The sequence below is a fragment of the Gopherus evgoodei genome, chromosome 1, assembly GCF_007399415.2.
Source record: "Gopherus evgoodei ecotype Sinaloan lineage chromosome 1, rGopEvg1_v1.p, whole genome shotgun sequence".
NCBI classification, from domain to species: domain Eukaryota; kingdom Metazoa; phylum Chordata; order Testudines; family Testudinidae; genus Gopherus; species Gopherus evgoodei.
Genome location: NC_044322.1, coordinates 245,718,255 through 245,862,433, shown reverse-complemented (window position 1 = coordinate 245,862,433; position 144,179 = coordinate 245,718,255). Strand labels below are relative to the sequence as shown.

At 41.0% G+C, this 144,179-nt stretch overlaps 2 protein-coding genes across 15 annotated transcripts in view; both read left to right on the top strand.

The window, feature by feature from the left end:
- Positions 1–15,423, top strand: part of PLEKHA5 (pleckstrin homology domain containing A5) — a 289,350-nt gene extending 273,927 nt beyond the window's left edge. For 13 of the 14 annotated variants that reach the window (XM_030541890.1, XM_030541899.1, XM_030541871.1 and 10 more), the window contains 6 exons: positions 5,154–5,363; positions 6,097–6,252; positions 7,424–7,548; positions 9,737–9,879; positions 11,161–11,265; positions 14,570–15,423. In XM_030541890.1, the coding sequence (XP_030397750.1) occupies positions 5,154–5,363; positions 6,097–6,252; positions 7,424–7,548; positions 9,737–9,879; positions 11,161–11,255 (729 nt within the window). In that variant the 3' untranslated portion in view covers positions 11,256–11,265; positions 14,570–15,423. The remainder of the gene's footprint in view (positions 1–5,153; positions 5,364–6,096; positions 6,253–7,423; positions 7,549–9,736; positions 9,880–11,160; positions 11,266–14,569) is intronic. The other variant, XM_030541793.1, reaches the window with a different exon arrangement.
- A 29,773-nt stretch (positions 15,424–45,196) lies between these two features.
- AEBP2 (AE binding protein 2) lies at positions 45,197–129,611 on the top strand. Its single transcript, XM_030541762.1, is given in 11 exon segments — positions 45,197–45,413; positions 45,415–45,573; positions 45,576–45,689; positions 45,692–45,774; positions 71,649–71,856; positions 77,239–77,346; positions 90,645–90,831; positions 104,266–104,390; positions 114,558–114,625; positions 125,351–125,464; positions 127,398–129,611. Coding segments are annotated over 11 exon segments (1,368 nt in total). The 5' UTR covers positions 45,197–45,242; the 3' UTR covers positions 127,429–129,611.
- Positions 129,612–144,179: the final 14,568 nt, after the last annotated feature.

Sequence of the window (144,179 nt, the reverse complement as noted above, 5' to 3'; positions counted from 1 at the left end):
CCTCTTCAAATGGATGCAATGTTAATGCATGCATTTCCCAATCACACACTTAACCTGGGTCATACACAAGATCAAGAGGGACAAATCCAAAGTCATCCTAATAGCACCTACATGGCCAGACAGACATGGTTCCCATACCTGCTAAAGATGGTGGTACGCTCACCTCAAAATCTTACCCAATACCTCACCTCCTTGCACAAGATGCGAGACACGTCCACTATCGCAGCCTCTCAGTACTCCGCCTGAAGGCCTGGCTACTCCATGGCTGAGAGGAATTGAAACCTCCTTTTTGGAGGAAGTAAAAAACATATTACTGAATTGCTGTAGAACAGATACAAGATAGACATGTATCCATAAGTGGAAATGGTTCAACATTTAGTGCTGAGACAAACAGAACTTACCAGCATCCTTCCCCTTAACAAGGGTACTGGATTACGTATTAGAACTAAAAACACTGGGCACTTCATAAGCTCTGTCAAGGTACACTTGGTGGCTATCACAGCTTTCCATGATAAGGTAAATGGGGTCAACATATTCGCCCACCCAACAAGTAAACGTTTCCTTGAGCACTGAGAACACCTACCTCAGAATAAGGAACCCCCTCCTATGTAAGACCTCAACCTCGTCTTACGCAGATTTATGGGAAACCCATTTGAGCTGCTTGCCACCTGCTCGCTACTCCACCTATCTATGAAGGTGGCTTTCCTTATCACCATCATGTCCGCCAGATGGGTGAGGGAACTACATGCCCTAATGGCACCCCCCATACATAATTTTCTTTAAAGACAGTGTTACCTTAAGGCCACCCCAAATTCCTACCCAAGATTGCATCCCCCTTTCATTTGTACCAACCCATTAACTTATCTATGTTTTTTTCCAAAACTACATGCAGACGAAAAAGAGGAATCACGGCACACACTGGACGTTCAAAGAGCATTAGCGTTTTACATTGAAAGAACAAAAACATTTAGAAAATCACCGAGACTATTTGTCTCTGTAACAGAATATTCAACAGGGGACACCATCTGAAAGCAGAGACTATCCAAGTGGATATCAGGATGCATCCACCTTTGTTATCAAATGCTTCATTTACAAGCCCCAATGAGAATGCACACACACTCTACCAGAGCACTTTCAGCACCCATAGCTTTTCTCAACAATGTTCCCTTTATTGACATGTGCAGAGCAGCAGCTTGGGCATCAGCCCACACATTCACAAAGCACTATACTATAGAGCAACAGTCATAATCGGATACTCAGTTTGGACTCACGGTTTTATCCACCATCAGTAACGCAAATCCGAATCCTTTCCACTGAGGTGCAGTGCTCAACAGTCACAAAACGAGCACCCACAGGGCTCTTTCTCAAAGAAGAGAGGGTTGTGCAGTAACTGAGATTCTTTGAGATGGTTGTCCGTTGTCCCTGTGGGTGCTCCACTACCCTCCCTCCTCCCCTCTACTTCAGAGTTTCATGTAGATTCTCTGCAGTAGAGAAGGAATCGAGGGATGACTGGTCACGCAGTACTACGTTAACCCCCTGGAGCGGTGCGAGACATCGACATTGCATGCACGACCCAACTAGGCACTGCTGCCACAAATCTCCAATTATAAACACAGGGCGCATAAACACCTAAAGTGGAGCACCCACAGGGACAATCATCTCAAAGTACCTGTTATTGCACAAGGTGAGTAACCCTCACTTAGACTGGACCAAAAAGAGACAGTAGTCCAGCATGAGGTCTGTGATATGTAAAAGATAATCATTCCTAATAGAAATACAATTTGGTAACAGCATATAATTTTGCAGGGATTCTCTCCCTCAAGAAACAGGATCAGTGTTTTCAGGTCTTGTAATAGACGACCTCATAATCTTGTGGATTTTCTAGCAAATTTTTCCTGGAAATTCAGTGCTCAGGAAAGTGAAAAACAGTAATAACTGGATTCACAGCTAATCCAGGGTGTGCTGTGTAAGACACTGCAGTAGAGTCTTGACTTGCTGCACCATGCATATATAAATCCTGGGCCACTCCTGCATGAAGCCTTATATTTATGCCAAGCTGTGGGGCAATATTGTGATGTGGATTTAGAACTAATAAGGATTGTAATATAGCTCTCCATAGAGAGCTAGTGGATTTAGACACAAAATAATCTAGTCTCAGGTCTTATATTGCTAGTAACTTCACTTACAACAGAACATCTTATTTTATTTGTACTGATAATCTTGCTTCTATGTGAGATGTTCTTTGAGTAATTTATATGATTACTTGCAAAGTGCTAAAGAAAATGGAGTTCAGGTAACATTTAGGCTTTCTGTATGTGATCAGCAGGATAAAACTCTTCAAGAAATTATTTGAAACCCACACAGTTATTTTCCGTTAAAGGATGACTGCAAAGCTAAGTTTTCTTTCCAATACAATAGAGTATAATTTACAAAACCATCAAAAGTAACTATAATATATGCATTTTAAGACAGCTGTCACTGTAAGAACAAGGTGCAATTTCTTGTATTCCGAAGTAAATCACAGCCCTTGATAAAGAGGAACAAGGCCCAGAAAAGGAAAACACCAATGCATTTGCTTCCCGGTACACATCTCTCTGGTCATTCTGCAATTTAGGAGGGAGTTTGCAAACAGAAAGCCAGGTAGCCATCTACCGTAGAGATGGCAGGATTTGGGATCAGCCTGGTCACGAGTGGTGGTAAACTCCATAAAGCAAGACCCTCCATTTAGATTACTCTGTGTTGTAATCTAGTAGTAGTGAGGTTTTTCTTAAATTGATTACTTTTTAAAGAATTCAAGATTTTATGGCTCCCCAAACCCACATCTGGCTTTGCATGGGCTCCTAGGTCTACCCACCTGGATCCAGATACAGGGTTGAGGACCCAAGTTACAATATTTTCATATCTGTCTCTGTATCTCCCATTATTAAAATATTGATTTGAATTCTTATGCATTTCTATTCGTTACTCTATACAGTTTGCAAAATCTCTTCAAAATTGTGCTGTCACTGACATTTTATGCTGTCCTCTTAATTCATTGTTTCAGGTAATGTTCTCATATACACCTCTACCCCAATATAACATGGGTTCTCATACAATGCGGTAAAGGTCTGACATGCTGCTCTGAGCAGCGTGTTAAAGGTGCTGGGCTGGGGGGTTGGATAAGGGGCAGAGGGTCTTGAGGGCAGTCAGGGGCTCCTCCCCAGGGTCTAGGAGGCAGGAGCTGGGGGGGCAGTACCAGAGTGGCCCGAGGGATTAGCGGGGGCCGGGAACAGCCCGCTCCGCTGCCCCAGCTGTGTCGCTGGGGGGAGGGGGTTTGGGGGAAGAGATCCTCCCCGCAAGCAGCGGCGGAAGCGGAGCAGTCCGTCCCCAGCCCACTCCACTCCACCCCACCAGTTCCCAGCCATGGCGCTCCGCTTCCCACCACAGGTGAGTGTGGGACCTTTCCCCAACCCCACGACCCTCCCCCTCGGCGACACAGCTGGGGCTGAGGCAAGAAAAGCGGAGTGGACTGGGGCCGCATTGCTCCGCTGCCAGTGTGTGCAGAGGGCATCCTTTCCCCAACCTCCCCGCGCTCACCGGCAGCGGGAAGTGGAGCAGCCCAGCCCCAGCCTGCTCTATTCAACCAGCTCCCAGCCGCAGCGCTCCGCTTCCCTTCGCAGGTGAGTATGGGTGAGTGTCCTTTCCCCAACCTCCCTGCACTCACCGGCGGCTGGAAGCGAAGCGCCACGGCTGGGAGCTGGTTGAATAGAGCAGGCTGGGGTTGCACTGCTCTGCTTCCTGCCGCAGGTGAGTGCAGGACCTTTCCCAAACACACACACACACCACCCCACCCCCAGCAACACAGCTGGGATCGGGGTAAGGAAAGTGGAGTGGGCTGGGGCTGCATGGCTCCACTTCCCGACATAGGTGAGTGGGGGAGCTTCCTTTCCCTAACCTCCCCGCACTCACTGGCTGCGGGAAGTGGAGCAGCCCGGCCCCAGCCCACCCTACTCTGCCAGCTCCCAGCTGCTGCACTCCGCTTCCCGCCGCAGGTGGGAGCGGGGGGCATCCCTTTCCCCAGCCTTCCCACACTCACCAGCGTGCCACGGCTGGGAGGTGGCAGAGTGGAGTGGGCTGGGGCCATGTTGCTCCACTTCGCGCCTATCAGGGGGCGTGGGGTATGAATAAGGGTTGGAGCAGTCAGGGGACAGGGAGCAGGGGGGTTGGGTAGGGGGTGGGGTCCTGGGGGTGATTAAGGACAGGGGTCTCTGGAGGGAGTAGTCAGGGAACAAGGAACCGGGGGCATAAGGGGGAAAGCTAGTTCTATATAAGGCGGTGAGATTTTTTTTGTCTTCAGATGACCGCCTTGTATTGGGGTAGAGGTGTAGTCACTTTTAGGTGAAACAACTTCATATAAATTTAAACAACCATTTCATTTTGATTGGAAAATAAACTACAGTGGGCACTATTGTGCAGTGCAGGCAAAGACTGTCATGGTTTTGTTCTGTGTTTGTACAGCGCCAGTTTGTACTGGTTCCTGACTGAGACTCTTAGGTGCTACAGTAATATGAATAATAATACAGTTGAACTCCATATCAGCTGGTCATGAACCACTCCTTATTAACTGACCAGCTCTTATTTACCTCAGGGCAGGTCTACAATACCACTTAAGTTGATGTAACTTCGATCTCTCAGGGGTATGTGAAAAAGCCAACTCCTGAGCAATGCAACTTACAATGACCTAAGCGCTGTCCACAGGTGGAGTAATTATGCCTTCAGCCTAGGGCGTCTTCACCAGACGTGGCGCAGCTGCATCTAGTGCTTCTGGTGTAGCCTTGCACTAAGTAAGTGCAAAAGAAGAACAAAAGCAGCTGAAATTTATTAACCCAACCAACGGTAACCACAATCAGCTGACACATTAAGCATGCTAGTTTTTATCTACACTGAGATCTCAGTCATGCTTAACATTAAAACATGTTTTACCATGACGTAATTTTCTACTGCAGATAAATCTAGTCCCTAAAACTTCCTCTGGTATTTGACTTATTGACCAGTCTTGATATAGGAGATACCAGAGTTAGGGCAAATGCAGGTGTGCAGTACAAGCTTTTTTAAGTGAACACCCACACAATATGTTCACAACATTGCTTCAAAGTATGTTCCTTTCTTTTAAGGAAAGGCCGAGAAGTGCGGTGGAACAGTTATGTCTGGCAGAAAACACTCGGCCTCGAATGACTGTGGAGGAGCAGATGGAAAGAATAAAGAGACACCAACAAGCTTGTCTGAGAGAGAAGAAAAAGGGGCTAAATATTATTGGCGTTTCAGATCTGTCTCCTTCACAGAGCTCATCCTTTGTTAGGGATAATCCATTTAAGCTGGCTCAGGTATGCCAAAACTTCCTTGGTGTACACAGTAATATGTTAGAACAAAAAAAAAAAAAATTGTGTTGCGGAGAAGGGAGGAAGTTGCAAAGTCAAATGCTGCTGCTGCTGCTTTAGTGGCTGCATGGGCCTTGCACTTCAGAATGTCCATTTATAGCAGACTGTCAAAATTGTCCTTAGGAATGCAAGCAGCAGAAAGGGAAATAGACCTTTTTAACAATTTATAACTCAGCTAAACCTAAATGGAATTTCCTGGGATAAAGAAAAGGCACTCCTCTAGCCTGAGGTTACCAAATTTCAATGGCCTGCTGCAAACAGTGGAGGTGTTAGCACTTCTCCAAAAAGGTCGCAAGCGTTTTTTTTCATAATGGAAAATGTTAGGCAGCCTAAATTTCAGAATTACTACCAGCTCCCCATACTTTATGTAGTTATAAAATTTATGGCTATCTGCTATAAGCAACAAATTGTTCCTGACTTATTACAGTTGGATGTTTTAATTACATGAAAGTCAGGATGTTCTAAGTTAAGATTTCAAAAGCAATTTTAATTCATTTATGAGGAAATGGGAGGTAAACTTTTGAATTGAGGTCAAGCAGTCTAAAGTTTTTTTTCAAAACTTTTAGCAGTGTGTTAGATGTCATAATGAAAGTCTCAGCATAACAATAGGAAAAGAGTATGCAGTAATACCACTGGATTTTTATTGCGAGTATCTCCATATATCACATTTGTTCTACAGAATCGAAGAAAGGACGATATGGTATCTAGTAACATTAAGAAATTAGAGAATGCCATAAGAGAGAATGATTTGGAGCAAAATCCTGAAACTACTGCAGAAGTAGTAACACAACTAAATGCTGGATCAGAAGAGCATAATGCAGATTTTACTAAAGAGGTAATAAGTTATATTTAGAGTGTTCAATCCTACCTCAAAAGTAACTTCTTCCACAAATACTGAGCACATCTGTAAGTAACATCACCTGCCGGTTCAGAAACTCTTCTAGATGAATTTAACTCAGGTCTTCCAGTGCATTTTGTGACTGAGGTTTCCTCCTCAGACCAGGGACCTTTTTCTTCCTTTTTTGATTTGTATAGCACCCAGCACATCAAATTGCTTAACAAATAAATAAGAGGAGAGACAACAATTTATATGGCATGGAGTTAGGCAATAATTATGACTTGTGCTGATCATCAAAATGGTACTTCTCTCAGATTTATCTTGCATCCCACCCAGTTTTACTCTGTTTTAAAATATCCTAATAGCTGTTCAAAAGCGTGATGATTTACGGGTGGAGCTAAAGGCTGTCAGAACCACTACCACTTTACCTTGACCATTTTCTTTATCAGGTTTCAGCAGAGTAACAATATAAAATCAAGTTATTAAAACTGACCATCTTTTTCTTAACACCTTTTACTTGAAGCCTTCTTGAGCCTTTTGAAAGAGTGCTACTTCACACACAGATAATGACCGTATCTAATCAGCAAAGAGTCCTGTGGCACCTTATAGACTAACAGACCTATTGGAGCATGAGCTTTTGTGTGTCATGCATCTGACGAAGTGGGTATTCACCCATAAAAGCTCATGCTCCAATACGTCTGTTAGTCTATAAGGTGCCACAGGACTCTTTGCTGCTTTTGCAGATCCAGACTAACATGGCTACCCCTCTGATAACATGTACCTAATGAGAACTTCTAAAGTATTCACACTGAGTAATGTGTCCAAGCAGTTGTGCGTTGCATTCATTTTGGATGGTGTTGGAGATATGAAAACAATAGAAAAACTGCAATCCAGATTCTAGATAGTTCCCTGATAGTTCTAGGTCACTCTCAGAATTCATTGGGCCAAATTCTGCACATTTCTTCCTGTATTGCTCTTCAGGTAATGGTATTGATATAAATTACGTAAACATAATTCTTCAGTTATACGTATATAACTGAGGCCAAAATTTGGCTGTGTTGACAAAGCTTACTTCCTGAATATCAGTTCTCTGCCCACCATTGAGTATGTGCTCACAGTGTGTACCTACAGATTTTTCTTAAAACTTCTCAACTTTTTCTTTTCAAAGTTGACAAAAAGTGATGACCCACTGTTATCAGACACGTGTGTTATAGCTGATCCAAAAGAAGGGAATGCTGAAGGAGGAGTAGAAAAGCAAAAGAAATTGGGAAAAACACATACTGTAGATACCAGGTAAAAATAAGATAATTGCATATTGAACTAGTCCAGCAGTTAATTACAGTTTAATAATGAATATTTTAGTGTTTTACCTTTTGGAAGCTTGATTCACTGTTCTTCGCAACTCCAAAGGTAAAGTGTGGGTAGTATGGGGCTGCATGTAAACAAATATGTTTATTTTCTCTCTAAAAATACAATGAATACGAATGGTTAGGTGGTATGAAAAATGGAAAAATTGTTTTAAGCATGGACAGGTTGTTCATTACAAAATGGTTTTTGTGTTAAGATTTGATTGCATAATATAATCATAGAAAGAAATAACATATTTGACCCAGTCCTGCATTCATTATTAGAGGCAGGTATAGGATATAGGTATAGGTTTAGGAGGTCAGACTAGATGATCACATTGGTCCCTTCTGACCCTAAAGTCTATGAGGATCAGGCCATGAACTGTTTACAAATGGGCTTTGAACTTTGTGATTCATGGAAATAAATTCATCAAGCCTGAACAATATTATCAATGTTATTCTGCTCATTAGTTTCACTCTTAGAGTCTCTCTATGTAGATATTGAGAGAACTAAAATACTCAAGATTTTTCTCCCTACCCTTCCTACTTCCAGGCAAATTCAGAGTCCATTCTACTTAGGGGCTCCAACACAGACTTCACTCTTCTGAGAAGTAGAACACAGCACAGCTATGGAACAAAATATAAAAATATAACATATTCTGAATGCAACTTAGTTGTTCTTCCTATTCATAGCAAACTCGTTATACTTATAGTCATGATTCATTTCCAGCCACCTATTGAAATCAGAAGTTCCCTGAGTTCACCCACTATGGATTGGTAACAAGGAGGGAACCTGGTCAACACTGGTTCTTAGATCAAACTTGGGGCAAAAGAAATAACTAGTAATTGTGAAATATCCTGGAGTCAGGTATCCTCCCAAGACTAATTTCTGGGTTAGGTTTTGTTTTTGTTTTTTCCTTTTTCTTTGTTGCTATTTTTGCTCAGAACTAATATGTGGGAAGTTTCAAATACATTTATGAGCGTATGTTCATCATGGACAAACAGAGTTTGTGGTTTGCTTTGGGATGCAAGATCTAGTCAATAATCTTATCTCAGGATGAGGGCTCAGTAGTTTTTCTTGCCTCATCAAAGCTTTCCATAAGATTCCTGTTAAAAGCCTCACCTGAAGGCTCCAATGGCAAGTTTTTTTTATTGGAGTCCATTGTACTGTGCATGGAAACGATCAACTCAGGAGCAGTCTGGACTTTTGACCCCTTAGGGCAGTTGTTCTCAACCTTTCCAGACTACCTTACCCTTTTTTGGAGTCCGATTTGTCTTCTGTATCCCAAGTTTCACCTCACTTAAAAACTACTTGCTTACAAAATCAGACGCAAATACAAAAGTGTCACAGCACACTATTACTGAAAAATTGCTTCCTTTCTCATTTTTACCTTATAACATAAAATTATTGGAATATAAATATTGTGCTTACATTTCAGTGTATAGTATATAGAGCTGTATAAAAAAAGTCATTGTATGAAATTTTAGTTTGCACTGACTTGGTGAGTGCTTTTTATGTAGCCTGTTGTAAAACTAGGCAAGTATCTAGATAAGCTGATGTACCTTCAAGGTACACATACCTGTGGTTGAGAATCACTGCCTTAGGGTACTTCATCCCCTTGGAGGGCTTCCATTAACTCCGTGATTTCAGAGTTAGAGTAGTACTGAAGCTTTGGTGCATCACATAAGTAGTTCTTTCCTGACTGGAAGCTAGACACTCGTCTTACTATCAGTGTAGAGTGAAGCCCTCTCGCATGGTCATAACATTCTCATGACACACTGTATCTTCCCTACAGCCTTGAATTTGGTATCTATTTCAATGTATAAGTATGAAAAGTAAAAAAAAAAATAAAAAAAAATTGTCAAGTTCCCAGTTTAAAGTTCTTTTTTCACACACTCTAGAATGAATTTTATAAGATTGAAACAAAACTAACTTTTTCTTTGATTGAGGGTTTCAACACTCTACTATAGGTTCCAGAAATATGTATTTGATTTAAACAACACAATCTTGTAAATTGGAGGGGTTTGTGTTAAGAGAAGAAAATTAAATGCTGGAACTCCAATTGCACGTAAATATTGGTTAACACCTGAAATTAAATTAAACGAATTCTAAAAATAGCAATTTTTTTAACTAGTCTGCAGAACATGGCCCCTATTGCAAACCACAAACATGAAACCAGTCCAAAAGAGAGTGAAGCAGCCAGTGTTCAAGCACAAGAAGGGAATATTTCTTCTTTTGAGTTAGCAGTACAATCTTCAAGAGAAAATCAAACAGCAGGTATGGAAAAGAGACTGTCAGTTACACAGAAGTGTATATTGGGAATTAAATGTTACAGATGTAATATACATTCTGATTGTTTTCTGATGCTCTGAAATTCTTGTATAGTGAAAAGAAATCTAAACTAATCTGGGTCCTGCATGCATATTTTTTCACCTGATGGAGAGGGATAGACAGAGCCCCGGCCAATTTCCCAATGGACTAATCTCAGAAACACACTGTTTTCAGAGATTTAAATGCAGATCTTTTGGAGGCAACTAGTTTGAGGATGAGAGGGTGTTCCCAGAAGTTTCTCTTGGCTGGAGCAAATAGTTCTGTCTCCCTCCAGAACACCCCTCCTCCCCAATCCTCTGCACATGTTCAGTGTTGTCTTCCTTCTTGCTACTGGTTCCAGTCAGCTCCAGGACTTTTTCCTGTAGGTCATTTCACCAAAGGCATCTATTCTAAACACACACTTTCCTGCTGTTGATCCCCTTTCCTGGTCCTTGCAGGTCTGAGCTCCTTGACTGGAGCATAGATACTACAGTGATGAAGGCCATATTAACACTAGATAGTTCCCAATTTAGGCATTAGATTATGAACCAGAAAAATGAGAGAGGTTGGTGTGTGTGTTTCCAGAGGTCAGGAGGGATGCCAGAAGTGAAAAAGACAGGGTGGTTGCAAGTACCTTAATGGCACACTTTGCAAGAAAATCAGAGTGCTGGGGGACGGCCAAGTTGCTTATGAAATGGGCAGATGGAATGATCAGTACTTGAGGTGATCAGGAGTTGTTTGGTGCCAGGGAGGAATAAGGAAGTGCAGATGTGATGTAAGGATAAATAAACAAAGCAAATGGCACAGTCATTCCCATGACTGTTTAGTTCAGGCCAGGACTAGGAAAGATCCTTTGTGGTGACATCATAGGGAAGGTTTAGTTACTCTTAGATAGCAGGGTTATGGCTGTGTCTAGTAAACTCAATAAAGAATTCTCTTCATATTCATTAACCATCAGTACTGTATCCGCTGTACTGTGCGACACTACAACTTTCTTGTGTACCATGTCTGTTCTGCAGAGGTACAATTACTTATGTGTGGGCAAATATCTTCCTTAAGAACAATGTAAATTCTTCTCTTTAAATAGCATTATTTTCACTATATAATGTTGATTTTAAAAGTTTCTTCTGATTATTTTAACCTTTACTTGCATAACACCTTGTTCACAAATTTCATGCTGCTTGAAATATTTTCAATTTGTCTAACTTTTGCCTTCTGTGATATTTATTTTTTAATTTCTCTTTTCAGGAAAAAATCTGCCCTCTTCACCAGAGTCCCCACCATCACCAGCTCTATCAACGCAACCACAGCTCACAGAAGGATCACATTTCATGTGTGTATAGTCTCAGACAAGTACGTCTGCTTTTCAGTCATGCTATTTTTCTGGGTATACCGTAGTTTTCTTTGAGAAGCACATACAGAAAATTTTATTAAGTAGGGTGAAGGTAGCTGAGATATATAATATATATATATATATAGCAATCAAACAAGCAAACAAAACAGGAATGTATTGATTTTTTTAGTATGCAGGTGCAGCTGAGGTGCAGCTGCATATTCAACTGAGGTGCATTCACACCTAGCACGCTAGAGCTGGAGAATTTTGCTGAGCAGTGCCATTAGAAGGTCACCACTCGCAGCTTGTGGCCATAGCCCCTCCTCTGGCTATATGAGATAGCATTCCCCTAACCCCTGTCTGTTTCCTTCTTACCACCTGTGGCTGGAGTCAAAGCTCTGTGTGGTTCCTAACCTAACAACCTCTCTCTTTCTTAGATGCCCCTGGCATCTTGTCCCTTTCCACTTTTGTCTCAGAAGACTATATTGCTGATAGCAATAGCATCCACAAGGAGAGCCTGTTGCAGTCTCTGATGGCAGAGCCTCCTTACATACAATTCTCTAAAGACAAACTGACTTTATGACCACATCCAAAATTTTTATCTGAAGTGGTTTTTCAGCTTCATTTGAACCAGGTGGTATATTTACCTGTGTTTTTTCCTAAGTTGCATTCATCTCTGGAAGAGCAGCATTTCCACACATCAGATGTCAAGCGATGTCTGGCTTTCTATTTGGACCAGACTAAACTGTTTTGTGCTTCACCATGCCTGTTCATGTCACATACAGCTCATATGAAGGGTCCGGTGGTCTCTTCATAGTCTCTAAATGAATAACCTCTTTTATCGGGACTTCATATGAAATAGCTTTAACTGCGCCTCCTTCAGCGGATGCGAGCTAGTTCTATGAGAGTGCAAGCAACATCAGTAGCATTCTTCAGTGCATTTAAGTATCGGACATTTTCAGGGCTGCTACATGCAAACCATCCAATCATTACTGCATCTTCCAGGGTGGATGCTTTCTTCAATGGGTGGTTCTGCAGTCATTGTTTATGCAGACTGTCTGAGCCCCACTTCCTGGGGGAACTGCTTGTGAGCCACTGAAGTGGAATACATGGCTGCATCTACTTGAAGAAACCTTTTCTTACTGTAACTCTGGTTCTTTGAGATGTGTATTCCACAACCTACCTCTGTCCCCTCTGCGTCACAGTTTCTCTGGGCACTTGGTGTGAAGGAACTGAGGGGGTTCAGAACTGCACTACGTTATATAGCCGGGGAGGGGCTGCGGCCACGAGGCACAAGTATTCTCTCTCTACAAGTAAAATTCCCTGGTTCCTGTGCACTGGGCACGCGGACACACCTAAGTGGAATACACATCTGCATCACATTTCAAAGAACCACAGTTAAAGTAAGTAACCATTCCTTCCAGTATTCGGATAAGATAGTAGTAGTTAGAAATGAAAAGGACCAGTTAGCATATTCTTCTGTAATGGTAGAATAACAGTCCCTTGATAGGAGATATTAAATTGTAATGAAACACGTGCTTATCCAGTCAAGGTAAAAATGTATCAGTATTTGGGTGTTACCACACCCAAAGTCTCCAGTCAGGATCATAGCCCAGTTGAACTATGAATTGTACATACCATATGTTCCTAAGAGTTTTTATAATCTAATTTAAGACAAATAAGTGTGACTTGATAAGTAGTAAAAGGGAAAAGGATGGGAGGAAGAGGATAGCAAGAATAAAAACACAGAGTTAGACTCACTGTGTCTGTAGACTAGTTCCATAGTTTTAGTAAAGCCAGGGATATTAGAGCCTAAAAAATAGTTGCCCTCTGTTCAGTATCTGAATGTAGTTGGAGGCATTAGTCCATTTCCTAGTGTATACCTCATATCTGCACTTGACACACTGGTTAGCAGTCTCATCAGAGCCCCGATATTGAATGGTCATTGTATAGCTGGTTTCATATCAGGGTTAATACTAGGCCTGGAAAACAAGAATTCCATGTCACAAAAAATATTTTGACATTTGGTTTTGTTCTCCGTTGCAATGAAACCTAGACTGTCCAAAAGGTTTTTGCAAAAAATTAGAGGGAGACTCTCATGAAGGCTCAAGTCCCTTCATGCATGATTTGGAGCAGGGATTTGTTCATCCCAGAAGAGTGCACTAGCCACTCTGCTATTTGACTGTTCTGGGGTGGGCCTTTTCTTCCCCCACCCCCACTGAAAACAAGACATTTCCACAAAAAGTTTCATTTTCAGTAAATCAGCATTTTCCAACTAAAAAGTTTCTTGTCAAAAAATTCCTGACCCGTTTTAGTTGAAATACAATGAAGCACAGCGTGTGGGAGCCCGCACTGCTGCTGCCCACAATGTACTTCTCTGACTAAAGGTCTTTCACCAGGGCTGTCAGTCAAACACTTTTCTTAAGCACTACCCAAGGCATGTAAAATGTTTGTTGAATGTGTGGAGCATGGCTGTAACCCATGACTAATGTAAGAGCTGTAATTTCCCAAATGAAACAGCAAACGTACCAGGCTGTGAACAAGTTTCCTGTCCTGTAGGAGGAGTTTAATTTTTTAAAGCAGGAACTTATTTACTCAATGGGATGCAAACTGTAAGGCAAGAAATCCTCTGCAATAGAGAGAATGTATAAGTTGGGAGGTGCGTTTCAATTCATAGAAAGGCCAGTTTTTAAGACAAGGTCTGGGAAACGCATGATGGGTGTCAGTGAGGCAGTGGAATTTGGAAAAGGAAAATGGTGCTATGGTGGTATCATAGGACTAAGGAGAGAGCTTATTCTATATCATGTCTTCTGGCAACGCTAAGACAAAGTTTGTATCTATCACAAGTATATTTTTACATTTTAAGCATGCTGATATATGCTTAAATACAATTTAATAGAGTGATAATGACATTTATTTAGAATCTTTCATCCCAAACACTGCATTACATCATAGCAAGTGAAGAGTACTGTGTCCAGTTTCTAATCTTGCCATTCCTTTGGTACAGCATTTAGGGGCTTCGCTGCTAATTTTACATGGAAAGCACTTAGTTACTGTATTGATGGTGGCAGTATAAAACCCTAAAATGGTTCTTTGTGCAAAAAAAACCCTGTTTGTTTGTTTATTTGTGAATTGCTGTCAGTAGCTTTAATGCCTAAAAAAATAGGTTGTGGAAACTAATTTTTTCTTAGATTCTTTTTAATATAATTTTCTTTGTGAATAGCCACAGTGAGGTCAGAATCTCCCCACCATGCCTAATCCTAAAAGCTATTTTATACAGTGTTTTGGTAAAATACAGTAACTTGATCCATGTCTGTCTTTCAGCTCTTAACAGGTTCTGTTGAAACTATTCATGGCCGAGGAGTGTCGACCTATGGGAATATAAGAAGATATTGTAGAGTATATTTTAAATCTATGAAATTCATAGTTCTGATGCTTTTGGCCACAAAGCATCATTTTATAACTTCCTGGAAAATGTTTATTCCAAGACAGCTTTAAATGGCCCATATGTACACTCAACAGTCTGAAGATTGTTCTTCTGATACCAGCTTGCTGCTATGATTTCCATGCATATAAAGATTCTTTTGAATATGCAGCCTAAAGTCAGACTTAGTTGATGTTTTACAGAATTTAATATTTTTAATTATGAAATCATTTAAGTTTGCATTTTTGCTTCTTTTAGGTACATAACAGATCAGTTTCTTTTACATATCACCACTAAACCTTGTTTTACACTTTTTAAATACTAGTGTATTTTGACATTTGATTTGTAAAATTTTTATATCTATTTAAAATGTGCCATTTTTATTATTGCTGAGTAAAGTATGTCCTGTTTCTGCTGTAATTATTTCTTGGTCAGGTTGCAGCATCAGCAGTTACTGCCACACTGTTATCACATATACATGAATGTTTGTGCTTACTTTTTCTTAAACGAAATGAAGTGTAGGTATTTTGAGGTACTGGGCTCTTACTTTGTTGGAATAGGGTGTGTATAGCAATAAGCAGGTTTTCAATTCCAGTACTTAGTTTGTGTACAAATGTAATTATGTTCATTGTGTATATATTATACAATGAGCACATCCAATGTAAGTATAAGAAGCCACTTAACTATTGTTCAAATGCAAATGTTCATATCTCATTTCTTTTTTATCATGTTAAATAAATGTTAATGTTCTTAAGCTGTGTGGGTAGTATTTATTTCGGCAAGCAGATGACGGACAGTGTACTCATCATGACTCTTTGTGTGGGAAGCACATCTTAATAAGGGTTATCGGCCTATTACAGCAGTGGTTCTCAATCAGCGGTCCGAGGCCCCCTGGGGGGCTGCAAGCAGGTTTCAGGGGGGCCACCAATACGGAGCCAGCATTAGATTGACTGGGGCCCAGGGGAGAAAGCTAAAGCCATGCCATGTGGAGCTGAAGCCTGGGTTCTGAGCACCACCTGAGGCAATCTGAAGCTTGAGGAATGTAGCTTTGTAGGGGCTTCTGTGGCATGAGGCCTAAGGCAATTGCCCTGTTCCACCCCCTAACGCTGGCCCTTGCTTTTATATGCAGAAAACCTGTTGTTGTGACACAGGTGGGTCATGGAGTTTTTATAGCATGTTGGAGGAGTGGGGTGGAAAGCAAAAGGTTGAGAACCCCTGTATTACAGGATTGGTTGGAGGATGGTCTGTGATGTGCAGGAGATCAAACTGTATGAATATGATGGTCTCTTCTGGTCTTAAAAACTGAAGCTATGTCTACACTAGAGAGCTTACAGCGACACAACCATACCAATGCAGTTGCACTACTGTACGATCTCTCGTGGAGCTGCTGTGAGGCCGATGGGAGAGAACTGTCGACATAATTAATCCACTCCCACAGTGGGAGACGCTCTCATGCCAACATAGTGCTGTGCACACTACCACTTATGCTGGTGAAACTTATGTTGCTCAAGGTAGTGGAATATTCACACCCCTGAGCAACAAGTTTTACCGACATAATACGTGATAGTGTAGATATAGCCTGAGTGACATCACCTACAAACAAGAGCAGCACTGGTAGACTCTCTTAAGGGATTCCACCTTGCCCAGCTGGAAGTAGTGCCCACAGCACAGAGCAAAAAGTTGGTAGTCAGGAAGAAATTTGGGTTCAGTTCCTGGCTCTGCCACGCTTTCCCCTGTGACCTTGGGCACATTACTTAGTTGCTTTTTGCTTCAGTTCCAAATCTGTTTATGTAAAATTGCTTATCTCATAAGGATGCTGAGAGGATTAAATTATAATTTTTAAAAGGCATTAACACATTAGAGTGAACACCATATATGGTAGGGGTGAGGAGAGGAATGAGATGATTCCTCGGGGCTCTGATGTTTGCATATCATCTTCCAGGAACGAAAAAAAAAACTTAAAATCATTTGTCATGCATGTCATCTTATTACACACACTACTGGTTTCACTTCTCCATCCCCCACTGCTGTCTGAACTAGTGTAAGTAGAGACTGTGCAATTTTTTAGAAAAGGATAATGAAAAGTAGATTTGAAAGAAAATCGTTTGGATCTCAAATGCAAAGATCTGAAACTTTTTGTTTGTTTTAAACTTCAATACATTTTCACTTCTGGGAGAAGTCAGTCAGACTGTCAGAGCTGTTTTTAAACCAGAAAAGCAATGTTTGCTGAAGACATGGTTCAGCTTCTGACTGACTTACCTACTTGTTCAGTATCTTGGCCAAACCCACATAAAAGTTGTTGAATCCCCAGTGGTGCAGCACATATTTAAGGGCCTAAAATAAGGATTTCACTTCATTGTGTGGTGTGTTTTAAATGGTGCACCAAGTTCTTTGGCTGTTTAAATGCAGAGAAGTGAGGAAAGGGAAAGGCACCATGGGGCTGTTGTCTTGGCACTAGCCAGAGAGAGAATATAATTAGTGATTTGGAACCTTCTTGGGCCTTGTCTTCACTTAAAAGGTTTGCTGGTATAGCTATACCAGGAGACCCTCATAGTGTAGATGCAGTTTATACCCGGAAAAAAGTCCTTTTGCCAGTAAAGCTTATATCCATTCCCTGAACAAAATAAATACCAGCAAAAGAGAGTTTTTGCCAGTATAACAGTCTACACTAGCTTTTGCTGACACAACTATGTTAGCAAATAATCACATCCTTCTAACCAACAAAGGTATGTCAGTGTGTCAGGCCTCAGAATTTCCTCTGCATTTGCGCTGAAGATTTTGAAGTACAATTGGGTGCTTGAAACTATTTTCAACTGTGTTTGGAAAAATAAATGGATTAAAAAAAGCAGCTACTTCCCTTTCTCCTGCCTCATCAAAATTTCGCTGTTGCACTTACCTTTTAACTCTCTGCCCACGGGTCATGCTTTTGAAATGTTCACCATTAAACAAGTGGATCCCTAGATTGTCAGCCTGGAAATAGCTATATTTTAAGTCTGTGTCTAGGTTATTTTTTAAATTTCTGATTGATTGCTTCATTGGCTACTGTGCTGACATTTGTAGATAGTTTGCTTTTTTACCTCAAAAGCAGAGTCTCTTAGGGATATACAACAAACACATGCTCTACAGATGTTCATGCTCTTCAAAACCAATTACATCTCCTTCCGTCTGGAGCTTTTGTTCACCACTTGCATTGTTCCAAGAAGACTAAGGAATGTGGTCCTTTCAAATTCCTGAATAAAGTAACATCACTAGAAAAGCTGTACTTTATGTCCTGGGAATTTCGTGTGTAAACTGGTCTGGATCAGTTCAGGGAGTAGCTAGATCACCCAGCAGTTAAAACCTGACTCTGATTCAGTGTCATGATGGGGACAAGAGGGGACTTTCTATTCAAATTCAGAGTTTAAAAAAAAAATCATAAATGGACTTGACAAAAACAGATTATTATTTCAAACAAAACTACTTTTTTCTTACCTAAATTAATGTGCATTAATCAAGTTGAAAGTAAACTGTTACAGTTCTACTAGACATAACTAAGGTTACATATAAGAAATTTTTATAATAGCTGCTATTCCACTGCCCAGTGAAGTAATTTTGAGTCACTTTTGGCACTGGTGTTAAGCAAGAGATTAGATGAAATCCTGAAGTGAGGTGTAACAAAAGATCCTGATTAATTCAGAAGGCTGGACTGGATGGTCCAAGAAGTTCTTTCCGTTCCCTCCTAGCTTTTGTTGCTCGGTAACCAACAGAGGTATAATTTTTGTTTGATACAATGAATTGCGAAGCATCAAGCGAATGGCATGGAATCATGGGACTCAACATGAAGAACCAGATCACTGTGGTTTTTCCTCACCGGTGTCTCATATTTTGGATTCTGTGCACACTTACTCCAGAGCTGGATTCTGCTACCCTTACTTATATTTTGTAATGTTCCAGAGGTAGTCCAGCTGATTTCAATAAGAATATTCAAAGTAAAAACAATTCAACATGTGGAATCTGGCCCATCATTTGGAAAGATGACACTTTACATTGACTTGACTATAAAAAAAAAATAATAATAATGCATAGCTGATGGTAAATCTGAGGAATAAACTATTGAACTAATTTTCCCAAGCATGTGCATGCAGGGTATACCATAGCAAATCTGGCCTTCATCAAACTGAATTACATTAAGGTGTTAAACCACAAAGCTAGTCTTCACCACAATCACACACAGCTAGCATCAGTAGGATTGCATGGTTAGTTTGCCAACCCTAGTACAGATAAAGTTTGAGAGTGGTACTTAGACCGGATTGATTTGTGCTTGGGGTAAACAAAACTCTGAAAACACAAAACTATTCAGAAGGGACTACTATGGACTTGGACTTCGAGCAATGCTCTTACTAACCTCTTTGCTGTTCTTCTTGTCCCTAATATACAAAATTAACTGCTCCACCAGCACTGTCCAGGGGTGTGTGCGACAGAATGGTAACACTTCAAAGAATGATAGTATTTTTTGTCTCAATATTTTTTTATTGAATTCAGTGTGGGTGAAAGTTGCTGCCCCTGGCGACTGAAGTTTCTCTTTAGCCACAGAACAACCACAACCCTTCAGGCTTGCCACACATTGCTCATCAATGGGAGTTTGAAAACAAACAGTACCTTGATCCTTAAATTTGCAAACATTTAAAAAAAATCTCAAACTTGGAAGAGTCTTTTACATCACAATTATGTAATAACTCCTGGCATTGTGTACTTGAAGTGATGTTCATGTGCTCCAGAATGGAGAGTCACTATGCATGTCACCATTGATTGAAATGATGGTCTGACAAGGCCCCGTAGTACTAGATTAAGGTTCCATGCTTGTAGGGGTTCGTATTTTGGGGTAGATGTTACGAAGGCCCTTAAGAAAACATTTAGTGGTTGGGTGAGCAAAAATGGATAACTCACCCACTTTATGATGGAATGCTGTAATAGCTGCAAGGTGTGCTCTAATGAAACTCATTATATTAGAAACCATTTCCTTGAGTTCTAATATATAGTCCAGTACACAAGGTTGACGGCTGCGATTTGTCTATTTTGGCCCCATATAGTGAATCATCTCCATTCGTGCTGGTATGTTTGGGTAGCTGGTCTATTACTACTTAACAGAATGTCCTGTACTTCCTCTGAGCAGGTCATTTCAGCTTCCTGGAGCCATGGAGTAGCCACACTTTGAGATGGAGTCTTGTGAGGTCGGGATGGTGAAGCTGGCCCACATCTTGTGAGAGGAGATGAGGCAGAAGAGGGAGAGAGCGGGTGGACACACAGACATCTTTAGGAGGTAAGGAAACCAGGCTTGCCAGGGCTTTAGGATAACTTTGCAGTTCTCTGTTCTGATTTTGTGTATCACCCGTGATAGAAGAGGGGTCGGGGGAAGGTATAGAGCAAAGGTGTGTCCCATTTGATGAGAGAGGCATCACCCAGGGATCATGGACCCAATCCTGCTCTAGTGCAGAACTGAGGACATTTTGCATTTTGTGTCGTCACGAAGAGGTCTATGGTTGGAAACCCCAACTGTATGAATATATTCCTTAGTACTCGAGGGTCCATTTCCCACTCATGGTTCTGGGATAATTTTCTGCTTAATGCATCTGCGGTGGTGTGTTCTGATATCCCGGTAGATATGAGGCTGAGATGTGGATGTTGTGACTGATGCACCAGGTCCAAAGTAGCATGGCCCCCATGCATAGGGAGTGTGAGTCTGCCCACCCATTGTCCGTTTCTGTAGAATATGCAGGCGACATTGTGGGTCTCTGTCTTTGTGGTTCGTATTACCTTTATGGTTATGGGTAAGGCGCTGATCGAGTTCTATGTGCTGCGTAGTATTTGCCCTGTTTTTTCTTGTTCATAGGCATATAGATGCCCAAGGACTTCAGTGTTGCTCTGGGTCTGAAATCCTTCAGCATATGAAGAGATTTGTCCATTTTGCCAATGAATAATTTTGGATCCTCAAACAGGAGGTGGTTTATGGTCATTTGTACTTGTCTGGGAAAACCAGATAGGTGCAGCCAGAGTATTCATCACATGACTGCGGCTGTGGCTAATGATCAGGCCAGAGTCTCTGCAGAATCCAATGCTGCTTGCAATGCTGTTCTGGCAATAAGATGCCCTTCTGAAATCACGGCTCTAAATTATTCTTTCTTTTCATCTGGGAGTAATTTAATAAATTCTGAGTGTTTTTTGAATAATTTGTGAAGTCATACTTAGCTAGTAGTGACTGATAGGAATCTCTTCCAGTCCCTGTCATACAGGGTATCTCTGGAGTAGTGCCAGGGTGGATAAAAATCAATGATTTAAAAAAAAAATCAAATCTGATTTTTTTTATTAAAATGCTTTTTGGGGAAAAAACCTACCTAAAGATCGTTTTAATTAACATACAGTATAAGTCATAGATATCTCATCATGGAATAGGGATTATAAATTCTAATTCTATAGTATGAGACAATACTATGAATGTTTAAGAAAAGTTTTGTAAATGAGTTCCAATAGTTCATGGATTAGGAACCCAATCTTACAGGGTTCCACAGGCTCCTGTATAGATTATTTAGGTTAATCTTTCTATCTACCCAATGGGATTCAGTGCTCAGTCTAGAAGATACCATTAGAGATGCTTAGTTTTGCAGTTCTCAAACTGTGGATTTGTGTCTCCAGAGGTAACATGCTTGTTAACAGCAAAAATGTTTCAAAATAAATAAAATAATATAGAGAGGTGAGAAATAACAGACCTCAACTCTGTTGTCCTTCTGCAAATTTGTATGCACTGAGTCAATCCCTAATCCCTCTCCAAAGTGCAAAGTTTCAAAAAGTTCAATGAATAGAAGATTGTTGGGGGCGGAATAGATCTGGACAAGGAGAAGATATCTGGAGATAAATGTGAGATGCGAGGGACATATGCTTGTTTTGTTAAAGTATTATAAGTTTGTTGAAGAAAAAATACAGAATACTTAACATTGTTTTAGTTAAATAAAACAATTTAAATGTCTGTCCAGTGATGTTCTCCTAATACAGCATGGCAAGAAAATCCTCCAAATATTAATGATTAACCTGTTGAACTGGAGATAGTTCACATCCCAATGACTTCATAAATAGCTGCTTCAATTACCTTTGGTAAATGAAATAACCAGACAATCATTCATTTTCTGATATAGCTGTAAAACTAATCTGAAAAGTTTTCAAAATAATTCACTGTTTAAAAATGTATAGTGTGTACCTTCTAAAAATGAAACCTACATCTGTCTCTGAGTTGTGAAGAATATGTATTTAGGTTATAACAACCAACAAGAATGCACTTTGGAGACCAGCAAATCTTTATGCCATAGGAATTGTTGTGGTACTGGGAGTCTGTGTTGCTGAAGATATTGTCAGTATCAATAGCTGTTGCACAGTTGTTGGTGCTGTGGATTGTATTGTATGGGTTTTGCAGACAGTGGGCAGCACCATGGTGTTACTGGTTTGGTCACAGGGATCCCTTTGGGACTGTCACCTGATATGCTGAAATTACCTCTGAGCCCATTTTCCCTGCCAACTTGGGATTTCAGAACTCTGCCTTGTTGAGCCAGACATGCTAGCCTGCTGCAACACAGACTCAGGGTATGGGCCACGCCCCCAGAGCTGCAGACTTTAACTAAAAATAGCTCAGCATATTACCTGTCTCCAGCACCCAGACACTCAGCTCTTAGTGGGATTCAAACCCCAAATAAATCCATTTTACTCTGTATAAAGCTTATACAGGGTAAATTCATAAATTGTTCACTCTCTCTATCACAGATAGAGATGCACAACTGTTTGCTCCCCCATGTATTAATCACTTACTCTGGGTTTATTAATAAACAAAAGTGATTTTATTAAGTATAAAAAGTAGGATTTAAATGGTTTCAAGTAATAGCCAGAACAAAGTAAGTCACAAAGCAAAATAAAACAAAACATGCAAGTCTAAGCCTAATACTTTAAGAAACTGATTACACGTAATATCTCACCCTCAAAGATGCTCCAATAAGCTTCTTTCACAGATTAGACTCCTTCCTAGTCTGGGCCCAATCTTTTATCCAGTACGGTTTTTGTTAGATCTAGCAGACATCTCAGGTGGTAAGTAGGGGGTTTCTCATGACTGGCCACTCCTTTTGTCCTGCTCTCCCCCGTCCCCTGCACACCCTTATAGCTTTGGCACAAGGCAGGAATCTTTTGTCTGTGTTTGTCCCCACCCCTGCCTCATCAATGGAAAAGTACAAGGATTAAGATAGATTCCAGTGTCATGTGACTTGGTCACATGTCACTGTAAAACCCCTAGTCTCCATTCTTCCTGGGCTGGCCCACATGTACACAGGAAGGCATGCAGGTAAATAAACCACTTACAGCCAATTGTCCTAGTCAATGGGAGCCATCAAGATTCTAAACCACCATTAATGGCCTACACTTTGCATAATTACAGTAGGACCTCAGAGTTTTATACTTCATATTTCTAGCTTCAGATACAAGAATGATACATGTATACAAATAGGAGGAATATATTCAGTAGGTTATAACCTTTGTTATGATACCTAACGAGACCTTTTGCATAAAGCATATCCTGGTTACATTATATTCACACTCAGAGCATATTTCCATAAAACATGGAGTGCAACATCACACAGTCTGTGATGATGATGAGCTGCTCCATGCCAAGAATCTTGTCAACTCCAATGGTGCCGAGGCAGAGGGTTTCAATATCCCTTTGCTGCCCTTATCTGAGCTAACCTGCTTAGGTTATTTTGCTTTTGTGGTACCGGATGGTCCCACTATCTTGACGGTGGTAGGCCCTGGTGCAGTCAGTACCAACAGAGTATGTTGAGTTGGGGAATGCCTTTCCTTGGCATATTCCCAAGAAGAAGAAGACGAAGCCTGTTTTTTAGTCACCTTCTTGACACTGTGTTCTTTTGCTTGAGACATCCTGGGAGAGCCTCTGTCAGAGGCTATCATGGGAGACAGTTGTCCAGGAGAAGTCCGTGATTTGGGCTCAGACATCAGGTGCGGAGACTTTTCCATCATACGAAGTTTCAACTACAAATCTCTTGCCATCCTGGTGCAGGCTTTAAGTTTATGGCAGTGTGAGCTTTTCTGCAGTATGTGCATTTCGCCCAGGCAGAGAACAAACTGCGAATGCCCGTCCAAGCGGGAATAGATATTCTGCACGTCGGGCAGTGTTTGAAACTTGGGGAGCTGGGCATGCTCCTCAGAGAGGGGTTTTCTCCCTCGAGGTAGAAGAACTCTATTCTAAGGAGTCCCTAACAACTGACGCTTAATCTAAATAAAATAAACCGAGAAGAGAGGCTATAGTCTAAATTAACACTATTAACAGCAAAAACTATACTAAGTAGGTTAGATACAGAGGCACTGCTAAGTGGTCCGATTCAAGCCAAAAGTGGAAGAGAAGGAACTGACGGGTGGTTGGCCTCCCAGTGCAATATAACCTCCTTGGGCAGTTTGAGGCGGGGGCAGCGCCTGCTCGGCCCAGCCGGGTACTGCTACTGCAAATCTCCGATTTACAAGCGCAGAGGTGCCTGAACACCTAAAGTGGAGCGCCCACAAGGACACTTCTCAAAGAAGAACGGTTGTTGCCCACAGGTGGTTGTAGGGATCAGCCTCTGAGCGCCATTTAGCAAAGTGTGTCAGTGAAGGAGAATCTGTGGAGACAACTTAGAGCACTGAGGAAAAACATAGCTGCTTACATAATCTAAAGCCTTGGGGGCTTCTTTGAGGGAGAAAATTACTCTGATCTCATTGAATTCACTGACAACTGCTCTACCTGAGTCATTCAAGAAGAATATGAAAGTGAGGCCCTCTTCACATGTCACATTGTCGTGATCTACTAAACATGTCCTAGCAGAGCTGCTCATTAAGCTTAACCAGGCTTAAGGATAGAAGCCATCTAGTAGCTGGATCAATATTCAATCAGTAAATCCAGGTAATCTAAAAATCTGATATAGCTATGATCTCTTGACAAAACAAAATCCTTCACAAAAGGAGGATGACTATATGAAAGAACAGACTCAGCATTACGGATAAATTCCTTAATTAACACGAAGGTGCTGTCTCTGCTGCATTCAAACAGATACACAAACTCTGGACTTTTGCTCTGGTATACAAAGGGTCCCTTCTAAAACCACTAGGAGAATCTGCTGTTCATTTACATCCATTGAAAGGGGCCCCAAAGAGCTGGATCTGTGCTGGAAACTCCTGATGGCAATCAAAATTGCTGCTCCAGGAAGTTTTCTCTCACATCCTCCCTTCTCCTGCCACTTGCTTCTTTCAACAGGCACAGAATCACTGGGTTGTGTCATAAAAGCAAAGTTATTACCTCTTGGCTCTGCTGATGCACAAGCAATTAATCCAAACTAATTTCCAGTTTCTGCACTGGGGAGACTAGTTGTGTTACAAGTCGAAGCAGAAGATGAAGGACACGCACATTCTCAGTTCAAGTTCAAGTATTCTACCGGAAGGTCCCCTAAAGAACTAAGCTCAGCAGCTGCTGCTGCTGCTTTCCCACTGCAGTTTTCCTCCTTTTGCCTCTCTCCCTGTGCTTTTGTCCTCCTGGCAGGGCTACTATTGTATAGCGGTTTTAAGGAATGAAAGCAAATAATTGCTGATGGGTGACATGATAGTACCTTTCATGGGAATGTAGATTGATTCCAGTGGTGAGCAATATAGTAAGCCAGAAAAAACAAGTGGCGATAACACAACAGGGTTAAAATGATTGTCAGGCATGAGTATAAGTGACAGACGAAAGAAACTGTTGTTATACAATCTCAACATGCATAAAAAGGTTTAATATTGACTCAAAGCTCAATTTAAAAAATACATAAGGGGCTGTCAAAATCTTGAGGCCTGGGATAATTGTCTAGGATTTAATCCATCCAAAGGCACAATGAGCCATAACAGACATGTCATTTTAAAGGTTCTTCACAAAATATCCAGCTGTTCTGGTTTTCCTTGTATCTGGGTGCTGAGCACATGCAAGAAATCTGCAAACTTACAAACTTGTCTGAACTTTTCATTGGAAGACATTAGAGTGCATGTGCAGCAGCCTGTATGTAAATGATGCTATCTGAGCTGTTTTACATATGAGGTTTCAGGATAAGAAAGATTATTCAATTGTGTAAACTAATTACCTGTAAGGAAAAAATAGCTCTGTTTTAGTTAGTGTCAGATTCTATTTTATTAATCTCTTTACCAAGATGGTCCAATGTTTTACTTTTATTATGTATTTTCAAATATTAAGGGCTCAATCCTGCAACCTTACTGGCAAGAGAAATCCCAGACTGAAATAAGCTTCCACATAGAATTGTAGCCAAAACTATAATAAATTTCACAGGCCTCATATGATATAAATACAAGGATTACTAGACCCAACACTAAAATAGCTTTTGAAATGAAATGCTGTAGCTATTTTTATAGTACACAGCAGTTTAGGACAGGAAGTGAAGAATTATTATATCAAACTGGAATTATAGGGTGAATTGAAGTAGGAGTTAATGCATTTATCAGAAGTCAAATTTGACCAAGACAACAAGGTTAACGTTCCTATAATGCGCACCCCAGTTCTGCGAGGGACTTCAGCACACTGACTTCAACGGGGCAACTCGCATGATTAAAAGCTAGCCACGTGCTGAAGTCTTTGCCCATTTCATCTGAAATACAGCACAGTGCTGTACTTAGCTAAATAATGAGGGAACAGATTTTCAAATGTTTTGTTTTAATGGATATCGATTTAAAATTATACGTGTTCCGTTAATATTGATTTGGGATGACAACTGTGACAGATGTGGGGCCAGTCTGTATTAATTTATGAATATTGTATGTGACTGTGTTATCAGAATGTTTACTGCATGGCAATATTGGGTTAATTTACTGTATGTATATGTAGGTTAAGTTTAATAGCAGACTGTTGAAAACAGCCAGGAAGGCCAGACAATGGTTTTGGATAAAACAATGCCTCGTAAACTAGTCAGAAGGTTGAGACAATATCTGACCTACTACCTGTGATGATGTTACTTCTAGGCTTCAGCCAAAGTTAGACAGCTCTTTTGTCAACTCTTGGGGCGATCAAAAGGACTATAAACATTTGAAAACTTGCTGTGTCCAGAGGTGGAGGGCAGTTATCAGTGAGTGGTTTGCAGGGAGCAGACTGACATACACCTACTTAGGCCTATGAAAATGTTAGGAATTCGTAAGCTTTAAGGGGGTAAGCTTCAGGTAAGAGACATATGCATATAAACTGTTTCATGTTTTAAAATCCTTTTCTCTTATGCTTTTCAGGGTTCCTATTGTTAAGATTAAACAATACTTTAGTAGTGCATTTGGCACTGTATTCGCTTCTGGTCACAGACTCCTTAAGGGAAGAACTGCAGGTGTCAAACTCAGTCAGATCTGTTGGGTAAGCACAGCAGATACAGAGTACTATAGCCCATGCCCTGGTCTAAGGATCGTGGGATTTCACCCTGAGAGAGGTGAAGGCAGAAGGGCTCAAACCTGAAAGGGTGCACTCAGAGAGACCATCAAGGAGTCAGAAATACAGCTAGCCATATAAAGAGACAGTGACCATTCCATTTTAAACTCATGTTGTTTGTTTTTGTTGTTCGTTTTTAATATAAAGGATAAGATGCTACTAAAGTCATACTTGGAGTGGTAAGTATAGTTTGCATGTAACAAGCAAATTAGTATAACACAGTGCAAAGGGGAAAATTAAGAAGGGGTTTGGATCACATGATACAAAAGGATGAGGCCTGCAGATCTGAATAGCCTCCATTCAAAAGCTAGACCCTTTATACATTCGTAATCAAATAATAATAAATGGTTAACTCCACAGCTTCTGCTTTAGCACCTTCCAACAGCACTAAATTAACTTGAAAGTAAAACAGGAGAACCATGGAATTCCCATACTTAGCTCCACGTTACTCTGGCCATTTATCAGCCCCTTGGTCAGCAGAAGATGATGAAAGAAAGACGGGGAATGACAAAGTTGAGGAAAGTTTGCATGGGTATTTCTACACTACAAGGTAAACCCAGGCTCAGACTCAAGCCCAAACCCCCCTTCTGTTTATACACAAATCTCCGAAACTCAGGATCAGACCCAGGATCCTAGGTCCCTGCAAGGGTGGAGGGTCTGAGTCCAAGTCAAATCAGGATCCAGTGTTTGAGCCCTATCATTTTGATATGTAGACAAAGCGCGCGCACACCTCACCCCCCATCCCAGACAGAGGTCCTTATAATGTACCAATAGGATCCCACAATGCTATGGGCTGACTTCCAAAGAATTGCCTATTGACTCCAAGGAAACCGAAGCACTCCACCTTGTTCCAGTGAAGCAGCTTGGTGTTTCTCTTCCATTTTATTTTGACTGCTGAGCTGAACATATCTTAGGAGAGCCACTGGCGTTCGCAATGGATACTGACCAGAAGAAGTCCTTTACAGAGCTTAATGCATCGTGGGAGCACAGCCAAATTTTGTTCAATTTCTGGCGCAAGGTCAGCAAAACAAGAGATTTTTAGTGAGCTAACCAGGAAAAACCGCACAAACAGATGAAATTGATGGCTTTGGAAATTTACTGGACGGGTGACCAGGCCAGAGAATGGAATAAATGACTCAAGACTGAGTATCAGAAAAACGGACCACAACTCCACCTCTGGCAACTCGCCGACGTTGTGACCCTTTTATGATGAATTTGACCCGATGCTGGGGACTGTGCCAAGCACTGAGTGACCAGCTGTGCACAATGACCTGGTAAGCTGGAATCACACCCTGCTGGCCCCAGAAACCAGCATGGGAATTGATGGGAGCCAGAAGCAGGCACCGAATAAGGCAAATCATAGAATATTAGGGTTGGAAGGGACCTCAGGAGGTCATTTAGTCCAACCCCCTGCTCAAAGCAGGACCAATCCCCAGGCAGATTTTTACCCCCATTTCCTAAATGGCCCCCTCAAGGATTGAACTCTCAACCCTGGGTTTAGCAGGCCAATGCTCAAACCACTGAGCTATCCCCCAGGCTAAAATGAAGTGACTCTGCTAATGAAACTGGTTCTAGAGGAAGCTTTGCCTCCAAAGCAGTTGCAGCACATCCTAAGGCCATACTTGGAGCTTTTTGATGTCTCCTCCCACCACAGAACCAATAGCAGGGATGGAAGATCGAGAAGCTGCCTCGGCACCTGGTAAGTTTCTAGCTCCATTTTTGTGTTTATTAATATAGGCAGAGATGACTCATACCTGCTGATACTGAGGAGGGAGGCACAATGTAAATGGGGGGATGGGGATGGGACTGTCCCATGTGTTGCCTCTGGGAGGAACTTTCCAGCCCCACCTCCCTGGGCCAGGGCTGCCAATCCTGCCTGCTCCTGGGGGGCTGAGGCCACAGGAGTGAGGGGGAGCATATGCCTATGGGCACAGGGAGACTTTCAGCACCACAGCCAGCCACCATGCTGCACAGAGGCAGCGACCCTGAATGGCCTCCAGCACCTGGTGTGAGAAGCAGCTCCATCCTGCCCCTTCCATGCCCTGCCTGGATCTGGCTGCCAGGAAGAAGGGCCAAGCGAGCCAGAAACGTGCCAGGAGGAGGAGCAGCAAGAGAAGTATAGAGCCCTCCTCCCTCACTGAGAATCTGAGCAGAACAAGCCCTCCAAGGGCATCTTAGCACCTGCAGAAATTGGAGGGGGCTCATAACCCACCATTGCTTCTGAATATAGGAATGGGAGGGATTTCCACTCTATGAACCAATGCAAAACATGCCCCAGATAGCAGCATGTAAAATGGCAATTGCATGCCAGTGCTTTGGTGTCCCTGCTCCCCACCATGTGGAATTCAAAATGGAGACCAGGAAACACAAAAGGTAAAACCAGCACACACAAGAGAATTTTTACTGGGAAGGCACAAATTGTGTACTTCATTCTAGTTTGTTAAAATAAGAACCTTATATTTCCTTCCCTGTGCATATGCTGCTCGGCACCAATCTGTAAGGAGTTGCCTGAACAGACGTCATCCAAGCGTGTTAAATGTAGTTCATGCATTCCATGGGTGATGAAATATTAGTCCCAAATACAAATGGGGGCTTGAATTCAGTCCAGAAATTTGCTGTGAGGAGAGGGGGGATGGCAATGGAGTTTTGTTTGTTTGCATGAAGTCCTAACAGACTGTATTGGAAGACATGGGGTGTTATTAGGCCATGTGGAGGCTAAAACAGCATCATGTGGATTCACTCATTAATTCTGACTCAATCATCAGCTCTGATAGCTGCAAACTTTTCCTTCAGTAGGAACTCCAGATAGTCACATTTCAGAAGGGCATCTTTTCATGGCCACCTGGGTAGTTCCGTTCCACTCAGAGATGTGCTGTTCAGTTACCAAACATTTGAATACTTCAGTGGTATGCACACACACATGGTTTCCCATTGGCAAAGTGAGATTCTTCCAAGCTGCCAATCAGGCACCTCAAAAACTTCATGTCCCCAAAAATGTGCAATGCCTGAAATGATAGATAAGGTTTATATAGGATGGCACAGCCACCAACCTCTGCCCAAACTCCATTTTATTATTTTTAATTGTGATTTTTAACTTACCATTTTCTCAGCACTTTTCACTGTGATTAACCTACCTGTACCCAGGGAGTTTCTGTGGTCTGAAGGAGCTGTCTGTTAGCATATTATTGAAGTTCAGTGTCAAAAAGTAACATTTCTGTCTTTGACATTCCAAAATGATTTTTCTGTTCTCCTGCACTCAGCAATTTGACACAATAACCCTCTGTGTCTTGTCCCATTGCAGGTTCCTCAGTCTCTACAGGCTGCAATACCTCCACAGCTCACACGCACTACAGAAGCCTGTCTCACTTACCTTCATGGACTGTTCCGCAAGGAAGTGTTTCCATGATGAACTTATGTTTGAAGTTTTGAACAGGGCCAACAAGTATATCAAGTAACAAAGGAATGTGCAGCTACAGGAAAAACATTCTGAGAGGCAAGCGGAAAGGCTCAAGCTGGTTTCAAGATTTGAGGACAAGGTAGCGACATGAAAGTAGCATTCACTTTGCAATTCCTGGAATAGGAGTGGCGGTTAAGGGAGGAAGATGGTGTGCCACAGACAGAACTGTTTGAGCAGCTGTTGTCTGTAATGGCTGCAAGAGTGCAAGGTTCTGCTGCACCCGCACCAGACGCTGTGTCCTCTCTGCCTTATCCTGGCCTGCATTCCAAGAGCTACGACAACTCTATGGCTGGGTGGCCCATTCAGTCTGGTCCTATTGAACATCTGGACTGGGCAAATGTGCCTCATGCAGTCCTCAGTGCTGAACCCATTCCCCTGTGGATGCCTCCACCCCCCTGCCCAGTCACCAAGTGTGCAGCAAACATGAAAAGCAGGGGAAAGAATATGGGGGACAGGAAACACACTGTGTGTATGTGTGGGGGGGGTTCCTTGTACGTAGCTTAACTGTTTGTATTTGTTTATACACTTTGTTCTTGGTTACTTCTAAAGCTTTTGGTATTGCTGGTAGTTTGGTGTGCTAATGGCAGCTGGCCAGATGGGCAATGATGTAATATTATACTTCTCCAATAAAGGTTTTTATTTTATAACTAACTTTTACTGCCATCACTGCAATACATCATGAAATGTGTTTTTCAAATAATAAAGATCAACTCATGATCAGGGACAACTGGCAGATTGTATACAAAACCCATGTCTCACTACAGCTACATACTTCAATCCATACATCGATTATTTACATCAATTGTAACCTTTTTGTAATCTTCATGTTGAAATGTTCCCAATTAATATTAAGTTGTTAAAGATAAGGGTGCAATAAAACACAAGTTAGTTTTCAGGTTTGAGCCTCTAGATCAGTTACAGAAAATGTATTTAGTAGAAGACCTCTAGGCGACACTTTGAATGATACCAAGAAAAGAAAATGATTAGTTAAGCAAACAGGCATGTAATTACTACTTATACAAATGGTACTATTACATTCATACTCAAAAGTGAAATGGTGTATCAATAGGTGATAAGTTCACTGACAACAGAGTGAAGTACAGTCTTATAATCCTGGAACCTAATGTTACTCTTTTGATGTTAATTGGCGCTTCCCCACAATTTAGCAACATTACTCCTTTTATATGCCATTATAATACTAATTGACATTAAACTACTCTTTACTAAATTATTTCTGCCACCTTCTCATTGGCACTTTACATATTATTTAAACTAACATCTGCACTAATGTCTTTCCCATACTATTGGTATAGATAGCATTTTAATAAAACATTCACAATCCTTAAAAACCTTGCTCAAACCAGTTGTAATCAAAACATAATGGTAACATAACCCATAGTTTCCCACCCCATTTCATAATCAGTCATGTCATTCAAAAGCATAATGCATAACAATCAGCCCCATCTCCAAAAAGCACATTCAGAAAGGTACTATTCTCCCACTTCCATTAGCCCATGCAAATCCATGTTGTGGGAGCTCAAAGCATCCCTGATTTTTGTTGCCTGGGTGCATGCAGCTCCCACTGTGGTAGGTGCACTTTCTGGCTGAGTGTACCAGTTCACCAGCTCCTCGCTGTTATAGGTCCATTCAGGGGGAAATAGCTCCTCTTTGCAGGGCCGGTGCAAGGATGTTTCATGCCCTAGGCGAAACTTCCACCTTGCGCCATCCCCGAGCCCTGCAGCGGCTCCCTGCTCCCCCTCCCCGCCCTGAGGCACCCACCTCCGCAGCAGCTCCCCCACCCCTCCTCCACCCTGAGGCACACCCCAGCCCGGGGAGCTGTGAGGCAGCTGCCCGCCCCAGCTCACCCCTGCTCCGCCTCCTCCCCGAGCACGCCGTGGCTGCTTCATTTCTCCCACCTCCCAGGCTTGTGGCGCCAGTCAGCTTAGAGGCAACAAGCCTGGGAGGTAGGAGAAGTGAAGCAGCCATGGCGTGCTCGGGGAGAAGGTGGAGCAGGAGTGAGCTGGTGCAGAGAGTTCCCCTGTGTGCTGCCCGCCCCCCTTTACTTGCTGCAGGCGGCCCTCCCTATGCTCCCCTGCCCCAGCTCCCTCCTAAAAGCCTAAAGATCTGGCCGCCCCCAAATCCTTGTGCCCTAGGTCACCTAATAGGTTGCACTGGCCCTGCCTCTTTGTCTTCATGAAGTTTGGGATGAGCACAGCAAGCCACAGTAATGCGGACATCATTGATGATGCTGGAATCCAAATGGGTCTGTAAACATTGCCAGCAGGATTTCAACTGGTCAACTGCACATTCAACTACCATTTTACACCTGCTGAGAGTGTAATTACACCACCTTTTTCCAGGACCTATGACATCAGGGTCTGGTTTCATAAGTCAAGACAAAAGGAGGTTTGTTGGGCTCCAGAGAATAACAGCAGGGACATTAACTCAATTTATGACAATATCATATTGTGGGAATAATGTCCCAACCTGTCCAGGAATGCAGACCCATGATTGTCAGAAAACCCTGGCATCATGAACTTTTCCAGTGTAGCCAACACTGATGTTCACAACTGGCCTCTGTGGTCCACAAGTGACTGCATAACGGAGTTAATACCCTTATGTACATTTTACCCACAGTTAACTTTCCAACACCAAATTGGCTTCGGACCTCCCACAGGCACGGCTGTGGGAGGTCCACCGAAGCCCAGCACCAGCAGACCCCTCCGCAGGCAAGCCACCAAAGGCAGCCTGCCTGTCGTGTTTGGGGCGGCAAAATCCCTAGAGCCGCCCCTGGATTGGGAACAGACCTGTAACCGTCTGGGATAGCCAGCTTACACACAGTTACAACAACTCGCTTTCCTCATGCTGGTGTCTTCATACTGGACAGTCGGGGCAAACTGCACACACAGCTCCAGACATGTAGCTTTCTTCATATGAAAGTTCTGGACCCACTACTGGTCACCCTACATCTGCATGATATCCCACCACTCTGTGCTTGTGGCCCTGCTCCAGAAACACTGGCCTCAGTAGTAATACCAAGTGTCATGAGCAACATCAGCCAGTTTCAAGTCTGCCACGTCCAGGTCCTCCTGCTCCATCACTAGCTCTGTCAGGTGTCTTCAGTTGGTCAGAAAATGCAGGTGAAACATCCACCAGCATCTCCACTCATTCCTGAAACAGGAATGAAAGTGCAAAAAAGAGAAGTTCTATCTTGCTGGCTCCAATTGCTGGGAGCCCACGGACCAAAAAGACAGCTCAGCAGGACGTGTTGGCAACCCATTTGAACTTCCTATAACGCAGGGGTAGGCAGCCTGTGGCACACGTGCCAAAGGCGTGTGGAAGTAGGGAAAGAATTGACAAGGATTTGTAGGGGATCTTAACGCATGTCAGTCAGTTAGCAAGAGTCAGGCTAGCAGTTAACAAGAGTTAGGCCAGCTGTAACCCTAATGACACGAGACGTGTAGAAGCGAGGATGGCGTGAGGCGAGTGGGAAAAAACTGTGTGAGAAGTTGTCACGACCTTGCACTGATAACCAAATATGTAGACTGGCGTCTTCTAGAAATGAGAAAAATAAGACAGCAGGATGGCCTATGTATAAACAAAATTCAGCTGTTGCTTATTATCTGTATTATTGCTTGTTATTGTCTGTAACAAAGGTATAAATGCTTGCCGTAATTGTTTACCTTTGAAGAGACCTGTCCGGGACTGGGGCGACCCTGTGTCCTAGGGCACTCCCTCCCTCTATTGCAATTGCTGGAGAAATAATAAAGTATTTGATTTTGCTGCACTCAAACAAAAAGCGAGAACTGAGTTTTTCTCCGACAGGCGGCACACGAGCTGATTTTCAGTGGCACTCATGCCGCCCGGGTCCTGGCAACCGGTCTGGGGGGCTCTGCATTTTAATTTAATTTTAAATGAAGCTTCTTAAACATTTTTACAACCTTATTTACTTTACATACAACAATAGTTTAGTTATATATTATGACATAGAAAAAGACCTTCTAAAAACCTTAAAAACGTATTATTGGCATGTGAAACCTTAAATAGAGTGAATAAATGAAGACTCTGAACAACACTTCTTAAAGGTTGCTGACCCCTGCTATAACATGGGGGTGGACAGATGAGTTTTCCCACACGGTACCATGAACAAAAGGCTAGAGCAGCACTATGGGAGGCACTATGAAGGACACAGATGGTTTGACTCGGGTCTGTGTACTGCAGTGTGGATGACAGAGCCCGGGTTTGGGCCAGGTTTAAAAATTCTTAACCTATTTTTGGAAATCGCTATAGATGCTCAAGCCCTGGGTTCTCAACCTGAGGATCTGCTGACTTGAATCTGACTAACCTTGGGCTTACATTGCAGTGTAGACATACTCTGGGAAGTCAGAAAAGCCACTGAAGTTGTGAAGGGCTCAAGGTAGCAGTGAGGACCAAAGAAGCCATGGTCAATAACCTAGTTGAGGCACGAAGAGTCTACCTATGAAAGAACAGTATAGACGTAGGTTAGAGCTCCTTAGGCAAATCTTACTGACTTAAAATGATGAATTTTCAATGAATGATCTAGTCTTACTGTACAGTACCTGTTTTTTGTGTTTCCTCACAGACCAGCACAGTGTAGATCAAAATGTTCTTTTTCTGCAAACTAGACTAGTTTGGTAGCATGAAGTGGGTTACAATATGATACAGTGTATCTAAAAATAGACCTTTTGCACCTAACTCTAGAGCACATTACAGTAAAATGCCCCTTATTATCTAGACTGAAATTGAAATGATTGAATTAACATTATATGAATAGTTTGACTAGAAATCCAGACATGAAGATCATCGCCATAACAAATGACTAGCTCAAGCCATTTCAGGATTAACACACACAATGTTCCAACCTCAGAAACAATGTAATAGCTACCTAGTAATAATTTATCACACCAGATTTTCATTCTGTATTTAAACATGCACTGAAAGCTATTTTTAGGCACTGAACTGTTTAGGAAAGAAGTGTTGGAGGGAAATAGGATACATATTTAAATATTTCAATAGGTGAAAATTATTGAAGTTTCTCATCTGCTAATTTTCTTTTCTTTTTTTGCTGAAACAAGCAATTAGAAAAGGAATGAACAGTACAAATGTGTTTGTAAATAAAAGTATGCCCAGCCTTAGTGAGAATACTTTGTGTTGTGTATATATGGTAATAACTTTCACTGAAAGGTTTGAAAGCACCAGACCAAAACTCAATTTGTTAAACTTTTGAATACCTTCTTTTTTATTGCATTTTAGCCTATTTCACAACTTCAAGTCTTAAAACACAAGTACATTTCACAATTAAAACAAGGTTCACAATATTGTAGCTGGGCTCTCACTTCATTTTGTTTTTATATCTCACTGACTGACTGGTGATACGCCGCCCCTTATATACCCACAAGGTATATAGCTAGAAGGTTCAAGGAAAACTTAGTTCTCAAAAGGTCTGGGAGGTTCTATGAAGGTTAGTGGAAAAAATGAACCCACCTGAAACATTTTACGTCAAACATTCTATTTCCCTTTTGTCGCTGACAACAAAAACAGCACCCCCAAGTCCAGCACTCCAGGCAGTTGCCTGCCCCTAAATCCGACCCTGGAGCTGATAATAGATTTCAGGGGTGAGATTCCATGTTGTGCCTCTTAGAGGCACAGCACAGCATTTAGTGGTGTGGTGTGAGGGGCATCATGGTAGCTTTAAGCCACTTCTGGGAAGCTCTGCAGTCGCCAGTATAATGGCGGGGGGGCTGTTTAACTTATGCCGGCCGCTATAGCCCAGATTCTTCACAGTGCTACCTGCTGTGGTCTCCCCTCTGATTTGACCCCTTAGCCATCCCCAGCACAGGCACCTCCTACACCAAGGCTTGCTAGGAGTCCTCTGAGGGAAAACCTGCGGTTGTCTTCCTCAATTCCTGCTCTAGGGAAATCTTCTGAGAACCCAATCTGGGTGAGAAACCCTAGCCCCACTGAAGTCAATGGGAGCTTCACCCCTTTGCATTATTCCTGCTCTTCCATCGGACACAAAGATGCCAGAGTGCAGGTGAGACTCTCATCCCAGGACCCTTTATTACCAATCTGTTGCTCTGGTAGATTGAAAATTTGTATAGTCACAACAATTGCACTAATATGGATTAAAAGTTTCAAGTTTATATTTCTCACCATATTAAATAAACAAGTATTGAAATTCAGCCAATCTGCATATAGCAAAACCTTTTTTTCTACAATACAAAATTCCCAGCCATGCACCATATCATTCTGTCACTTCTGTAAAACAAAAGCTTCATTGAAACAGTAACAATCTCACATGTCCCCAGAAGTGATGTGACTTGCAGTGATCACGCCATGCCAGTTGACATGGGAGCAGGAATGCCCAACTGCAGGATAAAAGAAATAATTGTATCTACCCAAGGAATGGCCAGAATTAGCCAGATAGGCTCTAAAGCTTGTCAGAACATCATCCCAAGAAAGTGATGCTCCCACAAGAGTCTCATTTTTACTTCCCATTGCAATACTACAGTAATCACCAATAACAGGAAAAAAATTGTTGTCAAGATTGTAAAATGTGCAAATGTGACTCAGATTGCAGACCATTGTAGTATTTTTAATAAGGTTTTCAATAGTCTGAGCTGCTTTTTGGTATAATGCAGTTTTGCCAGAAAAGGAAGGTATCAAGCAGTGAAGAAGCAGAATAAGGCATTTTTTCCTTGTTAAAAAGCAAAAAAATAGATGCATGAAAAAGGCAGCATTTTTGCAAAATTACCAAATCCCAGGTTTGGGCTACAGGAAAGTTGAAGAATGAAATTGGAGAGGTTTGAGGAGCTGGCGTTTCCCTGCAGTTTTCAGAATGCAGATTGGTGGTGTGATTCCATTGGCATAGAATTGCCTGCAGTGAGCTGATGAAGAGCTTTTCAATCCCCTGGCTTCCCAGTGCTGTCATGACAACAGTCACTTTCTCAATCCTATTGAAGCCCTTTTCACATTCAGTGAATGCCATGCACAGAAAAGTAGGTTGTTCTCATCAATCTCTCTCTTCTCTGAGATTTGATTGAATGAAATAGTGAGCAGTACTGTATATGTCTGAAGCTAAGCAGAATCTATCAGGTTCATTTAGTTTCAATATACGTGATAGGTCCTTGAGCAGAGGAAAGGTGATAAGAGTTACAAACTGGAAACAACATGGTCTATAGAAGTGGTTCCCAAACTTTAACAACCCATGAATCCCTTTCATTAAAATGTCGAGTCTTGTGAACCCCTTCCTAAAAATGAGTATTTCCAGGGATTTTCTCCCTTACCTCAGCATAAATTATAAAGCAGCGATCTTCAAAATATAAATTTTATTTTTATGCCATGCTTATTATACACTATTTATTAATTATTATCATTACAGTATTTTTATTACATTATGAAACAGCAACATTATTCCAAGATCTCACTTTTGTAACATGTATCACTTTTGATTAAGCCTGCTATAAGACACGGCTCCTATCAGAGGTGTCAGCAGAAAGAAGTGGTGCGAGGGCAAAGCCCCTGTGTACCCCAGGTCCAGAGGGCACACCAGAAAAGGGGAGGAGGCTGTGGGGGCTGCCAGAAAAAAAGGGGAGGAACTCATCGCTCCTTCCTCCCCCTATCCCACTGCTGCCACTGGCTCCTATGTTCATCAAGGAGTATCAGATGTGAAACAGCATGAAGGTATTTAAGAAGCCAACTCAAAGAGTTCCTCTACACAAGCATTCAGGTCTTGAGCAGTCCAGGCAAACAATGCACATTACACAAAGCTTAAAGTTGTTCTTATAATAATTTAAAAACAATACTAGCAGCCTATTTAATTTTAAAAACAGTAAAAAATATCCACCTCCCTTTCTATTTCATATAAAGAGTCTTGAAGTTTAAATCTCCTCAGTGTGATAGATATGCTTGCTTTGAGCTGCTTAGGTCTTGGAAGGCCCCAAGGCTCCAGGCTGCTGTCCCTGTGCTCCTGATGAACGGCTCTCTCTGCCATTGGGGAATTTTTTCCCAAGAATCCCCTGTAACATTTTGTGAACCCCCAGGGGTTTACGAACTCCAATTTGGGAACCACTGGTCCATAGGCTAAGATAAATGTATGATCCATATCTCCTGTATTGTGTTTTAATGGCACATGAGCGTGAAATTGTCCTGCTGTTTGTATTCTTACTAGGAAACTCATTTGACTTACTTGAAATATGACCTATTTATACAAGTAGATAAAGACAGTAATTGTATAGAGAGCAGATATCATAATAAAGAGAGGCTTCAATGAAGATCTGAACTTCTTTGAAGTTCAAGAGTGTTGGCTCTCACATTCTGCACCATGAAATTCAGGTCTTAGGCATGAAGGTGTTTGGCCTACCTAACCTACCGACCGCTATGCCTACCTTCATGCCTCCAGCTTCCATCCCGGGCACATCACACGATCCATTGTCTACAGCCAAGCACTGAGGTACAACCGACAGAGACCAACACCTACAAAATCTCCACCAAGCATTCTCAAAACTACAATACCCGCACAAGGAAATAAGGAAACAGATCAACAGAGCCAGACGTGTACCCAGAAGCCTCCTACTTCAAGACAACCCAAGAAAGAAACCAACAGGACTCCACTGGCCATCACATACAGCCCCCAGCTAAAACCCCTCCAACGCATCATCAAGGATCTACAACCCATCCTGGACAATGATCCCACACTTTCACAGGCCTTGGGTGGCAGGCCAGTCCTTGCCCACAGAAACCTGCCAACCTGAAACATATTCTCACCAGTAACTGCACACCGCACCATAATAACTCTAGCTCAGGAACCAATCCATGCAACAAACCTCGATGCCAACTCTGCCCACATATCTACACCAGTGACACCATCACAGGACCTAACCAGATCAGCCACACTATCACTGGTTCATTCACCTGCACATCCATCAATGTAATATACGCCATCATATGCCAGCAATGCCCCTCTGCTATGTACATCGGCCAAACTGGACAGTCTCTACGGAAAAGGATAAATGGACACAAATCAGACATTAGGAATGGCAATATACAAAAACCTGAAGGAGAGCACTTCAACCTCCCTGGCCACACTATAGCAGACCTTAAGGTGGCCATCCTGCAGCAAAAAAAACTTCAGGACCAGACTTCAAAGAGAAACTGCTGAGCTTCAGTTCATCTGCAAATTTGACACCATCAGCTCAGGATTGAACAAAGACTGTGAATGGCTTGCCAACTACAGAACCAGTTTCTCCTCTCTTGGTTTTCACACCTCAACTGCTAGAACAGGGCCTCATCCTCCCTGATTGAACTGACCTCGTTATCTCTAGCTTGCTTGCTAGCATATATATACCTGCCCCTGGAAATTTCCACCACATGCATCTGAAGAAGTGGGTATTCACCCACGAAAGCTCATGCTCCAAAACGTCTGTTAGTCTATAAAGTGCCACAGGATTCTTTGCTGCTTTTACAGATCCAGACTAACACGGCTACCCCTCTGATACTTGGTCTATTGACTTAGTCTAGACACTTACTTAGTATATTGATATTATGTTTCTGTACCCACAATTATTATTGAGAGATTATAGAACATAAACTTTCTATGGTTTCTCTCAGACATTAGATCAGAAAATGCTATATAGATTTAAGTTACAAAATTGGTTGTTACAAATAATCACAGAATGAAACATTGCAATCACAAAATAGTGGACAGAAAAGAAGAAAGGAAAAATTGTCCCGGAGTTAGGGCTCTAGCTGAAGACTTGGGAGACTTTGATTCAAGTTCCTCTTCTGCCACAGACCTTTCTGTGTGACCCTGGGCATGTATCTTAGTGACTCTCTGCCTCAGTTCCTCATCTGTACAATGGGGATAATAGCACCTCCCTACATCACAGGTGGGTTCTGAGAATGAATACATAAATAAATAAATAAATAAATAAAATACTGTGCGGTGCTCAGACACTACAAAATGGAGGCCACATATGTACCTTACATAGAAAGTGTGTCAAAGGAAAGGGAAATTTTCAAATGAGAATTTAGAAGCGGGAGAGAGACAAGAAGCCTATCCTAAATTACTTGGGCAATAGAGGAAAAGGATCTTGCACCAGAATGGCCATAGTGTGGAGAGAGAGAAAGAAGTAATTAAAAAAAATTAAAAATACACACACTTGAACAGAGTTTTGTACTGTCATTAGCATTTTGATTTTACAAAATGTACACAGTTTTGAAAAAAAATAGTAGGTCTTTTCAAACAAAAACTTCACAATCTGGACTACCATGAAGTACACAGTAAGTTCTCTGAAGGGTGTTTTAAAGTGATTCTACAACTGTACACAATATCTATAGTACAGCTGTGCTCTTCCAGAGCTGTGTATCATTTCATAGTATCATTGTTTATTTCAGATGAACTTTAATGTTTTCATGCTGGTTTTGCAGCATGCAACGTCTTGATTAGTTTTCTCTTTGTCTTTGAAAAGGTAATCCTTTAAATCTAGTAAAAGCAGAGAAACTCCCTCATAGGCAGTTAAATTTGAAGTATATTTTCTTAAACTATGGAGATTTACTGGCTAGTTTGCATGTGCAAAATTGCCCCATCTGCTGATGGTCTACTTTTTTTTTATAACTCTGCTGACAGGCCTGCAGGAGAACTAATGGAGGTGTCAGTAGCAGCTCCATAATTAAGAACAGATTCAGTTTCTCACTTACAGCAGGAATCTATGTCTCTGTTTGGTATAAAGAATACATTGTATATTCCACAAACATATAACATGCATAGTTTCAATTTTCCATTAGCAGGCCATACCTCTTAGATGGAGAGTGCTCTCTTTCTTCATCAGATGCCCAACAAAGCAGGGAAGGATCCCCTGTTTATTAACTAATGGTCCCCTCATTTCATCCTTATGTGTCTCAAACAGTCAAGAGTCATACATGCTAGATTGTACAGGGATATAAAAGTAGACATGTGTCCTGCTCCTGGTACTCTTCTCCCTGAGCTTCAGGCACTGTTCTATATAACATTTCATCATGGCCTTACTCTAGGTCTTCACAAACAAGGTACTATGTTTCTGCACCATCTTCCAGGGTAAGAACCTCTTCTCCTTCTCCTTCCCAGGGAGCTAGGATGTCTCAGCTTGCAGTACATGAATCTGAGCCCCCTGAGGAATGATCTGCAAAGGAACACCCCCAGACAGAAAATGAGTCAAAGCCAGCTGCTGTATTAACTTCATCCTTTGATAAGGCAGTGGTCCCATCTGTATTTGTCACACCCAGACAACTACAAGAACTTTCAGGATCTGCTCAGACATATCACTGATTCTTTTGCGATACGGGTGGAGACAGCAAAAGAAGCTCACACAAGTTCTTGGATATTCTTTGTGCTTCCATACTCGGTTGCTCATCAACAAAGCCCAGCAAAGCATATCTGGCAAACAACTGCTTCAGAACCTCTAACCTTTAAAAAGGCAGGTAAGTGGTACAGGTACATCCACCAGGTCTGAGTATCTATACTCACCTATACCTTACTCACTAGTGGTTATGGCAGCTAATGAAAAAAGCACACAGCACCAGACAAAGATAACCTCCAGAGATTTATTCAGATGTAAGAGTTATTCCTCTGCCCGCCAGCAATTCTGGATTGCTAATTATCAGATTTTACTGGTGATGACTTTTTAAATTACATTACTTTTTCAGATTTTACAAACAATGTCCCCCCTGGAGAACAGAGTTTCAATCTTTGACTGCTGATCATAGAATCATAGAAGATTAGGGTTGGAAGGGACCTCAGAAGGTCAGCTAGTCCAACCTGCTGCTCAAAACAGGACCAATCCTGAACAGCTAATAGCCAGGATGTTCCTCCAAGCAGCAATGGGTCTCTGAATACAGCCTCTCATTCAATGACACTATCATTAAGAGGAGGACACCCTGGTTCTGGCATCCAATGAGAGGTGCAGTTGACGATGAAAGATTTCCCTCCACACCCCTTTTTATCCACTTCTCCCACCCAAGACCTTAGTGATAGACATATAATCATAATCCAGTCCCCAAGACCTTAGTGATACATATATCATAATCCAGTCCCCGGCACTCATGGCAGGACATGTCCCTTCTGAAATGGGGAGCGTATCTGGACCATCATCAGGCTTCAGGCCTATAGACCCATGAGGATACTTGACTACACATAAATGTATTAGGGCCTAAAGTGGTTCATAGAACTTGTGTTGCATTCCTACCAATATCCATGGACTGACAGTTCAAGTTATGACTGACAACATGACAACCACGTTTTACATGAACAGGCAGGGAGGAACCCTTTCATGTCTGGAAGGAGGTTAACTATGGAACTGACGTTTCAGCACTAAGTAATCTCTCATAACAATACATATCCTAGATCTGCAGAATGCTCTAGAAGATATTTATGTCAAGCCATGGTGGATGATCAAGGATTTTGTTATCCATCACATTTTCCACGTGTGGGGTCATCCTTCTGTAGACCTATTTGCAACTGTCCAAGAACATTAAATGTATCAATTTCTGCTCCAAAGGTGGTATAAGCCTAGAATTCCTGTCTGATACATTCCTCACTCAGTGGTTGCCAGGGATGATGTATGCTTACTCTCACATCCCTCTGATTCCCAGGATGCTCAAAAAGATCAGACAAGATGCTGCCACAGTCATTACGATAGCAGCTATCTGACTGAGGATAGTTTTAGTAGTATGGATGATGCTGTTATCATTTTGTCCACTGAAAACCTTTTTAATTTTACCAGATGTAATATTTCAAAACAATGGAACATCTTACTTCTAAATCCAGTCTCCCTCCATCTCACAGCTTGGCTACTTACTGAATGTCTGGAACACTTTGATCCAGATTCCAAAGTAGAAAAGATTCCTGACTAATATTGGCTTTTAAGTGGAAAATATTCAGGATTTAATGTGAACAATGTCAATAAGAACTTGTTGATTCCCAGATCCCTAATTCTTGGACTGCTTGCACTCTCTGGACTTGTCTACACTACCTGCCGGATCAGTGGCAGCGATCGATCCAGCTGGGGTCAATTTATTGTGTCTCGTATAGATGTGATAAATCGACCACTGAGTGCTCTCCCATCTACTCCGGTACTCCAACAGAACGAGGAGCCCAAGAGTCGACAGGAGCGTCAGCTATTGACTTACTGCATTGAAGACACCATGGTAAGTAGATAGAAGTACATTGACTTTAGCTATGCTATTCACGTAGCTGAAGTTGCATATCTTAGATCGAACCCATGCGGTAGCGGAGACAAGCCCTTAGAGTGTTCCTGGCAGCCATATTGCCACATCCCTGCTATTTCTCCCCCCTTTCAACGCTATAGTGTTTTTTCCACCTTCTATGATTAAATTTCTTAAGGGCCTTACATATTTTTTTTTCCACTAGTAAGGGAACCTCCTTCTCCATTGGACTTTAATGTTGTGCTGGCAGGTAAGCCACATCCACTCCATCCATTTAAGCACCTAGCAAACTGCTCCCTGTTGCATTTATCTACAAAAAACATCCTTAGTAGTGGCAATTATACAGCCAGAAGATTTGGGGAAATGCAAGTTCTCTTGGCTGGCCCTTCCTGTACAATATTTCATATGGGTGAGGCATCACTCAGATCCAGCTCTGAGTTTCTATGGGTTTCCATTTGAACCCAATGACTCTTTTATTGGTGTTTTCCCCAAAACACTAATCAAGGGAGCCAGGGTGTACATTTCAAGTTCACAGGGCCTCATTCTTTTATACACTAAGATGTATATATCTGCAAGATGATTTGTACCATTTGATGACAGAGAGGAAGGTCAAGCAGTATGTTCTCCCAAGTGGGTGTTGTGATGCATTCGGGTCTGTTATGCGTTAGCTAGTTTAAACCCCTCTGGCTCAGATTAGGGCTCACACCCACTTGGGGTTCTTCAGCCCATATGTCTTTTGGTGGAGCTGTGTTGCCATCTTTCCGACACCGTGGGGCACTCCCCATGCACACGGTAGGGCACAGTGAGTGCAGTGCTAAGAGTGGGATGGATTTGCACAAGCACTCAAAGAAGTAAGAAAAGTTACTTCTCTGGGCCGGAGTTTGGGGCGCTTCATTACCCCCTCCGTGGCACAACCCACCCCCCAGTGCCAGCTCCCTGCCAGTGCCTGGAGGGGGGCAGGGGCAAAGGCAGTGAGGGTCCCCCTTTTCTCTGGAGGGGCCTGACTGGGGGACTCAACAGTGCGAAGCCTGGAGCCCTGACTCCTGCCCCAACCACTCAGGGCCGCCCAACCACGCGTCCCCGTCACAGCTGGCAGCTTCCCTCTGCCTTCCCTCCCCGCCTCAGAGCCGCCCCGCCCGCACTTGGTTCTGCCCATTCTCCCCCCGCCCCGCCCGCACTTGGTTCTGCCCGCTCCTAAGCCGCCTCGTGTCCTCGATTCCTTTCCCCTCCCGGCGCCGCGGGCGCTACTCTCCCAGCTCGGTGTTTTGTCCCCGGGCGCGTTCCGTAGCGCGTGCAGCGGCCCCTCCCCTCTGCGGCGCGATTGTGCGGGCGAGAGCGGCGGCGGAGGCGGGACGCAGAGCGCAGCAGCTCGGCGGCGCGGCGGCGTCTCAGCGACATGGCGGAGCCGGAGGGGCTGTTTCCCGGCGAGGCGGCGGCGGTAGCGGCCGAGGAGGAGGAAGAGGCCGGGGCGGCGGCGGCGGCGGAGTCCGAGGCGCTGCTGCTGCTGAGCGGCGAGGCCGAGAGCATGTCGGAGCCGAGCCCGGAGAGCGCCAGCCAGGCCGGGGACGGGGGACGAGGAGGAGGAAGAGGAGGGCGGCGAGGAGAGCAGCCTGGTGGGGAGCAGCAGCACCAGCAGCGGCTGCTGCAGCGACGAGACCCGCTCGCTCAGCCCCGGCGGCAGCAGCGAGGCCGACGCTAAGGAGGAGCCCAAGGGCCCCGGGGCAGCCAGGAGGACGGGCTGGGCCGCGGCGGCGGCGGCAGCAGCAGCAGCAGCGTGTCCAGCGGCGGAGACGAAGGCTACGGCACCGGCGGAGGGGGCGGCAGCAGCGCAGCAGCAGCTGCTGTAGCGCCACGTCGGGGGGCCGGCGGGGCAGCCTGGAAATGTCCTCGGACGGGGAGCCCCTGAGCCGGATGGACTCGGAGGACAGGTCAGTGTAGCCCCCGCGCCTCGGCAGGCTGGAGCCGGCCGCAGCTCTGCGGTCACACGCCCGGTCGGGGATGGGATGGGATCGGGACGGGACGGGACGGGACGTCGGCCCTGCAGCTCTTCCCTCAGCCGGGGGAGGCCGCCAGGGAGGCGGGGCAGGTTTAGCCTGAAATCTCTCACGAGATGGGGGCCTGGGACGCCATCTCCTGGGCCTCCTGCGCACAGCGGCCCTGGGAATCACCTCTCCCCAGAACAGAGGCGCCCCAGCCCGCACACGGAGCAGCCCCAACCCCAAACCACCGCCACCAATTCTCCTCCTGCCCCCGGCCATCTCCCAGCCAGGGGCAGAGGGCAGCTAGTGCAGGAAGAAGGGATGGGTGGGGATTGTCATTCCTAGAACCGAGAACGAGGGCTAGGGGCCACCAGGTGGGTTGTGTTTTCCTCTTGTACTTACCCAGCAGAAGGAAGAGAGACCTCGATATTTTTATTTGCATATTGAGCTTTTGCATGGGTTAGTGCTCTCTCCTAGAATGATTCTGCTCTTACTAGGTTTAATGATGAAAGAAAAATCGCTGACTTCTGTACTTTCAGAAATGTACTTTGTCCTTAGGTCTTCATTTTCTTCCTGACCGTTTTTTTCCCTAAAAAAATCTCTCCAGGTGAGAGTGGAGTTCTTGAAGTATAGAAATCATTAACTGGCTGTTTTGATAGCCACTCGATTTGGTTCCTTCTTGTTTGATGTGCAGATGGTCCGTATTTAAATAGTAAAGTTTAACGACTGTTTTCCTGGGATGCCAATGCCTCTTTTATAAAACAGTGTCAAGTGCCTTTGTAGTTGTATATTGTGTTAAAATGCAGTCGCATGATCTAAAGTTCAAAGATGAAGTGTTAAAGGTGTTGGTTGGTGTATTCTACCTATACCAGTGCAGGTGTTTGTGTATTACAGAGAGAAACAACCTGTCTGTAACTTTAGGGGGGGAATTTAAGTTTACTTGATTAGCGTAGGTTACTGTCTGGTATGTGGAAAGGCCTGGTCATGTATCAACCTTTTCCCTGACCATAAAACAGTTTTCTTTGTTTAAAACAAACACAGATTAATAACCTGGGGGGGGGGAGGGATAGCTCAGTGGTTTGAGCATTGGTGTGCTAAACCCAGGGGTTATGAGTTCAGTCCTTGAAGGGGGTCATGCGGGATCTGGGGCAAAAATCTCTCTGGGGTATTGGTCTTGCTTTGAGCAGGGGGTTGGACTATATGACCTTATGAGGTCCCTTCCATCCTGATATTCTATGATTCTATGAATCAGTAGATTGACAGACAAGGTAGATGAGGTAATATTGTTTATTGGGCCACTTCTGTGGGTATTTGTCATCTTTAGGATTTTTTTTAAGGATTAAAACTGAATAGAATATTTGTAATTGAATCCAGTAAAAGATAACATATGATTTCTATATATAATATATTTAACTTTTACACTAGGTTGTTAGTTATTCCTTCGTGCAAATGAGCAGTGAACTTCATGTGAATATACTTATAAAGTATTGTTTTTTGCTGTGATTTAAGCTGTTCAAAACATGTGATGTACTGAGTGACTCGTGTTTTTGTGTGCTAGCATTTAATTACAAATCAACTAAAATGATAGGACAAATAAATAAATAAGAAATTGTTAAATTATTTATTTGTCACTTTACTGGTTCAACTCTATTCTAGATCTAGTTAATATTGAGTTTTAAAATGACTTAAGAAATTCTGTAACTTGATCATAAATGGTGCTTTGTGTCCTTGACAAATCTAATAGATCATGGCCCATTATGATTTTTACATAAATAGTGTTTCATAGTTTTACTTCCATTAAAGTAGAAGTCTAGTTAAGGTATTTGTTCATGTAGAGGAACAAATGCCAAAACAGCCAGGTTCTTAGTAAGCTTTTGAAAAATTACTTATTTACATTTCCAAATGGTATTTTTCAAATACAGTGGAGGGTGTTTTTATCACTCCTAACAGTACATGGTAGTGTGGGAAGAAATTTTTTTTGTTTAAGTCTAGTTGGACAAAAAGTTTAAAATAGTCTATTCAAATATTGCAGAAATGTAGCAGATGAGATTGATGTCCATATATTTGACATATATTTGGCACCCCAAGTGTTCAAAAACTCTGAATCTGTCAGTCACACCCTTCCCCCTTACTTCAAATCATAGAGTTGACCTTGAAAATCATGATGATTTAAAAAACTATACATGTTGGGTGCTTTGTATTTGCCATCTGTGTCATATGCCTTTAGCGTGCACTGGGATCATGTTTTCATACCTTTCTCCACTGTTGAGTGCTAGAAATTTCTTTGAAATGAAAGTTGGAATTTTCATGAAATGACATGAAATCTGGGAGCTGGAGCTTTAAAAAGAACACCAAATATTGCTAGATATTGCAATAAAATTGAGAGGCTTGGCAATACTGATATTTTTTTCATATTTTAATCTAATGTAAACCACTTCATGTGTTTGAGTGACTATCTCAGGGCCTTATAGATACTGGAACACATATGAGAGCTAGCTAGCACATTGAGAGTGAGACTCAACCCAGATAGGTAGCTGAGTTAGGGGAGCAGTGGAAAGAAGTGGTGGAGTTTCTCTTTTGTGATTTATTTACTGTATAATAAATTCATCATTTTTCTCTACCCTTCCTTTAGGTATGTTCATGCTTGGCAAGCAAGATTGACAACTTTTTTTTCTTTTTTTTTTTGATCTATGCCTTGTTACAAGTGTTTGCCTCTAGATTGTAGTTTTATGTCTACATGGGGATACACCTTAAAATCATTTGGAAAGTGCAACGATAGCATCCTGCTTATTGACTGATGTATCACGTAGAGAAAGTTACCCCCATGCTCTGTGATCTGACTATCTGTTGATTTCTGAGTGAAAGCTAAGCTTCTGGTTTTCACCTATGATGCTCTGAAGAGGCTTGAATTAATAGCTCCATTATTTAAAGGAGGAAGGGTTTAGTGGAAGGGCATTGTTGGTGAGGGATCCTTTGCTAAAATCTGCCACAGCCTTGGTCTGGTAACATTAAGATTACCATTCAAGGCTTGTTTTCCCAAACTTTTTCCTCTGAAGGTTTGAATGGGTGGGAGGGAGTTGTGAGAGGGTCAGAATTTCAGGTGAGTGTTCACATTCTGATTAGTTCAGTGTGTTTGGATTTTATTGCTGTTGTCTGCAATAATAGAAAAATGCCAAAATAGTTAATTTACATACCTTTTGACAGAGAATAATTGTATGTGCTAGTATGAAAGTATTCTAAAATAATCTCTAATATATGAATGGTCTTCTGTAAGATTTTCATATTTGATTGAAATCTTTCTCCTTCTAAGCAGCAGTAGGTACATAGTTTATTTATAGGATATGATTCCAGGATTGTCACCTGTCTGTATATCATTCTGAAGCCTGGAATATCTGAGGCAGTGTGAAGCAATGGAAATACCTACATGCATGGTTTGGGACCCTTTTTTTTCAGAATATCACCACATTCAGTTACCACTGGATTACTGTATGTAATCATCCAGTTTCTAAGTTTTCAGCTATTTTGACTTTATGAATTACACCTGTGCTACAGCAAAGCATGCATCTCTTGAGCCCAAAACTGTTGTGATAGCTTGTGATAACTCAGCCAATCACCACCCTCATTCTAGAAGCTAATTTGCATGCAGCAGTTTCATTGGCTGTATGAGGGCTATTGCATGATGGATTATTTGGTCCAACTGCCCCATCCATGTAACACAAAATACTCCAAACACACACAGTTCCTCACCTGCACAACTCTCCTGGGTACAGAAACTCACAGTAAGCCCAAATGCAGACCCTTACCACAACAAGCATCCCTCATTTGCCACCTGCACAAATCAACACAAAATCTCCCAGCACAAAACACACATTGTAGCCTGCCCTGACTCATGCTTACCATAAACTAGAGCAGCAAAGCTGTAGGTCATCACAAATAAAGATTATTAATCTATTGTTACCGATTTTGAGTGGATCTTGATAAAACCCTGAGGGTCAAACAAATTTGTTTCCTACAGCAGAAGCCAGGAAATTTTAAACGTTAGAAGTACTGTGTAGAAAATATACACGTGACATTGAGGCTGAATTGGGCTCAGAGGATTTTACCCATTTACTCCCAAGTTTGAAATAACATCCTGAAAGTAACTCATATGCACCACTTTGTTTCTTAGGCTTGTTTATCTAGTTAATAAATAGCCATGTATGAGAACTTTTTTCAGCTTTAAAGTATTTCTAGTGGTTGACTTTCAGTGCCACTAACGTTTGAGAAGTTGTACAGCACTAACTTGGTGACATCAGTCTTGAAAAAAGCATCTTAAGCTGATTCTCCTCAAAGGATGAATAGATACAGACAGCTAGTAAATGAGTCCACCCTGGATATGTCTTCACTGCAGAGTTAAGTTTGGGCTTTTACTCAGGTGTTGTCCCTAACCTTCCTCCCATCCCCACACACAAACTTCTGACCTTTAGTTTGGTTCTGTCAGCTTGGGCTAGTTGGCTTGTCTGGGGGCCATAGGCTAAAGCCTGGATGCTGCTTTCAGTTGGACTGATATCTCATTTCAGTGAAGATACAGGACAAACCATTCAGGAGCTGATTGTCCTCCAATGCCTCCCACAATTTCCCTATGTACGCAGGAGGACAGACAAGTTCTCCCACAATTCACTTCAAAAGATTCAGAGGGCTCACCTTACTGCAGTACAAAGAACCATGGATGTGCCTGCAGAAGTACAAGAGACACTCATGGGTGAGGACAGCACCAGTGTGTTCCCAGTAACTTGGATATGATTGTGGAGTGTGGCTACTCATACCCAGGTGCTTACACTGGAGTGCTGATTACCCAGGTTAACTCTGGGGCAAAGACATACCCTCAGAATATTGTGAAGTATTAGTGAAGGACATTTTTAGGTGAATTCATTTCAGAAATTATTTTTGAGGATTTACTTTTAAACCTTCGATTAAATTGTTCCTTCCTAAATTTTTACTCTCAAATGAGACTCTGGCAGCACTGGGGAATGAAATTCTGATTTCCTTTTTTTGTGTGATTTGAAATGGGGGTTTCCTAATTGTTAGTGTGTGTGCTGCTTTTTTTGGTTAGCTTATTAGACCTCCTAAAGGCTTAGTGTCAAGGTTGCCCATATTTGACTACTTTTTTTAAACTGAGAATTATAAAACTTAGTTGTCTTCTAAAATGACCACTTTGGAGTGACATTTGTGACCATATTATGAATGATAAGAGTGACATTTATGAAAGCAGCACAGCAATCTAAAAGACAATAAAAGGCAAGAGGTACTAGTGCAGATGCTTCATTTCTGTGATGTGTTCATGTGACCAAATTGCAAAATGCTTCAGGCCTCTTTTAGGTATGCATTCTCATTTGTGAAGGCTGCACATCCTAGCCAGGAAGTGAAGATCATCCATTTTGTACCTACAACAGGGTGCTTAGGCAGATGGAATTTAATATAATTTGTTCCAGTTCTTATATAATACTGACAAACCTTGGTTGACAAATGGCTATACAGGCAGTTATTTATAGTTCAGGGATTCTGCTGAAAATATCTTTACCATTGGTTCTTTAAAAGGTGTTCCTGACACCTGTTTGCAATTGCTTTCAGATTCAGAAGTAATACACGGAACGGGAAAAATAATTCTTGTTCCCGTAACTTTATGTTCCAGTCTTTATGGCACTGGAAAAATACTTATTGGAAGACCAAACTGCCCAGTTGTTTTATAGGAAGGGTAGTAACATCTCTTGCTATAAAATCTGCTGCTAGTTTGAATTAAGCATGGGTAACATAAAGGCTTTTTGTGAACTAGTTGAAAGAACTTGATCACCTGTACTGAACTTTAATATGGGATTATTGCCTTGATGTCTAAAAATTATCTAGAATCCAAGCTTAGTACTCTTCCCACCCAATGAAGCAAATGAGTGATATCATTAATTTTATATAAGTTCTATAATTCACACAAATATAGTTGGGATTCATGATACAAATACTGGCCTTCATTTCCAGATTTTAATCACACACCTACAAACTACAGACACTCTCTGACTTGCATAAGTCGAATTTTGCGTAAATCAGGAACATATACCCAACAATTATGCGCGTGTCAAAAAACCCCCAAACTTATGGAACTCTTTCCATAATTGCGGATTTGCATAAATTGAGTTTGCGTAACCGGGGAGCATATGTAAATTTGTTAGCTGCTCTAGGGGGTTGAGGATTTTTAAATACCTCAGACTGCTTCCTTTTGAACTTTCAGTGGGCTTAGTTGTTGTCAAGTGTTTTGTCGTGTATACCTAGAGTGTAAGCAGCATGTTCAAAGAAATTGTTTTGAAAGAATATTATAAAAACATTCTGTATTTCACATATTAGTTTACAGTGCACAGAGATGTAGTATTCTGAAGTCTCAGCAGCAAGGTATGATTTTACAAAACTGGAAAATACATCCTATTTCATGACATTGGTATAAGGCATCTTGCCACTTCCTATTCAAGACTTCGACCAGTTCTTGCTTAGCTTTTCTTTCATGCCAATAGGATGCAAAAAGATGTGTCCTGAGACTTGTGATTTCAAATTTTAATTTTTTATGTAGGACTCTCTTTATGCTAGCATTTAAGATCCTATGGGTATGTTTACACAGAGATAAAACACCTGTGACTGACTGGGTGTGTGGGCTTGCGGGGCTCAGGCTCCAGGTCTAAAAAGTCAACGTGTAGGCCTTTGGGCTTGGGCTGGAGCCTAAACGCTGGGACCCTGGGAGGGTGGAAGGTCCCAAAGCATGCGGTCCAATCCGAGCCTGAACGTCTACACAGTGATTTTTAGCCCCATCAGCCTGAGCCCTGCGAGCCAAATTCAGCTGACATAGGCTATCTTGCAGCTGTGCCATGGGTCGTTTATCCCATGGCACATGTAGCTGTACCCTAAATCTTTTTCTAAATGTTATCATTTGCTTAGTTTCACTGGGCAACTTCTCCAGCTGTAAGTTCTGAAAGGCATATGTAAAAATACCCTGTGTATTGGTAATGAAATGGAATCCACGCTGACAGAGTTTGGCTGCCAGACGTGTTGTTAACCTATTAAATGTTGTCCAACACTTGGCTGTCTAAATACTGTGGTTGTTATAAAGGAGACCAAGACAATTTAGGAAGTTTGGTTATTAGCCATTTTAAAAATCTGAATTATGGGCAGTTACCATGAATTTCCTTTATAATGTGGATATATTTAGCCAAATAAGGATACGAGGTAATGGATCTGTGATTAATGTTACAGTCCCAACACTGCTCAGTATTTTACAGGATGCAAAAGACAGAGAGCTTGGTTATCTGTTGCTCTTTCAAGTCTGCTCCTGTGGTGTAAAGGGGGCTTAAACACAGTGGGGAGATCCTTAGCTGGTGTACATTGTCATAGGGACCATTGAAGTGGATTTTCTCTCCATTGTGGAGTTGCTAGACTGTATCTGCACTGGCCACCTGACACAGAGGCCAGGGCCCTGTGTGTGTTGAAAGAAGGGAGCATTCCAAGAGAAAAGAAGAGATGGGATCAAAGTGCACTAGACACTGGTTATTCTATGCTTCACACAGCCTACAGAATGTATTTAATTAATGAATTAATTTTCTTGGTTTTCTTTAAGATGTACCTATTGTTTTATACAATTTTTGGCTCTTTTAAAAGGGAACAAAGAAAGAAAGTATCAAAATCCATGAGCAGTTGTACACAAAAAAGTGTGATATGGTAATTGGGCTGCAGTGGACACTTGTAATAAACATTTGAAGATTTTCTAACTTTCAGATTAATTTAGATATAGTGATCTAGTCAGTCTCTCAGTTCTAGAAATTGATCAGATAATTAATTACTTGTCAGAAATGCAGAGTAAGAAATTTTCAGAAATTAAAATTGAAATCTAGATACACTCTCATGTATAAAAATAGGTGCTGAGCAATAATTATTCTTTAACTATTAGTGATTGGTATTCAAGAACTGTAAATTCAAAAAAATCTAGTAGCTTAAGGCCTGAAAAACTTAAAATTTTGCTTAACTTTTCTGCTCTCATAGTGTACAAAGATAAGCATTTTTCTGTTGAATTTACTTACTTCTGTAAAGTATTAGCAGATTTCTTTGTTACTTTGTATGTCAAGTTATGGCCTGAAAGATTTGTGTCGAGTTGCAGGGTGGATTTGATTTAATGACTTCAATCACTAGTCAGGAAGACTCAATTTAATCATGGATTTCTACATAAAAGTGCATTCTTGTTGGTTATAACCTTAATACATATTCTTCGCAACTCAGAGATAGATATAGGTTTCATTTTTAGAAGGTACACACTATACATTTTTAAGTGATTAATTTTGAAAACTTTTCAGATTAGTTTTACAGCTATATCAGAAAATGTATGATTGTTTATTTCATTTACTAAAGGTAATTGAAGCAGCTATTTATGAAGTCATTGGGAGGTGAACTATCTCTAATTCAACGTGTTAATCATTAATATTTGAAGGATTTTCTTGCCATGCTGTATTAGGAGGAGAACATCACCAGACAGACATTTAAATTGTTTCATTTAACTAAAATGACGATGTCATGTATTCTGGATTTTTTTCTTCAACAGCAAACATAGAATATTTTAACAAAACAAGCATATGAATTTTTGAATTTAGTTAAACATTCAAGTGTGTTAAAATCAGGTTTGTTTTTGTTTGTTTTTAACTAAATTAGTTAAATGAAATATTAAAAAAAATTGAATCGACTGTGTCAGCCAGGTTAACCTGAGAAACTTAAAATACTGGCTTCTGCAGGTAACTCAGTTGTCTTCACCTTCATTTTCCTGTTTGTTCATAATCTGGAAAAGAAAACCAAGCTTTCCTGCTTTTTAAGGTCCCAAACAATTTCTTAATTGGAATGGATTAGTCCAAAGGAAGAAAATATTCTTTCTATGCTGGCAGAAGACGCTACTGCTGTTAAAAGTGAAATTATCACTTCAACCATCTCTGAATCCAAGTGCTTAAGTGACTACCACTGGTTCACTGGTGTGACTTTCTTTAAAACATCATCAGCAAACATATATTCCTTGAATGGTTCTTACTCCCAAACTGGGTCTCTCTTACGATGTGCTGCCATTATAGGTTTTCCCTTCTAGTGAGAGAATGATATGGTACATCTCAAATCAATGAAGGCTACACTCAGAAAGACCTCAAGACTACTGGAATGTGCTGCTCAAACAGTTTCCCTTCTGTTTCTACTGCCTGTCCTTCCTGTCTCACATTTATCACTAGACTTCTCCTTGTCCAGATCTGTTCCTCCTCAACAATAATCTGTTCACTGAAACTTTTCACTTTTAGAGAGAGGTAAGGGATTGACCCTGTGTACAAAAATTTGCGGAGGGACAATAAGGTTGAGATCTGTTATTTCTCTCTTCTATATATTATTTATTTATTTAAAAATATTTTTGCTGTTAACAAGGATGTTATCCCTGGAGACACAAATCCACAGTTGAGAACTGCAAAACTAAGCCTGTCTGATGGTATCTTCTAGACCAGGGATCGGCAACCTTTGGCCCGTGGCTCGTCAGGGAAATCTGCTGGTGGGCTGGGACAGTTTATTTACCTGCAGCATCTGCAGGTTTGCCCAATCGGAGCTCCCACTGGCCAATGGGGGTTGCGGCAAGCGGTGGCCAGCACATCCCTCGGCCCACGCCGCTTCCTGCAGCCCCCATTGGCCTGGAACGGCGAACCGCAGCCAGTGGGAGCTGCAATCAGCCGAACCTGCGGACGCTGCAGGTAAATAAATCGTCCCGGCCCGCCAGCGGATTTCCCTGACTGGCTGCATGCCAAAGGTTGCCAATCCCTAGTCTAGACTAAGCACTATTGGGTAAATAGAAAGATTAGCTTAAATCTATACAGAAGCCCCTGGAACCTGATAAGATTGGGTCCTGAATCCATGAACGTTTGGAGCTCATTTACAAAACTTTTCTTAAACAGTACATGAATATATTGTCTCATAGTGTAAAAGTAGAATTTATAATCCCTGTTCCATGATGAGATATCTTTGACCTATACTGTGTCTCAATTAAAACTATCTTTAGATAGGTTTTTCCCTCAAAAAGCATTTTATCAAAAAAATCCAATTTAAATCAACATTTAATAAAAAAAATTGCCTTGTATCCACCCCGAAGAATTATACTTACTGTGTGCAGTGCTAGTGCAATGGGGATCTGACTTCAATTGTGGCCCCTTGATGCCACTGTAGTACAAATAATTAATAATCCACACAGTGCAGTAGTTTGAAGTTTATCAGTAATTTCCTTTTTTAAAATCAGATTGGTACTTTAGGAATAGCAATTACATACCTTCCATTGGAATAGGCACATACAGTAGTTACCTATTAAAAGGATACAGTAGAACCTCAGAGCTACAAACACCTCAGGAATGGACGTTGTTCATAACCCTGATATGTTCGTACTTCTGAACAAAACATGGTCGTTTTTTCAAACATTTATAACTGAACATTGAGTTAGTACAGCTTTATTTTTTTAGTAGTTTACGTTTAACACAGTATGGTACTGTATTTGCTTCCTCCCTCCCCAGTTCACTCTCTCGCTGCCTGATTGTGTACTTCTGTTTCCACTGAAGGTGTATATTAAACTGGTCAGTTCGTAAACTCTGGTGTTCATAAGTTTCTGCTGTACCATTAACTCCTGTCCTTGTTTTTTTTTTAACCTACTTTTAAATGACACTTAACATGACTGTAGCTGAAAGATTAGAGAGAATATGGTTTTTCTCTCTGCATTTGGCAGTACTTTGTGTATAGTCAGTTTAATGGCTTTTCCTGTTTAGTTTGTTTCCTCAGTTTTGTGGGTCTTACATACAGCAACAGGGGAAAATATTTTCGAAGAATACAAAAAATGGGATTGTGAAACCACAGAAATTGGCAGGAATACTTAAGTAGGTGTAGTACCTGAAACTATTTTAAATTTTTCTTATATTGACTGTTCTTCATGTTGATGGTATCCCTTTAAATACAAATAATGGTTTCTTAAGTATTTGATTGGTGTTCTAGAAATACTGTTCAAATTTAGAATAATTTGTTTTTTCCACAACATGTTAATTGTCTTAATAAAGCTATGCACATTTAGCTCTTTAATCTTTCCTCATAAATTCAGTCTCCTCCAACCCCCACAACCATTTGTTTCTGTTTCCTGAACTCTCAGGAAAATAGACAAGTTGAAGGTAATGTGGTCCCTGGAAGTAAACCTCAAATTCATGGTGCTTTGCTCCAGAGCCATCTACAGACGCTTTTCGTGCTCCATGTGACAATTTTGCATATGTTGGCCAAAACCGTGGTCAGAATGGTACAAACTGATTATTTGAACAAATATATAAAGGATTTTTTTATTTAAATTGGGTGTTTTATTTAAAGTGAATACAGGTTTATTTAGGAAAGAAAACTATTTAAAATTAAATTGAAACCCACAGTCATTGTTAAGGCCTAAACTTATTATAATATACTGAAATCATTTAAACCAATTACAAAAAATATTAAGTAGTGCATATTTTCTGCTAAGTTTAAAGAATATCCTCCCACTTAACTGGTAAAAGTTACTGGCTTGAACACCTGGAACCTGAGTCTGCTGAGGTACTAAATCAGTTTTGACAGCAGTAATTTCTTCTACAGGTGCAGGGAGAATGTTTTCTCCGTATTAGTATTCAAGTAGTTAAGTTCAGTGACTAGTGCATAAGAAACAAGTCTGAGGTTGAGAAAGCAGAAAGCTTGTTTTCCTCTTCCAATTTATGAATAAAATCTACATATGAGAGAATTAGATCTACTGGTTCTAAAATCTTGTAGGACATTGTGTCCAGAAAAAATTAGTTCTCTTCATAACTACAGATAATAGAATATCAGGGTTGGAAGGGACCTCAGGAGGTCATCTAGTCCAACCCCCTGCTTAAAGCAGAACCAATCCCCAGATTTTTATCCCAGTTTCCTAAATGGCTCCCTTAAGGATTGAACTCACAACCCTGGGTTTAGCAGGCCAATGCTCAAACCGCTGAGCTATGCCTTTCCCTCTACTTCTTTTGTTTAATATATCAGTAAGTTTTAACTGCAAAACATTCTTTGATAAACTTTTTTCTTTTGCATCTAACACATTTAAGTAGTTTTATTCAATAAAAATATTAAAATGCTTTGTCTTTTTTAATTGAATTTCCATGCAAATGAGCTTGACTTACTTAAATTTTTACTTGTGATTTATCATCTAGTAAATAAGAAATACATCATTCACCATTTTCTAACATAAAATAAGTAAGAATCTGAATAAATGTAAGTTAAGCTGTATAACTGGTTAAATGTGTTTGAAGCATAGTCTAATTAAGAAAAAGAATCACAAAATTTAGTGTGAAGGCTGTTTTTAGTTTTCAGTGTGTTTTAATAATAAAAGAGGATCAACCTTTTAAACTTTTTTTTAAAGGGAAGTAACTAAAAAGTTTAATGCAAAACACGATAAAAATAGATGATCTAAGTCAAGGTTTCCTACTTGCTAATTTAAATCATGATTAAAATTGGTGATTTAAATCCAGCCACTCTGACTCCATTATCTCTCTCCCCCCCCTTTGGGGGTCGTGTCACATTGCATGCTTGTCTAACTTGCTCTGCATTCTTGCTGCTGTATCTGTTTCACTATAACTGCTTTCCTGGTTTCTCTTTCCTGTTAATTTATTATTTGCATTACAGTAACATCTAGGGACCTCAACCAAGATCAGGGTCCCATTGTGTTATCTGCGCTACAAACTCATAATAAGAGTTCTTGCATTGAAGATCTTACTATGTACACAGTCAGGGTAGACAAAGCATAAGGGCACAGAGACATGGTGATTCAGAATATCTTATTTTGTTTTCTGTCCATGTTTCTGATTTCTCTAGGTCCCTTTGTATTATTTCTCTTGTCCTCACTGTTTTTTGTAAATCCTTCCAATGTAATGTCGTCAAACTTTAGTAATATGTTTCCTTCCATTTCTAGGGATTAAAAAATGTGTGGCATACCCCATCTAGATACAGCTTCACAATTATCTACTTCTAAAAAGTATTTTTTAAAGCTAGATTAAGTGCTGGCATGGCAACTCACTTTTAAAATTATCTCTCATTGATTTGTCTGTTCATTTTCCACTGTTGATTTCTCAGCATTCAAATTACATTATAAAAATAGTTGGTTCTTGTGTTTATTTTTGATAGGCTTTACAATTACAAACTTTCTTGTTTATTTCACATGGTTTTAGTTATCATGGCTTAATCTGGGTATGGTTTAGCTGTGATTTTTCAAAAATGCCATGTGATCTAGGACCACAAACACTTTCGATTAGACTTGTGCACGTAAGTCATTTAGATGATTTGAAAGTCACACCCTGTATTGTTTATGATAAAGTTTTGTTGTCATTTAGGACTTTATACCTAAATGGCAATACTTAGTAGGGTGGTGGTTGTTGAGCACCTAAAAGTGTCCTGGGCTCTTTAGACGCGTAAGAGTTCTGTCGTCTAAAGAACTTTAAATGTAAGTAGGCAACGCACACAAGAGTGGGAAAAGGTTGTAGTGAAAGTCAGTTTGTATTGATTCTTAATTTAATCATTTACCTATTTTTAACTCCTATAACCTAAATATAAGATATTTACTCACTCTTTTATCCTTTCCATCACTTTCACATACTGATTTATCATCCCAGGTTTCTTTCTGTACCTCCCTTTCCATTTTTGTAATTTTTCTTTCCTTTTTGGAAGACCCTTCTTCTGTTTAAGTCAGCAGTTGCGTTTTTTGGATGTTTCTGCTCTTGCTGCTGCTAGATAGGAGTTTCTGCCTCTGCTCCCCATGATTTCTGTGTTACTGCTTGAATCCTGACATTCTGGCCTATTCCCTTTTCTCCCTGATGGGCATTGGGTGTTGTATGATCCATTATTCTATGGTAGTGAAGCTCCCTACTATATACATTTTCCTGATTATCAGTGGAATTTCCTCATTCAGGTACCAGATTATTTTCTGCACTACTGAAGGAACTCAGATAGGTCCCATGTAATTCAGGGCAAACGGCTGTCCCAGAAAGCTCATTAGAACAACTTCCTAGAGTAGAAAGAAGTTTTTCTCTCTACTCTTAAGCTTTCCTTTGGGTTAGTTGCTATTCACATGACAAGTAGGACTTCTGTAGCATATTGGCACTTGCAGGTTGGAACAAGAAAGAACAAGTTAAAAATCCAAAATTAAGCAAGGGAAATTCTTTTGTTCCTGGAACAGGAATATTTTTGATATTGCACTGATAATTGGGAAAACTTGTAGAGTAGAGATGCATCACCAGTATGGAGTTAAAGGATCACAGAGCACCAGTTGACCACTTCAGAGAAGAAAAAATGTGTAGGTAAGTAAATTTTATCTTCTCAGCTTCTGTTGCTGGCCATATGTCTGTCTCCTGGGGAATCTTATTTAATGTCTCATATTTTTCAGAATGTGTACTTAATCTTTCCACAGATCTACATTACCCTGTCTTTACATTGATATAGCTAGTACTTGAAGAGCATTGGTTTAGATTCCATTAAATCTGTACTTGGGCAAGTGGTAATTGCTGCCATTAACTGGGCATTTTATCCTACTTCAGTACCCAGAATGTTGGTCTTAAAACTACCAAATACTAACATAGTAGTATTAAAACCAGCTTCATATTCACAGATGATCAAGATAACCATGCAATATTTTTATAGTAAAATATTTAACTATATACTTAAATTCTGTCTTTGTCTGTTACAAGTATTTAACTGAGCAGCAATCCTGTGGTCTAATTCCTCTGTCTTTGAAACTTGTAAGAGCCAGGCAATGGAAGGAACAGTGTGTCACTCCTAGGAGCATGACTGTATGTTTCAGTTCAGAACAAGTTTGGTTTGCAATTTCTGTTCCTAAGTGAGAGAGCAAGCAATGAGTCAGATTCTCATTATTACTACATAGCAACTAGACACCCACAGCTGACCTGTGCCAACCAACTGGGGCTCGGTTTGTGGGGCTGTTTCATTGCTGTGTAGACATCTGGGCTCAGGCTGGAGTCCGGGTTCTGGCATAGGCCAGCTCTGGGTTTTCTTTTCTGTATAGCCATACCCTTAGAGTGTTTTCTGGTATCTGAGCCCTAGTTTACAACCGATGAATGCTGCATCAAAGCAGAAAGGATCATAACCTTACGTGCTACTCAGAACACATCCTTCAGATGGAAAAAGCTTACTGCAAAAGCAAGTGCTCACAGAGTTCATCTGATTGTGTCATTTTCAGACTTTGTAAGTATCTAGCCTGACAAACTGTTATATTTGTGTGGAGTCCCAGATAGAGGTGGTCAGGAATTTTTCAGCGGTGTTTTTGATGGAAAATGCTGATGTCAAACAAAAACTTCTTGCAGGTACGGATTAGTTTTGGCAGGTTTTTTTACTTGACATTGTTTTGGTTCATTTTGACGTTTTTATAATGGAAAAACTTTTTTTCTGGTTCAGAACAACTTTGTTTCAAAATTTCATTTAATTAATTTGTAGTAAAAAAAAATCTAAATAAAACAGAAAACTTAGACTCAAATTGAATCTAGCATTCTAGCCAAACTGGACAGTCTCTACGCAAAAGAATAAATGGACACAAATCTGACATGAAGAATCATAACATTCAAAAACCAGTGGGAGAATACTTCAGCCTCTCTAACCACTCAGTGACAGACTTGAAGGTGGCAGTTTTGCAACAAAAAAAACTTCAAAAACAGACTCCAAAGAGAGACTGCTGAACTTGAATTAATATGCAAATTAGATTCAATTAACTTAGGTTTAAACAGAGACCGGGTATGGTTGGGTCATTACACTAATTGAATCTATTTCCCCATGTTAAGTTCTCCTCACACTTTCTATGGGTCATCTCGATTATCACTTCAAAGATTTTTTTTTCTCCTGCTGATAATAGCTCATCGCAATTGATTGGACTCTTACAGTTGGTGTGGGTACTTCCACCTTTTCATATTCTCTGTATGTATAAATATCTTCTGTCTGTGTGTTCCACCCTATGCATCCGAAGAAGTGAGCTGTAGCCCACGAAAACCTATGCTGAAATAAATTTGTTAGTCTCTAAGGTGCCACAAGTACTCCTGTTCTTCTAGCATTCTATCTGTTTTTTCCTCTTGAAAAGGAGTGTAATGCATAGGAAAACCTTAAATTAACCTTTCAAGTGCTTTACTTTTCACTTTGATGTAAATTAGTGAAGTGGCCAGATAATTACCTTCTCACAGAATTCACTGGGTTATGTTTGTTTAACTCCCAACCTGAGCTGAGTGGTTGGAATTTCTCTTCAGTTCCTTCCTTCCTTTCTCTTTTTTTTTTGGGGGGGGGGGAAAGGTGGGGGGAGAATAAGAACATCAGAACGACCATACTGGGTTAGACCAAAGGTCCATCTAGCCCAGTATCCTGTCTTCTGACAGTGGCCAATGCCAGGTGCTTCATAGGGAATAAACAGAACAGGTAATCATCAAGTGATCCATCCCGTGTCGCCCATTCCCAGGTCTTGCAAACAGAGGCTAGGGATGCTTCAGAGTATGTTTTGCATCCCTGCCCATCCTGGCTAATAGCCATTGAGGGACCTATCTTCCATGAATGTATCCAGTTCTTTTTTGAACCCTGTTATAGTCTTAGCCTTCACAGCATCCTCTGGCAGAGTTCCCCAGGTTGACGGTGTATTATGTGAAGAAATATTTCCTTTTGTTTGTTTTAAACCTGCTGCCTATTAATTTCATGTGTTGACCTCTAGCCCTTGTGTTATGGGAAGGAGTAAATAACAGTTCCTTATTTACTTTCTCCACACCAGTCATGATTTTATAGACCTCTATCATATCCCACCTTATTCGTGTCTTTTCCAAGCTGAAAAGTCCCAGTCTTACTAATCTCTCCTCCTGTGGAAGCTGTTCCATACTCCTTATTAATTTTCTTGCCCTTTTCTGTATTTTTTCCAATTCCAATATATCTTTTTTTGAGATGGGGTGACCACATCTGCATGCAGTATTCAAGATGTGGGCGTACCATAGATTTACATAGAGGGATATGATATTTTCTGTCTTTTTATCTGTGCCTTTCCTGATGATTCCCAACATTCTCTTAGATTCCCCCACTAGTGGTTTTGGACAATTGCTCATCTGCCTTGATGGATATGTGGGGCCATTGGGGGAGGTAGTGAAAGAAATGTGGATGACATGCAGTTCTAAGTCTCCCTTATGTCTGATGTTGATGATAGTCTCTTTTTTCTGTTGTCTGGCAGAGAGAGATTAGATAGGAGGAATGTGGTTAAAGCTCAGACCAGATAAACAAGATTTGTAAGCCTTTGGAAGTCTCTAGAGAGGATGGAAGGGGTATTTTTCCCCTCTGTTCACAGGCTTTTGGTCTCTAGACCAGTGGTTCTCAAACTTTTGTACTTGTGACCCCTTTCACATAGCAAACCTCTGAGTGTGACCCCCCCCTTATAAATTAAAAACACTTTTTATATATTTAAAACCATTATAAATGCTAGAGGCAAAGCAGGGCTTGGGATAGAGGCTGACAGCTTGCAAACCCCTGACCCCCAGGTTGAGAACCCCTGCTCTAGACAGTGATCAGCAGTAGTGCTGCCTTCCTATTCTCTGGTTAGATACTCGCTTTCATCAGTTATCCATATATTTGTCACCTTCAGAAGCTATTCTTAAGGATCTCTCAGAAGTTATATCTAGTATAGAATGAGGCTTCCTGCTTATTTAGCAGTGTTGACTGCAGCAATCATGTTTCCCGAAATCTGTACTGGCATCAAGTTGTGGACAAACCAGTGGAGGTGTACACACTACAAAGTTACTTCCGGCAGCAAAACAAAACCACATTCATGAGAGGCAAAGCTTTTTGCTGTAAAATTAGAGTGACAGAGCATTGGTGTAGACGCTGCTATTTGTTATTTTGATATAACTGGCCTCCCCCGGCGACCCACAGAGCCGGCTGTGACCACCCTGCTCACTGTTTTGAACTTGGCTGCCCTGCAGGCAATCACCCCTCCCCTTTCAAAGCTCCCAGAAGCTTTCATTATTCCTCATCATGGAGAGTGCACAGAGCTGCTGAGAATGATTCTCCCAGTATGGGAGAACTCAGAGAATTACAGAATCCTTATAGAATTACAGAAATTGGCAGGCAGGCAGAGCAGGCTGCTGCTGTGGGCGGGAGAGGTGGGGGGTAGGTGGGGAGGGGGAACTGCTGTGCTCTGCAGAGTTGGGGGCTGATGTGGGGGGGTGTTCCCCTTCCCCCAAGATTGGTTGCTTAGGCTGCTGTCTGAACTTAGAGACAGCATGCCGACACATTCCCCCAACACACACATACACACACTCACTCTTCCCTCTCCCTCCATTCCCTGTTAAACAATCTCCCTTTCCTCCCCCTACACTTCATTTAAAAAGCAGCTGGCAATCTAGTAGGATGCCCCTGGAATGGTGGGATTGAGAAACTTGCATCATGTGACTCATGTGAGGCGTTGCAAACCCTTCCCAAAGCACCCTGCAGCCAGTTGCACAGTGGGATAGCTACCTGCAGTGCACTGCTCTCTGTGTCAGTGCAAGAGCTGCTAGTGTGGATGTGCTCCGCCAACACAAGGAGCATAGTGTGGACATGCAAGAGTGGTTTAATTAAAGCGGCATAATTTTTGTCAACAAAACTCTATAGTGTAGACAAGGCCCCAGATTTGAGCATCTGAAGGCTGGTGTTCTTAGTGGAGGCACAGTAACTCTGAAATGTTCTCCTTTTGATCAAGCTGAACTAAAGTTTGTTCATCTTCAAGAGCTCTCATAAGGCCCATCTGTTAGGTTTGAATTTTGCCTGCTGGGAGATTGCACCAGTTAAGCTCCTGAGGGGAGAACAGTTAGATCTAGAAAACACGATTGTAAATTTTACAGGGTTTGGTATGTACGTTTTTATTCAGTGACTGGCTCTTAAGTAGCCTTTATGTAAGTTGACTGTGGCAAGTAATGATGTGTTTATAGAAAGATAGAACAGAATTATGCTGTTCTTGTTTGTTTTTTTAATATTCATTCTAAGCCCTTATGCTGTCTTCAGTTATGAAAGACTGACAAAGATGAATTTTGAGATAACAGTGCCTTCATTAAATTGACCAGAAGGGATTACTTGCAATAGTGATGAAATCAGCCTCCTTGGAGAACTGAACTGTGTGTCAAGAGTGGTGTGTGCTTACATCATTTTCTTTAATGAAATAAAATATATGTTCACTATTTTTTCATTCATATTTATCTTTATTTTATAATGCATTTTTCAAACTTGCACAGCCATTAGGTCTTAAGAATGTATGTAATCAGTTTAAAATGTCAAAAAAAAAGCATTTTACAGTTTTTCTGTAATTGTCCAATTACAAGTAAAAGTATAACCTGTAGATCAGATGGTACTTGAACTTCAGTCCAGAAGAAAAATGTTTGCATTTTAAAATTGAAATTAATTGTTTAAAACTGAATGATCTTTTCAACCTTTTATATTATGAATTTTTTTTCACTTTTTCTTTGACCGATATTAAATTCAGCCCCATAGGCCAGATCCAACTTTCTTGATGGATTTATATGACTCATATGTACATTCAGAGTCTACAGAGGGTAAGCTGTAATTTTAAAAAATAACTTCCTTGCCCTCATAAAGATTGTGAAGATAACTTTCCAACTCTGAATCAAATATAGACCAATTGAGCATTGTCATCCTGAAACAATGGCTCTGAAGTGTGAATTCCCCTGTCTAGGCCTATGTTCATTTTTTGCCTCATTAAGTCTCTCCAAATGTCAGCGTTAACTATTTAATTGGTGATCATTTTAGTGAATGAAATGGGTGGGAATAAAGTCTGTGAGGTTTGAATTTGGGAGATAGTGCCGAGAAGGAAATGGAGTGGGGTGAAAGGAGATGTCCCAAAACAAAGATAGGCAAATGCAAGAGGATAAGGAAGGAAGGAAGAGAAACAAATGGCAAAGATGGCAGTGGTTTTAAAAGTGATAACTTTTTCCCACTGTTGAGTGTGAGTGTAATAGTAAGGTATTTAGGTTTGGAAAGATTAGATTTTTATTGGTAACTATTGGAAAACTTTGTGCTGTACATGCAAACTGATGAGAAAATGTTTCTATTGATGGTGACTGAAATTTACAGCTAGAGAAAGTAAGTTCTCAAACAGCATTTTTCTTACTAGAGTTTGATTTAAGGGTATTTACTTTGTATTTTGACATGTGGAGTTGACCATTTGTGTTTTAACTGTTACAGACTTTTAGAATCTCAGCATCTACTGTCATAAATAATTATCTAAGGCTCCTCTAATTTCCTGCAACATTGAAAATTTAAATAGATACATATTGAAAAAATGCTTAAACCCCATAATTCTGCGTAAGTGTGAATTCAGTAATTAAAAATGCTTAAAAATAACCAATATTATCTGTCAGTTATAAAAGTTAAAATTGATTTTTTGCTAAGCATAAAGATATTGAACAAATAATTACCAGTAAGTTTATTTACTATATAGAAGCTATTGTCTACCTTCAATCTTTCATTAAGTCTACTGTTGATATCAGTGGGAGATAATACGGGGAACAGAGATAATTTGAACATCGGATTGCTGTACTTGATTGCACCAGAAATTACCAATGCATGGATGCTTCAGAGGTATGTTTGGAAATCCCACCATGCAGTGTGCAAGACTGCAAGGAAAAAATCTCCCTCCTGACCTTAATATGGTTAGCCCGAATCATGAATTGGTTAGCAAGTGCATCTACAAGCATTTTTTGATTAAAAATATCACGGTGCAATGTACTATAGACTCAGAATAATTTAGCCAGACTGATGTGCTTTACTCTGTTGTCTATATATTTGGACCTACTTAAGCATACAAAGCCCTCGAGAGACAGGAAAATTTACTTAGCAAATAGTTGCATGTGATGGAGTTTCTGTCAAGTGAACAGGCAGGGAACTACAGGAAGAGAGAGAATGTCCATGTGCTTAATATAATGGAATTTTCTGAAAGCAATCCAGTGTCTACAGAAAGTTCAAGCTATTTGCAGAGTCCCAAGGCTTCAAAAAGTTGCTGAGATTTGTGGCTTTGTATCAAAAAGAAGTAAGCTGGTGCACACTCCAGGGGTTAAATATAGATATCCATTCTATTCCCCATTGTCTAGAGAGATTTTTCAACTTCTGTAGACTTGAAGATTGCATACGTATAAATCCCAGTAACCTTAAATCAGCAGTAATTCCTAAATTACATACTTTATTCATCATGTCCAATACTGCTCTCCTACTATTTTGGTCTGGCAGTAGGGTTGCCTTTTAACACCATCTTTTTGTACAGTGCCTAGCACAGTAAGGTCCTGATCCATAACCAGGGTTCCTAGATGCTATGGTAATACAAATAATAATATGTATGGAACCTGGGTGAAGTAACCATTCCTGCTCCCACCTTCTCTACCTATTCTACTTGTGATAGTTTTTTGACGCCCCCATGCCTGCCGGTAATCCACTGTGGTCTGGCTATAGCAACATGGTTGTTTGGCTTATGGGGTACATTCTATGTGGACTTCAAAGCAAGGAAATAAGGCCTTAATTTGCATAGGCCTAAACCTACCACTTTTTTTGTAACAACCTTCCCATCGCACTTTCACAAAGTCATGGTAGTGGTGGCAGTTGCTGACCATAAGAATTATTTATGTGATGTCTGGCTCACATAAATAACTTGAGAGCTATATCTTTTCAGAAAACATACAGTGTAATCTACAGGGAAAGACCAGCATTCCATTCTTTGTGTGTTAGTATCCAAGGAAAAAACTCTTTGGGATGGAGCAAAGACCCCCACCCCCTTCACCTGGGTGCCTTGATTAGATTATCTGATGTGATGGCTATAAGGAATGTCTGCTGTAGGAAAAACAACCAATGCTTTATCAGTGGCGAAGGATATAGTCAGTGCTAGAAATATTAAGATAAAATTCCTTTAATCCTCTGGATGTAATCTACAAGGTCTCTGGACAACGTATCTGATCAATCTTGTGCTATATGGATGGGAGAGGATACTTGAAATAAACTTAAGTTAATACTTCCCAAACGAAAACATTTAGTTTGAGATAGGGAACTTGAGCTCTTGGTGAATCTTGGTAATGAATCTTGATTTTTTCTCACAAGCCAAACCATATCATCCAGGTCCAGTGATGTTTTTTCACAGTAGAGGCATCTTTGGAATTCATCAAGAATTCTGCTAAATACTGCCAGTAATGGTATGGCAGTAAGCTTAGAGTTTCAGGTTCTAAGCTGTCATGTAGCTCAAGAGAGTCTGGTGCAGTAGTGCTTTGAACGGGCCTGTCCATAGTTAGAGTAGTCCAAGATTCTGAGACAGATTCTTTCCTGGTGAGGGAAATATAGCTCCTGAGCCACGCTGGTGTCATTAAAAGTCATTGATGCATTGTCTTATTTTTGTGGGCTACTTTTACTACTAGTGGAAAAGGATGTATTTTGTACCTCTGCTCCTGAATGAAACACACAATTTTTTCATGCTTGCAGGTGCCTGTGCCAGATTTAAAAAAATCCAGAAACCCCCTGGTAAAACAGCCAATTGTAAGTGTCCTAGGGAAAATTCTTTGTAATCAGCTTAGCCAATCCACATGTTTGTTCCACCCCAGATGAGTGAGTGCAAACAAAGACTTCCAATTTGACTTTTTGCTCTCGGCTGACACCCTGCCTGGTTGCCCTGTACAATCAGTGTAGTTGTAGTGGTTGTCATCTTTGTACAGGTTGGAGAGCTCTAGAATTGTAGGAAGAAGGGATCTGATGATAGTCTCAACCACCTGCAACTTCAAAAAGCCTATGTTCTGAGTTTGTCTCCAAACACACACAGTCCAAAGTCATTTGAGCTTTCCAGACAGAGAGGCGGGCATTCTTGGTGATTTTTTTTTTTTTTTTAAGTGCTGAACCTGTAGCAATTTCCCTGATTTCTGTAAGAGATTCACCATTGCAGAGTTTTTTGTACTGTGCATGGAATGATTTGTTGCCTGTCAGAGTTCTTACATAGCAACCAAAAAAAGGGCCTGAGATATATTTGGAAATGGTAAAGTTTGCTTAATATAACCTTCTTCTGTGAAGGTCTCTGCATTTCCATGTGTGGATTTATCCTTGAAAAGCCATGACCATTTGGAAGTGCATGAGAATTCTCGTTTGAGGGTGGTATCATTGTCCTACTAAGGCAGTGCACTCTCCCAAGTGCCTGCGTTCCTTTGCTGGCATCACAGAGAGGAAATGGAACTTACTTTTGGTCTTCAGGACTAGACTTGCTTTTTGCCTAACTTGAGACCTTATTGTAAATAGTTCAGAGTATTTTATAGTAATATTCTGGGAGCCTTTGGCTTCTAATAACTTAAAGCCTGTGCTGTTGCACAGGTGTAATTCATAGTCATGTACAATATGTAAAAAAAATCCAATAATAGGGGCTCTTGTTTCCATGCACTGTGTTGTAGTAAACAGTGTTGCTGTTTATACATGTTCCTCAAAGTTTGTGTGCAGGGTGATATTCTAATCAAAGCGCTCACTCAGCCATGCTTGTAGTTGTTTCCATTGCTTCACACTGAATCAACAGTCATTCTAGGCATCAGAGTGAGACACAGATAGTGATAATCCTGGAATCTTGTTATATAGTTGTCTGGCCCTGAGTCTGTAAGGGCTTCAAAGAAGTGTGTGCCTCTTGTTTGCTGATCAGACCAGAGACAGACGCCCACATTCAGTGCCTTCTGTCTGCAGAAAGGAGAGTTATCAACAAAAATCTCATTCTATCCTTTCCTTTCTGGCACAGAGGGCTGAAAGTTGGTTTACTAGACCTCCAGACAGCCAGTTATCAGGCTGCTGTGTCTCCCTGCAGTTAAGGTCTGTGGGATGCCATGAGTCCTATCTTGGACTCCTTGCAAGAGAAACAGAAGAAAGTGGCCAAGATGCAGGTCATTATGTGTCATATGCTCATTAGGCACTTTGAGGACAGAACATGACTCATAGGACATGAGTGTTGACTACTGGACTTGCACTGATCTTTTCTTACCCTACAGTCTCTGGGTTTTTAAGGGCATAATAAATGGCCCACCCATTAGGAAGCCCGGCCTTTGAGATCTAAACCTTGTCCTGATTAAGCCGGTGGGTTCTCCTTATAAGCCTCTTACTTCCTCTGTCGTTTATCAATGAAAACAGCTTTCCTGATTGATAGCTATCACATCTGCTGAAAGGGTGAGGGAGCTCAGTGTAATGTGGAATGGTCATCTAAGCACTGTGGTCTACAATGAGAGAATCACCATGAGGGTGCATTCTACCTTTGTGCCCAAGATGGTGTCATATTTCCATCTACTTCAGTACATTTCACCACTCTGTGTCTTTTCCAGATCTGCACTCCCATCCAAGGGAACCTCCTCTCCATGCCCTAGGTGTAAAAAGGTCACTGCTTGCAAAAGACCAAGTCATTTAGACAGTCTAATAGGTTATTTATAGCCTGTTGAGAGAGTGGCAGGAAAACCTGTTGCCAAACAGACTTTCGCTCTGGATTGATAGATGTATAGAATATTGTCACATTTTAGCCAGGAAGCCAGTATCCCCTGGCTTAAAGACCCAGTCCGTGAGAATTACCACAGCTTCAGTGACGTGTCTTAGACAAGTTCCTGTGGTGGTGATGTGCAAATCAACAACTTGCAGTTCAGTACAGACATTCACTAAGAGTGCTACTTTTGGACTTGGCTTTGTGCTTCAGTGCCCAGTTTGGCAGAACAGTGCTGCCATCCAGGTTTAGCTAAGAACCTGTCCATCATCATCTTGGTGGAATGTTGTTTGCTAATCTCCCACAGGTAGCAAATGTACAAAGGCCTTTGAAGAAGCAAGGTTACTTTCTAGTGTCTGTTGTCCATGCTACCCACCCACCTTCCCGTCTACCTCAGTTCTGTATAATATCAAACCTGCAGTTTCAGAAAAGGAGCTGAGGATAATGGTGGGGGTTTGTGTGCGCACTTCTAATGTAGAGCAGGGTGTGACATCACTCTTCTGACCTGAGGATATGGCATTTTCAAGGCATTTCTGCAGCTGAGCATCAGGGGAACCTTATTCCTCAAGCATTAATATATGAGTGGCATTCTTGAAGAGTATATCACTAACCTCTCTTTTTAAAAAAAAAAAAAAAGGGTGGGGGTGTTATTGGTTGTATTGGGGACTGGATTTTATGAGTTGACTGTTAAAGAGATAATATGAGAGCACTTCAGCTTGTTAGGGTTCAGTTTTGATTATAGATTAACAAGATGAAAGAGAACTCAGCTCAATCAGTTTGTTAAACATAGACAGATCAACACAGATAGAGAAGTTCATACTTTATCAACTCTGGGGAGCAGGCTTGCTGCAGTCACAGCTTACATCTTTCATCTGTGTCTGTTCCAAAATTAGCCCAGATTGACTTATATTTATATTGTACTGGTTTACAAAACATAGAAAATTAATACACCTTGCTCCCTCTTTCTTACCTAGTTTCATACAGTACCATTCTGGATGCTTGTAGACCGTAGAGGACAGATAATATTAGGAATGAGAGAGCTACGCTAATAGTATCTGGCGCACAGTTCATATTTGGCAAGCTTCAGTAGAACATGCATCGTCTTTTTGACAACTAAATAGAACATACATTTTATTTCTAATAAAGTCAACACATACAAGAAGTCAAACTAAAAGTCAGATGTTCATTATCAAGTGTTTGCCATGTTAGCATGCACCCAGGAATAACATTCTCTTTTTTTTTTTCTTTATAGCATAAGCAGCACTATAATGGACGTAGACAGCACAATTTCCAGTGGGCGTTCGACTCCAGTTATGATGAATGGCCAAGGAGTTACAGCTTCATCAACAAAAAGTATTGCTTATAACTGTTGTTGGGACCAGTGTCATGCTTGCTTCAACTCCAGTCCGGATCTGGCAGATCACATTCGCTCCATACATGTAGATGGTCAGCGAGGAGGGGTTGGTTTTATTTCTTCTTTGCTGTCCTATCTCCATGCGTTAATATTTTGCAGCACTTTCATGAAGTTATATCAGCAGTTCTGCATTTTTAGATAACTATCTTTACCTGTGTATGTTTGTTAAATGATAGACGTAGATGCCAGCTATTGCAGCTTTATTTGGAACTGTTGCAGGTTGGCACATGTCATCGCAAATGTCTTTGAGTAGATAAAATAGCTCATGTTAGGAAATGCAGTTGTCTGAAGGAAATGGGGGCTGGATGATTTATACTAGTCATTCTGCTTAAGACTTTTTTAAAAAAATGGATTCCTAAAATTAGACTCCTTTGTAAATCTGACCTGATATTCAGAAGTTCTAAGCTGCAAATTTTAAATCAAATTCAGGAAAACCAATATTTTAAGTTGATTTGTATATGTAATGGGGGTTTTTCCCACAGCAGTTTGGCCATAATGGCAGTTGTCACAGGTACAATGGAAGATAAAGTATGTGTGTTGTGTTTTGATTTTAGATTATTGTGGGTACCTTAACATTCAACCCTTTCTTGCCACTAATTTAAAAAAAAATCCTTTAAAAGCTTTTGTATAAGGTTTTTTTCCTGTGCCCTGTTTCTGGTTCCAAGTGTTATCATTTGAGTTGCAATTACATGGTTTTAAATAGTCAAGTTTTGGAACCCTGTGCTTCCTCATAAGCTCTTGATTGTTGTTATGCTTCCTTTGATACATTTTTTTTTTGCAAGTGAGGAAAGGATTTGTCATTTGCAGTGTTGGTCCTAGGATATCGGAGACCAGGTGGGTGCAGTAGTAGTATCTTCTATTGGACCAACTTCTGTTGGTGAAAGAGACAAGCTTACATAGTGCTCTTCAAGAAAAGACCTGCAAGAATTTGTCCATAGCGATGCTGGTTATTTGGGTGCTGAAGCTGTTAGTATCTCTTTTAATTACCCGTAGTTGGAGCTTGTTTTGTAATGGTTTCCAGAGTACATATTACTGCATACAGCTCAGATAAAAGCTACATTTGACCATTTTAAGAGTGAGTGTAAAATGTCTTTGGCTTGGCATTGAATATGTAATAGTGTTGGCTGGCATTGGTCCAGTTCATCCTGAGAATGCAGGATCTCATAGTTACAGCAGTATTTGTAGTTTGACAGTTGTCTACAAGATGCACCCTCAAAAGATGTGCTTTTGTATTTTCAGGCTCTGCGTAGTCTTAGGCCTTGTTAATGCGTGGGGAAATGCTCTGAAAGCTTCAAGCTTCTTTATGTCAGTGTTAATTTGAAGCTACATCCTGAGCTAAGTATTAAGAAGCCCACTATATTATAGAGCATTAATCTGGTCTCTTATCAACACATGAAGCCTTCATTGTTCTCATAGAAATCTGTCTGAGTTTCTTACGATGTAGTTTAAAAAAATAAATTGAAAGCCATAGAATTAACTTGGTGTCAGTGATGTCATTTCAGAGTAAACTGGCTTTGGATTAGGTATAAATACTAAAAACCCATCCAATTTCTATATGATGTAAAATGCATCAGATTGAGTGGTGTCAGTCACTCATCCTAAATTCATTGGACAGGTATATATCATTACTTAAACTAGTCTGTGATCAGTATTTTTCAGTTTCTTCATGCCTGTATTGACAAGGATCTTCCCTACAAATAGAAGTTAATGATTTCTAATGCCCTATCTGGAGTAGAATTTAGAATGATCAGGTTTTGGATTTATTAACTCAGCCTGTTATTAAGGGAGACTTGATGGTATGACTATATCTTGTTAATGTTATTCCTTAGTAGGACTTAATCTTCCTGTTAGATGTTAAGTAATATTCAGTTGCAGACATTGCAGTGCAGTTAGCCAGTCTCAGACATTTTACCATATGCAAAATACGCAGAGTTGCCATGTGAAGATCTCTGCATATGTTCACCAACCGTTAAGCATGGAATGTGGATTGCAACAATAAAACTGCTAGTCCACATGAGTATTCTGCCAGCTTTCTCACACTCCACTGTTCCAGGGTTTTTTAGAGTTGGATTTTTTTTTTGAAGCTTTCATGTTTCTTTAATGTTTGCATATTTCTCTATATTTTGATATTCTTGGAGTTTTTAGTTTACAAAATGTGCTCTGTGATAGACTATACTTTGTGTTCAGAAAAGAGAAGTTTACCTGAAGCTCTGAGTGTCTGAATTGCAATCTGACTACACTTGTCCATTTGTGTGCCCTGCTGTAGTCTGGAAATTTTTGTTAAAAATTAAATTATTTGATTTCGCAAGAAAGAGACTGACAGTTACTGTCAGGTTTGTTTTACAAGAGTAGATGTATGTGCACCACCTGCAGGTAAGGTGGTTGAATAGCTCATGGCTTTATTGTGGAGTTTTCAAGCCTATTTATGCACAATTACTGTAGCTGGTAAAGAACAAGAATTATAGCAAGGGAACAATGAGAGATATTCAACATAGTATGATTAAATGTATAGGATGTGTGTGTGTGTGTATATATATATATGTATGTATATATATGTATATAAAAAATATGCAGCCTGTACATTATATATATGTGCAGCCTGTACATTTAATCACACTATATTGAATGTCTCTCATTGTTCCCTTGCCTATAATGCTTGTTTTTTACAAGCTACAGTCATTGTGCATAAATAGGCTTGACAACTCCACAATAAAGCCATGAGCTGTTCAACCACCTCACCTGCAGGTGGTGAACATACACCTACTCTTGTAAAATATAAATAAATTAAATTAAATAAAGAACTAATACCCAAATTGCCTGTAGGACTTTTCCAATGTGAGCGCCAAATGGCACATGTGGCTGGGGGTAATATAAACCTGAGGGTGAGTGTAAAGGCCATCCTACTGCTATACCTCAAGCCTGTTAAAGGACCCTGATGGAAGCCAGAATCCCATCCCACTCCCTTTCCCGAGGTAGGAGAGAGTAATGGTCTCAAGTTGCAGTGGGAGAGGTTTAGGTTGCATATTGGGAAAAACTTTTTCACTAGGAGGGTGGTGAAGCACTGGAATGGGTTACCTAGGGAGGTGATGGAATCTCCTTCCTTAGAGGTTTTTAAGGTCAGACTTGACAAAGCCCTGGCTGAGATGATTTAGTTGGGAATTGGTCATGCTTTGAGCAGTAGGTTGGACTAGATGACCTCCTGAGGCCCCTTCCAACCCTGATATTCTATGATTCTATGACGGAAGCTACAAGGTACATGGGACAGAGGCATATCCCCCCCATCATGAGCTGCTGTGTCCAGGACCAGACCCCATGCAGCCCATTGAGTTATATGGACCTCAGTCAAACACTTCTAACCCACCAGCCACACTGGAACCTTTCAAAGTAATTGAAACACCCAAAATCAGATGTCCAGCGTGCCAGATGAAAAGTGAAAACTCATATGGCAGTTTGACAGTTTTGCCACTGGGTAAAAATCCCTTCCAGATCCCCAAATGATGATCAGTCTAGCCCCTGCTGTCAAAGGAGATCCAACATACTTGTTTAACGGTAGGGATGAAACAGGGAGCTCAAAATGGCTGTTTACCTATACAGCAAACCATTGCAGCCGCCTTCCTCCTCCAGGCAGGAGCCAATCACCCTGTCCCATTGCCACCCTCACCAGCCAGTGGTAGCAGTGGTGAGTGGGACAGGCTCTGGAGCTAGAATGCAGCATGCAATACCCTTTTTCCTCTTCCCCCTGCCCCAGCACAAGGTGAGGGTGAAGGGGAAAAGGAAGCAGCCAGCCTTCCCCCAGTTATAAAGGAAAAGGAGAGAAGAAAGTAGCAGCACATGGAATACAGCCCTAGTTGCTCCCGGTTGAGATCTCTCTCTCCTTCTCCCCCGACCCCCTATGTCAGTGCTCCCTGCCCCATCAAAGCTGCCAACAAAGTGATCATTTTCTTTTTACCCACAGACATGAAATTAGTAAGTACCTTGGAAAATTAGTTAAAAGAGATGCTATCAATTTAAAGACACTTCTGTATGATAATTTTTTACTTCATCTTTTTGCAGTTAATATGTTTGGATAGAATAGGATAGCACAAAACATGTAAAATCACAAAAATTGACCTGGGAGATTGAGGGTGGATGTATATATAAAATGACCTTTAAATCTTTTTAAATTGCCAAAATATGAAGGTGTCCCTTTAATACACCACTTTTACTTTTTCATCTGCTTAGGTTTTTGCTCCAAAGTCCAGAGAACTTGGATCATTTTTATTTTTTTAAGCAAAATAGAACTGTGTGCAGAGGGAAGTGGTCGAAAAATTACAGAAATAATTATTTCAAGTTGATGGTGTATACATGATGTTTGAAAGCCATACTTAAGGTTTCTGGTACATAATGATTAAAGACAATAACCTCAAATTCAGCAGCTCTGTCTTTTGAAAGTGAAAGTGTATTTAAAACATGCTTTTTAAAATTACTTGAATGTAGCTGCTTATGGTATCAGTTAATCTTTGGAATATGATGAATAACAAAAGCCTAGTTAAAGCTTATGTTGGAGGGTATTTTTTTGCTGCTGTTGTTTTTGTCATCAGCATTTTGAAACCATGGGAGAATGTGGAGAGAGAACTCAGGAAAGTAGAAGTTTGAGTTTTATGGAAGGAAAGGAATGGACACAGAAATAATTGGCACCTTAGAAGGAGTGTTAATCCATATGTGTATCTAAAATTAAATTCCTTTTCCTCCATCATCCAGAAGCAGTTAGATTCCATGGTGTTAAATGCCTTAGAAAAACCCAGTTACCTAAGGTGGGGATTAAAAATCATACTAGGCCAGGATATCTTTTCCATCCTACAGTAAATATGTCTGCATGTATGCTGTGATGGGAATAATGTGAATATGTGGTTTAGTTTGGAGCATCTAGAAATTCACTAATGTTGAACAGTTTTATTTAAATACTTTTTAGTACCTTGAAACAAAGTTTTAACTTGATTCCCTCATACAGAAGAAATGGACTGTTGCTTTTATATGAGAACAAACCATTTTGTCCTTTTCTCCTATGAGAAGACTGTAAAGGTAATTAGTCAGTTTGGATCTTGCTTTTCCTTTCTTTGTATAGATATTAATCATTAGAGGATTTCAAGATTTGGAAGCTATCTCTAGGGTTTGTGGTGTAGCTCCTGAACTTATTTATAGGGGGTAAGCACTTGAGCACCAAAATTTTGTTCCCAAGAACTGTGATTATGAATGCCTGTGGGCCTTATTTCTTTCCCAAAATTCTGGGCAAGCTGGTATGAGAGAGCAAATAATTCTTATTTATTTATTCAGGGTCTAAACACTTTTTGTGTATCCTTTGAACCAACATGTTTTGTATTCATAACATAATCATATAATATGTTTTTAGACTTCTATAAGAAATAATGACATATTTTTCCTTTATTAGGTATTTGTTTGCTTGTGGAAAGGTTGCAAAGTATATAATACACCTTCAACAAGTCAAAGTTGGTTACAGAGGCATATGCTGACGCACAGTGGGGACAAACCTTTCAAGGTAAGCTGTTTTTATAAGAAATCATGTTTTGTATGTTGAAAATGATAATTTTACTTTTTATGTTTGAGCTACATTTTTAACACAGGAGGATTTTCTGAAAGTATCGAGAGAGACAAACGTTGGCCAATTGCACTTCATTAATCATTTATATTATTATAGCACATGAAGGCTCCATCACTGTACGAACACAGATGAAGACACAGTCCCTGTCCCACACAGATTGTACATTTATACCCAATGCATTTATCTGAAGTGGTATGGGAGTCTTAAATGTAACTGTCTTTCCTGAAGCTCAGCTTCCAGTATAACCTATCTGTTTAAGCTGAAAACAGATGGAAGCATGGCTCTTTTATGTTTTAAACTTCCACTCTTGGTGAATAAAAAAGCATGTGAATCCTGCATCTAAATGACAGCCATTTTTGCAAACAGAATTTAGTTGAAACCCAGTGAGCGATATTTATGATCAACATATTTCTTCTTAATGTAGTAAGGAAATGTGAGTCAGGAATAGAGGTCCATATAGTTGACTATATTTCTTGCATAGCATTTTCTAACTTTCTCTCTCTCTTTCTCCCCTCCCCCCCCAATCTGTACCTGTGATTCTAGGTATAGTAGTGTTTATCATTCCCATATCCACCTATCCGTTATTAATGGGTTGCTTCATCCTCTTATGGATACAGTGGGGCAGTTCATAGCTGTCAATCCTGGATCACTTGATGGTAAGTCCCACCCACACTATTTCCCATCTGAAGTTCTCCCTCCATGCAGGGTTCATCATTTTGATGAAACATCAATTTGGGCTTTTCTTCCTCTTTGATAACTTACCTAGGTAGTATTTTTTTCCCCTCTAAAAAGTAGTACTATTTTTTTTCCTTGCTACTCTATTCCATTTTCTTTTTTTAAGACATTTATATTTCTCAGATAGAATTTTTTTATTATAATGACCTCTGCCAGATGTTATTTCTGTGCAGAGATCATATTTGCATCATGGCAGAAAAAGAGAAGCTACGGTCAAAGCCTGAGATGAAAAAGTGCAATCAATCTCTCCAACCTTGTATGCAAACTAAAATGTCATTTTTCATCGCAAACTGCGTAACATAATCTGAGGATTTCTGACTGAGAGGATGAATGACAAACGGGAATTCAGTACCAGCCCTTAAGCTTGTTCAGGGGAATTAAATTGGCATGGAGGTGATGGCTCTTGTTTTTAGAAGCTCAACAGATGGGTCAGAGATCCTTAATACCTCCAGGTAGGATTATTCCAGTAACTGATCCAGCGCTAACGGCTAGTCCCGGAAACAATTTTGAACGTTATTGATCAGATGAAACTTCTCCTTTAATTCCTTGCACTTCGAGATTTAAAATGGGTATTTTCGGCTTTATAAGTTGAGGCAAGTGGTGGTGATTGTTCTGAAAGATCATCTCTTCCTGTAGCTTTCTGGTAGCATGCCAACTTTTATTTGGCCTAAACCTGACTAGATAGGCCTGTCCTAATTGTCCTTGTGCACCAGTTAGAGATGTCAGATGTATTTCTTATCATCAGTCCGCCTAGACCAGTAAGATTATTCCTGTCAAAGTTTTAGTATGGTATAAACAAGCAATCGAAAGCCATAGGCATTCAACCAAGGCATCACTATAAATCAGGGAAGCTTAATCCATGAAAGATTAGGTAAAAGAGAATCCAATTTTAGAGACATTTGCCTTTGAAAATTTAGACTTTTTAGGGGGTACACCCAACAATGGATGATGAATTACTTCATCTTCAGTTACAGTTGCCATAGTTAGTTATCTAGCAAAAGACAGAAGCTTCTGTAAAGATCCCAGTCCCAATGGACTCCAACTTTTAGGTTAATGCATTTGCATATAGGCCTGGTGAGAACTCGTACATCTAAACTTCCAAGCAGTTTGTCCTAGATGAAGGCATCTTATGTTACATGTGCTGATATTGCTAATCTGTTCTCAGTACTTTCTGGCTAAGGTTGATGAAAAAACTCTAAACATTACAATATTGGTCAATAGTGCTGCTCGTGGCTCTGAGTAACTTCAGCATTTCATCATATTATCCTCTAATTCTTTGTGTGACTGGTGTATTTTCCTTGAACTCTACTGATTTTTTTTTTTTTGAACACCTCCTGTGGTAGCTTTGACTCTGGGGGAAGTTTGCATCTCCAGCAGAGCTTACTACCATCTTTTTTTTTTGTTCCTGTCAGAGAATCTAGCACCAGAAATCAGACTGCACGCATGTGCCATTATTTCCAGATATTGGGGAGTAGACTGTTCCCACATGTATGTGGGGGCAGAGTCTTTACTGTCTGTACTTGAATGGATGGAGAATATGCTATGGCCAGTGCCAAGACTGGTTGAACTAACAGTATGGGTGCCAGCTTCTAACCTAATGCACTGGATGCTCTTTGTTAAGGTTTTCTGGATCGCAGTGCTAATGGCTTACATTGGTAACCACTTGTCTTTCATTTGGATTATCTGGCCTTCATATAGTATTCATTAAAGGCGCAAAGATCTACCATATCACAAGAAAATTTCTTTGATAAAAGGTAGTGTCTAGTCTTATTAAAGCCAAAGAGAATGTGCACCCCCCAGGTTTCAAGTATATTATCCATTCATCATCCTTCATCTACAGCGGGAAAAAGTGTTTTCAAGAGGCCGACTTCTGGGTCTGAATTCAGGAGTTCCCAAAGTCAAATTGCTCAGTGTCATAGCAGAAGCCAAAGTATTCTGAGTCCCATTTACACACTCAGCAGCAACTCCTACTTTCAGTGAAGCCCAGTGTTTGCTACAAGTTAGCACATAGCTAATGCTGGTCATTATCTGCTTCTCAGAAACTTCTTGTCAGTTTGACTGGGACTTTTTGTTCCTGATGACCCCAGTCAACTCAAACACAGGGTCCTCAGCAATATCCAACTACAAAATCTACTTCAGAGAAATCCCTCCAAATGATCCCCTTTGAGAACACCTTTGAGTTCAGTCATACCAGCAAGAGACATTGTAGGAAATCTGATCCCATCAAACCTGAGATATCTGGCAAAAGTTGGGAAGGGTTGTAATTTCAAGGAGGGCTTCCTGATACCCAGAAAGCCAGAAGAACTCAATCCTAACATGAATTCCTGAGAAGCCAAACTTCACCCGGTTAAGGAAAATTTCATATCATCTCTGGGTGCTAGTCACTAGTGTTCATCATTGATTACCCAACATTCTGTCCTGTCCCCACAAAGATCACTGAAGTACATAGAAGTCCTATGTGATTCAGACATGAATGATCTCAAAGCCTTCCTTCCCCATGATGGGATCCAGAACATTGTGGATTTGGCAGGCAGGATTTGCCAGAGTAAACATCAACAAGAGCTGTGCTGCTAATGTCGCTGCTGGAGGCCATAACAATGTATGGATTAGTCACGACACAAATGTGTATACTGCAGGACTATTCATGTGGCCACAAAGCCTTGTATGACACTGAGGTAATGGACAACTTCCTAGTCTTGGTGGCAGATTAAGGGTCAGACTGCAATTAGGCATGGACTTCCCCTAATCTCCAGTACTCCAGTGGGATTGTGAACCCATGTGAGACTGCACAATTCAAGTACTTGGTCTCTTCAGGTATTGCAGCAGCTTCATATTAATGTTATGGAGATGAGGGCTGCTTGAAAGCACAATGGATTTTGAGAGAACTGACATTTGAGCCGCTCTGTCTTGTATAAATGCTAAAACAGAAAAAAAGAATCTCACTTCCTTTATTAGGAAGCCTTTCACGTGTGAAATTGGGCTGTCCCCCACAGGACATTGCTAATTGCCATTTACCTCGCACAAAAGGAAAACAGGATTGCAGACATGCTTAGTAAATGGGTAATGGACCTACCAAAATGAAGGGATAAGGATACTAAGGGCTTGTCTACATCAGAAAGTTGCAGCGCTGGTGAGGGAGTTACAGCGCTGCAACTTAGGAGGTGGACACATCTGCAGGGCACCACCAGCGCTGCAACTCCCTGTTTGCAGCGCTGGCCGTACTCCCGTTTTGTCTCGGGTGTAGAGGATCCAGCGCTGGTGATCCAGCGCTGGTAATCAAGTATAGACACTTACCAGCGCTTTTCTTGACCTCCGTGGAATAAGCAGGTATCCCAGCATACCTGAGGAAGCCTCTGGTAATCAAGCTGGTCTCCTTCCCCGGCTTGCTCTCGCGTTCCCCGAACCCCGAGCAAGCAGGTCTCCTTCCCTGAGGTTTGCTGGGTGGTTCCGGGAACGCGAGAGCAAACCGCGGCGAAGCTGGTCTCCTTTCCCGGTTTGCTCTCTCGTTCCCCGAACCTCCGAGCAAGCAGGTCTCCTTCCCTGCGGTTTGCAGGGTGGTTCGGGGAACGCGAGAGCAAACCGCGGCGAAGCTGGTCTCCTTCCCCAGTTTGCTCTCGCGTTCCCCGAACAAGCAGGTCTCCTTCCCTGAGGTTTGCAGGGTGGTTCGGGGAACGCGAGAGCAAACCGCAGCGAAGCTGGTCTCCTTTCCCGGTTTGCTCTCTCGTTCCCCGAACCCTGAGCAAGCAGGTCTCCTTCCCTGAGGTTTGCAGGGTGGTTCGGTGAACGCAAGAGCAAACCGCAGCGAAGCTGGTCTCCTTTCCCGGTTTGCTCTCTCGTTCCCCGAACCCCGAGCAAGCAGGTCTCCTTCCCTGAGGTTTGCAGGGTGGTTCGGGGAACGCGAGAGCAAACCGCGGCGAAGCTGGCCTCCTTCCCCGGTTTGCTCTCGCGTTCCCCGAACAAGCAGGTCTCCTTCCCTGCGGTTTGCAGGGTGGTTCGGGGAACGCGAGAGCAAACCGCGGCGAAGCTGGTCTCCTTTCCCGGTTTGCTCTCGCGTTCCCCGAACCCCCCTTGAAGCCGCCCAACAGCGCTGCAGTGTGGCCACATCTAACACCACTTGCAGCGCTGGTTGCTGTAAGTGTGGCCACTCTGCAGCGCTGGCCCTATACAGCTGTACTAATACAGCTGTAACAACCAGCGCTGCAAAATTTTAGATGTAGACATGGCCTTAGTGGATGAGAGCTTTTTTGGTTGGGGAACACCAGAGAGCTCTATTAGGAACCCTCCAGAAGAATGAGCTACCAATATTCTGTAGAAGGCACTGAGAAGAAATGCATTTCCACAGATTTTTGTCATAGCAAAGGTTCTGATCAAACTCAAGAGATTGAGAAATTCCACGAACCCCCACCCCCCCAATGGTTTGGTTTCACGTGGGTCTCAATCCCGTTAATGATAGTAGTGGCTAATCCCATCAGCATAAGAATTTGGCCATATTTTATCACATAGAACTTGGAGACCTCTGTAGATCCCAGTTTAAAGTCTCTTACTTGTTAGCATGGGTCTTACAGTTCAAGAGCTAAGTACTATTATGGTGGAAAGTAAGATGATGTCTCTCTGAGAGTCCTGCTTCAAATCCTTTTAGCTTTCTGAAGGCATCTCTCATAAGGATGAAGGATAAGGGCATTGTGGAGATGCTAACTAATTTTTGTATCAGTCTTCACTACAGAAGATACTGTATGGGGTGGAAGGAGTCTTACTCTGGACCTTCACATTTTTAGCTAATAAAGATGAGGCACTATCAGACTGAGATAGCAAGAAGACTTGCTGGAATAAATAAAATACTGCATTTTAAAAAGACCTATTGGTACACATCCAAGAATGTAATGGCTGAGTTGCAAACAAAAATGTAGTCTAATTAAGATCGCATGGGCTCCTATAGCAGGACTGGAAGGATAGTCAGAGTTGTGCCTATCTTTATAAAAGGCAATAGGATTGATCCTGGGAGTTAGACCTTGGAGCTTTTCTTCAGTCCAGGAGAACTGGTTGAAAAGAATCAGAGAATTATAAAACATATATCTGAATGTGTGATAGGAACCAACTACCAGGGCTTTTATAAAAGAAAAGTGTGCCTGTAGTCTACTAAAAGTAATTGAATGTGTCTATTAAACAGTGCTTAAAAAAGAACTGGTAGATATCAATTGTTTGGATTTTCAAAAATCCTTAAACTTAGTTGCTTTGTAAACTAATATGGAGTAAGAGGCAAAATTTTATCTTGGATTAGAAACTGGCTAGGAGAAAACAAGGAACTGAAAAAATGGGCACATCTCAAATTGGCAAAAGATTAAATGGAAGATTGAGGAACTTCAGAGGAGCAGATCAGAGTTAAGCCATATGTCTTGTTGACAAATGTAAGATGATGCATACTGGAAGGAATAGTTTGAACTGATCATACATATTATTGGGTTCTAAATTAGCTATAGACTTGTCAGGAAAAAGAAATGGATGTATTGGGTATGTGTACACTGCATGCCAAGACAAGGCTCTGACTCAGGTTTGAGCCCACCCCCACCCTCATCTGTCCACACACATGGGTATGACTCAGGGGAGGCAAGCACTCAGGATCCTTCTAGTGCTTCTGATAGGTCAGAGCCAAGTCCCAGTGTGTCTTGGGTTCATGTCCCATGTCACTGTGCCGTGTAGACTCAGGTCCAGCTGCAGATTCAAGTCAGAAGCTCTGTGTAGTGCAGTATGGATGCATTTGCACTACAATGTAGTATAGACATTCATTGTGGACAGCTTAATGAAAATCTCTGTTTCTTGTGAAGCAGTGCTCAAAAAAAAAAAAGGAGGGGGGTTGGAGGTGGGGGACATGTGTTAGGATTTTAAAGCATGGGAAAGAAAATAATGAAATTATAACAGTATATATATATCAATGGTACAGATTTACCTGGAGAACTCTTCAATTCTGGTCGGTCAGTTTCCAACAGAGTAAGGTAAAAAAGAGGGGAGAAGAGGTACTGTTGATTAGAAAGATTTCTTATGTGGAGGATGAAATGACTGACCGTTTAGAGAGGCGACTGTTCAGGTGTAAAGAAGGTAAAGTGGGTACTCTTGTGCACCTTTTTCTTCTAGTACAAGAGAAAGATGTGTTCATTAAATTGAAAGATAAGCTTAAAAGTGTGTGTGTGTATGAATGAATCAAACTCTTAAAAAACTAGTCTGGAATTTATTGCAATAGATATCACTGAGGCATTCAGATGTGTTGGATTAGAAAAGGCTTCAGCATTTATGTGGTTAATGAGAACATGCACCATTACATTAAATAGGATTAAAATACATATTTTAAAGAAACATGTAAACCCTCATGCCAACCCCTGAAGGTTTATCTGCACTGCAATAGGGTGACATGACTGTAGTGCCAATAGGCATACTCAAGCCAGCTTTGATGGAGCTAGTTATTAACAATAGCAATGTAGCCACGATAGCATGGGCTAGTCACCTAGATACAGTCCTGCTCAGCACTGTGGGTATGTCATTGGGTGTCTAGCTTACTTGTTGTTGTTCCCCAAAAATACACTGTATGTTTGAATGAATTCTTATTAGTACACCACTTTTCCCACAGAGTTGAGGGTTATGTAAATTATGGGTATTTCTCTTTTAATTGATGATGGTTATGGAAGTGTTTTTGCACCTCTTACGAAGGAACTGAAGGAAGACTATGGCCAGCCTAGCTACATCATGAGTAGCATGAGATGCTTCCTTAGGTCAAGTGACTTGGATCTTTTGAGCTGTGGTAGTCCACACGCTCACGGAGCCAAGGGTGGTAATTTGTTGCAGTACTTCTCTTCAGAGGACTATAATTGCATATAACTGATTATCTCTTCCAGAAGAGAGAGTGTCTTCCTTATACTTCCTTGGACTGGCCTGTTAATTGCTTATCATAGACACGATTAATATTGAACTTTTAATAATTTCAGCCGGCCTGGTTGTTCCCCAAAGTGGACTGTAGTGCTTATGAGACTGACTTGCAGTATCCCTTATTATGCCATATCCTGATAAAGCAAACGGAGAAAGGAAGTTGACCTGATTAAGCTGTTAGATGTACTAAACACACTCTTCAAAAAACAGTTTCCTCAACAAAGTCAACAGGAATTTGACACTTGCTGAAAGGATTCATATGCTCGGGAGAAGTGATAGGTTCAAGGCAAGGTGCAACAATTAATTATTGTCCTAGAAAGAATTCAGTGAGACTTAATCTGGGCAATTATAACCCTGAATAGAAATATCCCTGCATGCAAAACTCCATATTGAGGACATTGTAGCTGTTTCTTCCAGATAAAATTATTCCAGTGGGTGTATTCTGTGTTTCTTACATCTCTCTTGTAGGCTTTTCTTCTATAGTGATTAGTATTTAAAGTAGTAACTGATGTCAACATGGACACTTGTCAGAGGCTCTGGTATGGGAACTCTGGTCAGCAGTAAAAGAGAGAGCATTAAATAACTGAGTGGTCCTGCTAGCACCAGTCACTTCCAGAACTCATTAAAGGATAAGCAAATTTGATATGCTTGATAATGGAATGACAGTTGCATAGCCCAGCAAACAGGATCAAGGCACTCCAGTCTTTACTTTGAATTCTGCCAGTTATTCTTCTGGCAAAGTATCCTCTTCATCAGAGCACTGCACATGAAGGATGTATAAAAAGGCAGATTGCCTAAGCAGACTGATAATTGAACAATAATAGTGTTCAAATCTGTAGGATTTATGCAGATGACAGCTGTTTGAAACATCAAGATTGGATTTATTTGCAAAATTTCACATTTGTTATTGTCAAAAAGAGACATAATTTCTTTGAATCCAGTAGAAATACAAAGGCAACATAACTTCTTTTCAGACCATGATTAGGAGTCTCTTCTTTATTTGTTAGAGTCCCATCAAATTTAAATGTTGAACCAATATGTCAGCTTTTTACTTGCTAAAACCTGTAGATGTAGTGTTCCATGTTTTCATCTTCCAGAATTGAGTGTTAGTACCCAAGGGTTGGATTTTCAGAAGTGCTTAGCTTTCGACTAACTGCACCCTTGGAGTCAGAATTTAGGCCATGCTTCTAAAAACCCTACCCAAAGCAGCATAGGCATTGTGGCACTTAGAATTGTTTTAGGATTTAACAGTGTCCTCTCAAAATAAATACCATGACTGAATTAAGTTTGGATTTTTAAATTTGAAGAAAAAAAAGTTTTGTCTTTAAAACCTGACCATACAAAGTAATGTCTGGCTACAATAAAAGCTCTAGTGTGCAAAGAGAGAACTTTTTATTCTTGACATAGGCTATTCTGTGAATCTGTAGGGGAATATTTAAATAGTTTATTTTACTGATTTCAGTATAATTAGAATGGTTAACTGCTAAATGTTATAATCTCATCCACGTGCAGCTAGATATTAGAGGGGATCACATTTCATTAGTCCACAGTAAGTTCAGAAGTTCTGAAAGAAGGAACCGAAACTGAATGTTTGAGATAAGATCAAACTTGTGAAGTTATTTTTATCTGTTAAGTTGGCATTATTATAAAGGATAAAAAATTCATATTTTAACCAGAAACAAATAGCATAATGAAAGCTTTTAAAGCTGCTATTTTAGTGGATCAGGTGCTGGAATATTTACAGGTGTCACCTATGGTTAGAATCTTTATTTAAAACATCAATGAGAACAGCTGTATGGTCAGAAAGAGTGCAGATTTCTTAAGAGAAATCTATGGTAATATGTCTAGTTAAAGCTTTTCAAAATGTAAGTTGGCACTGAGAGTTTCTTATATAGCACAAGCTATAATTCCAAAATAGCATTTATATTTAAAAGGGGATTATAGCAGATCTTTTGTTTTACTTCTTTACTGCCTATTTCTTGCTTTTCCCTACCTATTCTGTAAATTAAATTCAATGTTCATTACAGCCCATTAGTAATGGTGGGTATGGGTACACTGGAGAAATTAAACTTCTTACATGTTAACTTATTTTCTCTTGAAGTAACATATCCACCAATCCGGACCCACCCTATGGTATTAACAAACAAAACCGAAAAAACCTTTAGATCTGAGTTTCTGAAAGAGAGAGGTTTAAAGTGATGCATAATAGTTGAGTTTGATTTATCAGAGGTCTTTTAAACCTGTATAAGTATTTGGTGGGAAGCTGATTAGATGGGATTTAAAGTCCAGAGATCCTGAAATGACAGCCTGAACTGCTCCTATATCTTTGGAGAGGAAGAGACATAACCCATTAGTAACGGATTGCTGGATATATTATTTTAGAGAAAAAAAGAAAAGAACAGGTAAGACATTTTTCTCTTCTATTTCCTCTTGACTGCAAAGTATTCTGTAGCATCTGTGATATACTACACTTGTTTTAACTAGCTCTAATAATATAACCAACTATTGTCAAAATATGTTGCACATGAAGACACAGTAAAAGAAATGGTCCTTATAAATAAATACTTTTGTATCTTGTTTGCAGGCTCAATTGCTTAACTTTATAACTAACCATTTTTGGGTGCTTTTTAGATGTAAACTGCACCTACTTGAGTATGTAAGTACGCTGTGTCAGTAATGACCTGGAATAAAGCTCAGTTTTGGATAGAGCAAGTACTGATTTTTGTGGTGAATCTCTTGAATATCTTGTGTGTGGTTGGAGAACAATGAAGTTTTGACCAGCTGTGTAATACACCCAAACAGACTAGAAACACCACTGTGTCTTATGAACCTGGCTTCCAGAAACATGTCTGGTACACATTTACCTGGTATATTTTTAGAATATATTACTGTTCCAGTTTCATTTACTAGTCCTTTTTTTTTTTCTGGGACTATTTTCTGAGCTCTAGCACACATTGCTAAGAGTGTGGCTTTAAATTTTGCAAGGAGTGTGGTTCTGCTTAAGGTCAGGTTTTCTGCTTTGTTCCAATATTGTCAGAGCTAATGGAGCTAGGAAGATTTCTCAGTGAAAGTTAAGAAGGCTGGTCACACAGCTTCAGTAGGGAGCCCTATTTTTTTTATAAGGGCTAAATAGTATAGAACCTCAAGTTTTATTTTAGTGACATTCCATTTCCTTTCATGAAACCATCTTGTGTTCATGTAGAAATCACCAGCTTTTAATGATTTCAGAACTACAGAAGAAACATTTTTTGCTAGAAATTACGCTTTCAGATATTTGTTTTCATCCTTACTTCTGCTGGCACAAGTTTGATTTTTTTATTTATTTTTCTTTAACATGACTATGCTCAGATTCTTATTTCACATGACTATGAATTCAGGGTGGTTGAAGTCACATTGGTGTTACTCCAGCTATACAGTTGTGTAAATAATGCTAGGATCCTGGACCACTGTGTTTAATTTGTTCACAGATGCACTTATTAGTTGCTAATATGTGATTCACAGGTTCCAAAGCCAAAGGGATGATTGTGCTCATCTAGTCTGACCTCCTGTATATAACAAGTGTCTATAGAACTGTCACTAAATAATTCCTAAAACATATTTTATAGAAAAATATCCAATCTTGATTTAAAAATTGTTAGTGATGAGTAATCCACCATGACCCTTAGTAAATTGTTCCAGTGTCTGATTGCTCACTGTTAAAAATTTATGCCTGATTTATGCCAGTCTGAATTTGTCTACCTTCAACTTGTAGCCATTGGGTCATGTTATACCTCTGCTAGCTTGAAGAGCCCAGTATTTGTTCCTGATGTAAATACTTACAGATTGTAATCAAGTCATCTCTCTATCTTCTCTTCGTTAAAATAGATAGATTGAGCTCGTTGAGTCTGTCACTGGGAGGCATGTTTTTAAATCCTCTAATCATTGTTGTGGCTCTTCTGAGAGCCCTCTCCAAATTATCAACATCCTTCTTGATTTGTGAGCACCAGAAGTGGACACAGTATTCCAATAACAGTCATAGCAATACCAAATAGAGAAATAAAATGTCCTTTCCTATTCGAAATTCCCTTGTTTATCCATCCCCGGTTCATTTTAGCTCTTTTGGCCATAGCATAACATTGGGAGCTCATGTTCAGCTGATTACCCAAATCTTTTTCAGAGTCACTGCTTCCCAGGATAGAGTTGCCCATTGTGTAATCATGGCCTACATTCTCTATTATGCAGCTCAGAATGGCTCAGTTGGGAATGAGCCTAATTTGCAAGCTCAGGATATGTGAGGAAGAGGTTTGTGGTTTTATTTCTTGGACTGCTCATGGATGTCATTACCTGCAGAGTTACAGCCTCCTGCACTCCTCCAGCCGCTGCAGTGCCTGACTATCAAGGGAGTTTTCATAAGTGAGAAGGGAAATAAGAGGATGCAGGCCAAACTCAAACAACAAAGTGTGATAGTAGGGAGGGAGAGAGAAATAAGAGCACATTGTTGGGCAGTGATGATTTAGTTCCTGTCAGCTACTAGTACAGTGAACTATCACTGTTACTTGGAAAGGGAGCTGAAAAAATTATTACATTCACACACATCCATTCTTATCCCAAAATGAACGTCAGAATCTTTTCCCTCCTACTTCCATTTTCAAGTGTGAGACCCTGGAGGGAAGATTTCCCTCCCCAGCTCCTAATCAAAGTGAAATTAAAACATTTTGTCTATGAACTAAAACTAAGACAAATACTGAATTTTGTGCGTTGTTGAACCATTGTTTTATGATTTACCTTTTGTCTAATTGTTTCATATAACCACAGATATAAGAACACTGACTATATCTGTAATTCTTATGTTTGACCAGGAGATTTCTTGGTCTCATCTTGTTTTTCTGTTTTGTTTTCTGTCATTAGCTTTTGATTACGCATTTTCTCAAAAAATTTGCTAAGGTTACCGTACTAATCCAAAATAACTGAAGTACTTAAAATTTGTAAAAAATGAATTACAGTATCTTTTAAAAATAAGGATCCTTTATTAATAGTATAGTACTTCATGTAAGCGTTAAGCTCAAAAAGTACTTTTTATAAAACAATCTCAAACTGTGAATTGTCACAAGGAAGACCAGAAGAGGTAGATGTAAGAGAACATTATATTTAATAAGTAAATAAGGTTGTAAAGTAACTGCAGAGTAGAGCTAGTTCATGAATGGAGGGTTTTGAAATAGGGGTAAGTTTGAATTGAAAGGGGAAATGTCATTGAGGATGAGAGTGAATGGATATGCTTCTTTTAGCAAGAGCTGTAGGTACAGTGTCTAAGGTTTTTCTCTGAGCGTTGAGAACTTTTTTTTTGTGCTGTACAGCAATCTGTTTCACTGGAAAAATACGTGACAGGAGTTAGGATGGGCATTTGTATCAGTTTTTCTGTTCTTGCATAGAATTTCATGCGCTTTTGAGAACTTGAATTGATTCTTCTAATTTGCTGGAATTCAAGTAAGAAAAGGTAAACTGAAAAAACCTAAAATATAACAAATCAATTCTCTGCAGACTATCTGCCACTTGAATGAATGCCACAGATTGCCCCAATATTCTCTTGTCAATTTGTTTCCCTTTAGTGTGTGGTTGGTGGGTGCAATGCCAGTTTTGCATCTCAGGGAGGGCTGGCTCGTCATGTGCCCACGCACTTCAGCCAACAGAACTCTTCAAAAGTTGCCAGCCAGCCAAAGGCCAAAGAGGAATCTCCTTCTAAAGCTGGAATGAACAAAAGAAGGAAGTTAAAGAACAAGAGACGACGCTCATTACGTAAGTGTATGGGTTGTACTGATTTTTTTACCTCCATTGACAGTATTATCTTATTTTCCTCTTTTCCTTCCACCATGCCATCTCTCTATGCCCCCAGCTGCATATTTGAGATCCCTTTCCAATTAAATTCAGAGAAGTCTAGGATATATTTGCCAGGCAGTGAGGCAGCAATAAGTATCTTTGTGCAGAGGGGCTGTTGGGAAAGGTTTTTCTGATACAAAAATTAAAGTGTTATATGTAAATATTGAGTGGGGGGAAAAACAGTTTTATGAAGTGATCTAGAAAACCTTACTAAGTTTAAGTTCACTTATTGAAATGACAACTGATCGCTTTTTACACACAAAAATAAAGGCTGAAAAATCAAAGGAAATCACTTTGAGTAACAGAATCTTCATTATTCCTGGTTTGAAGAATGAGTTCAGCGTAAAACTGAAACGAATAATAATGTTTTCAGCATTTGGTCTGAAAATACTGATGGCTCCGAGATCCAGTATGAAAATGTGGTGTAAAAAACTTGATCAGCTGCAAATCAAAACAGATCTTTTCTTTCTGCTAGTTAGTGTGTCTGATTTGCATTTGAAGCACTTCCGTCCAGTGAAGACTTAACAGGAGCTTCTGGAGCTTGCCAAAACTTGCATGACTAAAGCTAGGCATCTCAAAATAAATGACTGCACTTTCAGAGATGCTGAGCCCTACAGCTCATTTGAAGTCAAAATATGATTTAGGTGGCTGACTTTAAGTATCCAAATTGGAAAGTATTGAGTCTTATGTCCAAAAAAAACTTTTAAATTGGCAGTATGCACGTCTTATTTATATTTGATTGAACGTGATTGAGTCATAAGAGTCAAGTCAGAGCTTCCTCAGTTAAAGCTGTGACACAGCTCTTTGCCAGCATCAAGTTATCTACATCCTTTGAGATTTACATAGCTATAATATAAATATATTGAAATTTTCTACAGATCTTGTGTAAAGAATATATACTCTGTATGTAATGGGGAAGTAAATGGAAAAATCTGTAAAAAGTTGTAGGTGGTGATAAGAGTTACAAACACATCATGTAAAGTGACCTGGAGAGATTAATGTGAGTGGAAGATGATAAAATGAGATTATCTTGGACAAATGCAAGATAAATCTGAAGTAAAAGAATCTGATGCAAGTTAATCAGGAAGGAGAAACCAGGAATGGGCAGTAAGGAACAGTACTCGCTGGGAGAGGGACTAGATGACCCAATAGGTCTTCTAATTTTTCTAGATTCTGTGATTCGAAATCTGTTTCTCTTCCTTCTTTTATCTTGTGTACATGTGTTGCTTGGATAATTTAAGTTACTATGCCATTTTGTCTAATGTTTCATAAACAATGTGTAGAACTACTAATTTTTTCCCCTTTTGACATTGCTTGAGAAATTCTTCCTTACAGGACTTCATGCAAGGTATTTTTCTGTTGGAGTTCTCTTCAGCATGCTGACATCCTGTAGCTCTTTAATCTTTATATATGTGGCTTCATGAGTAATTTTTTCTTTTAAAGCAAGTAATATTCACAGCTCCTACTCTTTGGTTACATGCCTGTCTCTCTTATTATGTTGTAATTTGCTTCACTTGACTTCCAAAATTAAGTTCTATATAGAAAGAGAACTGACAGTTGCCATTAACACTGGCAGTTTTCTTGCCCCATTCAACAAAGCTCTTTGAATGATTTTACCTTAAGGCAAAATTCCCATCTAACTGAGTTGAGGATAGCTCCTGTAATGTACTTCTCCAAAGGCCATATGACCAGAACATTTATCCAAAGCTGATAACACTTTCCTAAAATGCTACGTATAGGTAGCTTGTTTTAAAACTTTCTCCATGGGTTACAAATCTTGTTAGGCTCTGAAATCAGACTCCTTAATGGTCTCATAATTCTGTTTGTCTTTATTTCTTTAAAAGTAGTGGGCCTAAAGTTAGGCATCTAAGGCAGTGATACTCAGACCTCAGTGGTTTAGGAGTCAAATTAGTAACCAGCATTACCCAAAAGAGCCACAGTAGTGTGAATTCATTGTTCCATTTACTATTTTTATATGTAGTAAAATTTAGCTCCTGAACCACTGAGGTCTGAGTTGATACATAACTTTAGGTACACTACATTTGAAGAAACAGAGAGGCAAGTGGATTATATAATTATTGTCACAGCAAAATGACTGACCAGGTATTCTGCAGTTGGTTAATAACATAGTAAAAGAATCCTGATTGGTTAATAATTAAATCAGTGTTTTAATCTGTGCTGCAAAGAGCCATAGCAGACACATTAAAGAGCTACGTGCGGATCCCAAGCCTCAGTCTGAGTATTGCTGATCTAAGGTCTGGTCCCACTTAAAAGTTAGGTTGACATAGCTACCGCACTCGAGGTTTGGATTTTTCACACCTCTGAGTTCCGTCGTTAAGCTGATCTAACCGCCAGTGTAGATGCGGTAGGTGGATGGAAGAATTCTTTCATCGAACTAGCTATGGCTGCTTCCTTTCCTACATCAAAGGAAAAACCCCTTTCATCACTGGAGAAAGTGTCTACACTATGGTGCTACTGTGGCACAGTTGCAGGAGTGTCATCATACTGCTGTAGTGCCCATAATGTAGACATAGCCCAGATCTGTATTTAAGTACTTGAACGAGTGGCCTGACTTTCAGAGGTACTGAGCAGCTCAGGTTAGAATAAGTTATTGATCAAACAAATTCTGAAATACGATAACATACAGTTTGCTAAAATAATTCAGAAAAAATAAATTCCTAAAGTTCGTCACCTCTCCACCAACCTTCCAAATTCCTTTTTCATTACTGAAGAAAGTACTTATTTCCCTCCTCCTTTGAGGAGGAAATTCTGTGCACCTGGTTACAGTTTATAACTCAGGCAATTATTTTTTGTTATTTAGAATTAAGTGTGTAATGAAAATACTAGCTATTGATTGTTTATACATTATTACACTGAAAATAGCCTTGTGTTTACATCTGTAGAAGTCAAAGTAAAGAGATCAGATTCTCTGCTCAAACCCGAGGTTCTCAGTGGAGCGTATTAACACAAAATAGGTTACCATGAATGTTTAGGTGACAAAAGCAAGATCTTACTTAATTTACTAGAATATGAACAGTTTATTCTACATGTTGATATTTTACTGGTCTTAAACTAGTTTATATTTTGTCTTCCTGTTCATAAACACTGTGTATATTTTTTTCAGTTGCTTGTTATAGGCATATATGGGTTTAAAAACAATTGGTATTGAAAGATTAGATATTGTGTGAAGTTGAATCTAGTATTTTTTGACAATGTGATTTTTTTTTTTCTTTCTCTTGCTGTAGACACCTTCCTAGCTGATTACATAAGCAGTCAGATGGCGACTTACTGACCTTGTTACTATAAGTGCTATCAAAATTGACACTCATGCTCACAGTCATAATATCTCTGCTACTGAATTCTGTTCTGTGTAGCCTCAGATTCTCTGTTCCTAATACATTTGGAGGCATCCATCCAAACTTATTGAAAGTGATTCTCAACTTTGTACCGTGACCCTAAAGTGTGTCTTCATATTTGCTACAGAATCTAAGCTTCTTCAGTTGCTTGTCTGTGTGTATTCTGCTCGTGGTGTGCCTACATTCCATGCACTCAATTGGAATATTTGGGCAGGCTGTGCCTGTTGGGACCATGCCTATACCAGGGAGAGCCCCCACCCCTTCCAAAGGCATAAAGGGGGGAGTAGGGCCAGCCATCCCTCAGTTCCTTCTTATCACCTGTAATAGAGAGCAGTTTCCCTGTCTCATGCACTTGTGGTCTTTAAAACAGAATTTTTATATATAGTTCCTTCTTAGGTCTTGTCTACACAGTGGTGTAATGAATTCTACAAGGGTGTGATTTCTAAAGCACACTAACATGTTGTGCATTAATAATTCCGTGTGGTCCCTGTTGGCATGCCTTAATATAGTGCTGTTTGAAACAGTAATTTGTAAAGGCCAGCTCTACATTAAAAAGTTAGTTTTCATCCAGTCCCATGGCTCAGGGAAATGAAAAATCCATACCTCTGGGTGGCATAAGTAAGATGACCTAACCTTTGGTGTAGACAGCACTATATTGACAGAAGAATTATTCAATCAATCTAGCTACCATCTCTTGGGGAGCTGAATTATCTGTGCTGATGAGAGAACCCTTCCCACTAGCATAGGTAGTGTCTACACTGTAGTGTTTCAAGTGGAGACAAGGCCTAAGGCACACAAATAAATCTTTAATGCTCATCAGCAGGGACTACATGGACCAACTAATGTGCCACACATTAATGCACTTTAGAAATCACACTTCTACAGTGCGTGTTATCCCACTAATATTAGACAATCCCTTAATAATACATTAGTAGTTAGGATAGTATTTTTATTAGGTTTTAGTTTGGTTTAACTATTTCTAGCTATATGTTTACCAGTACCAGATGGTCAACTTCATAGCTGACCAAAAATATCCTGGTTTTTAAATATTGCTGTTTGTGTGGCACAGCTATACTACTCAGTAATTGGCATTATTATTTTTTCTTCGTGAGGGACATACCTCTGAGAAATGTTGTTTTTCATTTATTCTCCAGAGGAACCCTAATAGCCTGGGGTGCATGTGTGACATACCCCAGGTACAGTCTGTGCTGATGAACAGCTGTGTCACCTCAGCCTTCTTACCTGGGGTGCTCTTTACAGTGCTTTGTGCTGTAGCCACCACTCCTGATCTGCTGTCACACAGCCTCCAGCATGTAGTCACTCCCAGTCACATTGTATGAGTTCTGCAGCCAGCCACTCTTGAACCACACTGCAGGGTGACAACAGCATGCTTCCAATCCCAGACTTTCTCCTGAACAATACAGGCTCATGTGAAGTCCATCATTTTATTAATAGAAAATGATATATACAAATCCTGTTATCCCAAATGGAGTTTCCCAAACACTTCATTTCAAACACACTGATAAAGATAAAACAAGTTTATTAACTACAGAGAGAGATTTTAAATGAATACAGGAAGTGAGGCATGAAAGTCAGAATTGTTTACAAAAAAAAAAGTGACTAACTAGAGTAAATTCAAAGCAAAGTATCTCACCACCTGTTTCAACAGTCCTACTGGCTGAACTTCTTTTAGTCAAGATACCTCCCGTAGTCCAGTGTTGTTTTCTTTGTTCTTCAAGTGTCGTGAATGCTGTGGGCAGAGAAAAAGGGAGGAAACCTTTCCTTTTATGGTCCTCTCCCGCCTTTGAGAGGCTTCTCCATCAGGCAGCAGGGTGCCCAGGCTGTCCCCATTGTCGGGAACGCTATGCTGTTTCTTTGCTAAGATGTAGACTTTCATCCATGTCCCTTTGCCTGCTAATGAATGGCCATGCAAGCAGGTGATGGATGGCCTGTTTGACCTTGTTTATACCTGACTGAGGTGTCAGTTTGCCCATTGTCTCTGACAAAGTAGTTTGGCCACTCCCAGAATTTGAATGTTTCAGTAACATCATACAGTGGAATCTCATAACTTAATTCAATGGAGCAACACATATTTTGCCAGGACAGCATTGACCAGTGAGTTACGGGTTTTCAGATAAGAACTCCCAAAGCGTACTTTGTACCAAGATTATTATAATAGTGTGGGAGGGGTGAATACAGGGGTACAGACCATCACAGAGTGCTTGAACATGATTCTTTTAGATAAATAAATGAGACTTTCCTTGGATAAGGGCAGACGAGAATCTTCTGGCTCAGAGCAGTCCTCTTCTGAAAGTGCCTTGGTAGGCACTGGCTCTTGAAGTTTCGAGGCTCCTGCTTCTTCACTGAAGCATTCCTAGGCTGTTCCAGATGCCATGTCTTCCTCAGGAGTTGAAAATGGTAGGACACAGCACCACTCCCGTAAGAAACACAGATGTGGTCCCAGGGACCTAGCAAAAGAGAGGGGAAAATCTCCTTGTCTTTCCTTTCAGATGAGTGTTGCTTGAGGCCTGACCAAGGTCTCTTGGATACGCATAGAAATCTCACTATCTGTGCTCTAGTACTATTTAAGAGTTCATCTCTAGCTGCCTTCAGTATGGATCTGTAGTACCACCATCTACTGTAGTGCTGACAACTTCTAATTTGTTGTTGTCAGTACCAGCAGCTTATGTAATGGAGGATTTAATTGTATCAGCACTGCCAGAGTCACCTTTATTGTCTTTCATAGTGAAAATACCTGCCACAGTACCAACTGCTATGGTACCAGGGCCGTCGTTGGCGCTAGTAAAGAATCTCCTTTCCTTAGACCCACAGGCATCTACTAGCTCTGCTCCTCCGCTACATGTGGAGGACTTGTACTGCTTCTCTCTCAGAAGATCATAGTGGGGAGTCACCACATACTCACCTAGGCAACAGTCTTATGGCTCCTACTTTTCAGATGGGGATTCCAGAGCTAGGAGTCCTAGTAGGCAAATGGAATGTAGGGAGAGACCAACTTCTTGGTATCCCTCACTCTGGCTACCCACTTACTGCATATGGTTCTCATTCCTGGCCATACTGGGCAGCTTGAGCATGTGTCATATTAGGAAGCCCTGCTCCTCTTTTCGATCCAAATCCAGATCCTTCTTGACAGAAATCCAGGTACAACAGCAACTACGTCCTAGCTCTTCTGTATAGAACTTGAGAATTTACATGTTTATGAAGAAAAGCAACATTATTCTATTAAAGTTGCTCCTGCAGGCATATCTTCATCACCAAGTGAAGCTGACATATCTTATACTTTCTGCCCCGTTGTATATAAGTTTTTTTCTAAATCTTCTTTGTAGAGTGGCAGAGGTGCTGGAAATACCAACAGAGGTTGTGCAAGAAAAGGCACACAACATTTCAGGAAATATTGCACTCCTCTTTGCCTGAAGCTTGGCTGTGAATGAAGGTCATCATACATCGACCTCTATTCCACCATCTTCTAAAAAAGCCGATGCAATATACAGAGTCCGTTTTTCAGACTTTTAATATTTCTACATGCACCCAACACCTGGGTCACAGATGGTTGCTGCAGCTCAGGAAAAGATATGGCAGCAGCATTCAAAATCTACACTGAAAGAGAGAGAGCTGAAACACACAGCTCTCTTTGGCAGAAAAAGTTATTAATGTGCTAGTCTTAGAAAAGAGAGTCTGATAATTAGTATGAAAGTGGGCAGAAAGTGTCTAACTTCCTTGATAAGGTATCACCACAAGACTCCAAAAAAAGGATGAAAATATCTAACTTCAGAAGGAGAGCTCATTGTGGATACCTCTTTATAAGCAGCAATCAATGCTTCAGATACTGCAGCTAAGTCAGTGGCAATAGCTATTCCTATGAGGCATGCCGTGGCGCTAATCTTCTGGGATTCCCAGAGAAGTTCAGAATGTAATAGAAGATTTTGTTTTTGATGGAAATTAAATTGCAGCACCCAAACTGATAATGGTCTACTTTCACTAAATGATTTTGGGGCTGTGCGCTCAGATCCTGGGCATTTACAGCTTTCTGCCCAGGAGGAAGCATTTTAGGTACAAACCTTATTCAAGACAAGCTCCTGCTTCCTCCTGTCAGTCATACCACTGAACTTCCCAGAAGGAAATAAAAGTTTGATAGAAGACCCTCCTCTGCTGCTACTGTGGCTTCACTGAGTTACATGCCAGCTTAAAAACAGTTTTCCATCCAGAGCTGTTGGGAACCTCATCTGAAGTTTCTTTTACACTGTGCGTCACTTGTGGTGGCGTGTGGTATATGTGTAGTTTGCAGAAAAGCAGGTTGCATCCACACTGCAGTATGCAGCTACACATGTCAATGAAAGGTGGTGACTGAGTGGATGCAGCTGGGAAAGGTTCAGCAGTGAGTATGTGCCAGAACCTTTCTCTGCTGCTTTCCCCTGTGCCAGAGCCTTTCCCTGCTGCTGAAGTCTTTCACTGTGGTGGGGAAAGGCTCTGGCAGTTCCCTCCAATGGGAAAGGGCTCTGACAGCAGTTACATTACACTGTTGAAAACAGCAACGTAGATGGAGGCCAGGTGAGGTACTTTTTGGGTGAGTAAAGAGTAGAGGTTTCAGGCATATCTGTACTCCACTCTGCTAAGCAGCGCTTTACTGTCCATACTGCTATTTATATCCTTGTTAAGGAAGCATGTGGTGTATGTATTGTACATGTCACCAAAAGAGGTGTGGAATGTAGATATACCTTAAAACATCCCTATTTCCAGTTCAAAAACAGTTGTTGATTTTATTTTCGAGAAGCTTGGAACAATGTTCCACAATCCAGTGAGTCCTAGAAATTGTAATTGAAAAAGGTTACTCAACTCAGTTTCAGTCAGTTCTAAAACCTACCAATCTTCCCTCTCCCTTTTCAGGGACCCTTCTCACCAGAGATTGTTGAATCAGAAGGTGAAATCCTTTCTTATACTGGGAACAATAGAAGGAGTTCATCTTCTGTTTAGAGGGAAGGGTTTTTATTCCCATTTATTTAGTCCCTAAGAAGAGAGTAGAGTGGTGGTGGTATATATGCATTTGAGAGAACTCAATATCTTCATTTGTTGGTTCAGCTTCAGTGTGGCCAGTCTGGCTTCCGTTATCCCTATGTTAGATTCTCAGGATTGTACTGCAGCTCTTGATTTCCAGGCAGTGTTTTCATATATTGATCTATCCAGCTCACAAGAAATACTTAAGATTTGTAGTTGCAACATCACACTACTACTAGAAAACTACCTTTGTCTATCATTAGCCTCAAAAGTCTTCATATGTCACAGGAACAGCACATTTAAAGAGTCAGGGTATTATAGCTTTATTCACGATTATTATCTGGTTCAGGAAAACTCCTCAGCAAGTCACAGACACCATACATCACATTCTTAAGCTTTTCACTGCTCTGGGCTCAAATCAACCAAGATAAATTCTTGTTAGTGCCAACTCAAAAAACAGAATTTGTAGGAGCATTTCTAGACCCAACAGCAGAGCATACTTAACTCAAAGCAGGTTTGATGTTTGTCAGACTTCATAAATCAGTTACAGACAAATGAACAGATGACTATAAGGGCTGGTCTAAGAATGTTAGGCCACATGGCATTGTGTTCATTTGTGACTCAGTATCCAACACATCACCTTTGTTGTTTGCAAGTCTAGTTCAAGTCCACTTATCACCCAAGCAGACATCTCAGAGATGTGGCAGTTGAGATTCCACAAGAAATGCTATTATATTTAAATTGGTGGAAGAACCTAGATCAAGTTTGCAAGGGCATTCCATTTTCTCCATTTCTTCCCCCAAAGATGATGATGATAGGTGCTTCAAGTTTGTGATGGGGAGCTCATCTTTTCCATCACAGGATCTGTGGTCATGTACACAGATTCATTTGTACATCCACGTATTAGAACTCAGAGTGATCTGCTTGGCGCACATGATACTTATCCCTTTCTTTCAAGGCAAGACAGTTCATGATACTCAGTACCGTGACACTGGTTTATGTCAACAAACAATGAGGAGCTGCTTGGCTGTTGAACTGGTACCCTGAACACCAAGTTATAATCATTGCTCTCTGCTTGGATTACAGAATAAGTTGGCAGATGGCCTGAGCAGGTATTTTTCTTACAAACACTCATGATCAGTAATGGATTCCCTCATTCAAAGAGTATTCCAGTGCTGGGATAAGCCGTACATAGAAAATAACACATCGTCAAACCTACTGTTGGAGTGGATCAGAACTTAAGATTCAAAGCAGAAATATTTTTCATATTGTGGACTGGGGTGTGATACATGCACACTCTTTTTTTTTTTTTTTTTTTTTTTTTTTTTTAAACAAGGCTTTTGAGGAAAAATCAAACAAGAGTCTTGGTAATAGAGCTGGACAGGAAACAGTTTTCCCCTCCCATGATGATTGAGATTTAAAAAAAATTAATTCGCATCCTGAAACAGGACAAAAAGTCAATGTCCGAAGTTTTCGTGAACCAAAAATAAATAAAATAGAAAAATGCTTTGGGTTAATCAAATGTTTTTTTGATTTTTCACCATTTTTTGTTTGTAATTAGCTTACATTTTGAACTTACTTAAAATGACTTCTTTGAATTTTTTGTTTAGAAAATGATTTAAAAATGTCGCAACAAAACATTTTGGCAGCTTCAGATTGGAAAAAAAAAAAGTAGAAAAAATAGTTGAAATCAACCTTTTCCTGCAAATAATTTGTTTTGACAAATCCACATTTTCCAGTGGAAAAAAGCTTTGTCAAAATATTCCCCACCAGCTCTGTGCTGTACTGTTTTTATTAGCACCAGCGAGGCCCAGACAATACTGATACAGACTGGTTAAAACTTTCCAGACATCCTCCAGAAACATTGCCAATGTCTATGAACATGATTTCTCAGGACAGCTGGAAGAGTCTTCTTTCAGACCTGGCATCTCTGCATTTTGTGGCCTGGATGCTGAGTGGCTAACTGATTCTGAGAAACTTAGCCTCAGAGATGTACAAAACATTTTGATATGAAGTAGAAAAGATTCAGAAACATTAGATAAACCATTAGAATTTCTTTTTCCCTGGATCCAAGTGGTATTATCCTGTAGCTGCTATGGACTGGTCCCATTGGTATAGAGATACGTTATGGGACCAGAGGGTCCTGCACAGGCCTTGGAGGAAATTCCTAAAACAGAACGTGGTTGCTCAGGCTATACTCTGGGACCAGGATTTAGGCTTCAATTGTAGCTTACAAACCTTGTTTCATGCTACTTCCAGATTCAGGAAGGGGAATGCATTGGTTTATGTTTGTATCACGGTTGGAAAAGGTGTCTTTGTAACTCAAAAGCTCAAAATTTAAAATTTAAAGAATGAAAGCTTAGATTCTGTAGACTGTTAAACCACGCCATTCACCAGAGAAAGTCTTACTCACCACTGGTGAGTGGATTTGTCAAGTACTGAAGTATAACTTTTTCAATGTGATGGAATTATTGCTTATATCTATTTGGATAGTAGTGTCATATGGCACAATGAACTTTAAACAACTATATATGACTGCATTTGGATCATTTGAGTAATGGATCCAAGATATTGGATCAGAGAAGAAAGAAGCTGGTGGTTTGAGATTATGGGTGGAAAAAGGTTGAGAATCCCTGCAGTTGTGGAAGCTTCAAGTATTATGCCAAATCAGGCCTTCATGGTGCTAATACAAATACCACACTTGTCTTAGAGTGTAATTGTACATGTTTTATTTGTACAGAAATGTCTTTATGGTTGTATTATGAACAAGGAAAATTAGTATTAAGGCTATTTGGGGTACAAGGCTATGGCTCTGTGTTAAAACAGAGGTAAATTTTGCAGCCATTACAACTTTGATAGAATAAAGTCTCAGTATAAAAAACTGTAGCTTCAGTAGCCTCTTGTGACCTGGCCTACAATTTTAGGTTATCTGATTTCAGCAGGAGAGCACTTACAACTGAGCTGATTGCCTAATTTTCAGTATTGATTTCTGAGAGAATAAGGCACATTATGTGAAAACCAACATCTAAGCAGTAATTGGTCTTAAGAGTGTAGAAAATAGTTTTTTCCAGTAGAATTTTGAGAATTATTCTTAAATATTTAATAACTAATCTTTTTTTTTTTGAGGGGGGGAAGAGTAAAAGTTGTTTAAAAGCTTAAATAATTTTCAGTTTATACGGTGATATAGCCCATGATATAATATTTGCTTCTCTTATGAGCTAACCTTTACTTTATCTTTCAGTAGAGATTATTTAAATGCAGGGTTAAACTGTTAAATTTTGTCACATAAAATTAAAGGATTATTTTAAATTGTCACTAGTACAGTAAAACTTAACATTATGTACTTTAATATGATATTCATGTATGCTAGATAAAGCCTAAAGTATTTTTAACAGAATAAGATGAGAATATGTATATTTTAATTGGATTTACCTTGTAACTAGATGCAATTTTCTGCTTTTCTTAAAAATAGCTTAGATCTGACAAATGTCCTTTAACCACCCCACCTCTCCGAAATCATATACTGCAGCAGCCTTTTACTCACAGTTCTTGAAGTGTTTGCAAGTAAGGTCCACCTTTAGCCAAAAAACAAACAAATGTCTTTAACACGTGAAACAAATCAGTTCTGTTGGTTCACCAACCTTCAGCTCACCCAACCAATGACTGTACAGTACCAGAAGGATGTTAATACCACTTCACCTAAAACTGTAAGTTAAAACTTAAGGTCTGATGGAATGGTTGGAGCACAATTGGCAAGTGTTCATTTTTGTTTTAATATCAACAATTTGTTTAGTATCAAACAATAGAAAATGAAGTATTGCACAATGTATTCATAGAAAATAGGATAGTACTAGAGTTTAAAACTGGCTTTAAAAAAACCCAGAAACTTAGTTGATAGCCAGTACACCAATATTAATTTTGCCTTAGTCCTTTGTGCTTTGATTTAAAAGCATGTGATAAATACGTGGATTTTTAAAAAATATATACCCTCAGTCAACTTTTAGATACAATGATCCACAAATAAACCCTCTGCTTTGGGGGTCAGAATTTCTTATCATTTACTGATTTTCTTACCTGTCAGTATAGTTGAAGTGCTGTTTAAACTTGATGTATGTTCCTCTGCAGCCCTAAAAAAGATTGACTGAAACAACACTCCATATAGAATAGGTAGTCAGTCTGTCTTTGAAAATTGGAGTAACAGTGGATAAACTTTAGTTGTGATTTAGTTAGGCCTCTAATGAGATTCTGCTTCCTGAATTTCCCTGGGTCTGCTGGAGTATCATGCAGTTTGTCTGCCATTGCTATTTTAGTATGTTATAAGTATCAGGAGTTCCCTTTTTAAATACTACTTTGAATTAAGTCATAGCAGCAGTAGTGAAACTAGTTGGACAGCACTTCAGGGTGGTTTGGAGAATTAGGTTTGCAAATATATTCATTGTAGTGCTGGGGAGCATTCCAATATTTCTTTTTCCATACATTTGGGTTCCCAGTTGTTAAAAAGGAGTTGATCTGTTTTGAGTTTGAGTAGTAGAACTACGTTTTTTTAAGAAAAGTGCAGTACTTCTGGGGAAGCTGCGTTCTTCAGTAAATCCATTATGAAATCCTTACTCTTAATACTGAAGGTTAAAAAAGAATAGTATGTACTCCAACAGTGTAAAAGCAAAAGGATTTACAGTGTGGTTTAGTGCACATATTGGTGCTGTGCTGAGACTTTAAAGTGAAAGTTTTAAAAGTAAATGTTTCTGAGCAAACTTGAAAGACAGGCAGGTGGTAGCCAATTTTATGAGTTGGTCTCTTCCCCTCCCCCTCTCTTTTTAGGCAAATTAATTTTTAGATTATATTGACAAGATACAGTGCTAACTACCAGTATAAATAACTGACGGGTTAATTACACTTCACAGCCTTTTGGTGTAAATATAAAGTACACGCAGGTATTTGAATGCTTGCGATGTCCTGGAGTTTAACAGTCAGGATTTTTTTTTTCCAGCAAGACCACATGACTTCTTTGATGCACAAACACTGGATGCCATACGACATCGAGCCATCTGCTTCAACCTCTCAGCTCATATAGAAAGTTTAGGAAAAGGCCATAGTGTTGTATTTCATAGTACTGTAAGTATTATGTTGTTTCCTCCTTCGTATTTGCATTTGTATATCTGAAAGTGTAATGGCTACAGTGATATTCTAATTCTCACCTGAGTGAAGATCTTGTTAATGATATTCCATGTGCAAAAATATTAATAGGGAATTTTCACTTAATATTAAAAACAAGGAAATCGAGGAACTTAATTTTTAAGGTATGTTGGCAGTTATTTCCAGTAATGCGAGTTTTGTGCCCTAGGTTTGGGCAGTATCTTAACAGTAGATACGTAGTGATGAACAATTTAATTTCAAGGTATCTTCTCAATTAAAACTCATTTCATTGGCTTTGTAGTATGAGTTTCTTAGTATCATAATGTGGAATTTTTAGGGCTTACTATTAAAAAAAAAAATTCAAAAAAGGATACAAGAATGAGAATAGTTGAAAATATACTTATCAAGAGAAATTAACGAAGTCCTATAAAGTACGTATGCTTGTTTTTGTATGGTCCTATTGGTGGACTGATGGGGACGTCCAACCATGATCTACATCAAGGTCTTTTTTTCATTATAAAAGTTATGACCAAGATAAGTATCTTAATAAAAATTCACTGTTGTCCAGTTCCCATAAGCATACCACCAGAATACTAGGCAAGTAGCAGCTGATAAACTCAATTTCAGTCCCTTTTACGTGTAATATTTTTAGTATTGTATTGTATTTTTCATACTAAGAATATGTAGATGGATAGGACGGATATTAATATACACTGATGCAGAGATCAGCATGGTTCATTTAAAAAAATTGTGTGATTGTGTTCCATCAGTGATGAAATATAGAAATCGGAATTTCAAAAAATGTCGCATCCCAATTTACCTTCCTAGGTCAGGTGATGTGGATATGCAAGAGAATGAAGACATAACCATAGTGATGAATTTTAAGCAGCAGGCCACTAATTGATTAACTTTAACAAAACTATTGGGAGGGAAGGGAATTGTAGTCCGCTGAACTACCAGCATTTAATTGGGTTCAGTGCACGGTTAACTGATTTTAAGGCATACAACTGCTAGAAAGGAAGGAGGGCTATTCTTGGCCTAACCCTCCATATCTAAGAACAGGACTCAGCCCAGCTGTTGAATCCAACCCATGGGAAGGATGCATTAAGCTTAAGACTTCAATCACATTTCTGTAAGGGTAAGAGAAGCTAATGATACAAGTTACAAGAAAAAAAAATTAGAGTGAATTGGATTTAGAATTTCTGTCTAGGAAACCCCATAAAATATACCTTTCGTAACATATATATCTAATTGCATGCTATAACTATGTACTAACCTATAATGGTTAGTCATTATTAACTTCTCCGTTATAAAATAATCAGCAACTTGACCTTGAGCCTATTCAGTTGAATTTACTGTTAATTCTAGAGGGTTACTTCTTTCCTCTGTTGAGGTCCTGGTTTCTTGCGTTTATCACCTCTGTTCACATGCAGTTCTGACTAGAGTTGTTCTTAAAGCCTTCCACTTTAAAAATAAAAAAAAAGTTAGGCTCTTTGTCATGACTTGCCCTTTCATCGGTGCACACTTTATTAAGCACCTGTGCAACATCATTGCATCCTTTTTGCCCCTCTGATCTTGGGGACGATTTAGAGAGAAGAGCAGTTGACAGGAAAGGATGGCAAATGTGGGTAGACCAGTGTGCAGCAAAGCATGGGATGGACTAAGGTCTAAGGTAATCTTAGGAACTTGCTTGTAAATATCGAGCCTTGATGGCTGCTTTTCTTAATTCTTTTGAGGAGCCTGCAGGTCTCTTCAAAGCTCAGTGTTAGACTACACCTACAATCCCTGGGTTTGACAAAACACAAAACTTGTTTAACAAGAGTGAACATAATACTAACAAAATAACAACATTCAATAACCTTTCTACTTCATACGCCACTGAGGACAGCCCAAGCTTATAAAAGCCCATCAGTACTGCTTCTCCTCACAGGAGCTAACTGACTAACCTTCTTCCTTTTCCCAGGAGCTAGCTGCTGATCCTTCAAATTCAACCTCTGTAGTTCTGAATGAGTTGTCCGTGTGGAGCTTCTATCCAGAAGTCAAAGCCTCTGTTTCTGTGCATCCAGTGGCATGTGTACTTTTTGCTTTGTTCCCTAACATACCTCGTGTAAGCCTGCGTGGCTGTCCCTCCTGGTCTTTCTCTGAAGCTGTTGAGCCCTTAGCACTGCAATCAATTAGTGGGTATTAGCAGTCTGCTTGATCTGGGCAGGGCAATGGCGAGTCTGTGAACCCTGGCCCTCGGGCAGGGCATGGCACCAACAATTAGGGGCTCTAATCTGCAATCAGGACGCAGTAACACAGTCTATAAGCCCAGACCCTGGGGCAGGGGAGCAAGCAGTTAGGGGCTCTGGCCTGCAACCATGACAGAGTGGTAAGGCAGTTTCGGGGCTCAGGCAAGAGTGAGTGCCAAACATAGGCCATCTGGCCTAATGCGGGGAGGCTGCCACCCCAGGAGTGGGGTTGCAGGGGGACACCCCCTCACATCCTACTCTACCAGTCCCAACCCAGGGCCCTAATGGTTGCTGAGTGGTCCGCCCTTGGGTCAGTGGAGATCCACCCGCAACATGCCCACCTAGTATTAGGCCAGGGTCCAACCAGACTGTTGTCTAGTTTCCCAGGCTACTTCCAAGTGTTGGGGAGATAGGTACCTCTGTGCTGTGGGTGTCCTCCATCTCCTTGGGATTGGTCATCAGCAGTAGCCCGAGCCACTCATCGATGCCTCGATCAGCCAGCAGCCCTGGGAGCTCTGGCCAGTCATCGGGGTAGCCCCAGCAGCTCCTTGTTGTCTATCAGGTGCCAGCCTTGGGAACTCTGGCCAGTCCTCAGGCGGCAGCCCTGGGAGCTCCTCCTCAACGTCCCACTCCAGAGGCAGGGGAGAAGCCTCTGTCTCTCTTGGCAGCTCCAGCTAAACTGAGCTACAGGGCCTGCCTTTTGTACTTTCTCTTCCTGTCCTGCCCCTCAGCTTCTGGCAGGGTAGGCATGGCTTTCCTGGCTCTGCAGCCCAAGGGTGGGTTGTGGTCCTTCTTGGTCCCTCTCTGAGGGAGACCACACCTCCTCGCTACATACCACCATATGGTTTTGCTAAACTTTTATCTTTTGACAGCATTTACTGTCAAACAATTTTTAAATCTACGTAGTTTCTTCTCAGACAAGGTAGATGAGGTAATATCTTTTATTGGACCAACTTCCTCCTGCCGTGGGCAGGAAGCCTGACGTATGTGTTCCCTCCAATTCCACTCATCGGCAAGGTCCTAGCGAAAATCAAAAAGAGACAAAGCTCAGGTAATCCTATCACCCCGGTGTGGCCTCACCAGCACTGGTTTGAGACGCTGTCGAGCCTGGCAGCGATCCCTCGGTGATCCCTGATGAATTGACTGGACCTACTGTCACAGGATCACGGCCACCTCTTGCACCCCAACCTCACGTCCCTCCTCCTCATGGCTTGGATGTTGCGTGGCTGAACCCTGAGGAACGGGCCTGTTCGGAAGTGGTCCAGAAGGTCCTCCTTGAGAGTAGAAAGCCGTCGACTAGACAGATTTACCTGGCAAAGTGGATGAGGTTCTCCTGCTGGGCGGCCAAATGGGGCATCTCCCTTTCGTGTTCTTCGGTGCAGTCTATCTTAGACTCCCTGCTTCGTTTGAGGAACCAGGGCCTGGCGCACTCCTCTATCAGGATGCATCTGCTGATCATTTTAGCCTTTCATCCGCCAATCCAGGGGCAGACGGTGTTCTCGCATGACGTGTTGATCAGGTTCCTCAGAGGTCTTGAGAGACTTTTTCCACAAGTTCGATCCCCAGTCCCTCATTGGGATCTGTTTGGTTCTGTCAAGGCTCACGGGTCTGCCCTTTGAGCCTTTGGCCTAGTGCTCCCTGTCTCACCTATCGTGGAAGGTAGCTTTCCTGGTGGCAATGACGTTGGTGAGGCGAGTCTCTGAGCTGCGAGCCCTGACTTCAGAACTGCTGTACACGGTCTTGTATAAGGACAAGGTTCAGCTCCGACCCCACCTGTCTTCCTTCCAAGGTGGTGTCTATTTTCCACATAATCCAGGACATCTTTTTTCCAGTCTTCTGTCTCAAACCCCATGAGACTGGTGAAGAGAGGCACCTTCATGCTTTGGACTTAAGAAGGGCCCTGGTTTTCTACCTAGATGGGACAAATCCTTTGCATAAGTTGACTCAGCTTTTCATCTCTATAGCTGATAGAATGAAGGGCTGAGGATTTCTAAATGGATCACCTCTTGCATTCATACTTGCTATGAGTTGGCGGGAGTCCCTACATCACTGATTGTCAGACTCACTCGATCAGACCACGGGCATCTTCGGCGGCCTTCCTGGCACACTTCCTGATCCAGGACATCTGTGAGCCGCAATGTGGTCCTTGGTGCACATGTTCATGCCCCCTCCTGAGCCATCACTCAGCAGGTCTGGGATGATGCTAGGTTCAGCAGAGCTGTTTTGCAATCTACACATCTGTGAACTCCTACCCACCTCCAAGGGATACTGCTTGGGAATCACTTAAGTTGAATGGACATGAGCAAGCATTCGAAGAAGAAAAGACAGTTACCTTTTTCCGCAACTAGTGTTCTTCAAGATGTGTTGCTCATGTCCATTCCACAACCCACCCTCCTTCCCCACTGTTGGAGTTTCCGGCGAGAAGGAACTGAGGGTGGTGGGAGCTGGCGGTGCCCTACATATTGCGGCATGTGTGCACCATTCTAAGGGGTGAGCCGGTCCCCTACAGATACTGCTGAGGAAAAAACTTGCGGCACCAGTGCATGTGGCGTGCACACGCATCTAAGTTGAATGAACATGAACAACATGTCTCGAAGAACACCAGTTACGGAAAAAGGTAACTGTCTCTTCTTTGTTGCTTGGGTGGCACAAAGTGGTATACAGATTCTGGAAGTAAATGCCAAGTGAAGAATTCATTTGAAAAAAAGGAAACTCTTCATTGGCATAAACCCAGTAGAGGTGGTATCTGTTCCAACAGGAGGTGTGCCAGGGAAGAAAGCAAGGGCAGAGCTCCGCTATGCTAATCTCCCACTGGTATAATTTAGAATAGCCTCCAAACTGCTCTGACACCAAGTGTATGGTGTAATTAATTAATTTTATTTCTATAGAAATAAAAACTGCATTTAAAATGTCCTCAGAGGCCAATAATTTTCTGTATCCTTGACTTTATATCACGTGTGTCTAACGCACAGGTTCATTATTGTGGATTTCTAGCCAACAGCAGTGTTTTTCTGTCTTTAAGTAAATTGATTGACTAATAAGCCCATGGTTTTTTTAAAATCCTCATATCTCTCTTTAATTAAAAAACTAGTGAAGCAGATGCCAGCGCTGGAATCTCAGGTGAGGAAAGACTACTTCAGAGGCAGAATGCTTGGAAAGCTTAACAGTGTTAGGGAATTATACATATTTGAAAATTTGTAAGTTAGTGTGATACGAAAAGCAGCCTTAGATGAGTTTTTGAAGGTACAAATAAGGAGAGAAAAATGCACAAACATTCTAGTAGACCTCAATTCTGTATTTTGTTTGATACCTTGGGGCATGTCTAGACTACAAAATTAACTTAACCTAACTTACGTTGGCATACAGCTGCCACACTAATTACATCGCTAGTGCATGTCTACACTTTGCTCCTTGTGTAAGTAGTGCATGTTCTGACCAGGAGTGCTTGTACCTATTGTACTGTCAGTGTGGGGCATTGTGGGATGGCTTGTTAAAGCCTGTAACAGTCAACATAAGCAACAGTATTAAGTCAGCACAGCAGGGCAATTAGGTCAGCGGAGCAAAACTTTAGTGTAGACCAGTGGTTCTCAATCTATTTACCATTGTGGACTGCATATACAGCTCTGTTTGTGTAACATGGACCACATCCACACAATATGTATCCTACCTTTATGGCACTGAGGATGTCACATGGACTGCCATTGTTGCTGATTTGGGCCACAAATGGGCTGTGGGTTGAGAACCATTGGTGTAGATACCTTACATAGGTTGATATAAGCTGCCTTGCATCGACCTTGTTCTGTAATGTAGATCAGGCCTCGGTATAGTTAAATTTAGTTTTATCTATGATTTGTATGATGGGCTTTTCTTTTGGAAAATTAAATCGCCTCATTTGTCTTCTGTCTTTAAATGTCCATTGTTAACTTAAAAGCAAGCATAATTAAAGAATAGACATTCTTTATATAACAAAATTATATGAAAATCTTTGCCTGGCAAGAAGTCTAATTCCTGTTTTGTGGTGAAGGTGAAATCTAATTAAATCAATTAAAGTGACAGGTAACTGTCAGTGTTCTTATCCACAGATAAGCACCATGTCATCAGCCTAAGTGTGCTAGAAGAAAACAGTTCAAGCTTATTCTGAAAGCGTGCATGCTTTCTGTCAAATCAGCTTAAAGGAAAGGGTATATGAAACTGAATCAAGTCAGCCTTTTGTTATGAACCTGACTTTACGTGCCTGGGAGTATAGGCATATCTGGAGACTTGATTACTCTGTAATTTTTTTTTCCTCTTCTGTTGCTGGCATGATATTGATGAATGAGTCAATCCTATTACTTTCTAGAATGGCTGCATATAGATCACTGAAAAGGTAGGTCAGTTCTCTGAATTCATAGTGTCAGCAGGATTGTAACAGAATCCTAGTGCCAAGGTCTCCACTTCCAAATGTATTGCCGGTGATTTGCATGAAGTGAAAAATAGTTGTCATTTGAAAGGTTCAGTATCAAAGAAAGTGGAATTTTTCAAGTAGCAAATTAACCTTTCTTGTGCCTGCTCCTTCCTTAGTGTCTGAACACATGCAAAATTGTTACATAACAGTATCAATTAAGTAAACAAATTTCTATCAATAGTTTGATTTCAACAAGCAGAGCTTATTTGGGACAGCAGGATCACGTCAATGGAATTTAATGGCCTGTGCTGGATGGTTGTCCCTTCGCAATTTTGTAGCTGCAGAATTCTGACATGTATGCTTGCATCTGCAACCAGCCATTTCTATGTACTGCTGCTGTCTGCCACGATGAAAACAATCTTTTCTTTGATCTGCTTCATTTTGTTACTCTGTGTGACTCTTCCTGTCTTGCAAAGTGATTAAAAGAAGTTTAGCATCAGTGTCTGCGTGATTAATAACATCTTCCACTGTGGTAAATACTGGCTTAATTGCACAATTTTTGTATCCAAGAATACAAAGGATTTAGTCTCTCATTAAGCGAAGATGCCATTCTCTCTGTAGTTGTCACAATCAACTCTCAGTTCCGAAACTGATTTTTCTCCCGATTTCCTCACTTCTGTATTATTTTTTAAGAAATTCTTTTGTCCTTCAGATTATTTATGAGGTCTTTTAGCAAAGGTAGATTTTTTTTATTAGATTCAAGGGGCATTTGACGAGTCATGTGAAGTATGACACTTCCAAAATAGTGTTTCCATTTTTTAAAAAAAATGTTTTGGTCAGGTCATATTTTTTCAGATATCTTGGCCTACAGGCATCAAACTTCTTTTATTATTGAGTCCTGGAAAATATGTCATGGATAGGGCTAGTCTGGAGAGTATAGTTTGGGTATGGTAACATGGGAATGGCTTCAGTTCCCGCACAGTTTATGAACATCATCCTCAAACATCTACATAACTTCTTGACGTTAGAGTTTAGTCCTGCACATTTTGCAAAGATTGTTTGCAGAACAAGTGCACTTACCTTTAAAAGCTCAGCAATAATCTGTGGCTCTGACGTACTCTGAATTGGCAGTGTTACAGGCTTTATAGTCTCTATCACAAATTTGATGGACTGCCATGCATTCATAGATGTTCAGGAGTAGTTAGGATTAATGTTTGTACAGCTCTTTGGCAGTGTGTGCGTGCTCAATATATAAGTGTTAGGTCCAGCATTGGAGAGCCAAAGAATAGTCCAGTACATGGGAAAGCAAGCAGCCCACCCTGGATTGTAGGTTATTGGAAAGTTTAATGTGGATATTAACACATAGATGTTAAGGAAAATACACTACATGTGTAAGCGAACTGTATTAACTTGTATTTTACGTAGCTTTTTTTAATGCTTAGATTTCATTATGTTTTATTTAAATCTTGGCCAAGACTTTGAAGCCTAAGTATAGGATCCCATATTTAAAAATCTGGCCCTTGACTGTAAGGATTTATTTTGTGAGAATAGATTGGCAAGTGTTCTCCAGTACCAGCAGAATAGAGAACAGTTTGTTTGCAAATAATTAATTTTTATGATCCTCTGTAGAACAGTGAGTCAGCTGAATTTCTTCCAAGAATTTGTGATATGCTGTCATACTGTAAGTTAGTCTGAATTGTAAAAACGCAGTTTCATTTTCTCCTAAAAACCCATTGTGGGGAGCAACGTTTTCTGTTTTAATATTACCACCTGTGTCCATGTCTTCCACATTTGAAATGTCTTGGGTGTTAACTACTGGGGGAGCTGGCACCTCGTGCAAACTTAATTTGTGTATATACACACACAGACACACACACACGTGCATATACACAAAATATATATAATCCTTTAATCACATGAATCATATACTGTTTTTTTCCTATAGGGCCCCTTCCTCATTCAGAGAACACTTTTACTCCTGGGGGCATTTTGTGCCCCAAAATTTAAAAATTCTGCAAATTTTATTTGTCAAATACTACATAATCACACTCGTTTCAATATTTTGGTAATTTATTTCAAAATAGCTGTCAGTAAGTATGTCTGTAACAAAACAGACAGACACAAATTCCCCCAAGAGTAGAGATTGAAAGAAACTCCTGTGACAACCCGGTTCCTATTTCTCTGGCCCCTCACCCCGCACCCCAGAGTCCAGCCGGGAGGGGTCAGATACCCACAATCCCTCCACCTCCCAAGCTCACTTGGCTGAACCCCCCTCCAACTAATACACCCAAACCCCCTACTCCTCACCCCCAACCATGGCTCCCCCACAGCCCAGATACCCACACCTCCTCACCCTCTGCAGAGCCTAGCTGTGGGGTCTGCCCTTGCCCAGACATCTGTTCCCCAGAGCCCAGGGATCCAGAGGGACAACAGCCTGATGTTCTGTCCCAGGCTTGCACAGAGTTTCCTGTGTGTTGCCCTCTCCTTCCCTCAGGGCATGCTGGGAACTGCAGTTGCCAGGAACCCTCTAGCTCAGGGGTTCTCAAACAAGTGATTGGGACCCTCAGGGGATCGCGGAGTTATTACATGGGGGGTCACGAGCTGTCAGCCTCCACCCCAAACCCTCCTTTGCCTCCAGCATTTATAATGGTGTTAAATATATAAAAAAGTGTTTTTAATTTGCCGGGGGGGTCTCAGAGGCTTGCTATGAGGAGGGGTCACCAGTGCAGAAGCTGGAGAACCACTGCTCTAGGTTCCTCTTCCCCCAGCATTGTCTTCCATGTGGAAGCTGGGTTCTGCAGAGTCCAGTGGCCTCTAGTGGCGGCTAGCAGCACTGCAGCCCATTTCTGTGGGGGGAAGGAAATTGTGCACTCACAGCATTTTCTGCAAAATTCTGAATTACACAATGGTTCAGAATTCCCCCAGGAGTAGCAGTTTGTATGTACAAGGGGGAAGAATTAAGATTGCACAGGCATCCATAAATGTAACATTTCTTAACTTTTTGAGTGATTTATACTGCAATCTAAATACATTAAAGGAACATTAGGTTTTGAATGTAATGTTAGAATGAGATTGTAAGCTCCATCAGGCAGAAATTTTGTCTCCTTAGGTATTTCATAAAGCATCACATGCATATTTGTAACTGTGCGTAAAAGTTGTGGATCTTATTCAGTAATTTCAGTTTTGAAGTAACTTTGCAAAATCTTGACTGATTTTTTTTTTAAAGCTTTAATTTAAAAAAAAAAGTAAATTTCAAGATACATCTGAATTTTCATTCAGTGATTGTTGGATATGTCAAGTATGAAATATTACGGGAAATTTAAATGAAGGTTTACAACCTTAATAAGAACTATTCGAGCAGTTCTATACATAGATTTCTTATGCATATAATTATCACTCTTTGATTAAACAATTTTTATTTCTTAAGTAGTTGTTTCAATTGGGATAAAACCTAGCAAGGGAATGTAAATGTGAGCAAATATTCTGCAAATGTGATTTTTAAATAATGTTTATTTTAACTGTTAATGTCAGGTAATAGCTAAAAGAAAAGAGGAGTCTGGAAAAATAAAACTCTTGCTTCACTGGACACCAGAAGACATGTGAGTACATACATTGTCAATTATACCATTTGCATGTGGAGGTGTTTACAATTCAGTTAATGTGCTCTCCTTTATTATTATTTGAATTTTTAACAGTACATTTTCTGTGTAAAATACTGGGTTTTTTAAAGTAACCTGGGTGTTTGGAACAAAACTGTCATTAACTTTCTCTTTTGTCTAGTTGATTTTCTTCAGTTGCCAAGTCATTGAGATGATCCATTATTACCGTCTCTATGTAAATGCCTTTTAAAAAATACTTTGTTTTTTCATAAGTAGGTGTACGTGCTGTATTAGGCCAGAGTAAATGTTAATAGCCAGTGCTGTTAATCGTTGAAATGTAGAATTACTAGGGCTATCAAGCAATTAAACAAGAATAGAATACTATTTATTTAAATATTTTCAGATGTTTTCTACATTTTCAAATATATTGATTTAAATTACAGGACAAAATACAAAGTGTACAGTGCTCACTTTATATTTATTTTTATTGCAAATATTTTCACAATAAAAAACAAAAGAAATAGTATTTTTCATTTCATCTAATAAGTACTGTAATGCAATCTCTTTATCATGAAAGTTGAACTTACAAATGTAGAATTGTATACCAAAAAAAAAACTGTATTAAAAAATAAAAGAATGTAAAACTTTAGACTTCAGTCAGTCGCTCAGACAAACAAGTTTGGTTACAATTTGCAGGAGATAATGCTGCCCGCTTCTTGTTTAAAGTGAGAAGAGGTGTTCACATGGCACTGTTGTAACCAGCGTCACAAGATAATTATGTGCCAGATGCGCTAAAGAATCATATATCCCTTTGTGCTTCAACCACCATTCCAGAGGGGGGACATACATGCTGATGGGTTTTGCGCAATAACAATCCAAAGCAGAGCCGACCAATGTATGTTTATTTTCATCATCTGAGTCAGATGCCACCAGCAGAAGATTGATTTTCTTTTTTTTTTTTGGTGGTTCGGGTTCTGTAGTTTCCTCATCGGAGTGTTGCTCTTTTGAGACTTCAGAAAGCATTCTCCATACCCCATCCTGCTCAGATTTTGGAAGGCACTTCAGATTCTTAAACCTTGTGTTGAGTCCTTTAGCTATTTTTAGAAATCTCACATTTGTACCTTCTTTGTGTTTTGTCAAATCTGCTATGAAAGTGTTCTTAAAATGAATGTGCTGAGTCATCAGAGACTGCTATAACATGAAATATATGGTAAAATCCAGGTAGAACAGAGCAGGAGACATACAGTTCTTCTCCAGGGAGTTCAGTCACAGATTTAGTTGATGCGCTATTTTTTTTAATGAGCATCGTCAGCATGAAAGCATGTCCTCTGGAATGGTGGCTGAAGCATGAAGAGGCATACAAATGTTAGTATATCTGGCACATAAATATCTTTCAATGCCAGCTACAAAAGTGCCATGCGAACTCCTGTTCTCACTTTGAGGTGACATTGTAAATACGAAACAGGCAGCAGTATCTCCTGTAAATGTAAACAAACTTGTTTGTCTTAGAGATTGGCTGAATGAGAAGTAGGACTGAGTGGACTTGTATGCTCTAAAGTTTTATGTTTTGTTTTTTAAGTGCAGTTATGTAACAAAAAAAATCTACATTTGTATGTTACACTTTCACAGTAAAGAGATTGCACTATAGTACTTGTATGAGGTGAATTGAAAAATACTTTTTTTATTTTTACACTGCAAATATTTGTAATTAAAATATAAAGTGAGCACTATACACTTTGTAGTGTGTTGTAATATAAATCTATATATTTGAAAATATAGAAAAACATCCAACATTATATAATAAATTTCAATTGGTATTCTATTGTTTAACAGTGCGATTCATTGCGATTCATTGCGATTAATTTTTTTGAGTTAATCGTGTGAGTTAACTGACTAATCGACAGCCTTAAGAATTACAGATGGTTTTGCAGTATAGGAATATATAATAAAATGGCGATTGTTCTCTAACTATGGTTTATCTGATTCTCAGTATGTCAGGTGTTGGGAAAGTGAAATAGCAACAAACTTCATAAAGTGGACTCATAATAGTGTTGTAATTGGTAATACACAGCAGGACTACAAGATACATAAAGCAAATGCTGCAATCTCGCAGTAAATTTACCATGGGAACATTACATTTTGTTGCTTCAATTGTAAATTGTGTAATGCTGCCATTTTGGATTCTTCTGTTTAACTAAGACACACTGAGAAAAACCTGCGACTGGCCTGTGTGAGCTGATGTGGGCTGCAGGGCTGTTTCATTGCTGTTTAGACTTCCGGGCTTGGGCTGGAGTCTGAGCTCTGGGACCCTCCGACCCTGCAAGGTCATGGAGCTCGGGCTCCAGCTGAGCCCAGAAGTCTACACAGCAGTGAAACATCCCCACAGCCTGAACCTTGCGAGCCTGAGTTGGTTGGCATGGATCAGCTGCAGGTTTTTCTTTTGTGTAGACCTACACTAAGAACAAACTGCTACACTGCACTTGAAGCTTTCTCAATGTGTTTGGTTGCTTTTTCTTTTGATTCTGAATGTTCTTTGAGTAATGTTTTTGTGCGTACTCCACGTCAGGATACGTGATGAAATTTTTCATCAGTGTCTTTGGATCCGCAACTGTGCCCTAGATACCCTCATGCTCTTTTATGAGGTCATATCAGGAGGGATGGACCCGCTGCTACTCCAATTCCTTCTCATTTGCCTGCGGCTGTGTCGCAGCATCTTCTAGCTAGCCTTTTGGTTTGCTATCCTGTTGCTAAAAATTTTTTTATTTTTCTCATTTTTGTTTAGCACAGTTTGTGCTTTTATAAAGGGGAGGGGGTTTCCCTTCCCTTATTTTGCTTGATTCAGGCCTTTGCTTTTTCTCAGGTCTTTGGGTCATGGCCTCAAGTTTACGTTAGGCCCAAGACCCTGGGCTTTAAATCCTGCCATGGGTCTGACCTGCCATGGGTCTTTCCCCCACAGAGACAGTTCAACCTGCTCCATTGCCTCAGGAAATCTCACATCCCCTCCCAATCTAAGATCTGCTCAGGATTTAAAAGCAGATCTAATAAATTGAGGAAGGACAGGCTCAAATACCTGTCAGTGGAGTGCTGCCTGAGACCTGTGGGATTTGAGTCATCCCCTTTGTACATCAGATCCTCAGAGAGCTCTGGTGATCGTCTGTACTGGCAGTAAGCAAAGACCCCGCAGGCCCTTCGAAACCATCTAAACTGGGGATTCTCAAACTTCATTGCACTGTGACCTCTTCTGACAGCAAAAATTACTACACGACCATAGGAGTGGGGACCAAAGCCTGAGCTTGCTCGAGCCCTCAGGCTTCAGCTTCGGCCCTGGGTGGTGTGGCTCAGACTTTGGCCCCAGGCCTCAGCAAAGTCTAAGCCAACCCTGGTAACCCCATTAAAACAGGGTATTGACCCACTTTGGGGTCATGACCCAAGGTTTGACAACCGCTGACCTAAACCATTGAAGAAGAGCAGCTTTCCTTCCCCCGAATGGGAGAAAAGAGAGAGAAAAGTTACCCTCAGTCTGGGTCGCAGGGGACCTTGTGACTAGTTATGGGAACCATTGAGGCTCCCACCAAGACCACAGCACAGGCTAAAAAAAAACATGCCATGTACTGAGAAACCATCAGGTAAACTATCTAAATTGGCACCAACGTTGGCACTGGACTCTGTGACTCTGACATAAGGACTCCCAAGTCAAGTCGAAATCACTGTCAGTACTACCTCCAGCAGCAAGACATGAAGGAGGCACTAGTTGTACTTCAGTGACGTCTCTGGTACTCTTGATGTTTCCTATCCAGAGGCACTGGTACTGTCTAGTCTTTTGACCCTTGAGGACCTTCAGATTCTGGAGGAGTCATTGTTACTGAGGGGTACTGTGAGATGCTCCCCACTGATACCATCTCGCTTGCTGGAGCCTACTTCACCTCCACTACCGTGTTCAGTGTTGTCTTGCCCCCTGGTACCATCACTGTCTTCAATCTTTCACAAACTCGTTGTGGATACACAGATGCATTTCCAGTTCTATCAACTGGACACTATCTGATATCTTAATAGTAACAGGATCTGGTACTGATGCAATTAAAGAACCCATTTCAGGCACTCAAACACTGGTAACTGGCACTATTTGCCCTTCCAGTTGACCCAGGAGACAACTCCTTATTAGATTCAGAAGTGTCTATTCAGGGTTCCCAGTTGAGCCTCCTTCATTCGGAGTTTACCTTGGCAAAACTTTTAGCAGGGGATACATCCAACCCTGGCAAGGACAAGTAGGGTCCTGTCCCTTTTCCTTTATCCAATGTGAAGTGCAGATGATTCTGCTCCAGGAGAGGATACAGGTGGAACTCAGTGGGAGATGCCCTAAGAGTTCCTTGGCCTCACATACTGCTATATGTTTAATCCCGACTCCCCTACTGCTCAAGCATCTAAACATAGCAAAAAAACCTACATAAGAGGATACACTTCCAGACTTGGTACAGCCACTGATCTATACTTCCTCTTGAGTCTCGTCTGACACACATTCTCAATTACTTATTCCGTTTAAAAATCACAGGATTACCCCTGAATTCAGTTAAAGTTCACTACTACCTCATTGAGAGGTTTTCAGTCTTCATCTACCCAACCATGGTGAGGTTTCTCAAAGACCTCTTTAAACTTCTTCCCTCCAATTAAAGAACCAGCTCCACCACAGGAACTCAGTTTAGTCCTCAAAGCACTGAGGAAACCCTCAATTTAACCTATGGTGAACTATTTCCTCTTCCATCTGTCTGTTAAAACCTCATATCCATCACCTTGGTCAGGAGGACACGGGAGGTTGGGGCCTTGATAGCTGACCCACCGTACGTGGTGTTCTATCACAAGGTGACTGTATCCATGCCTTCATGTCTTTCCTAAAGTTTCCTCAGAATGCCACCTCAGCTAAGAAAATCACCTATTGTTTGCTTTATCCCAAGCCTAACTATTCAAGAGAAGAAATGAGTCTTCATATACTGAATGTAAGATGAGATCTCCCCTTTTATCTAGCTAGAACCAGGCCCTTTAGGGCTTCATTCATATTTTTTTAATCAATTGCAGAAAACATGAAAGTACAGGTGATTTCCCTTCAGACTACTCAAATGGATTGCAGAATCCATCTTAAAGCCTCAGAGTTTCATCCCCTTCCCACTGGCTGATTCTACCAGTTGCCATGCTGAGAAACATATACATCAGACATCTGGTCTTTGATACACATGTTCTCCCTGCACTACGCTCTTGTGATTGCTTCCAGAGCTGAGGCTGTCCAACATTCTGTAATGAATCTACCTCCTCAGCACCCTCCTTTATGATAGAGATACTGCTCAGGAGTCTTTGTGACATGGAGCATCCATAAGGACACTACTTGAAAAAGGAGAGGTTACTTACCTTATACAGTAACTGGAGCTCTTTGAGATGTGAGTACCTATAGGTGCTCCACTACAGGCCTTCTTTCCTTTCTGCCTTGAGAGCCTCTGGTTGGACTTCTGTGGTTGAGAAGGAACTAGAGTGGCAGCGGGTTCACCCCTTCCTATATGCCCTTTTACTGGTGCATGAGGGTATCTAGGGAACAAGTATGCACGGACCTGTGGCCACTGCTGATGAAAGATCTTTGTTCCAGAGTGCACAGTCATGCACAAGTCCTGATGAGGACACACCTCAAAAAACTCGAGTTACTGTACAAGGTAAGTAAACTCTCCTTCTGCCAGATTTCAAATAAGTTTCAACCCTCCTCAAATAGGTTTAAGGCAAATAGAAAGTTGTAAGTATCAAATATTTCATACATCATTGATTTACTTTTCTAAAATACTCTACCTTAAATAATGAGAGCTTTCTCTTTCAAATAAGAAAAGTTCTTTTGTATGCAAATATTATAATCCTAATTATATGGAAAAGTGGAATAATCTTTTTATTTCCACCTTCTTCTAATATCATTAGGAAACACATTGGGAGTGTAGTTTAGCCAGTGTTGCGCAATTCCTGGGTTTTCCACAAGTTTTTTTAACGAAGTTACTACTTTTTCTTCTAAAGGTAAGTAGATTTATAATAGGTCCACATTCTTGACTCCATGCTCTTGCATATAACTGGATCTGGAATACTTCAGAGCTAAAATTCAGAAAAGTTAAATGGCTGCATCAGAAAGGTGGCATGTGCGCATCCTTCTTTGGAGACTTCCAAATAAAATCCCTGTGATACTGTCTATCTAAAAAGCTCTAGTTTTGTAGCAATCGTATAATTTGAAATTAGGCATGGACTTTAGGTTTCAAGCATGACACTATCAGAAATGAATTTCCATTTATAGAGAATAATTGCATATAATAGCTCTGCCAACACTCAACCAACATCTCTTGGAGCAAGGGAATATTTTTAGTTTCAGTGATACTTTAGATCAAATAACTGAAGATTGATGCAGATACCACTGTGATGAGCAGGTGTAATCTAAATATCTTAGATCTTCAAAAGCAGGTGGGCAAACACATGTTCTGATGAGGTGGTTTTAACACTTCAGATTTTCAATGTCTCAGCCGGTTGTGTGCAAGAGCATGAACCCAACAGTGTGGCTCTATTATTATTGTCTTCAGAGAACAAGGATTACTGGTAAGTTATTTTTTTGTCTTTCCTGGAGTCCTTGGCATTTTGGTTTGGTGTTATAACTACCTGTGGCTCTTTTTTTTTTTGTGCTGCTGCCACCTACAGAAGTGCAGGATGATTGAGTAATTTTCAGCCAGGAATGGGAAGGGTATTATAAATATTTCAGCTGCCACTAAGAAATACTGTTCTTGCCGTTCATTGGGCAAGATTGAGTCTGAATGTATTAAAAATAGAATTTAATATCTTGTAATAGAATTCTAAGTTATGAGTATTTATAACAGTACTGTAACATATGCTTGTTCCTATTACAGTATAGGAGATAAAAGTTTATTTGCTTAATTAATTAATACCTGAAAGTTTCAGGTCTATAAATGTTCTAATATCAACAAAAGTATGATTTAAATTTTGAGTGCAATATTTTACTTTTAAGAAGTCAAACAGAATTTCAATATTTCAGTTTAAAGAAATGAACAACATTTTAGAACCATTTGTACAATGCAGAAGAGAAGTTACTCAGATAAGTTAGACAATCCGATATTTAAAGTAAATGTAAAAAATGGAAGTTCTGGTCCACTTAAAGGAATGCTGTAATGTGCATACTTCTGCTGTTTCAACGGAAGTGAACTATTGACTGGCTTTCTTGAAAAAGTAAGGTAATTTTATGTTCTGACACAATAATCTTGTACTACACCTTTGTAGCTAACTTAATATATTAGTTGTAAATCTATAAACATTCTGTACTATCTGGTGTAGGCAAGAGCCAGGACATGGCATGTCTTTCCAATAAACACAGGGAATAATAAAAACTACAACTGATTTTTTGGATTCAGAAAAAGAATCTGTTCTACAGTATTTTCTCCATCTTAAGTGTTTCAAATTGCCTCTTAGGCTTACAAAAGGACTAATTTTCATAAGTTGCTATCTTTGGCAGTTTAGTCTTGTCATAGGTTTCACCCCCACTCTGAACTTTAGGGTATAGATGTAGGGACCTGCATGAGAACCCTTAAGCTTAATTACCAGCTTAGATCTGGTTTCTGCCACCACTCAAATAGTTACAGTTGTTTGAGTCATTTGGGAAACTCATAGTCTCATAGACTCTAGGACTGGAAGGGACCTCGAGAGGTCATCGAGTCCAGTCCCCTGCCCTCATGGCAGGACCAAATACTGTCTAGACCATCTCTAAAAGACATTTATCTAACCTACTCTTAAATATCTCCAGAGATGGAGATTCCACAACTTCCCTAGGCAATCTATTCCAGTGTTTAACTACCCTGACAGATAGGAACTTCTTCCTAATGTCCAACCTAAATCTCCCTTGCTGCAGTTTAAGCCCATTGCTTCTTGTTCTATCATTGGAGGCTAAGGTGAACAAGTTTTCTCCCTCCTCCTGATGACACCCTTTTAGATACCTGAAAACTGTTATCATGTCCCCTCTGTCTTCTCTTTTCCAAACTAAACAAACCCAATTGTTTCAGCCTTCCTTCATAGGTCATGTTCTCAAGACCTTTAATCATTCTTGTTGCTCTTCTCTGGACCTTCTCCAATTTCTCCACATCTTTCTTGAAATGTGGTGCCCAGAACTGGACACAATACTCCAGTTGAGGCCTAACCAGCGCAGAGTAAAGCGGAAGAATGACTTCTCGTGTCTTGTTTACAACACACCTGTTAATGCATCCCAGAATCACGTTTGCTTTTTTTGCAACAGTATCACACTGTTGACTCATATTAAGCTTGTGGTCCACTATGACCCCTAGATCTCTTTCTGCCATACTCCTTCCTAGACAGTCTCTTCCCATTCTGTATGTGTGAAACTGATTGTTCCTTCCTAGGTGGAGCACTTTGCATTTATCTTTATTGAACTTCATCCTGTTTACCTCAGACCATTTCTCCAATTTGTCCAGATCATTTTGAATTTTGACCCTGTCCTCCAAAGCAGTTGCAATCCCTCCCAGTTTGGTATCATCCGCAAACTTAACAAGTGTACTTTCTATGGCAACATCTAAATCATTGATGAAGATATTGAACAGAGCCGGTCCCAAAACAGACCCCTGCGGAACCCCACTTGTTATACCTTTCCAGCAGGATTGGGAGCCATTAATAACTACTCTCTGAGTACGATTATCCAGCCAGTTATGCACCCACCTTATCGTAGCCCTATCTAAATTGTACTTTCCTAGTTTATCTATAAGAATATCATGTGAGACCGGATCAAATGCCTTACTAAAGTCTAGGTATATCACATCCGCTGCTTCTCCCTTATCCACAAGGCTCGTTATCCAATCAAAGAATGCTATCAGATTAGTTTGACACGATTTGTTCTTTACAAATCCATGCTGGCTATTCCCTATCACCTTACCACCTTCCAAGTGTTTGCAGATGATTTCTTTAATTACTTGCTCCATTATCTTCCCTGGCACAGAAGTTAAACTAACTGGTCTGTAGTTTCCTGGGTTGTTTTTATTTCCCTCAAAAAAATGTCTCCTTCCCAAGTATTGTAACCCTTCCCTGGGTAACCTTGAGAGACTTCTCCACCAATTTCCTAGTGAACACCAATCCAAACCCCTTGGATCTTAAAACAAGGAAAAAATCAATCAAGTTCTTAAAAAGAAGACTTTTAATTAAGGAAAAGGGGTAAAAGAAATACCTCTGAGAGATTAGCATGCAAGCTACTCTCACAGATAACAGATTCAAAACACAGATGATGTTCCCCTGGGCAAAAACCTTAGTTACACAAAAGAAAACCCAATTTGATTATCCCTCTAATGCAAAAAGACAGTCACAAAAGGAAATAAACATAAGCTAATTCATTCCTTCTCTAATCCTCACTACCCTGGTTGGTTCCTGGATCTTTTCACTCCAGCACAGAACTTAATGAACAGAACAAAGGAAGAACTTCCTTCCTTCCTCTTGAAACATCTTGTTCCCCCAATTGATTCCTCTGGTCAGTTGTCAGCTAGGCTACGTGACCTTCTTAACCCTTTACTGTCTGTTTATGATAGTTCTACATTCCAGATAGCTTTTGTGTGAACTTCTTTTATTTGTTTCTGTGTCCTTTTCAGCTTTAGTTGGTAATTTCTTGTTTTTAATTTAATTTCCATTCCAAACATCTGACTTGGATCAATCCATTGATTTCTTTTCAAAATTTTCTGTGCCACAAGGGTCCCTTAGTAACAGTTAATAGTCCCTATTTCTAAAATACATTTTATAGACACTTCTTTTTGCATTTCATCAGTGTTCTCTGTAAATTGCGTTCATATATGGCCATGCAGCATTCTTCCATATACCGTGCATGTCGCAATCCTTAGCACTCACAACTTCCTAAACAGCAAAAGAAAAAGCCAATTTTAAGTAGATTAGTCTTGTTTCAGAGCATTGTTGAGTACTAGGAACTGGGCCAGTGTGTTTCCTTTGTCCCAAGCCCTTATCCAGGATCCTCACTAGACGCAGCACTGGGACTATCTGTCAATTTATGTAGTAACTAGGTTCTACTGTATCTCACTCTAAGAACAGTTGATATACTAGATTCTGAACATGCTTGAAATTAGCTGTCTATATATCCAAAAAAGAGAATTGATACAGTTTACTTCATTATTTTGACTCAGGAAATCATATTTTGATGAGCATGTCAAGTAAGCTTTAGTTTTATGAAAATTAAGCAGATAACTAGCAAGTTCATTGGTCCAGGGTGAAGCACAGGGCATTTAGCATTCTAGATTATCATTATCTAATAGTTGAAAAATCAGACATACTATTTTTGTTTTAGATTTGAAACTTGAAGTTGAATTTATTCTCTTTTGTTAGAAGTCACTGTGTGGTTTTTTTTGTTTTACATTTAAAATGCCAAAAGTCTGATATTCAAAATGCAAGGCCATCGTTTTATTTTTTTCATCCAGTATTTCTAAGGAACTATAACTTCAGCCATTCTTAGCGTCTCTTTTGCACTGTAAAGGTAAGGAATGTGTGAAAATTCTGGTGTCGTTTTACCACCCCAGTGATGATGCTATTTTAGTACATGAAATTTGAGGATTATATTAAAATACTTCAGAAGTGCTAGTTTGCCACATACTCTTGTGGTGAGAAAAAGGGTTGATCTTTTTTGAAAATTTTTATTTTATTTATTCATAGTCTGCCTGATGTGTGGGTAAATGAAAGTGAACGACATCAATTAAAAACTAAAGTAGTTCATTTATCAAAACTACCAAAAGATACTGCCTTGCTTCTGGACCCAAACATATACAGGTAACTTCCTAATTTTAAACCTCTTACTTTACTTTATTTCAATAAAGTCTTAAGCCTCACTTAACTTTTTGATGCCAGAAGCCAAGATTGCTAGTGCTTGATGCACCAGTGCAGGTGACATCAATCCTGCCAGAGTACAGGGGTTAAGTTCTGAGGTTTTAGGGCTTTTCAGAATTGCTTAACTTCTTGAACTGAACTCTAGTAACTGAGACACAGGGAATGTATGTATTTACCAAGTGTATTTTACTTTTTTGTGCTTGGTGTACAGAAATTCTAGTAAAGGAGGTACATACAGTGGAATCCTGAAAGATCACTTCTGTTAAGATCACATACTGGTTTGTATACCAATTTTTTTAAAATCCAAATTTATCTTTTCATATTTTACATTCAGCTGTAATACATGCAGTATTACTTTGGCTACGTCTACACTACAGCTGGGACCGATGCTCTGAGATCAATCCACTGGTGGTCGATTTAGCAGGTCTGGTGAAGACCCGCCAAATCGACGACAGATCGCTCTCCAGTCGACCCCTGTATTCTACCCCCAACGAGAAGAGTAAGGTAAGTCGACGGGAGAGTTTCTCCCCGTCGACCCCCCATGGTGTAGACCTCTTGGTAACTTGACCTAAGGTACATCTACTCCAGCTGCATTATTCATGTAAGTGGAGTTGTGTAGCATAGGTCAACTTACTGCAGTAGTGTAGACATAGCCTGAGAAACCTGTACTTGTATACATATAATATTATTTTTTTAATACAAGACTCTTTAGCCTTTGGGTTGGGGTGAGGGATAGTACATGTCTTTAAGGAGCATACACGTATGGGTTTTTTTTAGGACTTCAGATTGGCTTCTAATCATCACATTTCTAATGATTTTCTTATTTTATTCCTCTGTATTATCCCACGATTGTATCTTTTGTAAAAAATTTTAAAGGTAATCTGAAATGCTTTCAATTCTTTTTAAATAAATTAAGATCCCAAATCAGTAACAGGATGATACATGTGTAGGATTAATTATAAAAACTTTAAAAATTTGAAAATCTGGTTGTTTTCATTTACCTGCCATGATCAAAGTTCAGTGTTCCTGTGTTTCTTGACATCACTAAGGTTTAAAGCAATACACAGAACACTCAGCTGAGATCTGGATGTATATTAAGCCTGGATGTGTATTAAGCCTTTCAGTTCACCTTCATAGCCAATTTACTTCACTAATCAAATTAATGGATATTGAGTATGGAGAGAATTAATTTTGCTATATGTGCTGTCTCTCTAAATGTAAGTATTTAAAATACTTACTTGAATATGAATTACTGATGTGAATTAATAATTCATAAGGTGATGAGCAAAATTAGATTGTATCTTGTTTTAAAATGCTTAACACAAACTGTTTTTATTCCCTGCCTTAGGTATTAGTTACTTGTAATCTTATGGCCCAAGTGGAATTTAACTGATGTCCTATAGATCAGTTTGTTTGTTAATTTATTTTTTGCCAACTTTCTACAAGTTCCATGAAAATGGATATGATAATCCTTTCAAATAAAACTGTAATGTTTTTGGGCTAAGAGATACCCCAGTAAAACTACTAAAATACCCCCATGAACTATATAAATTCTACTCTAGAATTTTAACTCTTGGAATTGTGTACTGGTAAATACTACTCTTTTGGAAACCTCACAGTATTGTGTGATCAAAGAACTGAAACTGGAGCCTAAAACTTGCATGGGGGAAGAATTATTGAAGGGATACTAGTCTCGGTACAAAGGCTGTTACAATGGATCCTAGTATGGGATTTTCTAAAATGACATTTCAGTTTGAATAAAATTTAATGAAAATAAATTGTGTATAATCATGACTCCAAAGTACTCCATATACAACTATATTGAATCAGCTGTTGAGATGACCGTGAACCATAAAGGTATCTTCTTCTTTTGCAGAACAATGCCACAGAAGAGGTTGAAGAGGTAAAAACAAAGCAGTTGGGGACACCTGCAGTCTTAGTCACTGACAATGGAATTAGAAATAAAGTTGCACATTAGTCAAGGCCCCCCAACCCACCCTCATCCTTTTTTTCAAATCCTTAGATAATATTTATGCTTAGTGTAAACATTCTGTGAATGAAGTAGATGCTTCTGTGGAATATATTAATATATTACTGTATATCCACATTGTCATGGAATGGTACAGTGGGAGACTGAGCAAACACTCTTCTGGCAACTTAGTGGAACAACTAAAAGGCTTTGCATGCTTGCTTCTTTAAGCTGCTTTTCTTTTGTTAGTGTATACTGTAGTTTGAAAAGAGGAAGTAACTAACCATCACAACTTACATAGTTCCCAGGAGAATTCTTAACAAACTGCTAAGAGTTTAACACTCACCAGACAATGAACAAACTACCCAGCTTTATCCTATTACCTTCTGAGTATGGTGGATAGTGATCAATCATCATTTATACACTTGTGCATCCTTTCACAAAAACTAAGAGACATTAAATGATGTTTAAATAAATGTTAATGGAATGCTTGTTTTTCCCAATCAACTATAAATTCATATATCCAAGTAAGACTGAAAGGTGTTGTTAAGAGTGTTGCAGTATGTCTGACCCTTTTTCAGGACTAGTACTGTATGTTAATGAGGTCTGCTTTTATGTAATCTTTATTATTGAACAGTTTTTAAAAAACCTCTACTTAAGTTAGCAAAATTGGTGTTTGATTTTAATTTTTTGAACTTTTAAGATTCTGTCACTTGTACAGTATGTTTGGGTTTTTTTATTTGGCCTAATCTTTTCTAGATGTAAAGAAAGATATTTTTTTAGAACATCTAGAAATTCAACCTTTATGCACCAAAGTTGGCTCTGAAAAGGAAAATAAAATCACTTTCTTGCTTAATAAGCAAGAAATCATGGATTTTTTTAACTTGCAGAAATAGAAATGTGTGTAACTTGTTAGTCTTGTATGGAGACAAAAATGTTGCATATAGATAATAGGACATTGCTTGTAAATAATTCAGCAGATTTGTAATATATTTTTATATTATGAAATGTACTGTAGATGTTTTTCTAGAGGCATGAAAGTTAAAATGTATATATTATGTTAGAAAATATGGAAGGATATTGTAATTCACTAGCGCTGCCAGAAGAAATGTTTAAAAAAGCACCTTCCTAACAACAAAAAAAGTCATTTGCATACCTAAGGGACTGTATACTACTGTTAATATCTGTTGTAAGAACAAAAATACATTGAACATCCTTCCCAGAAATCTTTGAGGGAGGAACAGAACCCATAATGGCACTGCTTTCTGATAGTAAACGTGAAATCGGTCATTTCCTTGCTGTTGGAAGGAACTAATGTAAAATATATGTGGATATATGCAGTCAAACTGCAGAATTAGTCTTCCTTATTGGGGAGGAATTTTCACGTTACTACAGTGAAACGAAAAACCAGCAGTTTTTACACTAAAATTTTATTAAATAGAATAAAACTAGAATTAACCCTTTGGCTGCAGGGTTAAGTGTTTCCTAATATAATACGAATGCATTCTGCATTGGTACTGACACAAGACTTGCTTGGCTCCAACGGGTTAAATATGTTACTTATATACATGAAAAATCTTATCAAACAAAATGAAGTGCAGATTAAAAGCACCACTAATATAAGAAGATGTTCTGGACTGGTTGTTTAATAAATAAGGGTATTATTCATAAGATTTGTAGCAACCTGACTTTATTTTTTAAAAAAATACAGTGTTTTGTTTAATTTTTTTGCTTGAGCACTTCATCTACTGCTTATTCTGTACCTATAAAGTAATCCACAATCTCTTTGGTTCTTTTTTAAAATTTGTTATAAAATTGCCAAATAGAAGTGTTTCAGATATAGTTTGTATTTGTATTTTTTTAATTTTATTGCTTCATGAGTTCCTTGTAAGTCATCTATAATGGACAGATGATTGTAGACCTTGCCTGAGTATTTTTTCTAATAAAACAAAGCAAATAACCACGTTAGCTTCCAAATTGTAACTATTCAATGAAGTTTTAAAAGAGCTGAAGATATAAATTAATTATCTTTTTAGTTCCTCTGTAAATGATGGAATGCACACTTAATCAAGAGTTGTTGGATATAAATCCTGTACTGTACCTGTAAACCATTAATAATCAACCAGTGATTGTCTGTTCTTGCATTTGAGCAAAGCATTTTGTGATGTCCTAATGACGCAGCAGTTTCCCAGGGTGGGGTGGAAGGGCATGATGGGGGAAGAGTCCATTTAAAACCAAAATGCAGGGGGACAGACACAGAGTTAAATCTGAGTTTGCACTGGTAACGAAAAGGTAAGTGAATTTTTTAGCTTTGTTCTAGCTTGAAGAAAGTTTCTGAAATGATTTATGCTTACACATATCCATGTTCTAAATGTATCTAATTCTTTTGTCTGTGCTCCAGATGCAAGAATTAAGTGCCATTCATTTGTTGCTCTAAACAAATACCAACTTTGATAGAAGCATACCAGGCACACACAATGGCAGTTCCACTCATCTGTCTGAGTGACGTTTTGAATGTTACTTAGAGTATTTCTGAAGAATAACATTAATTCTCCAGTTTGGAGTAATTCAGGCTATTCTCTTTTTATTGGTATTACCCTGATATATAACTTTTACGTTCTTCTGTTCAGAGATTGACTACAAAAGATAGATTTTAAGTGATAGCAAATAGATGAAAGCAGATTACATAGCAAATAAACAAAAAAACAAACTAAGCTTAATATACTAAATAGATTGAATATGAATTAGCAGAATCTCGTGATACAAGCAGGCTGCAGATTCCTAATGGGCAAGTTGCACTTGCTTTACAGCCTAGAATCCCCAGGTGTTTCATACACAGGCTAGAAATCCCTTTTGCCTGGGTCTAGTCCTTCCCTCAGTTCAGTCTTTGTTCCTCAGGGGTGGTCTTTTGTGGGGAGCAAAGAACCACAGATGATGTTACTCCCTGCCTTGTATAGATTTAGCATAGGGCGGGAACCTAAATTCCTTCAAAGCTGTGCAGGTGCCTGTTAAGCTCCAGGCCCATTCTCAGGGCCTCAGTGGGGAGAGATCTCTCCCCCCCAGCATGGACCTGCCGCAGCCAGGGGAGCGGTGCCGCTTCCTGGGCCCTAACAGACCTGCCCCAGACTTGCTGCGGCTGGGGGAAGAGGAGCCCCTCCCTCAGTCCAGCGCTGCTGGAGAGGGGCATCTCTCTCCTGGCCCCAACCTGCTGCGGTGAGGGAGGGCTGGGGGGAGTTCTCTCTCCCCACTGCAGCCCCGGGGCAGCCTGCACTCAAAATCCCTCATTTCTACCCCAGAGCCTGCAGCCCCCACACCTCAAACCTCTGCCCAAGCCCCCTCCTGCACCCTGAACCCCTCGGTCCCACCCCATGTGCACCACTATGGAGGTGATGTGTCACGCACCACCTCCATATTGATTCACATAACAAAATTCATTCCACACATGGACATAAAAAGGGGAACGCTACCAGGAGCCCTTTGTTTCAGAACTTGGTTCCCAGACTGTTTTGTGGAAAAATACTGACATCCCAAGATGGAATCCAGAATCATGTAGCCTGGTCACATATCCTTAGTTGTCGTAGCCATCCCTTGCAGCAGAGTGGCCAATCTGAACCTGAGAAGGAGCCAGGATTTACCAATGTACATTGCCAAAGAGTCACAGTAATATGTCAGCAGCCTCCCATCAGCTCCCCCTGCTCCCAGAACCTCCTGCCCACCGGCAGTTCCACTGATCAGTGCCTCCCCATCCCTCCCTGCACCTCCCTATCAGCTGTTTCGTGGCTGCAGGAGGCAGTGAGGGGGAGGAGCGAGGGCATAGCCGGCTCAGGGGAAGAGGTGGAGTGGAGGCATCGTCGTTATGCCATAATATCACTATGAAGAACATGGGGGTGCAGTGGCAAAATGACATCAGGATAAATGTGTAGTTATTTTCCCGTTCATTGCACTTTATTTACAGATTATTTAAATCAATAGAAACTACAGAAATTTCACCACTGAATTTATGCTCTTAACAGACTTTTTTTAAGCTTGGCTTTTCTTTTCTTCTCTTTTTACAAACTGCTGAAGGTGAGGAAAAAGGGGTTAATCATGATGAGCTGAAGTAAATCACCCATCCAGGTTAAATACCATTTCAATTACATGTCTCAAAACAATTTAATACTTACCATAATGCCCAAAGGCCCTCATCAGAACTGAGGTCCTATTGTGTATATGGCAGAAAAGTTGAAGTAGGCAGTTCGCTGCCCCAGTTAACGTGTTCTTTTTTTTTAAAGTTTGGAAATGATTAAGCTTCAGGGCATAAAACAGCCTCTCATTAAGGGTATGTCTACACAGCAACCTATGTTGCGTCCACACACCAAATGTGTTAACCTAGGGCTCAGACCTAGGGTCCCAGGACCCTGCAGGGCTGGGAGGTCTGAGCCCATGTTAAGCTGGGACCTAAGGTCTGAGCTCTATTGCTTTCCTGTGTGCATTCTGCCACAGCTTGACTTGGGTCTTGGCAGACTTCTGGGTATATCCCAGAGTTCCTTGGGGCAATTTCTTAGTCGTTTTTGTGCCAACAATCTGTGGTGTGTAGTCTAAGGGTTCTCAACCATTTTCTTTCTGAGATCCCCCTTCCCCCAACATGCTGTAAAAACTCCAGGGCCCAGCAGGGAAGGTGGGGAAGGGCTTCAGACTTCTGCCACCTGGCGGGGCAGCAGGAGCCAGGCAATCTAATGCCAGCCTTGCTTTGTGGACTCTGTGGAACTGGCTTTGGGATTGCAGCCCCCTGGTTAAGAACGGCTGGTGCAGTCTATTGCATTTTATTGCAAACAGAAGCCATACCTCCCTTGGCAAATGGCAGCAGGTCAGTGTTAACCCATTGTCTACAAGCACACCATCAGAGAGCCTTCAGGGTTTTCATGGAGACTGATTAAAAGAAACTTTTTGCAAAGAGACCTGCTTCCAGTTCATCAGAGCACAGCTAGATTTTGATGCAAGGACCAGAGAGCAGAATGGGGACTAAGCGGCTGATTGGAGGATGACCCCCCTCCCCAACATCCCAGCCCTTCGTGGGGCTACATGTGCAGGGGTGCCCAGGCAGTGTATGCTGTCAGGGTGGCAAGTGGGAGCCAGCCGCAAAACCTCCCTGCAGCCTCTTTCAGCAATGACTGGTTTCTCCACACTGTTGCTAGGATGTTGGGGGTCATCTGTTCCCCAGCCGTGCTGAGTCAGGAACTCTGCCACTTCCCCATCCTGCAGGGCAGCTGCTTGGTCCTGCTCTGCTCTCTGTCCTTTGTGCCTGGGCCCCCCTGCTGTCCCTAGTGCTATGTGTGTGGGGGAGCCCAGGCAGTGTGCACTGTGAGGGTGGTGAGTGGGAGCCAACCCTAGGCCTCCCCACAGCCTTCTGAGGATCCCTCATCCCTGTTTCTTGGGGTGTGGTTGGGGCAGCATTAAGGGTTCCCTGGGGTGGGCTGGAGCACACTGCACTCCAAGCTATGGGCATGTACTTCACCGCTCCGCAGCTGGCAGCAGCCGGGCTGGGGGGCGTGTGTGTTTCATTTGAAACCTACATTTTATGTCAAACTTCCAAACAAATACATTTTAAAAAACAACCAAACACAACACCTTCATCTAACATTCCATTTTAAAAATGAAGAATTGCACCATTTCATTTTAATAGTTTGACAGCCCTGGAGACTGACTGTCCTGACTGTCCTCAGAACAGAGGCACATGGGTGTTTTCCTGTCAATGTGACTCAGCCTAGAGGTGGAGAGCCCAGTTCTCAGGTTAGATGGTAGTTCAGTGTATAAAACCGCCTCAACTGCAGTCACTCTACTGAGAGAGCTACCAAAGGAGCTTATTTTGCAGTTTACGTACTTGTGTGCTCCTTATGGGCACCTGAGTCCCATCAATAGAATTGGGCTAGGGCATTGACATGGGGTGTAAAGAGAGGCTGCTAGCCGCTCTGGGATAGGGTTACTTTGACTTGGGTTTGTGCATTGCAGTATGGACACCAATGCCCAAGGTTCAAGCACAGGTCAGAAAATCCTTAATCTAAGGTTATAATGAAGTATAGATGCTCAAGCCCAGGGTTCCCTAATGCTGATCAGCTAACTTGAGTCCCACTAACCCAAGGTGCACATTGCTGTGTAGCTGTATCCTGAAAGGATTAGAAGAAACTTCCCCATAGGCAGGTTTCCCCAGATAGTCTGCTTGTTTGTTTCCTGCTTCATCTTTGGCAGCATCTAGTTCTGGTCTCTTGTCAGAGACGCAGGATAGTGGACTATATGGAGGACTTGAATTGGTCTAGGTCTCACTGGGTCAGCAACCTGGTGTTTTTTTGGGGGATGAGGCGGGGGGCTATCAAACAGTCAAATTGCCCCATTCAACTTAATTTAAAGATCTCTTTTAACCAGTTCACTATTAACTAAGTATATATAAAAGTAGGAGAATTGCAGATCTGCACAATCTATGGAATCCTGTTTAGTTTTGGTGCTGTGGGTGGAGCAATCTGACTTGTGAAGCCAAAAAGCCAGAAGGAAGGAGTAGAGCCCTCATTACATCTGAGCCCTAAGGAGAAGCAAATTCTGCACAGCCCAGTAGGGAATCTAAGTCCTCAAACCAGTCACAGCCCCCCATCTAGCTCTGCAAGGGCCAGGTCTGTTGCAATGGCCATGTTCCCCCTGGCACTAGAGACTGCTGCTCTTCCCTCTGCTGGAGGCAGCCTGCAGATTCTTGCAGACATTACTGTATCAATCACACTTGGATCACATTTTCAATCACTTCTTTCAACTGTTAGAGTTAGAAACTTTTTTTTTTAAAATGAAAGATGAAATTGATGTTAGTGACTAGAAGCTGGGACAAGTGCCTCTGCATAAATCTGAGCTTACTAAATGTATATCTGGACCCCACAGACTTACCCAGGATTTCAAGTCTGGGAAGCCCAGCAGAACCTGTGTTGATCATACATTGAACATCTTCGCAATCTAGTGCAAGTGGAGTAATAGTTTAGCAGTTGGCTTGTGGGTCCTGAGGCAATTCTGCTATTGGTGATGGTGGAAGTTGGAGCGACAGAGAGCAGAAGAGGGACAGATGATGGTTTCTTCTCTTCCTTTTGATGGTTAGGAACACTGAAGGTGTGTCTACACTGCATTTTAAAACCCATGATAGCAAGTCTCGGATCCCAGGTCTACTGACTCAGGCTCGCACTACAGCACTAAAAACAGCAGTGCAGACGTTGCAAAGGTTGGAGCTCAGACTCTGAAACTGCCCTTCCCGCAGGGCTTCAGAGCGGGAACTCCAGCTCGAGCCCAAACATCTACAAAGCTGCTTTGAGCGCTATAGCACTGATACTCGTGGCCACAGGTTTTAAAACTTAGTGTAGATGTAGAGCTTGTGTATACACACACATACTCTTTGTTATTGTCTGTAAGTTTCATTGGCTAACTTGGTTTAATCCAAGGTCTGTATTTGGAAGTGTTGTCCACAGCAGAATAAATCTCTCCAGAAGTATTGTGCCTTAGGAGAAAGAAAAAAGTAACCATAAAGCTTGGGAAAACCTCTGTGCTACCTCGCTCTGCTGCTGGGTGGGTCAGGTAACACAATGCATCAGTTTTAATTTTCTGTGCTAAATATCAACACTCATATGTATTCTCTGAAGTTCCATCTCTGAAATGTTTCTACCTTGTCTTTTGAGAACTGATTAGTGGGTAATGTTAACTGTGCAGAGACTTATTTATGTGATAAATATTCCCAAGTTAGGGCAAAATATGCCAGAGCCATGAGAATACAAGAATATTTGTTGTCTGATTCAACAAAAATGAAGATTCAATAAATGTTGCAGTGCCTGGATGGCCTTATCTGTGACTAAGTCTGTGGTGTCATTTCCCTTCTGATGACCTAGCAGTTCCTTAAGTCCAAAACCTTTCTTCTATTACAGTTAAAAATGTTGCCCAAGGTTTGCATAGGCTACGTCTAGACTACCCGCCGTATTGGCAGGTTAAATCGATTGCTCGGGGATCGATATATCGCGTCTCATCTAGACGCAATATATCGATCCCCGAGCCCGCTTATATTGATTCCGGAACTCCTCCAACCCCAACGGAGTTGCGGAATCGACAGGGGGAGCCGCAGACATTGATCCTGCGTGGTGAGGATGGGTGAGTAATCCGATCTTAGATATTCGACTTCAGCTACGTTATTCACGTAGCTGAAGTTGCGTATCTAAGATCGATTTCCCCCCGTAGTGTAGACCAGCCCATAGATTGGGTGGCTTTGGCAGTAGCAATAGGCAATGCTATGGGGAGATATGGCTGACCCAAATACAATAACAGGTGAGTATTATGAGCATAACATCTTATTAGGGATGCATCTCATCACTAATTTATATGAAGAGACTGTGATGGTTTTGCTGTTAGCAATCTGCACTATAATTGCAGCAGGAGAAAAAAATATTAATAACTGCCCATCTTTTCTCTGAAAAGCCTGCAATTTCAGTCCTTCAGTGTACAAGTAACGCACCCTACCTTAGTCTTACTCTGAATTGGTTTTGTGTTCAAATTCCCTAGCTGTTGTTACTCTGTGGAGCAGAAAACAGAGCAGGTTGCTTACTATGCTTGTTAACCTTTGGGTAGTTGACTAAGGCAAGGATTTTCAATAATGACTGATTTGGGGACCTTTTTACATGCACAATACACTTTAAAGAACTCCTATTTTTAAAAAGTGCTGAAAACCCTGTTCTCTGAAAAGTAGGCCCTTTTAAAGTGTCATGTTGGGCACCCAAATACTGAAGCATTCAAAATCTTTGGGGCACTTTAGAATATCTTGGCCTAAGCTTCAGGTGGATGGTAGAGATTTGGAATAAGGAATGGTTAACAGCACTTTTCTGGGAATGAGGGAGAATGGCTATTGGGAACCTGAGCCAGTGGAAATTGTGTTACCAAACTTGTCCTTGGAGCAAGGTGATCTGCTGAGAACTGGCAGTACATATAGTGCTCAGTTTCCATAGACTACATTGCATTAAAAGACAGATAAAAACACATCCGTACTTTCTTAAATGTTTACATTGTCATGTAAATAGTGATTCTGAAATGAATTACTGGTGTAACCAAGACGAGACTCTGTCCCAATTGCACTGTGTAAGCCCATGTAATTTTGCTTTACACAAATTAATCATGAGTGGGTGAGATTCTGATTTCAGTTACAAAATTATATAAATTTGGACTAAGTCCATTTGAAAACAATGGAGTTATTCAGGATTCTGTACTGGTATAACTGAGATCAGAATCTCAAGCACTGACTTTATTCCTTGCTGCTTTTCACTGCAAGAGGTGAGATTGTGTATTGTGGTAGTATCTAGCAGCCTCAGTCATGTGCAGGACTCATTATGCTAGGCAGTGTAAAGCCGGAACAAAAAGACAGTGCCTGCCCACAGAGCTTGTGATTCCAGTTAGGCTGAAATTGGCTTTATCCAGCATTTCAAGCTGAACTTGTCATTTCATGCTCTGCCACTGCTATTACACCTTGATTGTCTTACACATGGACACGAACACAACCACAAATGTTTCCCTTTTTTTTTCTTATAAATGTGTGACAAATAGAATTTTTCCTTCTCCAGAGTTTACTTTTAAAACAGTAGATAGTTGAACCTACAGTCTGTCCCTTTCAACCGTTCGCTATAAATTGTTCAAGTAAACATTCACAGATCTGTTCTGCAAATGGCTCCCATATACACACAGCTTTGCAAGTAAAATAAACAGTTTGGTCCCTGAAAACGGTATTTTAAACAACATTCCAGAAGGGAAAGATGGCTAAACATAACATAGGCTTTTATAGTCACATAAAGATGCACTTTTGTCTCTTAATGACATTAGCCTGGTACTTGCTTGAGGCAAGCAGAGTTTGAGGATTGTTTGTTTGTTTTGCAGATATCTGTTAAATTATTCTGCTTAAATTTTTAATAAATTTATTCTGATGTGTAGGTTTGGAAAAGCAAGGAGATGGGTGTTTTGCTTGAGTCTTGTGAAACTGATGTATTAAAAACAAAGGTGGATTTTCATTGGAGTTTGGAAAATTTCACCTGAATCGGCAAGGTCACATTTCTAATATTTTCCATATTAGTGAATAATGGATGAGCTGAATTGAAGCTAACAGAGAGGAGAAAAAATCAGCCTGTCAAATACTTTTACCAGATTACTTTTAAAGGGCCCTGGGTGCTTTCACAAGAACTATCAATGTTTGCAGATATGCCACTTAAGAGCCATATCCTCAGAACATAGCACTTACTGTCTTTGAAGTGTTCCACTGAGAAAATCCTTATTGTAGCAAATAGTGTGCCTGATAGAGTTGGCAGTCTCCTTGCCCATCCAATCTTTCTGTCCCACCCACTTCTCCAGTATGTCTCACCAGACTTCTTGTTCCAATCAACTTCTCTCCCTTTCCTAGTTCAGCTTTTGTCCCTTCTGCTTATTAATCAGACCACTTCTTCCTCTAGGCTGCCTGGGTGCCACAGGGATGTTAATGGAAAACACAGGAGAGACAGGCTCCCTACTCGGTTTCCGTGCCCAGACCCACTCTGGCTTAGAGGAGCAATCAGAGAAAGTCCAGCTTTGTCCCTGTAGCCCTTGGCTGGAGCATGCTCAGTTACTCTATGAGGATGGTGGATATGCAGTCTGGTCAGCTTTAGGAGGAGTGAGACTCAAGCATGCTCAGTGAGAATGGAATTTTAGGAAAATTTAGCTAAAATTGAGATCTCTACTGAATGTGTGTGCACTGCAAGTGTTCAAATGCTTAGAACTTGGCTAAAGTAGGCTGTTTTTCATAATGATGGCAAAAGGCTACAGAGGCCACACCATAGGCAAGTTTCATCCATTCTCTAAAGCATGGAGTCTATGTACTGTTCTAAGAAAAGGTCAACAGAATTCTTTAACCTGGGCAAAACTGTATTTTTTTCTAGCCATGTTCTCTGAAATGGCTGATTCATTCTGTCTGAAAGTCTCGAAAATAATAAGCCTGAGACAGATACTCTGCATGCAGAATTTCAGCTCCAACAGTTAAAGTTTGGCAAAGCTATAAGCAATGGAAAACTGGGTCTTTATAATGAGAAGTGTTGCACAACCTTAATAGGCAACACTATTAGCCTCCCAGAACTGAGGCAATGTATTACCATGCTAGCCAATTAATTAACCTTTTTCTAGTCGTCTTCGTGTGCTTGTTCACGTCCATTCCACATTAGGTATGTGCGCACCATGTGCATGGACGTTGGAAAATTTTTCCCTTAGCAGCTTCCATTGGGTCAGCAGGGCAGCCCCCAGAGTGGCGCCTCCACACTGGTGCATATATACCCCTGCGGATCCCCCTGCCTTCAGTTCCTTCTTACTGTCCAAGGCTGCATTGTAACAACTCTTCTCTTGCTTGTGAGTGATCCCTTAGCACAGTTGTAGCAGTTATCAGTAGTTAGCAATTATCTATAGTTAATAGTTATCAGTAATTAGCACTTCTTAATAGTAGATAGTTAAGCTTCCTTTGTTTAGGTGTCTGGAAATCGTCTCCAGCACCAGCCCTGGGCTGCAGGGCATGCTGCAGGCCCAAGGGTTTAAGGCTTGTGCCATGTGCCGCAAGCCTATGTCAATCAGCGATCTCCATGACTCATGTCTCCGTTGTTAGCGGAAGCGCACCAGACTGAGCGCTGCAAGATCTGTAAGGCCTTTAAGCCAAGAACCAAGAAGGAAAGAGACTTTTGCCTCAAGCAGTTGCTCATGGAGGCCACGCTGCAACCTGCAGCCTCAGACCAGCCAGCCTCAGTGCTAGCGTCCTCAGTGTGGAATGCCTCGGCATCAGTCAGGGATCTGGCACCATGGGACACCGCAAGGATGGGGCACCGCAAGCATGCAGCACCAAGGCAACAGGACAAGCCTCGGCACCACTCAACCTCTCCAGTATAGTCGAAGGGGCAGCCAAAAGGCAATGGAGGGAGATCCCCACATAAGAAGGCGGCGCCTTCCAAGGGGCAGTGTGGCCCCAGTACATATACCGGTGGCTCCAGCGCTGCAGGGCCTGTTGAGCCCGGGGCTAAGTGGCTTGAGTGCAGAAGAAGGGCTGGAGGACATCCTAGAACAGTCCTCCATGCCAGACACCTTTTGAGGCAGCAAAAGACCTCATCAAGCTGTCAGCAGCAAGCTCCCTCCCTGGCAAGGAGCGGCCTTCGGCGCCATCACCAAGGGTGCCATCCCGGGGCAAGCCGGCAATAGTGTGCCATTCAAGGTCACTGCCCCAGTGCCAGTCCTGGTCAAGTTCAGCCTCCATGGACTCCCAGCTAGCTTTGACTCAGTAGGACTCGATGGCAATGGAACTGAGCCACTGGCTCTGTCACTAAGCCAGCACCAATCCCAGTCTTGGTCAGTGAGGAGCCACTCTCCAGTCTCCCGATGGCACCGTGCCACGGCACCGCCTTGGTCTTTGAGATCATCATCCTCAGACTCCAAGGTCGACTCAAGTCGCTTCAGCTACGCCCACAGAGTACCAGCTAGCAGGGAGCCCCAGACCACATGGCATCCCCAATAGGGCCTGCCAGGACAATGGCGCTTTTGGACACCATGGGCCTATCAGCAGCAGCAAGGGACCTCCTCTAGAGCTTCGGGGTCTAGCTATTCGGTGCACTGCTCCTCTTCCCCACGCAGGCACCCCTCCACGCCCAAGGAGGCTATGGTAGGCCCTCACCTCCTTGTCGTCCCCAGACGAAGCTGTGAGGGGCACTGTGGTGTCGGGGCCTCCCTCGATTGACCACAGGGCACATCAGGAGCTGTTCCACAGGGTCGCCCAGAACTTGGGCCTACGGTGGAGGGAAGCAATGGAGCAGGAGGATCCTATGGTGGACATACTAAGCCCTGAAGGCCCCTCCAGAATTGTGCTCCTGCTCATAAAAACCATTCAGTCTAACTACAACACAGTCTGGCAAACTTCAGCCTCCAGCGCACTGACAGCCAGGAGGGTGGAGAGGAAATGCTTCACCCCTTCCAAGGGATACGACTTCCTTTTTTCTCATCTGGCCCCCTGTTCACTGGTCATCTCAGCCATCAATGAACAGGAGCATCATGGCCAGCAAGCCCTGGCCCCCAAGGCCAAGGAGGCTAAACGTTTGGACCTCTTCGGAAGGAAAGTCTGCTCCTCTGGGGGCCTCCAGTTATGGATTGCAAACCAGCAGGTGATCCTAAACAGGCCCAATTTTAATTCCTGGGCAGCAGTTTCCAAATTTAAAGACTCATTGCTCCAGGGCTCTCAGCCTGAGTTCACGGCCCTCGTGGAAGAGGGAAAGGCAGTTGCCAGGACCTCTTTACAGGCCTCTCTGGACTCGCAGCAGCCAGAACAATCGCCTCAGATGTGATGATGAAGCATTCGGTATGGCTTCGGGCTTTGGACTTTCTGCCAGAGGTCCAGAACACCATCCAGGACCTCCCCTTAGAAGAGTCTGGCCCCTTTTCTGACCAGACGGGTGCTAGGCTTCATAGCTTTACAGACTCCCGGGTAACCCTCAAGTTGTTAGGCATGCACACCCCGACGACTCAGAGGAAGCCATTCAAGCCACAACCATTGCAGCAACGGTAGTACCAGCCTCGCCCTAGGCAGAAGCCTTATTGCAGGAGGGGCAGAGACAACAGACGCAGGTGGAATAACACACCTAATGAAGGCCAGGGCCAGGGCAAGCCCTAGCCTGGCAATAAGCAAGGGGTTTGAAAGTGTGCTCTAGGACAGGTAATCAATCCAGTCCCGGATCCTTCTCCATGTTTCTTGGACCACTTGTCCCACTTCTACCAGGTGTGGTCCTGTATAACGTCAGACCACACAGTACAAGTGGGTTACACGCTGTAGTTCTCCTTCCCTCCTACCCACCCCCCTTCCCCGTCCCTCTTCAGGGACCCTTCTCACAAGCATCTCCTTATGTAGGAGGTACAGTTGCTCCTAGAGGCAGGGACAGTGGAGGAAGTCCCTCAGGAACTAAGGGGAAAGGGGTTTTACTCCTGTTCTTTTCTCATCCCAAAGGCAAAGGGGGACCTTCAGCCCATTTTAGACCTTTGCAGGCTCAACAAGTTCTTAGTCAAGGTCCGCTTCTGCATAGTGCCAAGGTCTCCCTAGGCACTATTATCCCGTCCCTGGATCCGGGGGATTGATACGCTGTCTTTGATATGAAAGATGCATACTTTCACATCGCTATTCACTCCACCCACCGGTGGTTCCTGCAGTTCACCATAAACCAGCATCATTACCAGTTTATGGTCCTCCCGTTCGGTCTGGCAGCAGCCCCCACGAAATGCATGTCAGTAGTGGCAGCCTTCCTGTGAAAGAGGGGAATATGGGTATACCCGTACATCGATGACTGGCTCCTCGCGGGTCGGTCCGAAGAGGAGGTCTGCTCTCATGTGATGGTGGCCCTAGATGCATTCCACAAGCTAGGTCGTCTTGTCTACATGCCCAAGTCTTCCCTGATACCAACCCAAATGCTGGAGTTCATCAGGGCAGTGCTGGACTCGGTGCAGGCGCGAGCAAGCCTTCCAGAGTCCAGGTTCCTGGCCATCCAGTGGGTCATAGACTCGATGCTAAGGTTCCCCACTACCACGACCAGATGCTGCCTGCAGCTCCTAGGGCACATGGCAGCATGGACCCACATAATCAAATACACTCGACTATGGCTCAGGACTTTACAAGCATGGCTTGCCCGGTCGTATCACCCAGGCAGAGATCTCCTAAACCTTGTTGTAATGGTTCCGTCCCAGGTGTTGGACTCCCTGCGCTGGTGGCTCAATTGGCCGGTAGTAAGCGAGGGTATCCCATTCACCGCACCGCAGCCTGTTCTGACGCTGGTGACAGACACGTCAGACCTTGGCTGGGGAGCTCACTTAGGGGATCTAAGGGTTTGCGGTACAAAGCCGAGATGTCACTCCACATCAACGTGAAGGAGCTCAGGGAGATTCGTCTAGCTGCCAAACCTTTCACGCTACTTTGGAAGGTCACAACATGACAGTTCTGACACATCACCACCGCCATGTTATATATGAACAAGCAGGGTGGAGCCCGCTCCTCTCCCCTCTGCCGAGAGGCCCTTCTCCTGTGGGACTTCTGTATAGCCCGCTCCATCCATCTCATAGTGTCGTATCTCCTGGGAGAACGAAACAAGCTAGCGGACAGCCTCAGCAGGTCTTCCACACGCACGAGTGATCGATGAGATCGGACATCTTGCAGTCAGTCTTCGAGAAGTGGGGGTTTCCCCAAATGGAGCTCTTTGCCACCAAAGACAACAGCCAATGTCCACGGTTTTGCTCGTTCCAGAACCACAGTCCGGGCTCGGTTGCAGATGCATTCGTGATTCCTTGGAACGAGAGTCTGAAGTACACATTCCCTATGCTCCCGCTTGTCCACAGAGTCTTCATCAAAGTTCACAGGGACGTGGTGGTGATCATTTTGGTCGCCCCAGCTTGGCCTTGTCAGCACTGGCTTACAACCCTGCTAGAGCTGTCAGTAGCCACCTCAATTGCCATGCCCCTACACTGGGACCTGATCATGCAGGACCGCGGGCACCTGCTCCATCCGGATCTGCACTCTTTGTATCTCATAGCATAGAAGCTCTCTGGCTAAATGCTATGGAGAGTTGTCATAAACAGATAGTTAAGGGTTAATGTCCCTTTTACCTGTAAAGGGTTAACAAACAGTGAACTGGACACCTGACCAGAGGACCAATCAGGAAACAAGATACTTTCAAATCTCGGTGGAGGGAAGCCTTTGTTTGTGTGTGTTGGGTTTGGCTTTGTTCTCTCTGGGTCCTGGAAGGGACTAGACGTGCCATCAGGTTTCTTGCCAATCTCCCTGCTACAGTCTCTTATATATTCAGAATAGTGAGTATTTAGTAAGAAAGGCGGTTATAGTCTTTTGATTGTTTTCTGTATTTGCAAATGTGTAATTTGCTGGAAGTATTTTAAATTGTATTTTTGCTGGGGGGAGGCTTCTTTCTAGTGTCTATAAGCTGACAGACCCTGTAACTTTTACCATCTAATTTACAGAGATAACTTTTACCTTTTTGCTTTTTTTTTATTAAAAGTTTTGTTTTTAAGACTTGTTTGATTCTTTCCCCTTGTTGAGGCTCAAGGGAATTGAGTCTGTACTTAACAGGGTAGGGGAAGGGAGGGGAGAAGGGTGGAATCCCTTTGGTTTAGATTCATGGAGCATGAATCTGTCTGTCTCTCCAGGAGGCCGGGGGGGGGGAACACCTGGAGGGGAGGAGAAGGTGGGGGAACAAACCTAATTTCTCTGTGTTGTGATTCAAGGAGTTTGAATCACAGTGATCTTCCAGGGTAACCCAGAGAGGGAAATCCTAGGAGAGGCAACGGTAAGGAAAGGGGTTTACTTTCCTTGTGTTAAGATCCAGGGAGTCTGGGTCTTGGGGGTCCCCAGGGAAGGTTTTGGGGGGACCAGAGTGTATCAGGCACTGGAATTCCTGATTGGTGGCAGCTTATCAGATCTAAGCAGGTAATTAAGCTTAGAGGAATTCATGCTGGTACCCCAACTTTTGGACTCTAAGGTTCAGATTGGGGAAAGATACTATGACAAGAGTCAGTGCTCTCTTCCGGTAAAGCAGATTCTCCTTGGCAGCAGGAAGCTTTCCACTAGGGTGACCTACCTAGCTAAGTGGAAAAGATTTTCCTGCTAGCGTGAGCCTA